Source organism: Tursiops truncatus, chromosome 14, assembly GCF_011762595.2.
Source record: "Tursiops truncatus isolate mTurTru1 chromosome 14, mTurTru1.mat.Y, whole genome shotgun sequence".
NCBI classification, from domain to species: domain Eukaryota; kingdom Metazoa; phylum Chordata; class Mammalia; order Artiodactyla; family Delphinidae; genus Tursiops; species Tursiops truncatus.
Window position 1 is genome coordinate 73,030,623 of NC_047047.1, and position 144,179 is coordinate 73,174,801.

At 45.7% G+C, this 144,179-nt stretch overlaps 2 protein-coding genes and 1 long non-coding RNA gene across 3 annotated transcripts; 1 reads left to right on the forward strand and 2 right to left on the reverse strand.

Annotated features, from left to right (window-relative positions):
* The first annotated feature begins 41,593 nt into the window (after nucleotides 1-41,593).
* Nucleotides 41,594-80,983, forward strand: APOB (apolipoprotein B). The gene is made up of 29 exons (XM_019943351.3): nucleotides 41,594-41,669; nucleotides 41,981-42,019; nucleotides 43,033-43,148; nucleotides 44,201-44,346; nucleotides 46,611-46,764; nucleotides 47,618-47,773; nucleotides 48,222-48,346; nucleotides 49,337-49,422; nucleotides 50,924-51,143; nucleotides 51,900-52,127; nucleotides 52,349-52,466; nucleotides 52,558-52,704; nucleotides 53,407-53,618; nucleotides 53,874-54,111; nucleotides 54,678-54,854; nucleotides 56,294-56,485; nucleotides 58,008-58,175; nucleotides 58,632-58,843; nucleotides 61,359-61,541; nucleotides 62,247-62,368; nucleotides 65,259-65,469; nucleotides 66,032-66,207; nucleotides 66,334-66,521; nucleotides 66,991-67,136; nucleotides 68,921-69,294; nucleotides 69,810-77,369; nucleotides 77,750-77,864; nucleotides 77,963-78,146; nucleotides 79,051-80,983. The coding sequence occupies exons 1-29, from the start codon at nucleotides 41,594-41,596 to the stop codon at nucleotides 80,689-80,691; spliced, it is 13,710 nt and encodes a 4,569-aa protein (XP_019798910.2). The 3' UTR covers nucleotides 80,692-80,983.
* LOC141276355 (uncharacterized) lies at nucleotides 49,166-119,366 on the reverse strand. Its single transcript, XR_012325793.1, has 6 exons — nucleotides 119,254-119,366; nucleotides 81,862-81,938; nucleotides 81,611-81,755; nucleotides 73,840-76,210; nucleotides 69,850-69,972; nucleotides 49,166-56,631 (listed from the first exon to the last, which is right to left on the reverse strand). It is a non-coding gene; the product is annotated as an uncharacterized lncRNA (long non-coding RNA).
* Nucleotides 119,367-127,482: 8,116 nt separating this feature from the next.
* On the reverse strand, nucleotides 127,483-128,555 carry LOC101339040 (beta-1,4 N-acetylgalactosaminyltransferase 2; the record flags this gene model as incomplete). Its single annotated transcript, XM_004332623.3, is given in 3 exon segments — nucleotides 127,483-127,896; nucleotides 127,898-128,104; nucleotides 128,106-128,555. Coding segments are annotated over 3 exon segments (1,071 nt in total), but the record flags the coding sequence as incomplete, so codon positions are not given.
* Nucleotides 128,556-144,179: the final 15,624 nt, after the last annotated feature.

The following is a 144,179-nucleotide window of genomic DNA, read 5'->3' on the forward strand; positions in this document are numbered from 1 at the left end:
GCTTTTGCCTTCCAGATGGGAAACTAATTGCACACAGCAATGTTCTCTCCTTCCCCAATCCCATCTATCCTTCTACTCTAAGCCTTGGATTTCTTTTTTGAGTATGGGAATATATACCTTGTTCTGTAAATTCAAAGAGAAAATTTTGGCTAATGAAAATTATGAGAAATTCCTGAGAGTAAAAGAACAAAGGATAAGTTTGAAGAGGGTAATCGCAGCCTGGAATTTGTGCTGGATCCCTTTGGAAAGTACTACCACAGAACATGGGAGAATCACCAGGAATTCCTCCTGCCTACAGGTGGAAGAAGCCAGGAGTAGAAAAGAGTGCTTCAATGCAAATGACAGGAAAATGAGTTGGGGTACCCACAGTGTGTCGTGTGCATCCCACCCTCCTCTCCATCCATTCGGATCTGTCTTTGGACAGGAGCCATGCTGAAGGAGAGGCAGGGCTTGACAATGCCCAGAGATAATGACTGAGCCCAGAATACCAGCCTCTAAGATATTCCATCCAGAATACATCCCACCTTTTCCCCATTCTCACTGAAAACAGTGGGGAGCACAAACCTCAGTAGCTATTTCTCCACCTCCCCCAAGGCTGGCTGAAAGACTACAAGTATAAAGGATCCAGCAGGGGATCCAAACTACAAAGATGAGCCCACAGTCAAAAATCACCAACATCTGGCATGCAGCCGCCAGGAAAAATAGGTAACAACCCAACAGAATTACAACTATGCAAAAGTTAATAGAGCGATAAGAAAAGGACTTTAAAACAAGTGTGATTAGTGTCTTCAGATATAGGATGATGTCGCAATAATGAATCAGGAACTGTCTGTTATAAAACAAACCAAAGACAAACCTTGGAAGTAAAAAATATAATTATTGAAAGTAAAAATGCAGTAGATAGAAGAATAGGCATAGCTAAAAAAGAAATTAGATATCTGGAAGACAGCCTAGGGATGAAGTACAAGGCGAGAAAAAGATAAAAACTTAAGACGTGGAAGAAAGTTCTGCAAGTCGTAGGATCTCCCCAATAGAGAATAATGAGAATAGAAGAGAGATAAAATCTGAAGAAATAATAGGATGGAATTTCTTACAGTTGAAGAAACGTATAAATCCTCAGATTGCAATGGTCCACCAACTACAGAGTAGGATAAACACACAACAAAAATAAAAGGCAATGTACAAAAGTAATCAAAGTTCAGAACTTTCATTAGTCAATATAGTCAATATGCTAAAAGCTGTAAGGATAAAGACAAACTGCTGCAGCCTCCAGAGAGGTTGAGAAGAAGACGGTTCAAAGTAATTCTAATCAGATTTGGCATTAGATGTGTCATCAACAATATTGGATGAAAAAAGACATTGGATGATATTTTTAGTTTGGTAAAGGAAAAGAAGTTCAAATCTAAATTTCTGTGTTCAGCCATGATATCATTGAACTGTGAGAATGAAATAAGATTCTTTCGAATAGCCAAGAATTCAAATTTTAACAACCCAGCAGATTCTCTCTGAAAGCTGAAAGAACTACTAGAGAATATACCCCCCAAAAGAGTCAATCCGGAACTTAACAATGAACTGCAATAGTTAGCAAAAAAATAAAGCCATTCTATAGATATGATTATAAAATTATTTTTAAAAAACAATACTGTGCCAAGATTTCAGATTATGTCAACATGGGATGTGGGAATATGGAGGCAAGGGTGCTGATGAAGAATTTAGGAAAATAAAAGCATTCTAAGATTCATCAAAAGGAACCAGTGGGTAGTGACTGACTTCAGACACTATTAGAAAAATATAAATCTAACCACTTATGATAAAAGTTTAAGTGTAACTACTAGAAAGATAAAAATAGAATATGTATGATTTTCAAGCTAGTAAATGAAAAGAGGAACAAAGAAAATTCCACTAATCCATGAAAAGGCTGGGAAGAAGAAACGCAAGCATGAGAAAAAGGATGGTAAATTGAAAACACAAAATAAGGCGGCAGGAATAGGTCTAAGTGTATCAAATGTAACAGTAAATATGAATTGCATATGTTTGTTTCATAAAAGGTAAAATAGTTTGGATTTTTAAGAATCCAGCTATGTGCAGGTTACTAGAGAAAGCCAAAACTGTGATAACTCAAAGTTTGAAAACATATCCCTAGCAAGTACTAACAGAAAGGTGGCAAAGCACCATCAATGCCAGACAAGATAGAATTGAAAGTCAAAAACATTAAAAGTTTCATAAAGGACATTTCACATGGTTAAATAATTCACCAAGAAGCAATAATAATCATAAACTTAAATGCCCCTAACATCATTTGGAAATACAAGAAAAACTGATAAAATCACAGATGGAAATTAGAAAATCCACATCATAGAGGTATGTTAAAGTATCCCACTCTGATGGACTATGAATAAAAATATAGAATATTTAAATAATGTAATTAATAAGTTCATGCTAATATATATGAATAGAATTCACATCCAATAGAGAATATGCAACTTGTTCATTTACTCAGTTAACATTTACAAAAATTGGTCCTATAGAATGTCACAAAGAAATTACAGTTAGGGGAAAAAATGAAATATAGAGATATATAGACCACTTAACCAACCCCAGTATATTAAAATTTTTTTAATTTTTTAAAAAGTTAATCCAGGCATCTAGATATTTTGTCACTTCTAAATAATTTATTGGTTAAAGAGAATGTCAAAATTGTAGTTTAAAATTATTTATAAATTCATGAAAATGAAAGCACTCCATATCAGAACTTACATGTTTTTTCATGGCTTCAAAAGTATTACACACTAACCTAAGAAGCTAGGAAATAAACAACCCAAACAAGCCCATAGGAAGAAGAAATAAAAATAATTAAAGCAGAAACGGATGAAATAGCAAATAGTTAAGTCCACTTCCTCTTCCTCCTACCTCATTTCTCCTGTCTCCTGTAGCAGAATTCTTCAAAATACTTGCATATTCTCACTGTCTCCAGTCGTTCTCCATTTAAAAAAAAAAAAAAAAGAAGAAAAAAAAAAGAAACCTAATCAGGCTACTATCTTCAGCACTTCACCAAAACATATCTTGTAAAGACCACCATGTGTATATTTCAACTTTAATTTTATTTGAACCATCAGTGGATTGATCATGTAACTTATTTTACAGTCTTGGACACTTAGTAAAAGAGAGTAAGAGAGTGTTGTTAATTATTACAGCTGAAAATAGGCATAAATTGGGTCATGTGGTCACCCCACCAATCAGCAACATTTAGCCATAGATCAGTGCCTGGCATAGAGTGCATAATACATATATATTGAATGGATGGAGTTTATCAGCCCCACAGAATTTCCCAATTTTTTATTTTTGTTGTTAACTGAATAAAATAAAACCTTTGGCAAGATTGACCAAGGAACAAAAAGAGATCACAAAACAACATGAGGAATGAATGAAAGGTCATAGACACAAATATGTGAAAGATAAAAGAAAATTATGAGAATACTAAAACAACTTTGTAGTAATCCACCTGAAAACATAGATGAAATGGATACATTTCCTACAATACAAATGATTAAAGTTGACCTAAGATGGAGTAGAAAATCTGAATAAATGAATCAATGTTAAAAAGAAAATTGGGGCTTCCCTGGTTGTGCAGTGGTTAAGAATCTGCCTGCCAATGCAGGGAACACCTACCGGTTCGAGCCCTGGTCCGGGAAGATCCCACATGCTGCAGAGCAACTAAGCCTGTGCGCCACAACTACTGAGCCTGTACTCTAGAGCCCGCAAGCCACAACTACTGAGCCCACATGCCACAGCTACTGAAGCCTGCGTGCCTAGAACCTGTGCTCCACAACAAGAGAAACCACCGCAATGAGAAGCCCGCGCACCGCAGTGAAGAGTAGCCCCTGCTTGCCGCAAATAGAGAAAGCCCACGCGCAGCAACGAGGACCCAATGCAGCCAAAAATATAAATAATTTTTTTTTTAAGTTGGAAAAAGCATTTCTCAGCTGTGCTGTGGAGAAATAAGAAAGTAGTCTGGATACCTGCTTGGGCTTGTATAACAGGGCAGGAAGAAACCACTTAGGGGAAAGTGGATTTCAGGGCTGAAAGTCAGAGTTCTGTGCTCCAGCACCCCCATCTGTGTCCAGATGTGCAAACTCATTTTTTGAAGGAAACTGATAGATTTCATTGTAGATGCATTACTTTTCACCATAGTTCCATTCCTACTCAGAACTACTGAGTCTTCTCCTACTTTGTGGGAAGATTGGACAAAATTATGAAAGAAACCAAGGAGTTAAGCTACAAGTTAGAAAAAAATATATCCTCCCTCCAGCTAGCTACATATTGCAGGGTCCAGGCAAGCACGTAGCCTTATGGCCTAGATTTTTTTTTTTTGCCCATCATATGAGGATACCATTAGCCCGTTTATCTTGTAGATTTGTTTTTGAGGGTGAAAAGAGAATGAACATCTGGTAATGAATAAAGAGGGACGTAAGTGGGAGATTTAGCATTATTTTGAAGGGTATGTGTGGAACAAAAATGAAAAAACATGAAGACACTTCAGTTATGATGCGTTTACAACACTTTTCCATCTCCAGGCCAGCAACTCACTTGTGTCCCGCCATCCTAAATATGCCCTGAGCATGTCATCTTGTACTTAGGTCCTACACAGAGTGAGTGTAGTAGCATCTCCAGCAATTTGTTCAACGTATGCTCAATAAAGTATTCTGAAATCAAAGGAAAAGGTTAAGGATAACCTTTAATCATAAAGAAAATACTGAGCTCTGTTCATTATTCTCTGAGGAAGATGTCCTCATTTTAGAAAGATTTTCTTTAAAACGACAAAGTGAATAAAAATGTTGGTGTTGAAAAGAATGACTATAGAGAAAGCAGCTCTCTAGGGTAACACCATTGAGAAGAGTCTAGGAGAGTTTAGAATTTGATATGTATTTTCATAAAACTTGGCAATGACTGATTTTATTCCAGTATTTCAAATGGTTTTGGAAAAAGAAATAATAAAGTAATTAAGATTGTAAAAAAGTTAATTTTAGTGATAAGTCCCCAACATAAAAGCAATGTGCTGTACAAAAAGTCTTTGAAATAAAAGAAGGTGGAGAGAAGGTAATTCTAATGAAATTTTATCTCTAGGGGCATATATCATCAAACCCCTCCAGCATAAATGCTATTTTATTATATTCTTATGTCTTACTCATTTGTGTGTATTAAGAGTATTTTATTCTAAGATTACATATTTGGCTGAATAAACTTCTTGGTGTCTGTAGATGTTATGTTTTAGTGGAATATTTGTATATAAATGTTTTCAACAAATTACCACATCAGTGACAATTTCTGGAACATGAAGAGCTGAATTAGTAAATTCATTTGAAAAGAAGAAAAATATTTCATTGCTCTTGAGCTCCTAAGTGTTGAATTTTACTTTTTCTGAGGTGATATAAAAATGTATTTCTAATAGTGAAAATATATGAACATATGAAAGAATAAAGACTAGTTTATACTGAGTTAGAGAAGATGAGGCTTGGAAGGTAATTTGAAGCCATATGGTTTAGGGTATTGAAAAGTTTGGCTTGGGTGGGACCTCAGAGATCATCTGGTGTTTAATTAACCTGTTAATCTTATTTTCAGAGAAATTAGGTCCCAAGAATCCCTCCAATTTCTTTTTTTTTTTCTTATTTATTTTATTTTCGACTGCATTGGGTCTTCATTGCTGTGCATGGGCTTTTCTCTAGTTGCGGAGAGCGGGAACTACTCTTCATTGTGGTGCGTGGGCTTCTCGTTACAGTGGCTTCTCTTGTTGCGGAGCACGGGCTCTAGGCGCACAGGCTTCAGTAGTTGTGGCGTGTGGGCTTCAGTAGTTGTGGCATGTGGGTTCAGTAGTTGTGGCTCATGGAATCTAGAGCGCAGGCTCCGTAGTTGTGGTACACAGGCTCAGTTGCTTCGCGGCATGTGGGATCTTCCTGGACCAGGGCTCAAACCCGTGTCCCCTGCATTGGCAGGCGGATTCTTAACCACTGCACCACCAGGGAAGCCCTCAAATTTCTTTTTTTAATTAAAGTAATTAATCTTCAATGTTTTGTTAGATTCAGGTATATAGCAAAGTGATTCAGTTGTGTTTGTGTGTATTCTTTTTCAAGTTATTTTCCATTATAGGTTACTATTGATACATGATACTGAATATAGTTCCCTGTTCTATGCAGTAGGTCCTTGTTGTTTATCTATTTTGTATACAGTAGTGTGTATCTGTTAATCCCAAACTCCTAATTTATTCCTCCTCCCCCCTTTCCCCTTTGGTAACCAGGAGTTTGTTTTCTATGTCTGTGAGTCTATTTCTGTTTTATAAATAAGTTCATTTGTATAATTTTTAGATTCCGTATAAAAGTGATATCATATGATGTTTATCTTTGTCTGTCTGTCTTATTTCACTTGGTATGATAATCTCTAGATCCATCCATGTTGTTGCAGATGGCATTATTTCATTCTTTTTATGGTTGAGTAATATTCCATTGTGTGTGTGTGTGTGTGTGTGTGTGTGTGTGTGTGTGTAGCACATCTTTATCCATTCATCTGTTGACGGACATTTAGGTTGTTTCCATGTCTTGGCTATTGTACATAGTGCTGCTATGATGATGGCCATTATGACCAATGTGAGGTGCTACCTCATTGTAGTTTTGATCTGCGTTTCTCTAATAATTAGTGATGTTGAGCATCTTTTCATGTGCCTGTTCGCCATCTGTATGTCCTCTTTGGAGACATGTCTATTTAGGGCTTCTGTCCATTTTTTGATTGGGTTGTTTGCTTTTTTTTGATATTGAGTTGTATAAGCTGTTTGTGTATTTTGGAAATTAAGCCCTTGTTGGTGGCATCATTTGCAAATATTTTCTCCCATTCCATAGGTTGTTTTTTCATTTTGTTAATGATTTCCTTTGCAAAAGCTTTAAAGTTTAAGTAGGTCCTATTTGTTTATTTTTGCTTTTGTTTCCGTTACTCTAAGAGGCAGATACAAGAAAATATTGCTGCGATTTATGTCAAAGAGTGTTCTGCGTACATTTTCCTCTAGGAGTTTTATAGTATTCGGTCTTACATTTAGGTATTTAATCCATTTTGAGTTTATTTTTGTACGTGGTATTAGAAATTTTTCTAATTTCTTTCTTTTACAGGTAACTGTCCAGTTTTCCCAGCATCACTTATTGGACAGACTGTCTTTTCTCCATTGTATATTCTAGCCTCCTTTGTCATAAATTAATTGACCATAAGTGTGTGGGTTTATTTCTGGGCTTTCTATCTTTTTTTTTTTTTTTTTTTTTTGCGGTACGCGGGCCTCTCACTGTTGTGGCGTCTCCCGTGGCGGAGCACAGGCTCTGGATGCGCAGGCTCAGCGGCCATGGCTCACGGGCCCAGCCGCTCCGCGGTATGTGGGATCTTCCCGGACTGGGGCATGAACCCGTGTCCCCTGCATCAGCAGGCAGACTCTCAACCACTGTGCCACCAGGGAAGCCCCATGGGCTTTCTATCTTGATCATGGATCTGTGTGAACTGGTTTTGTGCTGGTACCATACTGGTTTGATTACAGTAGCTTTATAGTATAGTCTGAAGCCAGAGGGCATGATTCCTCCAGCTCCATTCTTCTTTCTCAAGATTGTTTTGGTTATTTGAGGTCTTTTGTGTTTCCATACAAATTTTAGAATTTTTTTTCTAGTTCTGTGAGAAATGTCATTGGTAAATTGATAGGGATTGCACTGAATCTGTAGATTGCCTTGGGCAGTATGGGGGTTCTTCAAAAATTAAAAATAGAACTACCATGTGATCCAGCAATCCTACTTCTGGGAATATATCCAAAGAAAATGGAAATAGGATATCAAAGAGATATCTGCACCCCCATGTTCTTTGCAGCATTATTCACAGTAGCAAATATATGGAAACAGCCTAAGTGTTCATCAGCAGATGAATGGATAAAGAAGGTGTGGGATATATATATGAACTGGAATATTATCCCGCCATGAAAAAGGGAAATCCTGCCTTTTGTAGCAACATGAATGGAACTTGAGGGCATAATACTAAGTGAAATAAGTTAGAGAAAGACAAATACTGCATGGCATCACAAATGGAATCTTAAAAAAAACTCAAATTCATAGAAAAAGAAAGTAGAAAAGGGGTTACCAGGGGCTGGGGTTGGGGTGGGGGGATAAGCAGACATTGGTACAAGGGTACAAACTTTCAGCTATAAAATGAATAAGGATCTAATTAATGTACAACATGGTGACTGTAGTTGACAACACTATACTGTATAATTAAAATTTGCTAAGAGAGAATTTAAATGTTCTCACCAGATATAGATAGATAGATAGATAGATAAATAGACAGATAGATAGATAGATAGACATATAGATAGATAGATAGATTTTAACATATAAAAATATGTGAGGTGATGGATGTGTTAATTAACTATGGTGAAATCCTTTTACAATGTATACCTGTATCAAATCATCATGTTGTACACTTTAAATATCTTACAATTTTATTTGTCAGTTATGACTCAAGAAAATTGGGGGAAAAAAAGAAGACCAGGTTCAGATACTGGCTTGGCCACTTCCCAGTTGTGTAAACTTGATATTTTATCTATCTTAGTGGAAGCTACCCATCCAAGACAGCCTTCAGCATTATGATGATACTCACTGCCTCAGGCTGACACTACTACTTTCCTTACTGGGAAAGCAAGAGGGAAAGGATGATTTGCGGCAGGGGGGTCCTAGCTTCAGCTTTCCTTCAGCTGTATTTTTGTTTTTTGTGTGTGTTTTGAGGCCCCTATTTTGTGGGGCTCTAAGTACGCTAAGTTTCTCACCCAGTATGCAGACTTCAGTCAAAATTTACAGTGTATTAGGGACACATACTAAATTCCAAAGCAATTTTCAGCTCTCCTGATCTCACCTATGAGCTCAGAACCCCCTTAGAATAAGGTAGACAATAAAACAGGGTAAAACTAGAGTCTTCCTCTCTGCAGCTGTCTCCTAAGTGTTGTTTTTCATATCTTTGCTTTCCAAGGCACTGTTACCCGTCTGTACCAGTACCCAGCAACCTTCTGTTTCCCCAAGAATCTTCATGTAGAGTGTATATGTTGATAAGGAAGCATCAAAGCCAATATTTTAGCAGTTTTAGAAGCTATCCCCGTTTTCAACCATTAGCTCAAAAAAAGAAGTAATGAGATCAAGACCTAGTAAGACAGAGCTATCAAGGATTTTAAAGGCTTGGTGGTTGTTTATCAAGGTTGGTAGGTATATGGGGATTGTTAATGAGAGAATAAATTGATGCAGCATCCTTGGAGTAGGGGGCAATTTCATAATATCTACCATCACTTAGTAGCTGTGTGATGCTGAGTTTTCTTTTCCTCCCTGGAAAAGTGGAGATACTAATGCATACCTCCTAGTTTTGTTTCAAAGAGTAAATGTGACACAATGCCTAGCATATAGTTAGTACTTAATAAATATTACCTCCTGTTTTAATCATCTTGGGCTGCCATAAAAAAATACCATAGACTGGGTGGTTTAAACAAACTTATTTCTTACAGTTCTGGAGCCTGGAAAGCCCCAGATAAAGGTGCCAGCAAGGTAGCTTCATTATAAAGCCTCTTCTCCTGGCTTGTAGGCAGCCAGCATCTCACTGTGTGCTCACATGACCTCTTCTTTGTGTGTCCAGGGGAAGGAGGTGCTCTTTGGTATCTCTTCTTATAAGGTCACTAATCCCATCATGGGGGCCCCACCCTCCTGACCTCATCTAAGGCTAATTACCTTCAAAAAGCCTCACCTCCAAATACCGTTGAATTGGGGTGTTAAGGCTCCAACTTATGAATTTGGAAAGACACAAACATTCAGTCCACAGACCCTCCACATACCTAGGCACAATTTTGAGGAAGGAAAATATACTTAACTCAGACTGTGGTTTCTGTTGAAACAGATATTAAGAAATCTATTCCAGGATTTCATGCTTAAGCTGAAATTTCATTTTTAACTTGGAGAACATATTTCAGGGTTTTCTTTTTAAGCCCTGAGGCAGGAGCAGGATCATCCTACCAAGTACAGAGCAGGTTTTCTATCCCTCTTCAAGGTGTGGAAAGGAACCCTTTCCTCACTGATTTATTTCAGAGACAGTAAAGAGTTCAGGAAGGGGAAGGGGTGATGGGGACACAAAGCCAAGTGAGCTTTGGCCACAGAATAGTTCCTGCAGTGCATAACTAAATATGTCTTGGCTTTCTTGGCAAACTATCCAGGAGGTGGAAATACACCACGATTCTTTTACACATCTGCCTTCATTCTGGTCTGAATTCAGTCACCTTTGGTAATCACGAGAATTTTCTATTAGAATGACTTGCTCTAATACCCAAATTCTAACTTTAAACCTTTTTATGATGAGCAAAAGAAGCCAGACACAAAAGAATACCAACTGTGTTTCCATTAAAATGAAGTTCTAAAATAGACAAACTCATCTATGATGATAGAAATCAGCACTGTGTTGCATCAGGTAGGGCAGGAATTGAGTGGGAAGGGTCACCAGGGAACTTTCTAGAGTAATGGAAATATTCTATAGCCTGATAAAGGTGAGGGCTTATGCATTTGTCAAAACTCACCAAACTGTGCATTTAAGGTCTGTTCATTTCACTGTAAATAACACCTGTTATAAAAATGACTATGCATTTATACTATTTCATATCAAAAGAAACAAAATTATGAAAAATATGTGTGTTTTTCCTTGGAAAGATCTGTCAGAAATCTAGATTCATGTCTATATATAGTCATAAGTAGCAAGCACAGGAGTATGAATAGGATAGAAGCCTTATGCTCCTCAGGAATTCTTCCTAGATTTCTGTAGCCATCCTTAAAGCAGCAGTTCTCACTGGGAAGAGAAGAACAGTGGGAAATAACACCTCCTGATGGTTGTATTGGAACAACCAGGCTGAGTTTTCTAATACAGATATGGGCTGCCTCCCTGCTTCATCCCACATATTCCCTCAGGATGCTTCCCCACCTTAAGAACCATCCCAGAATGAGCCACTATGATTTCGGAGAGCGTTGTAACTCTCGGGTATGTTCAGCGCAAGCTCTTGATTCCCTAAGGTTAGATGGGTTTACCAACCTCTGCCTCACTTTATTACTGTCATCTGCCAACTTCCCAGATACTCCCCTTCGTTAACTGGCAAATACAGGACCTGGATCTTTCTTTCTACCCAGTTACTGTCATAATTCTGGGTGACACCAAGGTCATGTAGATGAGCCATCCAGAAATGTACACTCGGACTTGCTTAATTCCAGTGGCTTTCACATCCACTCGACTTTAGCCAAGTCACATCTAGAATCTTATCATCACCTGGAACTGCACCACATCCAAAATTCTGCTCTGCACTATCCCTCTATGAGTCTTAACGTCTTATCCTTTTACTTCTCCTGTGCCTTCACTCCCACTGTACCTACTTTCAACTTCAGAGAGACCTCCAGTTCTTTGACCCCATAATTTTTTCCCAGTCTGTGAGGACTCTCTAAGGCTTCCTTGCCAACGTAAACTGTTACAACATGATTGGTTGTCTTAGTTATTTTTTTTTACCAGTATCTTTGACGTGTTTTTGTTAGCATACCTTCACCACAACAGCACCTGGACAGTAAATCTCCAGCCCAAGATCAGTACAACATTAGTGCTTACTATTATCTTTATTCCTGTACACACATGACTAGAGAAATCCTACAAATCAACCTGACAGCCATTTTTGTAATTTAGCCTCAGTTGGTCCCTTAACACCTATTAACTCTTTCATCTGCCCTTGGTCAGACTGCTCTCCAAGCTCCTGAACAGTTGTCCCAGACCTTTGCCATTCTCCCTCAGATCATTCCCCCAGGAGATCACCTGAGCACCTATGTCATGGGGAAATTGAAATCATCAAGCATACTCTCTATCAGTGTCTTGCTTTTATTCAGCAGTTTTAATGTAAATTCTAGCCGATATTCTCATTCATATCATAACTCAAAGTCTAAGAAAACAAGGGCAACCTTAAGTCCACCCCCTTCTGACTTCTTTGACACTCTCTGTGTCAGTCATCTCCTTCTTTTTCCAAATAAACTCTTCCCACTTGCTCCTTCTCTTCAGCCTGTAAACATGCTCAATCAGGCCCATAATAAATACAAGCCCTCTGGACTGCATGACTCATTCTAACTACTGTTTATCATCACCATCTTGTTAAGAGTGTGCTTTCTTAGTATAACAGTGGTTCTAATTGATAAGTCTTATGGGCATGTTTAATCCCAGTTTCACTGGACTATAGAGAAATTATAATTGATCATCCTAAAAGAAATACTCCAACATCATAAGAACTAATGAACAAGGTCAGCAAGGTTTGCAGGATATGAAGTCAACATGCAAAAGTCAATTATCTTAATACCGTAGCAATGAACAATGCAAAAATGAAACTTAGAAAAAACAATTCCAATTATAATAGCATTAAAAGAATAAAATATTCAGGAATAAATGTAACAAAAGTGTAATATTTGTACACCTAAAATCATTGAGAGAAGGAAGACCTACATAAATGGAAAGACATCCCATATTTAAGAACCAGAAGACAATACTGTTAAGATAGCAAAACTTTCCAAATTGATCTAAAGATTCAGTGCAATTTATTTCAAAATCCCAGGTGGGTTCTTTGCACAAAATGACAAGCTAATTCTAAAATTCATATGGAAATGCAAGAGAGTTGGAATAACCAAAACAATCTTGAAAAAGAATAATGGATTTGGAGGACTCACACTTCCCAATTTGAAAACTTACTACAAAGCTACTGTAATCAAGACAGTGTCATATGGGCATAAAAGTAGACATATGCATCGATTGAAAACAGAATTGAAAGTCCAGAAATAAACTCCCACATTTATGGTCAAAGGATTTGTGACGAGGATGCCAAAAGATTCAATGAGGAAAGAATAGTCTTTTCAACAAATGGTGCTGGTGTAACAGCATATCCAAATGTAAAAAATGAAGTTGGATCTTCAGGTTTCAGCCCTACATGTAAAACACTCACAATCTTACCCAAAAAAAGTGGGGGAAAGAACCCTAACAATCAGTGACTTTTCTTGGACTCATGAAGCTGAGGTAGCAGGGCAAACAACCACCCCAAAATCTGGACAGACAGTAGAGTCAGAGAGTCACTGAGGTCTGCTTACCTGGAGCGGAAATCACTGGAGCCCTACATTGATAGGAACAGTTTTGCGATAATTTTGACAAATTGCTGGAGCTGAGTGTGGACTAGTATGAGAGTGAGAGAGTCCTGGAGTCTGTGACCTTAGGGGTCACTCACGCTTTCATGGGCTTTACCTCCAGGAAACCCACCAGGTCCTCACAGTGAAGAACCAAGAAAGATAACCTCAGGGCTCTGACAGGTGGTAGAGAAGTTTTCTTCTTTTGAAATAAATCTAGAGTGTTTTCCATAACAAAGCCCTACTCTCCAGGGGAAAGATTTTTCCAGAGCCTTATTTAGCTTGGGAGAAGTACACCGCCCTGCCTCCAGCCCCTAACAGGGTGGGGGTCTATGAAACACTTGTGAAGGTCGCATACCAGGGACCCAAGCACACTAAAACACTGAGATTTAACTATAAAACTATAGAATGCTTTCCACCCAGACACCTCACCACCACACAAACAGGGCTCTAATATAGCAGTGGATTACAGCTGAAACGGCTGCAAAATACAGACTCTACCTAAGGAGGACTCATTAGGGTATCCCCTGGACAGGAGGGGAGACAGAAACAAAGGCACTAGAGAGATTTGAAGCCTCTGGCACCTACAGCTACAGCAAACATTAAACACAGCCCACCTCATAGTAGGCCTGCTTGGCTTCATTTATTTTAGTCATTCATAAATGTACTAACTTACATAAACTCTTTTACTGGACTTCTGATTGGTTATATAACCAAAAATGACTAACCTCTCTAATACTTTTCATATTATATAAATGTTAGTATTATTGTATCATTTTATTTCTGCCTATTTTATTGCTCCAATTTCAATTGAAGTCTTTTAAGGACAAAGACCGTGTTTTACTTTTCTGTACCTTCCATGAATAGCTTACCTCAGCGATGCGTAAGTGAGTGAGTGAATGAAAGAATGAATGAACCAGCTTAAGACTGTCATTATATTGACAAGGGAGCCCTTGAAGGAGGTACGGCATTTCTGACTGTTATTGTTCTGATAGAACTTTCTTGGTCCTGGACATCCTCCTCCAGAGAAAGAGTGTGTACAGTGGAGAATGGTTTAGAATCAGGAAGTCTGGTTTCTAGTCCTGAATATACCGCTAGGTAGCTGTGTGGCCTTGAAGAGCTCAGTGCTCTGGGCTTTTTACATTTCTGTAAAATAAACATTCCTTTCAGATCTATCATTCCAAGATTCTTAAAACCACTGGCCCTTATTAAAATGAGGAAAAAACCTACCAAAATAAATTGAGAATTTAGCAAATGAATATTTCTTTTTTTATATCCTATTAATACCTAGGACTTAATGAATGCCTGCTATATTCAGGTGCTATTTTAAGTGCATCACCTGTATTAACTTATTTATTCCTATGAAATAAAACTACTTCACTTCACTTTCACATATGAGGTATAGAAAGGTTGTGTAACTTACGTAGCTTGTGGCAGAACCAATTTCAGATCGAAGCAGTCTGGCTCCCATAGCTGTGCTCTTGATCTTAATGTTTCTCCCAGGCACCAGGTTAGTACCAGCCTTCCCTTCTGCCCTCAGAACCACTGGCTTCTTCTGTGGTCATATACTTCATTTGAAAGATTAAACTCTAAACTCAATGCAAAGTGATAATTCAGAAACATGTTGTGAGAGAACAGAATTCCCAGGAGAGCAAAGAGATATTTGCTAATGACTTCATTTGGGACAAGGGATTTTGTTTTATTTGATATTACGGATCCTGTATTGAGAAATCAATGTGTGGATAAGCTTTTGACCTGACTTTTGAACAGAATATCGTTCTTTCCCCCGAACGTTATCAATCATGAGGTTGAAAGGTGAGTCTTGTCATTGCAACATCACCTATTTTTCTCCTACTGAGAGGGTTCCACTTGATTTAATATTAGGAAAGGTTTCTTTCGCATGAACTGGATTTAGGAAGCCACCCTGACGCTGCTTTCTCCCGCTCCTTAGCTCACGAGTATATCAGCTATAAGAAACATATTGAGATGGTTAGACAGCCTTTTAAAGCTGGATCAGGAAGAATAAGTAAACAAGGGAACTTTCCATCATATGAAATGTGTACTTTGAGTCCAACAAAGTATACAGAGTAGCAAGTAAGATAAAGATGATTCTAGAACTAACAAAGATGTGATCAACATTCAGTGCTGCTGGGCCTTCTTCCTGCAATTCCAGCCACGTTTTCCTCACATTCTTTTTTCCCATTCCTACCTTCCCTTTTCTCCTCTCAACTCTTTTCTCCCCCATCCTTTCCTTTCCAGATACCCCCAGGACTGTTATTCTCACATTTCCTGCTCCTGGGACATTGAGGAAGCGAGTTGTATATGAGAACATGTAAAACATCCTGAATATCCACCTGTGTATAGCAGATGTTCACACTTTGATTTTTTCATCCATATTCATTCATTCATTCAACAGACGATTATTTAGTGAATGTTCAGTCTTAACAGTTCTTATGCCTCCCCCTACACATATGTATATAACTTAGGACAGATGTTATGTTTGTGTTTCCCTGAGGACATTGGATTTTAGCTGGAAAGCCCCAAAGTAGCAGAAAATTGGGGCATATTCTTGATAGTTTACCATTTATCATGGGTTCGGGGTCTGGTAGAAGCTAGGCCTACAAATTACAGCCTGAGGAAAACCAGCTGCTTGGGAAAACCAGCAGAAACAAAGACTTTCCTATCTGGTGCTTTTTTTGGCCTTTCTGGAATTTTCTCTTTGAACTCTGGGGAAAGCTCAAGCACAGGTAGGAAACAAAGTGTCCCTCTCTCATCCCCTCCTACCTGTTCACTGAGAAAAAGCCCTACAAGCTTGGGAAACTTTTCCGGTGCAACCCATTGGCACATAGAGTATCATAGATATGATACTACCCATGAAATATAATCACACCTTTTACAAGGTATGATTATAAAGCATCATAAAAGGTTTTGGCACAAAAATGCCCAGAATACAGTGTCAAAACCAGAACATGACTTTTGACCAACCTGTTTACCATTGAGCACCTCTGGGGCAGCCAGCATGGTGTTAGGTACATTCCTGGTCCTTTGGGCACTTCCAAGTTGGGGAGGCTAGACAGGCACAAATCAGATCATGAATACAGCATGATAAAGCGGAAATAGCCCTCGATTTGGAATCTTAAGACTGGCTGTGGCTCTAAATTCCACCGCTTGTTAGCTGTGAAACACAGTGAAACCTATTTAAGAAATGTTTGTAAATTATGTATGAATAGAAAATATTTTTATGGTTTTTAGTGAAGAGTGCAAAGCAGAACAGGGTTCTTTGTCAGGTTTAATATAATCCCATGAGGTAGCCAGTGGTTTGCAAACAACAAGTTGGCACCCATTGGTGGATCATAAAATCTGTTTAATGGGTGGTGACCAGTTTTCTTCTTTTTTTCTTTTTTTTTTTTTAATGAAATAGAACAGAATAGAAAAAATCAGAGTATATCACATGTAGTAAGGGTAAGTTTCAGGTAACTTTTGTCTCATGTGTGTGTGTGCATGTACTGTGTTAGAATGGGAAGGTAATTTCTTACTATAGGTCACTTTCAGAAAGTTTGAAAAATGCTGAGGAGACTGCATGCCCTCTCCACTCGAATGTTTATAAAATTATTTGGACTCAGCCTTGTTTCTTCTTTAATAATTCAATAGTTAGATTCTTAACTCACTCAAGCCAGTATTTCTTTTTTTTTCCCCTAAAGCTTCTCTGTTTTTTATTTTAAATGTTAATATTCCATTGTATTTTATTTTATTTTTTTTAACATCTTTATTGGAGTATAATTATACTCCAATAAAGCCAGTATTTCTTGATTTCTACACCTGCTCAGCCCCATGGGGCGGTGCCTACAGACATCTTACTCTCCAGGACCTAATCAGGAAAGGAGAATGACCAAAAGTAACTAGAGAATATTGAGAATATTCAAATGTCACACCAGGTAATAATTACTCTTCAGTAACAGAATGTCACAGGATGCGGGTGGAACTGAGATTTTCGGTAAGATTTCTGGTAAGTCCACTTAGAGCAAACTCTAGAGACAGGGACTTATAGGGGGGGCACCATGCAAATAGGGTCGACATCTTGGCCAGTCTCCTGTGCCCATGAGCTCCTGCCTGCCTGGCGGACGCCAGCTCCCAGCTCTCAACAAGCAAAGCCTGGCTTTCTCTCCCCTTGCATCATCTTCCCTCTGCCCTAACCCTGGCCAGTCACTATGCACAGCAACTATAGGCCAGGAAAGGCAAGAGACAGGCAGCAGAACAACCTGTAATCTGAGACTTGCCACATTTGTATTCTTGAGCTACTGCGCTTGAAGTGAACCTTTGCCACCAGGGCGTTCTCACAGAAACTTGATCTCTGCACTGATGAGCTATCAGTGATACATCCTGCCCTGCACGACTTGGTGTGGTTCCACTATTAAGGCACCATTAAGGCACAGCAGGCCTCTGGGACAATGCCAAAGCCTCAGGATCAGGAGTTAAAGTCATGTCGCAGGTCACATGTACTTTAGGAAGGTTATAGCCTCGAAATACCCCTGGAAGCACAGATTGAGCCCACAGCTTTGGGACTTCCTTCTCTGTCCCCTGTCTCTCTCTCTCTCTCTCTCTCTCTCTCTCTCTCTCTCTCTCTCTCTCTCTCTCTCTCTCTCTCTCTCTCTCTCTGTCACACACACACACACACACACACACACACACACACACACACACACACACACACACACACACACACACACACACACACACACACACGGCAGCACCCTGAGGAAAACCCGATTCTAAGGCTGGAGCATGGACTACATTTGAAGCCATTTGCTGCATTCTTTCCATAGCACACATTTTCCCTGTCAAGACAATTGGTTCTGGACCTGTGACTCAGTGCACTCATTGTGTGGCTCCCTCCAGGATTTCTTGATGACACAGGAGCAGTTAACTGTACTATTTATTGAAGGATAGTGTTATTCTAGCATCTAATATCATGGGCCAAAGAACCAAAAACCCAGGTCATCCTAACAGCAGTGACCACACACTCATGACTTGCCCAGTGTGTTCAGGTTGGGGTTGCTACTGCCGGCATGTGGGTGTCCCCGACACCCAGCACTCACCGTGCTGCCCAGCCTTCTTGAAATCCTCTCTCCTGAACGCCCAGTGGCTGCAGTGGGCCGGGAGTGGGGAGGCAGGGTGGGACTAGACCTCTGGAGATGCTGGCACTAGTGCACTGAGTTTCTCGGAGGTTTCCTACCGGTGCTCTGGAGCTCCCTGGGGCTGAGAACGCCAACTCCAACCCCTGGTAAATTGTTCATTCCCAAAGACTCTGAAATCCTACTCCAGGCTGGTCACTGTGCTGGGAAGTTTAAAGATATAGAGACGGATGAAGTATGAACATGGTTAGTTGTCGCATTAAGCAGCTTAACTAAGGAGTTGTTGGGGGCCATGGATGGATTCCAGGGGCTTCACAATGTCTTGAAGTTCTGTGCAAAACTTGCTGGTCATTTGTAGATATTTATAGGAAGAGGATGCTCGCTCTTGTTAGATCATCAAAGGGCAGGGTTCTGTGGCCCCCAAATTTTTAAGAACGATCAGTTTTCTCAAGTATAATTTTTAGATATTCTTATATTAAGAAGAGTAGTTCCATAACCCTGGATGAAAAGGAGAGAAAAGGCCTTTTGAGTAACAGAAGCTGACTTCTATCTGATTTACTGCCCCAGCATTTACTTAGTAAGTGGTCAGGGTCTTACTGCCTCAGTGGGAATGTGGACCCTTAGAAGATCAGTCAGAAGCGCTTTGACCAAATCTAAAGGCTGACCCTCAACTCCTTAAAATGTAGTGTCGTATGTCACTAATCCCTATACCATTTGTGCAAGCATTTGTTTCTGTCCTACTGTAGCAGCATGTTCAAAAGCAAGTAAATTGAAGAGAGTCGATTTGTTATGCAACACAGCCAATCCCACTGCTTCTGTCATCAGTGTGAAGGGTATAGATTGCCCCATGGTGGATTCTGTCCCTCTGATTGCTGCTGGTGAAAATATGGAGAGAATAGACTGTGTTGACTCTGTTGTATCCAGCTAGGCCATGAAGTTTCTTATTGAGTTGGCTTCTTGCAATTCAGAGTCCCATCTGCTAATTGTTATTGACCACATTGTGTATATACAGTCTAATTTTTAAAATTTTGAATCTAAGCAAATCTAAAATTTATTCTTTGAAATGGGGATTTCTCTTCTCTTCTCTTGTGAGAGAGGCATTCCTGTCTTTATTGCTGAATATCTGAGAAAAAAGTTTACCTGATGTCCTGTAAATGACTAAATAACTTTTACACAATTGTGTAATCTAAATCAAGGTGTTTTTATCAGAAGATTAACTGTGGCCTAATTTCACAGCCTGTAGCTTTCCTGAGTTCAAAGAAGGTTAATCCCATACCTAAACTGGAATTGCTTCTTTCTCTTTGTATGAAGATACCTAATTATTTAAGTATTACATTTCTTACAGATAATTAATATCAGTAAAATTAATTCATTCACTTTTAAAAGCAGTGGTCTGAGAACAAGTGAAAAATTCAGGCTGTAGAATATGTAAGTTATCCTCTATTCATTCTTTAGTCTGTTGATAAATCAATAACTGTTTCTATCATAACTGAGTCATTACTGATGGAATAATGAAAAGTAGGAAAGTTAACAGTTAACTATACCATGTGACTTTAGTTATGTAATGTTGATTTTAGAGAGTTGCATAAAATAAGCTCTAGTTGGCTGCTGAAATAATAGAAAATAATATCAAGCAGCTTTATGACCAGTGGAAATCTAACATGACAATTTTAAAATATCCATTTAGTTTATGATGCTGTATTTCAAATATACATTTAAATGGTAATGGGAAAGATGATTAAAGTTGGCCCAGTGACATTTTTCAGATAGCTGAGAAATGAGAAATATATTCTTCCCTTCACAGCTTTATATTTCATTGGTATGAATTGATAGGTCCTTTTGCTGAAGAAGTGAGCCAGTGGTCCATGTACCAGAGCATTTATATTTTCAATTCTAAAGCACTTCATTTTTCTAAACCCCAAAGAATTTTACTAGAGTGGAAGTTATATCTCATTACATACAAATCATACAAAAAGAATTAAAAAGTAGGCTCTGTTCTTTTGCTCAGAGTAGAACAGTGTTTTATAAAGTGTAGAGCTAAAAGGAATTTCACATGACACAAAGGAGGAATATTTTCTCACTCTGACCAGATAGTAGAAATTGCTAAAAACCATCTATTGCACTAAGACAATGTGAGTTGAGTTTTTTTCCTTGTTTATTCACTAAATGTTTTGAGGTTTGTGAACTTTTGCAAATGATTGTGCAATAGAAATTATCTTTCTTAATCTTTTAAAATGCATGCCAGGTAAAAAGGAAACTTCTTGAAATACCAATGTCCTGTTCAAATCCAACTGTGCATCTAGGAAGCATTCCTATTAACAGTGTGCTTTAATTCAAACAATGATCTTTCCATGAACAATGGAAACTTCATTGGAGGTTTAAAAGTCTTATTTGTCACACTGTGTAGGAAACTGAGGCTTGAGAAGGGAACAAGTTGTTCATGATAGATAAGAACTAATAGGTTATGAATCTCCATTAATCAAGACATATGATTAAATATGTGCCACCAAAGGTGATGAAAATGCCCACACTTAAGATACAGAAGGTGAAAAATATGTGTTCAACTAATTCATTCATTCAACAAACATGTCGTGTATGAAAGGTTTGTGGGATATCCAAGTGGAGATGTTTTGACGTGCTGGGCATTGAGATGACAAAAATGAAAACACAGGACCTCTGCCCTTAAAATGCTCAGAGTAATGAAGAGATGGGCGGACAAATGTTCAATTACAGTACAATCAGATATTACTATAATGGGAATATATACAAAGCACACAGATAGCATTAAGAGCAGCAACTAAATTTGTTGGGGACATCAGGGAAGGCTACAGAGAGGACTTTAAGTTTGTTTGTCAAACTAATGGGAGGAGAACATTCCAAGCAGAGAGAATGGCATCTTCAAGGACTCAGAGAAATGAAAGACCATGAAATATTCAGGGAACTACATGTTGAATTGTGTGGCTGTAACTAGGGTGCAAGAAGGCTATTGCAGTAGTACAGGCAAGACATGTCCAGATCAGTGGCAGCAGAGAATGGCAGGAGAAACAAGTGATGGAGGTATTTAGAAAGTAGACTTGACTAGGTTTTGTGAAGAGGGAGGAGGCTCTAATGACTCCTAGGGTTCTGCTTTGCACACACGGAGGACACCGTTTACTAAAATAGGGAATGTACATGGTGAAGAGACTTAGATTCAAGGATGGGTGAGGTAGTGTATTCATTTTTGAATATGTTGTATTTGAGATGCCTGCAGGACATCCAATTGGATGGCAATTGTATATGTAGGTGAGGATCCCAAATAAGAAAACTGGGCTGAAAATACAAATGAGAGGCCATCAGCATATAGATAGAGGTTGAAGCCACAGGATAGGTGAGATAGAGAGTAATAAGAACAGAGCCCAAGAGAAGACAGACACTTAAAGAACAGATAAAGCAATAGTTGGGTAAAGTAGGTTGCAAAGATTATACGCAGGATAGGAGGAGAACTAGCAGATTGTAATGACATGAAACTCATCAGGAGAGTAGGACTTCAAGAAAGAGGCAACACGTATCAGTATGGAAAGCTGAAGTTAAGTCAAGCAGAATAATGATTGAGATGCTGACACTGGATGTGTTAAATAAGTTTTGGCACCCTTAATAAAGCAGTTTTCATGGGTTTCAGTGGTGGAGAGGGTCTCCACCAGATTGCGTTGAGCTGAGACGTGAATTGGAAGTGAGAAAATGGAGGCAATGTGTATGTGAACTGCATTTTGGAAAAGCTGTGGGAAAATCAAGGAGGAATAGAGGGTGGTAGTTAGTGATTCAGTATCAAAAACATTTTTTAAGATAGTCAGGTGTTGACAAGTTTTATATATGCAAACAACAGAGCATGTTTTATGTGCAGTTTTAATCATTATAGATATGCATTCTTGGTTAATTCTCAGAATAATTCTGAGATGTTAACAATAATATTTAACATTTATTGAGTGCTTCCTATGTTCCAGTGTAGGATATGGACACTTTACATGTATTACCTCATTTAATCCTCAAAACGACTCTTATGAGGTAACTGGTATTATCACCCCCATTTTGCAGATGAGAAAATTGAAGGACAGAGAAGTAATGTATAGCTCCAGGCATACAGTTACAAAACAGCAAAGTCAAAATTGAACCAAAAGTCTAATCCCAGAGTCTGTGAAGTAATAAGATAGTTCTTATCACCCTTTTAAAGATGAGAATACTGAGTCTAAGAGGTTAAACAGTTTGCCTACTGTTAGGTCAATCGATGAGTTTCAAAGCAGGACGGGCACAGGATGCCTGATTCCAAAGCTGGGAACAACCATGTTGCTGATGGAGCAGAGTCTGGAGATAAGAGAGAGAGGGCACAACACGTGGAATAATTCTGACCCAGCACAGCCAAATAAATATTTAAAAGAAAAAAAAAGGAAAAAAAGAAAAAAGAACCTCTAAAAGCAGAAGAAGATAACAACACAGGTGAAGCAATTAGTCTGTTACCTGCAACATGTGAACAAATCCAGGAATGTACAAATCACAGGATTGGAAGGAAACTCTTTGAGGCCAACCCTGCTGCTCTCTTAATACACCACAAGCAAAGCCAGACAGGCAAATATATTGCTTGCCCAGGGAAGAAGGTCAAACACTTCTCTGCAGGCTCTCAAGGCACCAGTATAATATTTACTCCAGCATCCTCTTGGACATTTGTCTCAGGGAAATGAAAACTTATGTTCCCGCAAAAACCCATACACAGTACTTACAGCAGTTTTTTTCTTAATAACCCAAAACCTGGAAACCACCCAGATGTCCTGTGAAGGGTGAGTGGTTAAACATACTCTGATAAATCTTCACCATGGAATACTACGCAGCCATAAAAGGGAAAATTATTGATACACACAATTTCTATAGATCTGTAGCTAATTATGAGGGGTGAAAAAAGAAACAATCTCAAAAGTGTGTATACTGTCTAATTCCATTTATATAACATTCTTGAAATGACAAAATTATAGAAATGGAGAACAGATTAGTGGTTGCCAAGGGTTAAGGAGGGGGGGACTGAGCTGGAAGTAGTTGCAGTGATTAAAGGGTGCAGAGGAGTCTGTGAGGGAACAGAACTATCTGCGCACACACCACACACAAATGTGTGCAAAACTGGTGACAGCTGTACATCAGCAGGTTGTACCAGTGTCATTTTCCTGGTTGTGATATTGTGCTGTAGTTTTAAAAAACGTTCCTATTGGGGGAATCCAGGTGAAGGCTATACAAGACCTCTCTGTATTATTTCTTACAACTGCATGTGAATATGCAATTATCTCAAAACTTGTTTAAAGCTACATAAGTAAAAGCCTTAGAGATTGCTACGTAGGCTGTCTCTTTTTTTACTTGGATCACCCCAGAATAGATCCCGGGGAAAAACTGTGTGGTACACTAAAATAGGAATATAAAGTTATTTGGACTTTCTTAAAACTGAGACAAATACATGTTGATCCATGTTTGTTGAATAAATGCAGGATGAATGAATAAAGACAGGACAAGTTTCTTTTTTCATTTCCTGCCAACTTTTTAATAATGTTGATTTCTAAATCAGTGACTCACCCATACTCTAGACTCAAAGTTCTGTAATCGCCTCAGCTCCAGTGACTTTCACCTATATTCCAGCAACCCACATCCATGGTCACACTCCAAACGGTCTCTCCCTCCAGAACCCCAGAATGATTCTCCTTCTGAAATCTTTTTTTTTTTTTTTTTTTTCCTGTACGCGGGCCTCTCACTGCTGTGGCCTCTCCCGTTGCGGAGCACAGGCTCCGGACGGGCAGGCCCAGTGGCCATGGCTCACGGGCCCAGCCGCTCCGCGGCATGTGGGATCCTCCCGGACCGGGGGACAAACCCGCGTCCCCTGCATCGGCAGGCGGATTCTCAACCACTGCACCACCAGAGAAGCCCCTTCTGAAATCTTAAAACTCAGAAAGCCAACATCTGACCCTAACTTCCAGTAAGCTCTCTTTTTACCCCCATCAAGATCTTCAGTCCCTTCACCCCTTTCTAATCTGTCCGTGCTCCACTATCTTTATGCCCTCTCATCTCTAGATTCCAGCTCACAGTGAATCCCTCCAAAGACTACCCTACCCCCCTTGGTTACCTGATTTTTTTGTTCTTCTTCACATCCCTCAGTCAATCCCAAATCCTGGCTTACTCTGGCTGTCCAGTATCTGTGTTTCAAGGCTGTGTATCTCTGCTGGAGAAAATTCCCACTGAGTTCTCAGGGTCATTTCAAACATTATTTCCAACTTCCATTAGACACGCAACTCTCCTTGAGAGAGAGTTTATCATCCTATTCTCAGTTTCTTTTCCCCACTGAGATACCCATTTTCAACCTTTACCACATCCCCTTCCCCCTCATTTCCCAACTCCTTTGGGAAAATACTCTGCAGTTATTCTTTTTATACCATCGACTTTCTCCTTCGTAACCTCAAAGCATATCTATGTTTCCATCTTGCCAAAATAAATTCTTCTCTGTGCTCTTCTCTTCAGATCACCCTTTTTTCCCTATAACCAAACTTTTCAAAAGAGTCTCCTCCTTTTTCTCTCCCATTTACTTCCCAACTTGCTGTGATCTTGCTTTAGGCCTCACACTTTTTCCAAAAAACAAGATTTCAAATAATTTCCTAATTTCCACAACCAATGGGCATCTTCCATCCTTTGGTCCCATTGGACCTCTCTTTGAAGCCTTGGACCCTTCTTAACATCCTCACTTCTCTTAACTTCTGTGAGGCCACTTGTCATAACATGGAAGATGAGGAGCTTTCTAGGGCCTCAGTCCCAGGATAATGGGGGTTGGGGGGGGCATTGAGGAGCCAGGAGTAGGCAGTGCCGGGACTTGAGGGGCTGACAGGGATCTAGAGCCAGTCTCCAGAAAGGTCAGGATCGTAATTCACAATGTTAAGTGGTGGTTGTCTGACAAACAGATTTTATGCCAAGAATGCTGCTTATTTTAGGTCAAACCACATGAAATTTTCAGTGTTCAGTTATTTGTGACCTACAAAAATGGCGTGTCATACATGGTTCAAGCTAATAGTTAGATGCTAGTGTTTTAATGGGTGCTAGTATTTTATTTCCAGAGAAATTCCATCCTGGTTGAAGCAACAGAGAGGGCAACAGGAGAGGGACTGGCAAGGGCTAGGCAGGACATCCGCTGTGTAGTTTCCAGTAAGTGGAAGTCCAGTGCAAACCGTGGTTCTGGCACACATAACTGTAACAATATATAAAGCTAATATTTGTATCATACTGCTGCCTACTTTTGTCAGATGCTGTTTACCTATATTAATACATTTAATCCTTATAACAACAGCAACCTTATAAGGTAGGGCTGTGGTTATCACCATTTTCATAGTAAGGAAACCAAAGCATAAGAAACTCAAGTGACTTGTTTAAGGTCGTACAACTGATAAAATGCCAGAGTATGGCTCAGACTGGGCAAACTAGCCTTGAATGCCACATGCTTAACCACTGTGCCGCACTGCTGCTCTGACACAGAGGTGTAGCTTAGGGCATGGGCTCCAGGGGCACAGTGGAACCGGGACAGCAAGACCCACTTCTAACTTGATCGACTAGTGGGGATGAGGTGCCTCCTGGGCAGGTCACCTGAGCGCTGGGCCAGATGCAGCAGAGCCTGCACCTGAGCCTGCAGTGCCCACATTTACCTGCGTAGGGTGTGAGCAGGCAGGGGCAGGCACCACTGCTCTCTTCTGTGTCTCTTCTTACTCCTCTGAGCTCTTTTTTCTCTGTTTCTTTTTCCCTGTTCATTCTTTAAATGTTCTTGTTTCTGCTGGATCCATATCTATATGTAAAATCCCTCACTGAATCTTCTCTGTTTTATAGGGAGTCTAGAACCTTTAGCCTATCTTACAAAAGCCTTGGCAGTCAACAAATACATGTCAAAAAGCATATATGTAGGTTGAAATGAGTCCCTGTAATGGACATTTTTAAAATGATGTAGTAGTGTGGGTTTGAAAAGGTAGTGACTTTCAAAAAATAATGAACATAAAATTACAGAGGATGAGAGCAGAGGGAATAAATAACCATAGAATAAGATTATTTAGTTAAACTCCTGTGATTTGGGGATGAGGTAAGAAGAAGATCCTTAGAGACTCAGAGACTTGGGCAAGGTCTGAAAGTCCGTTTCTCTTTTCTGTTTTTCTTCATGGAGGTATCCTGGAGAGTCACAGCCTTAAGCAGCTTGGGAACAACCCATTAGTGGACAGTTAGAGGCATTTTATCCTCTAGTGTTAACCTTTCATGAAACTAAAATTTAGGAGAATATCTCTCTACGTAACAAATCACAAAATTATGAATCCCAATTCTGAATTCTTCAACATAAGAATATCCCTTATCAGACTTCAGTGAGAGGGTTTACTTTCCACCCCTGATTGGAGACCAGAGACCTGGGCAGCCCATCCACTCCCACCCTGTTCAGAAGATTCTAAGGCAACTCAACTTTCAGCCTAACCATGGATATTTTAATTGTGTTACAAACTTTATAATGATACTTACGATGATATTTTTACAAATTGTGTGGGAAAAGAATTACTTGTTTTTCATAAACGTTAAAGCTAGATGAAGGAACTGCCTACCCAACAATAATTTGAGAGTTTCTAGATTTCTGAGAATCTCCACTAAAAGTGTAAAGATACCAAATAAGAAGCTGAAACTCATTTTACAAAATGAGAAGTTAAGTGTTGCTACTTCAAATGCAAAGATAAATCCCACCTAATAAAGAAAATACCATGGACATATTTAGTAAAACATAAATATCACAAAAAAGTCAGTTGGCCATTCAGCTGGCATCCTAAGGAACTTATTGCAAAATTCCTCAAAGGTTTGGATCGTTCATCATAGCACTTTATCTCCCGTAACCACCTCGTGTAACCGCAGCTGCTGCACCTCGTCTAGGGCAATAATATTTGGTCTTATAGTCTGGCTGTTCTCGTAGGTCTTACTTCCTCTATAAGAGTGTAAACTAGCAGAAAAACTTTTTATTCATCTTGGGAGAATATCTGAAGTAGACGTTACGTGTGCACATCAGTAGATCACAGACATTTGGGAGAAGAAAGGGAACTGAATGTGAAAGGATATATTGACAGACCGATGACATTAACTGATATTTATGGACTATTTACCATGCACAAGAACTGTGCCCAGTACCTTATCGGTATTAACTCATTTAATAATCGTAAAACCTTATCAGGTAGGAACAGTCTATTATGTATTATGATCCCCTTTTTACAGATAAGGAAACAGAGGCACAAGAGATTAAATAACATGCCCCCAATCACATAACCCATAAGTGACAGAGCTGTAGTGTAAGCCCAGACCTCTGGCTTCAGAATGTGTGCTCTTAACCATTCTGCTAATGCACTTCCTAAAAAGAAGAGATACATGAGCAAAGGAAGCATCGGGTCCCCAGCTCTGAAAAAAATGGTAGGTTTCTGGGTCTGCTGGAATCAGCTTGTTCTACAAGAAGAAGTTGCTCAGTAGATCATCCAGCCTGGAAGCCCAGCTTCCTTGTTGTTGGTTATCTAGAACAGAGTCTGGCTAACAGGATGAATTAATTGAACACATAAAGATCTTTATAAAGGGAAGTTACAAATATTTCAGCATGTCATCATGAGCCCATACAAACTGATTTCATACATGACGTAAATACCCAGTTTTCTTAACTAGATCCATCTTCTTTCTTTCACCACCCAGTATAGGATTGAGAGTGCTGAAAAATAATCAATAAATGCTCTTTTGCTGATTAGTTGATTTACTGACTGACTGATAGGAGGAAGCCTTATTCTTTTTGTTTTTAGTCCCAGCTTCATTTATAGTCAGGTGCTTCAACACCCCACTCTCAGCAGCTCATAGAACCAATAAACAAAATCAGCAAGAATATAGAAGAACTCATCAACCAACAGGATCTAATTAACATTTATAGAAAACTACAGCCAACTCAGTAGAATACACATTTTTTCAAATGATCATTGAAACATTCACCGATATAGACCATATTCTGGGACATAAACAAGCCTCAACAAATTTAAAATAATTGAAATCATACAGAGTACATTCTCCGACCGTAAGGAAATCAAATTTCCTTTGGGTTCAGTCAAGCTACTCAACTAAATAATATAATGTCATTTTTGCCTTATTTTTGTCATGTTAACCAAATACGCTATTACTGTGCCTTTCTTCACAGGCTGGTTGATGTTAATGGTGTCACTTTAAAAATCTCATAAATATTTCTTCCAGCATTTTTTTTGAGAAGCCTGGTATTTCATGTAAATGAGTCTTCTCTGATTTGTAGATTTTTGCACCTATTTTTTCCTTGCAAGAGACGCTTTTATTTCTCCGTTCTCCACCCAAAGCATTCACAGTATTAAAGCATTAATCTGCCCTACATAATCAGACCAAGGTCGCTGGCTGCACTGCTCCTGAGCTAAGGGGATTGCTGGCCCACAGGTACAAGGGACTCCATAGTTCTCTGGGAGTCTGTCTTTAATCCCCTAGAGATGAGTTTATTCTGCTAGGAGAAAAATAGCCCCTAAAGAACGGAAGTCAATAAGCTCTGTTACTCTCCTTCTGAGTTATTTTGCTGCTGTTGATAGGCTGTCTAAACTTCCCAGACCAATTGCTTTCTGGATTTGTCCTACCCTTGGAATTACCACAGGATTTCCTGGCTGCCCAAAGGTATGTTCTAGAGGCATTGTTATCCAGCGATATCCTTCTACTGCAGTAATCACATGGCCAAAAGCCATCTCAGGACTCTGAGGAAGCCACTAACTCAGTGAGGCAGTTCCAAGACCATGTGGACCATAGTCCCTAGTCGGCTACTCAGCTAACAGGGTCTTCTTGAAGCTTTCCAGAGTCCTTCTCAGGAGTCACAAGGGGAGTCCGTATCACTGTCAATTGTAAGGAAATCATGTACTTCTGTTTACAGAACCCATTCAGACTATTATGGACTCAAGTGTATCCCCCCAAAATTCATATGTTGCTATGAACAAAATTGTGTTCACCCCAAATTCGTATGTTGAAGCCTTAATCCCCATTGTGATAGTATTTGGAAATAGGGCTTTTGGAGGTAATTAGGTTTAGACAAGGTCATGAAGGTAGTAGGGCCTTCATGATGGGATTAGTTCCCTTATAAGAAGAGACACCAAAGAGCTACCCCGTTCTCTCTTTCGCTCTCGCTCTCGCTCTCGTTGTTTTTCTCTTTCTGTCTCCCCCACTATCTCCTACTCCCACTTCCCTGCCATGTGAGGACACAGGGAGTAGGTACCCGTCTGCAATCCAGGAAGAAAGCTCTCACCAGAACCTGACTGCGTGGGCACTCTGATCTCAGACTTCCAGCTTCCAGACTGTGAGAAAACTAATTTCTATTGTTTAAGCCCCTCAGTCTATGGTATTTTGCTACAGCAATCTGAGCAGACTAAAGCATACTTTGAAGTCCTAACTTCCAGTATCTCAGAACATGACTGTATTTGGAGATAGGGCTCTTCAAGGGGTTATTAAGTAAAATGAGACCATTAGGGTGAACCCTAATCCACTAGGACTAGTGTCCTTATAAATAAGAAGAGGAAATTAGGACACAGACAGGCACAGAGGGAAAACCATGTGAAGACACGGGGAAGAGGAGGTGGCTGTCCACAAGCCAAGGAGAGAAGCCTCAAAAGAAACCAACCTTGCCAGCACCTTGGTCTTGGACTTCTAGTCTCCAGAGTTGTGAGAAAATTAATTTCTGTTGTTTTAAGTCACCCAGTCTGTGGTACTTTGTTATGGTAGCTCGGGCAAACTAATACACAGGCTATATTGGGAGTCATTACAGCATATTCACTTATATGCCAGCATCTCAGTCCATAAAGTAACTCAAAATATAAATCAATTCAGAGATAATGAGGTACTAAAATGGTGGCAATGATAAAGCACACATGAAAGAGGAGGAAGAATAGGACAGACAACCTTAATAGAGAAAATGGAGATTAGGGCTGAGGTTTGGTGACCAGGGCAGGAGAGAGAGTTCACTGAGGGAGTGAGAGCAGGAGTGAGAAGGAGCAAAGTAAGGGAGAGAGTGGGAGGGGAAGGAGGTCCCGTAAGGCAGTGCTTCCTCTGCCTCCGTGGGAGGATTTTAGGGAGGGGGGTATTAGGGGGTGAAAGCAGGGCAGCTGCTGCTCTGCCCTAAAGGTGGTGGTGTGGTCATCCACGGGATGGCCTTGGAAGCTGCTTGCGTTATCTGACTCTTCCACCCATGTACCTCCCTCCTTTGAGGAAGGTTCTAGCTTCTGTGAGCAGTAAGGGTGCACGTAGCTCCTCTGCCCTCTAGCAAGGAGACACAGTTCTGTTATTAATGAAGTGAGAATGAAGTAATTATCTGGATACTTCAGACATCCATCACCGTATTCAACTAAGAAGTCCAGGTAAAAAAGGTGTAAGAGTCTAGAGGAATATATTGATTTGAATTAATTGCCTCAATTTACCATTTTATATTGGACTTGTCCAAATTAAGTTACATAGATGGCCTTTAGCTTTGCCTGTGGGTCAGCCAGTGTTCTGCCAGGGGCTCCAGTCCCAAGAGCTGGTCCGGAATAAGAAGACAGACATATCATTTCATACTGACTCATTCTCAGAGATATTTTCTGGATGTGATAACAGTGTCTCACATTCCAGATTGTTAATCCATAGGAATAATCGTGCAAGGCCATTATGTGCAAGATAAGTATGGAAAAAGAACTGAGGTGTCTCAGCCAGCTTCTTGTTTACCTACTTAATAAAAATGCATGAAGGCATTTAGAAGGGGAAAATTGCAGTAAACAGTATTTACATTAACACATCCAAGGAGCGGCGACCACAGGTGTTTCACCACATCTTTGCTTCTTCCCTAAGTACATTTCATCAGACATCAGGATGTTATCAAAGGCAGCCCCTCGGAAATGCCGCCAAGCCCCATCTCCTTCTCTGGCAGTGGTTTGCTGCGGTATTTCTATGTTGCCTCTCTGAGTGTCCTCTCTGGGGGCCAGCTACGGCTCAGAACCCCCATGCCTTATCTCTCTACCAAATTCCATAAAAAGTCCTGGGTTCCCTAATCCTCTCATTAAGATTCAGGATAGTGGAGTATGAACTCCTTGGGATATGAAATCAGAACACCTGATTTTGAGTTCTAGCTCAGCTAGTTACATGCCAGGTGATCTCAGAAAGTCATTTAACTCCAGGGAGCCTCAGGTTCCTCACCTGTGATATCTAATATAAAACAGGGTTATTAGAAAGGTGAAAAGAAATAATGGATACCAAAGCCTTTAACAAACCTTAAAGCAACATGCAATTGCAGCTCTTGTTAATAAGACACTAGCTTATTTCCCCAGATAAAGGGCAACTTAAGTATATGTGCCCAGGGTCACTGAGATGAACCTTATGTTGCTCATTTGATCCTCTTATACATTCATAGTTACCTCTTCTAGGGATCACGAGGAAGACATTGCATAACTTATGTAGACTTTAGCCCTTGCTTCCTTATTTGTAGGAACGAGGGTTAAAAATACCTATTTTGCAGGTTTTAGCTTTTGAATATTAAATCAGATAATTTATGAAAGTGAACTGTAACAATGATTAGTACATTTTGAGTTCTTGATAAATGTTAATGTTTTTTAACATTTATAATGATAGGACTGTTGTTCTGTTACCACTCAGGAGGAGACATGACTATCCCCCCTCCTCAGCATCTGGTACACTGGTACAGGTCTGCAAGGGCCCTCCGTGTCAGTTTGTTGGTTTATTTGTTTATTTTCCATCCTAACTCCCCATCCCCGCCCTCCAACTCCTGATCTTCTCCCCTTCCTCCCCAAAGCAACCATTCCAATGTGTTTGATGTCACTTTATTCTATTTATTTTTTTGTTTGTTTGTTTCTAGTTCTGTATATTTCCTTGTACAACATGTGAGCTGTTTTGGGTGCAGAAAAGCCTCATTTCTTTAACCACTGGATACTTTCTGAAGGAAAAAGGAAGCATGGTTATCAGAGGATCATGGACTTGAAAAGGAGCTTGGGATTTTAGCTTCAGAGACCAAAAACATCATTTTTCTTTCTGAGAAGACAAGGGCTCAGGGCCTGTGCCCTCGCTGACTGTGGCTCTCAGTCACTGGTGACTGGTCACTGCCTGGAAAGCACCAGGGAGGAGCAGCACCCAATAAGGGACGGATCAGTTCACTGAGCAAAGGGGACTGACATCATTGTCAGGAACAGGTCACGCCCTATTAGCAGAGAGGTGGGAGAGGTTACTCAGAGTCAGGTACAGGCTCACAGAACCTAGAAATGTCCAAAAGCAAGGCTTAGAAGGTAACTTCTATGTACAAAATTTAACTCTAAATAGATCAGAGACATAAATATAGCACCTAATACTATACACCTCCTTGAAGAAAATATAGAAGTAAATTTTCTTGACCTTGTTTTAGGCAGTGTCTCTTAGATATGACACCAAAAGAACACGTAACAAAAATAAATAAACAAAGCGGACTTTATCAAAGGAGATGTGGGGATATATGTATATGTATAGCTGATTCACTTTTTAATAAAGCAGAAACTAACACACCATTGTAAAGCAATTATACTCCAATAAAGATGTTAAAAAAATAAATAATGAGGAAAAAAATTAAAAATGTACTTCGAAGGACATCATCAAAAAAGTGAAAAGCCAACCCACAGAATGAGAGAAAATATTTGCAAATCCTATATCTAATAAAAGGCTTGTATCTAGAATATGTGAAGAACTCTTACAACTTAATAATAAAAAGTCCAAATAACTCAATTAAAAACCCAAGGATTTGAATAGACATTTCTCCAAAGGAGATATACAAATTTCCAGTAAGAGCACAAAAATATGCTCGATATCCTAGCCGTCATGGAAGTGCCGATCAAAACCACAGTGAGATACTGCTTCACACCCACTAGGATGGCTTTAATCAAAAAAACATACAATAACAAGTGTTGGCCAGGATACAGGGAGAGTGCACTACTGATGGGAACATAAGATGGTGCAGGCACTTTGGAAAAGTCTAGCTGTTCCCCAAATGATTAAACATAGAATTACCATATGACCCAGCAATTTCACTCTTAGGGCATATACTTAGGAGAAATGAAAACATATGTCCTCACAAGAACTTGTACTCAAATGTTCATAGCAGCATTATGTATAATAGCCACTAAGTGGAAGCAACACAAATGTCCGTCAGTTGATGAACAGATAAAATAAGCTGGTAAATCCAAACAATGGAATATTATTTGGCAATAAAAAAGAATGAAATGCTACAGCCTGGGTGACCCTTGAAAATGTTATGCTAGGTAAAAAAACCTGTCACAAAAGACCACACATTGTATGATCCCGTTATATGAAATGTCTAGAACAGGCAATTTGTGGCTGCCTAGGGATGAGGGAATGGGGAATTTAGGGGGTGCTGGCTAATCGGCACAGAATTTCTTTTTGAGGTGTTAAAATTTTTCTAAAAATCAGTTGTGGTAATGGTTGTACAAGTCTCTGAATACACGAAAAAACATTGAATTATATACTTGAAATGGGTGTATTTTATGGTATGAATTTTATCTCAGTAAAGCTGATAAAAAAGAAGTCCTTTTCCAAGGTAGGTCTCAAAACAGCTGAACGTGGCCATTATTTTTTAAAATAACTATTAAAAGCTAAGTGCCACTATTAAAAAGAAGACAGAGATACTAAACAGCACGTTTCTACCCACTTTCTGCTTCGAATACCAAGACACCAAACCAGATTGGGTTCTGGGGATGGCCTGACTCCTCCCCCCATGCTAATAGGAAAGAAAGGATGTACAGATGAAAATAACATCAGCCAATCGGGCAGTTATTTGCTCTTGACTTCAAAATACAGATAAAGACAGAATCAGAAACTTCCGTCCCCAAACTGGCACCTTTCTTAGCTTTCACTGTGATGGATGGTCTGACCTGGACAGAGGACAGAAATAGAATAAACCTGAGATACGACCACAAGGCATTGCTGTCCATACACAGGATCCATCTGGTCCTCTGCAGATAAACAGCCTGGAGGAATGTCCCTTTTAGGGACTTTTAATTGCTGTGCTGACTAGAGCATCATGTAATTTCACAAAATTCCACCATTTAGGCAGTTTGCTAATGGATGCCCAGCTATTCTCAGTCTGATGAGATCCCCGTATTAGGAGATGAGTTGGATGCAGTAACTTTAATGGCCCTTTGAAACCCTGAATCTCTGTGATTCTATGTAATTAGTAACATAACAATGTTTATTCTGAATACAAACCCACAAAAAAATCAATTAAGTTTTTCACTTTTAATGAGCAGTAGATTATAAGGAAATACACTGATATCAAAGATTCATTTTCAGTAAAGCAATCTCCAAGCAATTTTATGTAGTCAACATAGATTTAGTGCAATTGGAGTATAATGAATATTCTAAATTATAAACTAGGGGACCCAAGTTCTTGCCCTGCATTTGCCCTTGTTTGGGAAAAACAACAAGAACAAGAAAGAACCTCAGGCTGTCGAGACCTCAGTTTCTCTGTCTATAAAGTAAGAATATTGTCTAGAGTCTGCCTCTAAGACCTTCAATATGGGACTTCCCTGGTAGCACAGTGGTTGAGAATCCACCTGCCAATGCATGGGATATGGGTTCGATCCCTGATCCGGGAAGATCCCACATGCCGCGGAACAACTAAGCCCGTGAGCCACAACTACTGAGGCTGCACTCTAGAGCTTGTGCTCTGCAACAAGAAAGGCTACCGAGAAAGCCTGCGTGCAGCAACAAAGACCCAATGCAGCCAATTAATTAATTTGTGTGTGTGTGTGTGTGTGTGGTACACGGGCCTCTCACTGTTGTGGCCTCTCCCGTTGCGGAGCACAGGCTCCGGACGCACAGGCTCAGCGGCCATGCATGGCTCACGGGCCCAGCCACTCCGTGGCATGTGGGATCTTCCCGGACCGGGGCACGAACCCGTGTCCCCTGCATTGGCAGGCGGACTCTCAGCCACTGCGCCACCAGGGAAGCCCTAATTAATTATTTTTTAAAAGACCTTCTGTTTGTCTGACACTCTGGGAATCCCTGTTCCTCCATTTCCCTTCACAGCTCTGGACAAGGAGAATCCAGCCCAATAATCGTAGCCTTCTCTACTAGCTAGAGTTTCAGTGCCATATGTTCCATATTTAATGCCAAATGTCTAATGTGCAGTTTACACAGTAACTCACAGTTAAATCAAAGACTGAATTAACCAGCACGCTCTCTGTCCTGAGCACAGCAAGGTGTGCTCCCTGCCGATCCCCATCCTGCTTTTCCCCAGCCTCTTCCACGGACTCAGCTGGCTGGCTGGGTTACAGACTGTCAGGCGTGTCAAACAGTGTCAGCTCCCTGCCGTTGCCCTTTCAGTGGTGCCACCCAGTCCAGTTACCCAAATCCTGCCCATCACCCACCCAAGATCCACTCAAGTCCCACCTCCTCCAGGACCTCTGAGACCCACATCAGATCACTGAAGTCTGGCTGTGCAGACCCCACTCTGGACGCTTTATCTTTTCATTTTTTTATTAGCTGTGATGTGTATTCAGGCCCTTCTCCTCCCCTGTAAGCTCTCAGGAGACAAAGTGCTCAGAGGCTTCCTAAATACCTGAAGAGAATCAGTAGTCACGTGGGGATGGCGAGGCTCATCTAGCCAGCCAGCCGTCTGTGTATCATCAGCGCCAGTCAGCCCTTCGAGGCTAGTGCATTCTGAGCCTCAGTCCATGAGAAGACAAAGGAAACTTAGAAAAACAAAAATCAGCAAAGAGCAGCCGACCAAAACCAGCAAAAAGTCTTTCAAAGGAAAAGCTAAGGTATACCTAAGGAAGGCAAGGCAAGGATGACGCCTGAAGTTAGACATGAGGAAGAACTTCCCGAGAGTCCCGTATCCCCAGGAGGGCATGGCCTCTCTTTATTTGGAAATCTGTTTAAAATGGGTGAAGGGTTATATTCCTTGCACAGTACTATGAGTGCAGGTCTATGAGCTAGGTGGCCTTCTAGAAATCCATCCCGCTCAGTGATTCCAAATCCTTAGCCACAGCTCCTCATCACAGTGAGGTCCCAGCACAGGATAATTTATGTACTGTTTTATTTAAGCTCCAAAGTCTTCACAGAATCAAAGTAGTCAGAGCTGCAATGGGTTTAAAAGGTCACGTAGGGCTTCCCTGGTGGCACAGTGGTTGGGAGTCCGCCTGCCGATGCAGGGGACACGGGTTCATGCCCCAGTCCGGGAAGATCCCACGTGCCGCGGAGTGGCTGGGCCCGTGAGCCATGGCCGCTGAGCCTGCGCGTCCGGAGCCTGTGCTCCGCAACGGGAGAGGCCACAACAGTGAGAGGCCCGCGTACCGCAAAAAAAAAAAAAAGGTCACCTAGTCCTGTCCACTCATCACACAGGTGAGGGACCATACTCAGAGTCTGAGACTGTCCCGTGATCCCGGCTCCGAGATCCTGCCTCTCTCGTGCTGATTCAGATTCACCATGCAGTCTAAATTAAGATATAAGCATACACAGCGGCACCTGAGAGTAAAACTGAGTTGCAGGTATGAAAAACACCTGTCTCACAAGGACCATCTCACATTATAATCACAGCGTTTACTCCTTTGCTACCATCTGCCTTGCCTAGTGCGAGGTGCTGGTGAGGGAGAGGGAAGGCGAATACAAAGGTGAAAACGACGCTCAGTTCTCATCCTCCAAGCTTATCTCTCTGGTTGGCAAGTTAACATGTAAACACATGAAAAGTTAGATAATATCACCCGAGACAAATGTAAGTTCAGGGCAACAGCAGGTCTGTATGAAGGCCCTTCACTTGCCCTGTGAAGAAACTGCCTGATAAGAGACCAGGGTCAGACGCCATGAGGTCTTACTGGACTGGAGCCACAGGAAGGCTCCTCGAAGGAGGTGGGGCTGGAGCAGGCCCCGGCAGGGTGGAGGGATGAGACCTTCATGGTCAAGGAAGCGATAGCTGCACACACATAGAACCTGACTGCACGCTAAACGGTGCTGACTTCGGACTTTTCTCCCCAGTAAGAACCGCTGCTCAACATTCTGAGCTTATCTCTTGGACAGCAGAATAACAAAGTAAGAAAGTTTCTTTCTGCTTCCTCACCGGAGGTTAATCATCCATCAGTAATGTCTTCATCTGGTCGACACTGGGCCCATCCCACCATCTTTCACTTGTACCACTCACCTCAATGCACTTTTTTTCCCTGACGTTTATCATTTGTGTCTGTGTTTGTATATGTGTGTGTGTGCACTTGTTATTAGCATGCACAGACCACGCTGGGCATGGCTCCATCTACGATTCTTGAAGTTTACTTTCCAGCTTCTGGGCATCATGTGCAATTATAATGCTGTCAGAGGCAGAAAAGAGATAGGCTAATTAGTCATTGTCAGCACTGGTCCCTATTTGCCAGATGAGTTATTTGAACAGTACAGCTGGGAATAATTTGCATCAGATTGTATCTCCTTGTTTTATGTCACTGTAAAGATTTATTTAGCGTCATGGTCACTGTACATAAATATCCTGGAAGCCGTGGGGTGTAACTGAATGGCGTAGATTCGTTTGTATTCGGCAAATATATACTGAACACCTATTTCAGTATATGAACTACACTAACTCAGGTTATTGGGCTGCTGAGGGGCTTTTAATAGTCTCCATAGGTCCCTGAACTTGACCAGGGCCCTTCTGGTCACCTGCACATAAACAATGCGTAGTTTCGCTTCTAGAGGCTGTTAACTGGAATCCTTGGCATTATCTAATTCCTTGAAGTTCCATTAATCAGGTGACTTTCTGATGGGTACGCAGAGCTTTGTGATTACTCAGACTGATGGTTCACCTTATGGGACTTTGCATTCACAGACTGTCAGGTCATAGCCACTAGCTGAGATTAATCTTTGTGATATCAGAACGTGTCTCTGCTAGAGTCACTAGTCTGCTTGCTGTAGGAAGGCCTCCATTCACCCCCAGAAAGGACAGTGATTTCACATCCCCAGAAAAGTTAGGAATCATCAGAGACAAATGGATGTTCTGTCTCCCCTATGCGCAGCCCTCAAGGATGCCCTGTCTTGTTTCTGCTCTCTTTCCCTAATGCGATTTCCTGTTTTTGTTCTGTCAATCTCTGTCTCTATATCCATTGTGGTTAGCTAGCTCAATAGCTACCCTCTAAATATACTTCCACGCCAACACACACACATAATAAATGATAATTTATCATTCATTGTCTTTTTTGCCAGGCATCGTGCTATCAATGCAATTATTTACATAATTGTTTCACTTAATTCTCACAAAAATTCCTATGAGGAAGGTTGCTATTTTTAATCCGGTTTTAGGGATGGCTAAACAGAGGTTTAGGAAAGTGAAGTCACCCAAGGTTACAAGCCACACAAGAAACCCAGGTAGGACACAATCCCAGGTCTTCTTGAGTCTAACACTCATACTGCTTTCCTTTACATCAGCTGACCTCGCTCGACCTGGGTTTTCTCTGTTCAATGAATACCTTATACTAGTAGATTTCCTGACTCCTGACACCATTTGATGTCTCTGTGAAGACAGGTCACTGTCCTTTGAAACTTTGAATGTGTTTAGTAGAGGGAACTGAGAAATGTTCTTCTTAAAGGCAAAGAGATGAAGGGTGATATCTGTGTTCACAAATAATGCTATATTTTAAAATAGCTTTTGACCAAAGATCTAAGTGGATTTAGTAATGTAAGAATAGTCTACGCACTAATCCTTACAGTATTTCTGTAAGTGTACCCAAGTCAACTCAACGATCCAACACTTCCTCTGTGGTGCTTCTGTACCTGACCTTGTCAGAGGATGAGTACTGCTGGCTGCTACCCAGCACTAGGGTGACCTTTCAGAGGAAATCAGGGGAAGAAAGAGAAGCTGAGCCCAATGCTTCCAAGTCTCCATTTAGAGATGGTGACAGTCACCTCAGGGGCATCTAAGCAACCCACAAGTTTTCCCTGCATCCAAGTTAGCAGATTCATTTTCTGATTCCCAAATCATAAAAATGATGTCCTCTACTTTTTTACATCATCATAATTCAGTATTTGTGTATGTTGTGAAATGATCACAATGCCAACATCTGACACTATACATGCCCCCGCACAATTTTTTCTTTTCTTGTGGTAAAGACTTCTACGATCTACTCTCTTAGCAACTTGCAAATACACAAAATAGTGCTATGAACTATGTTCATCATGCTGTACATTACATCCCCAAGTCTTATGTAATGTTCTCTGCTGACAGACTATAGGACAGTGGCTTCATTTGTCATCCAACAGAGAAATCCTGGCCTTGTGCTTATAAATTGAAATTAACCATCTCATTTCAGTTTCTTTATACCTAAATATTTTTACCCACGTGCATGGGAGCATGACCGTTTCCTGATCTACTAACAGCAGCTCCTCCTGTGGAAAGACAATCCACGGAAAATAGTTCAAATAAAGTGTTCAGAGAAATGGGGTTCGGGGGCAGTTACTTCTTCCAGAACTTTCTGAATTCAGTGGTGTGGGTGTGAGCAGCCTTGGGTTGAAACCTCTGTAATATCCACTTTTAACAATATTAATATACCCTGGATGCAAAGCAGCTCATCACTGAAGGGAGTTTAGCTGCCCACAGGGAGCTCCTGGCTAAGGAAAATACATGAATTGAGGAGAATTGTGGCAACCCAAGTGCCAGTAACAAGACAAACATCCTCCTGCAAGTCTCGGCTAAGGTAATGGGGGGTTTATACACTGTTACTATCTCAGAACTGACCCTTCTGACCATCATGTTTGGCACCAGAAGATTTAAATGACTTCACAGTTAGTTTGTTACATCTGGATACATCTCATAAATAACAAATCGTAACAACAAATACTGACTTCTGCCTCCGGTGCTTCATGTCCCCGTCAGTCCACAGCCCCTCTTCATTGCTCCAGGACCCCCGTCTCCCACGCCTCCCTTTGCTCTCCTCCAGCAGTTATACCCCACACAGTTCAGCATTGCTTTCAGCCTGCCTTCACTGCTCACCAGCAGTTTCCCGTCTACACACTTTGTCTCCCCAACCAGATTGGAGGTGCCTTGTGGACATGGCCAGTCCCAGACATTTGTCCATCCCATCACAGCACCATCCCATCATTCACCCTTTATCATCGCTTCTGGGTCAGTAAGTCAGTGTTGCTGAAATATCTATACTGTGCCTTGGCACAAGTTTCCTGTGCGGAATGGACAGTACCTAGAAAAGGAGGGAAGGATTCATGGAGACGTTTCCGGGATGTTTAGGAGGAACATTATGCATCCACCCGCTACTCTACTTCTCCTCGCTGGCCTCCCCCATCTGTGAGGAAACCCAGAAGCAGTTCATGTAGGGAAAAGCCTCCTCTCCTCAATTTCTGAAGAAGAAATTGGGCTGCTGGGGGGAAGACGGGGGAGGCTGGTCTTTTCCAAAGGCCCCACCTTACTGGGGTTTCTAGAAGATTTAGGCTGCTGGATTTCTGCTTTGACTGAGACGTGGTCCCTCAGGTCGAGTGGGGGTCAGTCCCTCACCAGACCTCCCTCCTTCCCCTTGCTGTTTGCTCCCTCCAGATGGGCTGAATCCAGGGCATGTGACCCAGAGCCACGGGTACTGACCTGGGTTACAGGCCCCCATGCAAACTCAGAGTCCACTAAAGGGGGAGGAAGGGGTAGGAAAATGTCTCCACCAAGACGCTGTGAAGGACTGGTTCCCCAGTGGTTACAAAGCTCAGGGAGCAGGGGCGAGATTGGCTCCTGTGCTTGCATCTCCCGGAGGCACCCCTAGCTCAGGGCAGGCGCTTCGGGTGCTGAGCCCACTGGCCCGGGGCCCTGAGACCCCGGGGACAGGAGAGGCGAGAGGCAAGGCCCCAGTGGCCCTGGCTGAGTCCAGACTGAGCCCCCTCCTCGGGTCTCAGAGCAGGGCCTGGGGCGGAAAAGCAAACAGGCCCGGGACGCTGACCTTTGGACCTTTTGCAATTTGCCCAGCGCTCTTTCAGCTGCAGCCCTGCGCGGGCGGCCTCGTATAAATCGGGCCCGGGCGTCGGCCCCGCATTCCCAAGGCGGGTGCGGGTGCGGAGCTGCTGCCTGTGGGCGCCGGTCCCTAAGGAGCCAGCGAGCAGCGCGGAGGCCAGGCCCAGCCAGCGGACGGGAGGGAGCCGCCGGTCAGGTCGGCCATGGGCCCCCCGAGGCCTGCGCTGCTGCCGCTGCTGCTGCTGCTGCTGCTGCTGCTTGCCGCCAGCGCCCCGGCCCGTGAGTGAGGCCCCCCGGCCGCTGGGGCGCCAGGCCGGGGGTGGGGGGCGGAAGCCAGGGCACGGGCGGGTGCTGGGGCAGCTTGGGCCTGGGTCAGAGGGAGGACGGCCACAGGTCGGGGGGCAGGGGCACAGGACCATCTGGATGGCTCCTCCAGACTCAGGTAATGGGTGGGGCTGGGGACTGGGTTCCTCAAAACCTGCTTCCCTCCAAGACACTGAAAGTCCTCTGCAGTTGTCGTCCCCGTCAGACGCTAGGACCCATCTGGAAGGACGGGAACACCCACAGTTGTCGTTCTCCCTTTCTTACAGGAGACACCGTGCTGGAAAATGTCAGCCCGAGCTGCCCAAGTAAGGCATTTCCCGCAGGGGCAAGGAAGGGCCCCCCCACCCCTCCCCCACCCATCCCCCTGCACCTCAGGCCACTCAAGTGCTGTGATGCTGTGATTGGCGTACCCTGCTCTGAGCCCAAGAAGCCAGTTCCTTGAGCCTCTGGCCCCCTCCAAGGGGTCTCCGCTCTCTTCTACCCACCCTCCCCATCGGTCCTAAAAGTTCAGCCTGGGAGTAGGGTGGGGAAGGGACCGCCAACTGTTGGTCCATAGACAATTTAAAGAGACATCTGTCCTGTTTGTCAGGGGCTAATCATTAATTTGAAGCGCAGGAAGGTGAGGAAGTGCTGACTTTAACCTTTGTGCAGAAATCCAGATGCCTACCCCTTTGTATTTACCTGACCCCTAGGGGTCAAAGGAGCTGGCCTTGCAGTGGTAACCTGTGTTCTCCCAAGAGCCGGAGGCTGCCCTCTGATGGAGCAGCACTGCCATCTCGTGGACGTCTGGCATCACTGCATCTGGGCTCAGAACCCAAATGTTCTTTTTCTCAAATTGTTCAGAAAATGCCTCTCACGCCCTGTGGAAACCTCCGGAAATTCCTTCTTGGGGGTTTCTTAAATCAGCCGGATACCCTTAACGCTTAGTGAACTTAGCCTCAGATGTTTGGTAGAATCAAAAAGAGCCACAGAATTACGGTATTTTCAAGCTGAAAAGGCAATGAGAGAGATTTGCTTTTATGCTATCAACTCTTAATTTTCCAGGGAGTCTTTCCTATAGACTTTCTGAGCCTCATTACTTGACACTCCCTGCCTTGTGTCTCAGATTATATATTCAAGGATTACCCGCTAATTTAAATATTAGCCTCAGCAAAATCATAATGCAGAAGCTAAATCTATAAAGGAAAATTAATAAAAAATAATTTGCGTTTAGTTACCATTTTTTATTATCTTTGCCACTATTCCTCTTTGCCCAGGATTGACTGTCCTCGGGCGAGTTATTTCTGCTATGTAGCTGACTGACTTCTCCTCATTGCAGAAGATGCAACGCGATTCAAGCACCTCAGGAAATATGTGTACAACTATGAGGCTGAGAGTTCCAGTGGAGTCCCCGGGACTGCTGATTCAAGGAGTTCCACCAAGATCAACTGCAAGGTATGAGGGGAGATGCAGGGCCACTGGAGGGCCCTGGAGCCCGGGGCTGAGCAAACCAGCTTGTGCCAGGACTGTCGTAATCTCCAAGTGCTGGACTGGCCCTCAGTTTGAAAGTCAGCCACTTTGCTGAGAAGTTGTCTGCCACAGAAAAAATAATTTTACCCACCAGGTTTATTTTCACATTAGCTTCCAAGATGTAATTAGAATATGTGATCTAGAATATCAGGATTGCAGACCAGAAGATTTAATATGTTGAGAGATGTCCAGAGGGTGAGCCAAGGGAGGTGAGCATCCCAGGAAGGCATTCTGGAGAGCGGTTTTTATCATCTAAATCAAATAGTATCTGCTACTACTTATTGTTGAGAATGACTGTACTCCTATCCATGTTCCTGTGGAACAGATCTAAGGGCCACTATTGGGGTTCGTGTGGGAAAGAGAAGTCAGGCTGGGCCACCCTCTTCTTTCTAGGGTCCCAGCGTCTGTGCTGTCAGATAAGGTAGCCATTAGCCACGTGTGGCTATTTAAATTGAATGAAAGTAAAAATTCAGATTCTTAGTCACACTAGCCACATTTCACATACCCAATAGGCACCTATACCAAGCAGCCCCCATGTTGGATAGTGAGAATATAGAACATTTCCAGCACTGCAGAAAGTTCTTTAAACAGTGCTGGATAACAACTAGGGATCTGTTTAAACTACAGCTGCATGCAAAGCTCTGAATAGGCCCTGATAGGTACAGTGGTCTTGGATTTTTGGTTTTTCTATTTATGTTAAGGAAACATTTGCTGTTGAAAGCAATGATAGCCCTCCTCCTGCCTCCTGGTTTTCTTCCAAACCCTCACTCCTAGGCTGCCTTTCTTCTAGCCAGTTGTACATCTTTAAAGGGCGTACATTTAGAACCAATAAAAAGATATCATCCTTTGCATGCATAGGGGAAAACTTCAGAAGCATGGTACCCTAGGACATGGAAAAGGCCAGAAAGCCCTGGGCTGAGGGGGGATCTGGTGTTCTTGGTGGAGAGTCTTAATGTGCTGTTCCCCTCTGTTGTCAGGTTGAGCTGGAGGTCCCCCAACTCTGCAACTTCATCCTGAAGACGAGCCTCTGCACCCTGAAAGAGGTGTATGGCTTCAACCCTGAGGGCAAGGCCTTGCTGAAGAAGGCCAAGAACTCTGAGGAGTTTACTGCCGCCATGTCCAAGTAAGACGTGGGCCTGTGCATTTACACTTCTGAGCTGAGTGCCGCTGCGCGGGTCGCACATGAGCGTGTGGGTGTGTGTCCACTGAGGCATGAATGTGTGTGCTTATGTTGGGCACGTATGTGAGTGTAAGTATTGGTATTCTCTGTTCACCATGGATCAGGGAATTGCTGAGCTTTCACAACAATTCAAAAGAGGGAAGCAGTATTTACCCTCCCCTACTGAAGTTCCCCTAATTATCATTTAAATGTGGTTCTAAAAGATCTCACGTTTTAAAACTCCTTGAGACAGTAAAGCTGAGATGGTTTGTTTAAACAAGTGAACTCACGGTTAAAGAATGAAACAAGACTACGCCTCGTAGTCTTCAGACAGGGTCCCGGCAGGACTTGCTGTGGCCAAACATGGCAGTGCAGGGCCTGCTCAGCAGAGGACACCAGCTTCAAGGGGTCCAGGGAGAGCTGAGGCCTGAGCTGATCTCCCTCCAGGGCTGGCATTTTGCCAGTGCACACTGAGCAGGCCGTTCCTCTTGTTTATGACTGGCATCACTTCTGACTGATCCGTGTTCACGTTGTACTGGTTGTTAGATTTTTTTTGTGTGTGTGGTACGCGGGCCTCTCACTGTTGTAGCCTCTCCCGTTGCGGAGCACAGGCTCCAGACGCGCAGGCTCAGCAGCCATGGCTCTCGGGCCCAGCCGCTCCGCGGCATGTGGGATCCTCCCGGACCGGGGCACGAACCCGTGTCCCCTGCATCGGCAGGCGGACTCTCAACCACTGCGCCACCGGGGAAGCCCTGTTAGATTTTTTGATCATCCCTGCCTCATCTCCAGATCACAGTTTGTAGTGTCCTGAGTGTGTGCAAATACAGACAGTCATGGATTTGTTGATTTGGTAACATCGGAAACTCCCCCCCCCGCCCCGCTCCGTGCCCTTCTTTCAGTTTGTTAAACATCACACTCGGAAGCCAGAGTGGGCCTTGATACTTCTGTCTCTTACCAATACATCTTATTTTATCCAAAACTAAGATGTATCTGAGGGAGTGGGGTGCAGTGACAGAAGGGAGTCACAGTTCCTTTTTGGTCCTTACCCTCCTGCAAAAAAGGACTCCTGCTTTTGGCCACCTCAGGGCTTTCCTGTGAGCCTGCATCAGTGTCTGCAATTTTCTGAGAGGATGGACAGCTGTGGGAAACATGCCTGGTCTTCTTTTCTTTACTCTGACTTAACTAGAGCAGGTGCTGCCAGGCCATGTGAAACCCCCTAAGGAAGTCCCCAAAGAAAGGTCCCTTAGATCAGAGTTGACCCAGGCTTTAGACATAGCCTGAGATCATATAAAAGAGTGAATGAATGTCCAACAAATGTATGGAAAGAAGCTCCAATTGGCCAGTGGTTGGGAAATGCAATTAATGTAACAATGAGATATTTATCACCTTATACCCATTAAGACTACAGAAATTGAAAACAGCTATAGCACTTGTTGCTAACAAGCCTGTGAGGAAAAGTGTACCCTCGTGCACTGGTGGTGAGAATGAGTGCCATTAGTCAATATCTACTATAATTAAAAATACTTGTAGCATTTGACACAGCAATTTCAAATGCTGGGACTCTAGCCCATGAAAAGAAAAGTAGTAATGTGTGACAATAGATGCATAAAAATGTTTATTTCAGTGTCGTTCATGTGGGAAAAAACTAAAAAATCTAGGAAGAGAAAGTGAATGCCCTCAAACAGGGGACTGTGAATAAAGTATATATAACCACAGAATGGAATGTTATACAGCTTTTTAAAAAGAATCTGTTAGAGCACTACCAAATGACTCAGAAGGCTTTTCATGGAGTATAATTAAATGAGAAAAGCAAGATAAAGACAAGCATGCATAATACCATCCCATTTGGATAAAACAAGGAACGACAAACTCTTTCTATGCAGGTGTTTTCACTCCCACGCTTCTATACGGGATTGTCTGAGTGTGGAGATACAAATGGGGGATGCCCAGTAGGTTGTTCTGTGGGGGAGTGTGACCGCAGAGACCCGATGTGGGTAGAAAAGAGAGAGAGGATGAGTGAGCCAATCAAAGAAGGAAAAGAAATGAAAGAATACCAAAAGCATACACATATTTGTATGCTCTTGAAAAAAAATATATGTGTTGATATGTATGAAGAAAAAATGTAAAAAGAAAATAAGTAAAAAGGAGGCTACAAAGCCACCCAGCTTATGCCCATCAGGTTCATGGTGGAGAAAGGACACTGAGTGACCACACTCTCTCTGGGACAGGTACGATCTCAGGCTGGCTGTTCCTGAAGGGAAGCAAGTTTTACTTTACCCAGAGAAAGAAGAGCCTAAACACATCCTGAACATCAAGAGGGGCATCATCTCTGCCCTCCTGCTTCCCCCGGATACAGAAGAGGCTAAACAAGTGTTGTTTCTGGTGAGAATTTAGAAAGCTGATAACAGTGGCCCTTTGAACGCATCTTCACATATTGGAGCCGGGTCCCACTTATACATCAGGTGGATCATTGACTCAGCTGCATGGCTAGTTACATGGGAGGCCCGATATTGGTGTGAAGCACAGTGCCCAGGGCTTGCCCCAGCCTCTGGGCTCACTGAGGGCTCAGCCCACGCAGCCTGAGCAGGTTGGGTCTAATTTTATAGCAGTTTCTGGGGAGTCCCAACCACCCTACGCCTTTGTTTGATTTTGTTCTGTTTCCACAAGGTATAGCCTCTGTGTGTTTTAAACACAGAAAATAATTGAATCTACTTGCCAGCCTCTTTTAAGAATTTCATGTTTTGATCGGAGAGAGAATTCAATTTACTTCAGTCCCACTAACACTTTTGAGCCCTTACTATGTTCTGAGTTCCATCCTGTGCTACTCGCAGAGAACTCACTGCTGCATCCTGCAGAGGCCTCTCCTCAGGGAGTTCTCAGGACCTGGGATGAGAACCAAGACACATATAACACAAGGCAGATTGGAATACGAGCCATAAATGAACAGCAGAGAAAATGCTCTGCGAGCACAGAATATAAAACCAGCACTGGCTAGGTCCTAGGAGGGCAGGCAGGTATGCCTCAGAACCAGGATCACCTGTAAGTGGTTTTCTCACTCCAGCTCTGGCCGCCCTTGGAACCAGCAATGCCCACGCTCTGTCAAAGAGGATGAAGCTTTCTCCCAAAGCCACGTTGCATCCGCCTTTTCTCCCTGGCTCCTTTCCCAGCCCCACCCCAAGAACCTAAAGATGTTTCCCCATGTTGAATACACCAATTGTATCTTTTGCTCCCATAGGACACCGTGTATGGAAACTGCTCCAGTGACGTCACCGTTAAAACAAGGAAGGGAAATGTGGCAACAGAAATATCCATTGAAAGGAACCTGGAGAATTGTGATCACTTCCAGCCCATTAGCACGGCAGTTAGCCCCCTTGCTTTGATCAAAGGCTTGGTGAGTTTCACACCAGCATTGCTATTCACACTGGCAGCAGCCTCTTTATTATTAAAATGATGGAATGTTAGCGCTATAAGGGATCTCAAAGAAAAACTTCTAGGCAAAGAAAACATAAGGAGCAGTAGCAGCTGTGAAGTGTTTATGTTTGGTGGGATGGACAGGCGTGTGTAGGATACCAGGTTATATGTACTTTGTGCGGGATCGTAGGTCCCCTGGGGTAGAATAAGAAGAGTCTGTAGCTTGACTCAGCTTTGGATCTGCCAGGTTGTTGCATCCCCTTGTCAAAATGTCAAGTACCAAGCTCTCTTCTCTAACTGAATTTATCTAGTGGTACAGAACCCCCATTCCCCCACCTTCTTCCCTGAACGTAAATACCTATGGCAGGAGACTCAGGTTCAAGCCCCAGGGACTGATGAAAATGCTTCTCCCCTGATCTCATTCACAGACCCGCCCCTTGTCAACGCTGATTGGCAGCAGCCAGTCCTGCCACTACACCCTGGACCCTAAGAGGAAGCACGTGTCAGAAGCCATCTGCAAGGAGCAACACCTGTTCCTGCCTTTCTCCTATAAGTAGGTCACCCTCTGCAGCCTTGATTCATTACTTATGGAGCCAGTAGGAGCTGAATGCTTCTCAGGTGCCCTCTTGCAAGCTAGGCTGTGCCTGGGAGGGGGTTGTGAAGAGGTACAAAGCAGAGCCCATCCCTGTCCTCCTGTCTCAAGCTAACAGGCAATTTGGTAGGAAAGTCTTAGGCATGCAAAATAATTTGGAACCAACAAAAGATAGCTGAGACCCAGACTTTAAGGGCTATAGCTCAGGAAAAACTGGGGATCATTACAGCCTGCCCTGGTTATAAAGGCTTTGCAGAAGATTTGGTAATTGGCATAGAGACTTGTGTATCCAAATCCATTCTGAAAACTGATCAGTCAACTAATGTATATTGAGTAACTGCTATAGTCTTGGCACTGTGCTGTGGGAGGTGCAAAGGAATTTCAAAGCACAATGTTAGTCCATTCCCTCTGGGCGCTCCAGAATGGTGGAGGGTGTAAGGTACATATGTCCTTCTGGTGGAAGGACAGCCAACGTGACCAGAAGGAGGTGGTACTGTTCACCAGGGGGATCAAGGACAGTTGGCTTTTTTTTTTTTAACTGGAGTATAGTTGCTTTACAATGTTGTGTTAGTTTCTGCCGTACAGCAAAGTCAATCAGCTATGCATATACATATATCCCCTCTTTTTCGGATTTCCTTTCCATTTAGGTCACCACAGGGCACTGAGTAGAGTTCCCTGTGCTATACAGTAGGTTCTCATTAGTTATCTATTTTATACATAGTAGTGTATATATGTCAATCCCAATGCCCCAGTTCATCCCACCCCCCCTCCCCCCTTGGTATCTAGCTGTTTGTTCTCTACACCTGTGAAGGACAGTTGGCTATAACTATGGGTTGAAAGGTGAGCAGAATTTGGGTAGAAGCAGAGGTGGGGGAAACATTCAACGTGAAAAGAACAGAATGGTCTGGGGAGCCGGCCATTGACGACATGACGTGCCTCCTTTGTTACCAGGAATAAGTATGGGATGACGGCACAGGTTACACAGACTTTGAAGCTTGAAGACACACCTAAGATCAACAGCCGCTTCTTTGATGAAGGTAAGACTTTATGTGCACCTGATTGCCAGGGCTGGGAAATCTGCCCACGATGTACCAGCCATGGCTTAGCTCCTTGCTGGGCCCAATGAAATGTCTGCTGGTGATGAGGTCATGGGCTCCAGTGTTCTGGCTGTGGGCCGTTCTGCTGAGAAAGCATATTCGCCTCAGAATGTCAGGTGGCAATGGGATAAAGGAAAGGGAGTTCCCCAAAGCTACCTGGGTTTTTGTAAGTAGGAAACTGGTTTCCTAAGTCAACCTTTGGTAGATCTGACAACCTCATACACCCCATGATAAGGCCTGGGGCCTGGACAGGGTGGGGCAAGTGAGAGAGACCCTCAGGGTCAGGGATCAGTCTTTAGAGCTGACAGGAACTATAGAGACCTGTAGTCCAACCCCAGCCCTGCATGTCTTGTACGTGAAGCTGTCGTATGTCTTACCTCGTTGTTCTCAGCAACCTGTGATGTCAGGTGGTAGCAACGTGTGCTTTTATACCCATCAGAGGGGAGAGGGACCCAGAGAGAGGCTTAGTGATGTGTTCACAGTCACAGACTATTAGAGGTGGTGAAAAATAGGCCTCCAGGTCTACTCTAATCTAAGTGGACTCCTTCCACTGCACCGTATTTCCGTGCTGATTCACCTGCCTCCCTGGCACAGGTGAGAGCAGGGTGATGGAGGGGACACAAAAGCGTCTTCCCCTCCCCCACAAACTGCCATTAGATCCCCCTGGCAGAAAGGGTGGGCGAGCAGCAGTGAGTCAGCTTCAGCTGTTGCCACATCAGCAGCAGCGCCTCCTCACCAGGTCTTTTAGGCAGAAGGGTTATCCAATACCAGAGTCACAAAAGCCTGGATTCAGTTCCAGCTCTGCCTCTCACACCCAGAAAGGTCTTGGGCAAGGTGAGTGGCTCGCTTCTGGGTCTTAGTTCCCTTATCTTTATTTTTTTATTTTTTATAAGTTTATTTATTCTATTTATTTATTTTTGGCTGCACTGGGTCTTCGTTGTGGTGCGCGGGCTTCTCACTGAGGTGGCTGCTTCTCTTGTTGTGGAGCTCGGGCTGTAGGCGCACGGGCTTCAGTGGTTGCAGCACGCAGGCTCAGTAGTTGTGGCTCGCGGGCTCTAGGCGCACGGGCTTCAGTAGTTGTGGCGCACGGGCTTAGTTGCTCTGCGGCACGTGGGATCTTCCTGGACCAGGGCTCGAACCCCTGCCCCCTGCACTGGCGGGTGGATTCTTAACCACTGCGCCACCAGGGAAGTCCCCCCTTACCTTTAAATTGAGGAATACTAATACCCTCAGGGAGAGTGTGATGAGTCAATGAAAACACTGAAGTCAGACCCCTAGCACAGAGCCAGATAGATACGTAATGGGCATCAAGTACAGTACTGGATAGTTTTCTTTTCTTTTCCCCTTTGCTGACCCCTCCTTGATCTCCAGTTTCCAGTACAAAGATGAGGGTGAGAAGCAGAGGTACGCAAGAATTTCTCTGACACATTCCTCCTTCCAGGTGCCGAGGCGGTGGGTCTTGCCTTTGAGAGCACCAAGTCCACATCACCTCCAAAGCAGGCCGAGGCCATCGTGAAGACCCTCCAGGAGCTGCAGAAACTGGATGTCTCCGAGCAGAACGCCCAGAGAGCTAACCTCTTCCATAAACTGGTGACTGAGCTGCGAGCCCTCAGCAACGAGGCAGTCACATCCCTCTTGCCAAAGCTGATCGAGGTGTCCAGGTATTTCTTGAATGGTCGCAGCTCAATCTTTCATAGATTATACACCTGTGGTAGCTGGCTGAGACCTCGGCCAAACAGAGAATCTCAGGGACCACTGAAATTTCAACCCAGTTAATCAATTAGTCAGTCAGTTAACGTTTACTGGATAGAGAAGTATCGGCTAAGGTGTCTAGAGTTCCATGGGCAAAACACACATACACACATTGCATCCAAGGTAGATACATATTTGTGTATTAAGACAGGAGGAAAATATTTCCCACATTTTGATGTGTATCTTCTAATTCCTAGTTCTATAATGGGTACCCTGGAGTGTTTGAGAGAAAAAGAAGTCTGTGCTCTCTGGAAGCCTATAGGCTAGAGGAGAGAGAACTCAGGCAAACAAAATAATACCGTGCCTTCTCTTTACTCCAATGTACTCACTGTTAGTGCCATGAAGACCAGAGAAGGGACTGAAGGCTGGATGAGTGTTTGCCTGGCATGTTCTGTGTTCTGACCAAAGGATGACAGACCTTTCTGGATGTTGAATCCAGGGGGTCCTTCTTCAGGCTTTGCTCCGTGGTGCTTCTCCGGTGGATAATGCTTATAGGGAAGCCTTTCTGGTTCTAGGGATCTGAGTTAGATTTTGGAAGATGGTTGGATTTGGATTGTGAATAAGGGGAATAAGGGCATTCCTGACAGAGGGAACACCACGGGCCAAGGATATTTTAGCTGCCTAGAAGGTGATGTTTATAACTCTCTCTGCCCTTTTCTTCTCAGCCCCATCACTTTACAAGCCTTGATTCAATGCGGACAGCCCCAGTGTTACACTCACATCCTCCAGTGGCTGAAAAGTGAGAAAGCCAACCCCCTTCTGATAGATGTTGTGACCTACCTGGTGGCCTTGATCCCAAAGCCCTCTGCCGAGAGGCTGCAAACAATCTTTAACATGGCAAAGGAGCAGCAGAGCCGGGCCACATTTTATGCTCTGAGTCACGTGATCAACAAGTGAGTTCTACACTGGTTCTCCTCGTAGGAGCTAAGGAAGACCCTGCTTCTCTGTATTAAGTTTGTACCCTCCCTCCACTTTCAAATTATGATGCTTACTCTTTTGTTTTTCTACTGCTCATTTTGAGAGTAATGATTTGCAATAAGAAATCAGCAAATATAAGTGTATATTTTAAGATAAATCTGGCTATGCTCGCTGAATCCTACCTCTTATTCTGTAGCTATCATAAGACAAACCCTACGGGGACACAGGACCTGCTGGAAATTGCTGATTACCTGTCGGAACAGATTCGCAATGACTGCACTGGGAACGAAGATCACATCTACTTGATTCTGAGGGTATTTTCAGTTTTTTGTATGAAATGCAGTTTTCCTGTACACCCCTCACTTCTTCTGTGCCCTGATTCCCTCTTGTTTCTTTTCAATGCAGGTCATTGGAAATATTGGTAGAACCATGGAGCAACTAACCCCAAAACTCCAATCTTCAGTCCTGAAATGCATCAAAAGTAGACAGCCATCACTGCTGATTCAGAAGGCTGCCATCCAGGCCCTGCGGAAAATGGAGCTTAGAGACGAGGTAAAGTCCACAGAAGAGGACTGAAAGTGAAAAGTTTATTCAGACTGACAAGGATTTGGAATGAGATTCTAAATCTCATCATTCTAGTGACTTTATTCTACTGCTTTTTAATTGCAACTTTCAACACACCTGGTGACTGCCTAGCAGTAAGGTGGACGTGAGAGAAATGTTTGAGCTTGTTGCTACTCCAGCAGGCGGAGTGTGAGCTATTCACTATATGCTGTCCTCCCACCAGATTGACCATCGTTCCCATCTTGGGAAAACATGTCTGATTTTTCCCCAGTTTCCCTAGACTAGGATAGTCAAACTGGCCCCAGAAAGTGGCAGTGGCTCCAGAGCTTTGCAGACAACCTGACTGACTTATTAGTACCAAATTCTCACTGTCCCTTCCCGCCTTTATCCTCATATTAATTTATGTTAAAACAACTTTATCTTCAGTTAGTGGCAGATCTCCGACAAGTTGTAACTTGGCCATAACTTGTGTATTTTAATGCCGTTGAATTCAACATGCATCTGATAGGTGTCTTCTGAGAACACTTCCTTCAGCTGGTTGCTCTGGGGGGAACACAGGCAAGAAGGTTCAGTACCAGCGTTTGAAGGATTCTTAGAGAGAAATTCAACTTGCGCATAATAAGACCAGGCACGTCTGCCAGGCATGTTCTGTGTTCTGACAGTGGTAACAGTCTCCTCTTTTGGCTACAGGTCCGGGAAGTCCTACTTCAGACTTTCCTCGATGACACCTCTCCGGGGGATAAGCGACTGGCTGCCTATCTCATGCTGATGGGCGGCCCTTCCCAGTCAGATATTAACAAAATCACCCAACTCCTCACACGGGAAAAGAATGAGCAAGTGAAGAACTTTGTGGCTTCCCACATCGCCAACATCTTAAACTCAGAAGAGCTGTATGTCCAGGAGTGAGTGAAGTTGTCCCCATCTGCCACAGGGGCCTGAAGTTCCAAACCTCAATTCTGATTTAGCCGCTGCCTGCCCTTCATACATTGTTCTTTCTTCTGGAACAAACATCTGGGTGAAAGGGTGGCAGGTCTAAGCCAAGCTCTTGGGGCAAATGAAACCCAAATAGCTTGGTAGCGATTGGAAATCCATATTTACTTGGGGGTGGAAGAGTAACGTGATGTGTGTCGCCTCACAATATCCTCCTCTTCATCTAGGTTGAGAAAGTTAGTGGAAGAAGCTCTGAAAACATCTCAACTTCCGACTGTCATGGACTTCAAAAAGTTTTCCCGGAACTATCACCTTTCCAAATCGATTTCTCTTCCATCACTTGACCCAGTCTCAGGCAGAATCGAAGGGAATCTTATATTTGATCCAAGTAATTACCTTCCTAAAGAAAGCATGCTGAAAATGACCCTCTCAGTCTTTGGATTTGCTCCAGCTGACCTCTTTGAGGTATGTGTGAGATTGAAGCAGAGTCTTATGTTTTCTAGGCCATTCTGTTCTACATAATAAACACAAAGTCAAATCAAGGGAGCCGTGAGCCAGCTACAGAGGAACAGGAATCATCAGGCAGTGGTACCATCACTTCTTTCCCTCCTCCCTTGCCTTCCTGCCTCCCCACTAGGGGCCATCTGAAGCATGACTCCTTATATGAATGGAAATGCAGATGTCTCAGAGAAGCCCTTAGACCCCAAATCCAAGGAAGTGCATGGGCTGCACAGTCAGACGGCTCTGGTTCAAACCCCAAGTCCACTCCCAACTCTGAATCTTTGGTTTAACTATTTATGCTCTCTGAACCTTAGCTGCCTCTTCCAGAAAACAGGCAAGTGATAAGTTCTGCCTGTCAAGATTCTGCTGAGATTTAAATAAGACAACTCACGTGGAGTGCTAAGCTCAGCTCCTGCCCTGTAGTTGTCACCGAATACTTGTTTAATGAATTGGGCATAAAGAGGGGAATGGAAGGCTGACAGACAACAGAGAAACATGATGGCATTGTCTTGCCTGATTTTCTTTCTCAGATTGGTCTGCAAGGAAAAGGCTTTGAGCCAACACTGGAAGCTCTTTTTGGGAAGCAAGGATTTTTCCCAGACAGTGTCAACAAGGCTTTGTACTGGGTTGATGGTCAAGTTCCTGATCATGTCTCCAAGGTCTTGGTGGATCACTTTGGCTACAACAAAGAGGATAAACGTGAGCAGGTATGTTTCTGTTAAGTATCCTCTCAATGAAAGCTTTGGGTTTCAATGCGAAAACATTCTTGTCTAAGCCTGGAAGTCACCAAGGTACTATCTAACTGAAGTGACAACTATGGCTATTATTAACCAGTCAAGTGAGGATAAGAGCCAGTATCCTCTGTAGGTGTGGCCTCCTGGAGATTCAGTCTACCCACATCCAGACTCATTAGAGGCCTAACATAATTAGAGGCTCTCTAATATTAGAGGCTCTCTAACATAGAGTTCATAATAGTATGAACTCTGGGGCATGGCTTTGAAATCTAACCTCACTCTCTTCAAGCTCTGCATACCTGGACAAGTTGCTTGATGTTATGTCTGTTTCCACATCCCCAGATTGCTAATAATAATCCGTACCCTTCATGAGGATATTTAAAGACTAAATGAACTGAAGTATGTAAAAAGCGAAGCCAAGTGCCTGACTCTTAACTTGATTACTCAAGAAGCAGATAGTATTATACTCGTTACTTTCATATTTTCATTATTACTAACTACTTTCTTTGGCTCTCACCCACACCAGTGCACTAGCTTATGGGAGCACGATCCTCTTTGAAGGTAGCATGAGCCTCCACTTAAGGAGTAGAAAATAGATTGTATGATCTGGAGCTTCTCATGCTTTAGCTTTTTGCTACCCAAAGTGTGGTCATCCTTGGCATCACATCAGAGCTTGTTAGAAATGCAGGTTCTCAGGCCCTACTGGGCTCTGCTGAATCAGAACCTGCACTCTAACGAGACCCCCAAGGAACTGGTGTGCACATTTCAGTTTGAGAAGCAGGGCCATAAGTTACTCCTCCATGCTCGCAAATGGTCCCACCTCTGTCTTCTAATTTACTTACCTCCGCTTGAGGCTGAGGGTCTTTGATCTGTTTGGAGCCTTTCAGTCAATCACTCTTTTCTTCCTCAATGCCCAAGCATCAGTCTATGGAATCCTTATCTCTAAGAACTTACCTAGATAAGAACTTACCTAGACCAGGTGTTTTTCAAGCTTTTGGCCAATGTATGTAGCAGCTATGCTTTCCCAAGAAACCCCTAGTGTTTTTGCCTCGTCAAAGGAGAGAGGGAGTAAGCAGGGGAGGGGTTGGCAGACAGAGGGCCTTCTAATCTTGGGGAGCCGTTGGGATCCTGGCATCCTGGAAAGCATCCCTTACCATGGCTACATCATTCAAGTTAAGAACAGAGTGGAAGCACCGTTGTCCCTGAGCGTCTTCGTCTCAGTCTGGAGGAGCTAGTATCTACCTTCTGATAAAAGGTGGGAGCCTGATTTCAGTGTCTGCCCTGTGCCCCCGCCTTGAGCATTTGTGTTTAGGCCCATCCCGGCTGCAGCAGGTAGGTCCCACATCTAAATCTACGGGTGTTTGTTTGACAACACTCACACCTCACTAGACGTTTTGTTGTTAAAATTCCAGGACATGGTCAACGGAATTATGCTCAACGCTGAGAAGCTGATCAAAGATTTGAAATCCAAAGACTTCCCAGAAGCCAGAGCCTACCTCCACATCTTGGGCGAAGAGCTTGGCTTTGTCAAGCTCCAGGACCTCCAGCTCCTGGGAAGTCTGCTGCTGAGCGGTGCCCGTACCCTGCAGGGGGTCCCTCAGATGGTAAGTGGGTGATGGGATTAGCCTGGGCTCCTTTTAGGTCTCCCAGGCTCCCTTAAGACCCCAGCCACACAAACCAGAGAAAGTGCTTGTACTTCCTTCAGAGAGGCAGGTTTGTCTTGAATTTCAGTGAAGAAGATTCTTGGATCCTAAGGAATTGATAACATTTAGAAATTAAGCTATTCATCATGTTAGATGTATCTTTCAACAGCGTTCATTTGTTCATCTGGAAAACAATGTTAAGTGTGTCTCCCTCTACCTATGCTACAGGTTCCTTTTAATATTGAAATGATGCAGTGATTATGAAACAACATATGTGGAAAACTGTAATCCACTATCTAAATATGAACTATAGGTTTTTGTTTTTTTTTAAGGTTTTTTTTTTTTTGGCTACGTCAGGTCTTAGTTGTGGCACGCGGGCTCTTCGTTGCTGCGCGGGCTTCTCTCTTCATTGTGGCACATGGGCTTCTCTCTAGTTGTGGCGTGTAGGCTCCAGAGCACGTGGGCTCTGTAGTTGTGGCGTGTGGGTCCCAGAGCGCATGGGCTCTGTAGTTTGCGGCACGCAGGCTCTCTAGTTGAGGTGCGTGAGCTCAGTAGTTGTGGTGCGCGAGCTCAGTAGTTGTGGTGCGTGGGTTTAGTTGCCCCGCAGCATATGGGATCTTAGTTCCCTGACCAGGGATTGAACCCACGTCCCCTGCATTGTAAGGTAGATTCTCTACCACTGGACCACCAGGGAAGTCCCTATAGTGTTTTATAATTATTAATTTATTAAAAAGGGAGAAAATATCCAAGTATACTCCCTAGGATATAATGAATAATAATGTGGCTTTAATAAAAGAGATCTCAAGTTATTTTGCAGGTGTGTTATAAAGAACAAAGAACAATACATACTTATATGTACATCATCTAAATAGCTCATCAGTTTTGTTTTTTTTTATTATTTTTTAAAATATTTATTTATTTATTTGGCTGTGCTGGGTCTTAGTTGTGGCCTGCGGGATCTGCATTGTGGTGTGCAGGATCTTTTAGTTGCAGCATGTGGATCTAGTTCTCTGACCAGGGATCGAACCCAGGCCCCCTGCATTGGGAGCACGGAGTCTTAGCCACTGGACCACCAGGGAAGTCCCAGCTCATCAGTTTTTAAAAATCGGTTTTACCATAATATATTGTGCTGCAAGTTAAACCCTCATTTACATTTAGACTCCAGAAAATCAGAATTAAGCCATGCTATGCAGTGATATTTAAAGTTCATAAATCTCAGAGGCCCAGAAATATTCTGAAATGCCTTCTAAATCACCAGCTGAAAACAACGTGATATTTACACAGGGCAATTTTTTGTATCCCAATTTGTTGAAATCAATCATCATTCATCTTTGCTTATTAAACTATTCAGCTAATTAAAATATGCTGGTCCCTTCCTTTCTGGATAAAGAAGAATAACCATTGTCTAATGGGGGGGGAGGTCGCATTTCACAAAGCCCACTTTGATGAGGCGTACTTTTCGTCTTTCCTGTCGGATCTACAGATTAAAGAGCTCGTAAGGAAAGGTTCAAAGGGTGACTTGTTTCTTCACTACATCTTCATGGACAATGCCTTTGAACTCCCCACTGGACTTGGATTACAACTGCAGGTGTCCTCCTCTGGAGTCATCACTCCTGGGATCAAGGCTGGAGTGAAACTGGAAGTAGCCAGTGTAAGACTCCGTCCACTTTTTCCTTCCGTAGGTTGTTCTTTTCCTCCAGGGTGGGTGTCTTGTGCAAGTTAAAAAATGTGTTTCCAGTTCAAGACGAAGTGCGTCACCATTGGAATCACCTCGTTAACTGTTATGACAAACGTCAGGCTTCCACTAGGATGCCCCACCTTGCTAGTCCTGCTGGGGCACGGCAGTAGCATGAGAACTCAGCTGTTTCTGTCGTCCTTGTGTCTTGTTATGCTTCAAGTTAACTTGGGCACTTGCTATTCCTGGGTATCAGTCTGGCCCTGGACGACTAAGAACTTGGCTTTTCCTCCTACAAACGAATCTCAGTAACGTTTCCTCTGGTGTGAGCCATCCAGAGATATTTGCCCAGGGGTGGGAAGGATGGTTGATCTGACTGCAGGGGACTGAGGTAATTTAACAAAGCTGAATAGGTTGTTTTGTGACTTACAGATACAGGCAGAACTGGTGACAAAACCGTCTGTGTCTGTGGAGTTTGTGACAAGTATGGGCATCATCATGCCGGACTTTGCTAGGAGTGGGGTCCAGATGAACACCAACTTCTTCCATGAGACAGGCCTGGAGGCGAGAGTAGCCCTGAAAGCTGGGCAGCTGGAGTTCATCGTTCCTTCTCCTAAGAGGCCAGTCAGGCTGTTCAGTGGCAGGTAATTCTTTCAGTTAGATCTGATGAGCCAGTCTGAAAGAAGGAATTATGACTACAGGGTTTGGCCAGGCTAGACAGCTGATTGAGATAATTCAGGCCCCAGTGGATCTGGGGGCGGTGGTGGCTGGAGAGAGAGAAGGTACTGGATTACCTATTTTTAACCTGGCCTAGACTCAGTATGTAATTACAGTTTCCTCGACTTTTCACATTTTACTAAGATGAGACTTAAGACCTACTGATTAATTAGTTGTTGTTAGGTTGTGTTTTCTTGTTTCTTGTTTTGAGAATGAAGAAGCACTAGCTATAGAGAAGTCATCTTTGGGAAATGGGTATTTTTCCCAGGAAAACCACCAAAGGACATACTGATTTGCAGTGGCTAGTTCAGTGCATAAAGCATGGAAGTCCTACTCTCCTGATTATGGGATGCTGCCTCCTATCGAGAGCTCCATTTTCAATGAACTCTTCAAACATTGATTTACCTTAGTTTCCATATTTTGGACACGTTAATTTGTCCATTCAAATATAGTGAGGCAGCAGTGACTATCAAGTGAGGGCTCGGTTAGAGGAAGCAGGAGAGGACCATGAAATGACATATCACGGAGCCTGTGGCAGTTAGGGAAAACCTTCTGAAGAAAGCCGCACTTGAGCTGATCCCTGGAAGCTGTGTCGGAGTTATGCAGACAGAAGAGAAAGGAATGACTGTTCCCAGGCAAAGAGAAAAGCACATGAAATGGCCTGAAGGAAAAATGATACGGTTTGGGAACTACAAGAAATTCCATGAGGTCACGTACACGGGGAGCATGGTGAGAGAGGAAGTGAGAGGCTGGCAAGGGCCAGCCTGTGAGCCGTCTTAGGGAGATTGGGCTCTTCTGAAGGCAAAAGGGTTTCAAGTGGGAGCATAAGTAATATAAGGTCGGTGCTTTAGAAAACTCTGACTCCAGAGCGGGAAATGGGTGGAAAAGAGGCGTGACTGGCAACAGGGAGACCAGTCAGGAGCCTGTTCCAATCACATACAGGAGGGAGACGATAGTGGCCACACCCGACAAGGGCCAGGTTGACAGATGAGTGAGCCAACCCCAGAAATCCTTAGGAGGTAGAAACACAAGTACTTAGTGATTGACTGACTGAATATGGTGGCCGTGGGGGGGGCGGAGAAAGAGGCAAGAGGAGTCAGGGGTGCCCTTCTTTGAAATAGGGACTAAAGAGGAAGAGCAGCTGGTGGGGGGGACAATGACGAAGTCTATTTTCAACACGCTGCACTGGAAGTCCTGTGAGCCAGCCGACGAGAACACCCAGGTGTCAGCGGACCAGTGGGTCTGAGCTCAGTGAAAAGGTCTGAGCTCTGAATACAGATCTGGGCATCACTGGCACATAGCGGCGGTTGAAGTCCAACAGTGATTAGTATAGAGTAAGACATGAGGGACTAGGGCAGAAACAGGCAGAACAGACACACGAGAAGGGGAGAGGAATAAGCAGCAACGAGTGAGAAGGGGTGACCAAAGCCGTAAAGGGGCCCAGAAGCCCAGGAGTGGCCACGGGGTGGATCACCCCATACACAGGCCAACGCTGGCACATAGGGTCCCAGCCCATCAGCAAACGTTGGTCTTAGGGCACCCCCTAAGATGAGGAAACAATACTGAGAAAAGAACACGATATATCAAAGATCCTTTCATCCTTGGATGAAATCAGGACATTGTTGAACTTTCTGGCACTTACTAATTTTTTAAGTACGTACTTGGGAGGAGGATACCATAATCTTTTCAGGGGGTTCGGACTCAAAAGTCTTAATCTGGCCATAAGTGAGCAACTCTACTGAATGCTTCCAAGAGATCAAGGAAGACAAAGCCTCAAAATGTCCTTTGGAGCTGATTGGAGCTGCTGATGAAAGCAATTCCAGAGGCACCATGGGGGTGAAAGTCAGATCCCTGTTCAGTGAGATGGGTGTTGAAAGAAAGTGGAGACTGCAAAGGCAGACAAATTTCTTGACTGTGAGGGAGACAAGAGGGGGCTAGAAGGCAAGGAAAGGGGTGTGTGTGTGTGTGTACACACACAGTGGGAGAAGAAACTTGAGCATGTTTAATGCTGGTGGAAAGAAGCTAGTAGAGAGAGATTTCAGAGGAAAGAGAAGCAGGACACCTCTTATCCACACTTCAGGGAGGAAGGGGCAGCCCTGAGGTCAGATCCCAGCGATGATTACTGACCCCTCTGAGCCTCTTTCCTCTGTAAAAGGAGACTCTTAATGCCCACTGTTGTGGAAATTACAGATAACAAATGTGATGAACTTAGTGCAATATCTTAGTGCAAGTTGTTTCAGGAAACATAAGAGTCACCGTGATTGTTAGCCTTGTTAATGTTCTTACTTTTCTTTGTTTCTGAGTAAATCAAAGAATCTGAGGTGGGTGTGGACAGAGGGAAGACAGAGGGCAGGATAAGGGGGTGTTTGTGCTGCGAGAATCAGTGATGTTCATTTTGGTCCGTGACTTGAAGATAACTCAGATTTTTTCTTCCTTCACCAGTAACACATTGCATCTGGTGTCTACCACCAAAACGGAAGTGATCCCACCTCTCGTTGAGAACAGGCAGTCCTGGTCAACTTGCAAGCCTTTCTTTATTGGCCTGAACTACTGCACCACGGTTGCTTATTCCAACGCCAGCTCCACAGACTCTTCTTCCTACTACCCGCTGACTGGGGACAGCAGGTCAGAGATGTCTCAGTGTCCCCACCTAGCACATGCTTACCTCCTACCTTATGGCAACCGAGCAGGGCCAAGAAAAAACGCTGTGTGTTGTAGATGTCATGTCACCGGCCTCAGGAATTTGCACCGTCCTTTGATTATTTAGAACAGTTGTCCTTTGCCCAACACACCTGAAGGGTACCTACCTAACCTTTGAGTCTAGGGTGGGCGTCTTCATAGGGGGGTAGGAGTGGGGCGGTGCTGGAAGGTGAGGCGTCATGACCCCTAAGGGAGGTCTTTGCTCAAAAAATAAACAACAAGGGCCTTCCCTGGTGGTCCAGTGGTTAAGACTCCACGCTTCCACTGCAGGGGTCACAGGTTCGATCCCTGGTCGAGGAACTAAGATCCCACATGCAGCACAGTGCAGCCAAAATATAAAATAAAATAAAATAAGAGTTACAGGACAAGTCTTATCCTTGTTCTCAGCTTTGCTGACACAACCAACCAACTCCTGCTTGTCCAAAACCCCAGGCACCCTGGGATCTGCCCTTGCCTTGGGCTTTCAGAGGGACTGAAAGGGATCGTAAAGATCATCATTAGTTAAGGACAAGAGACAATGTTAAATAAGGACCAGATTTTTGTTGCAGTTGAGGCTGACTTGTTTTGGGGACGTTGTCACCATCATGAAAGCTCTAACATTATGCATCACACGCATTGTAACATCTATAGATTTGAACTGGAACTGAAGCCAACAGGAGAAGTAGAGCAGTATTCTGCCAGGGCGTTCTACGAACTCCAGAGAGACGGTGAAGCTTTGGTGGACATGCTGAAGTTTGTAACTCAGGCAAAAGGCAAGTGCCCAGAAAAGGGTCCCTCTATCTCTCTGCCCTCGGTCTCAGGTCCAGGACTCACAAGCAGAATATATTTAATTTAATGTATTTAACAAATATTTACTGAGTGCCAGATAAGCGTCAGGCCTGTTCTGAGAGCTGAGGCTAGAATAGTAAACAATGGAGATAAAGTCCCCATCCTTGTGGAGTTATAGTAAACAACCAAACAAGTAAATATTTAGAAAGTCAGATTAGTGCTGGGGAGAAGAATAGAGCACAGAGGGGTCTAGGGAATGTCAGGAGTGGCAGCAAGGAGGAAGGATGGGGGAAGCCAGTGCCATTTGGAATGATAAGGGAAACCCTCACTGGTAAAGGGAGCATAAAAAAAAGACGTGAAGGAGGGAAGGGGATAAGCCATGTGGAAAGAGCGTTACAGGCTGAGGGGCGAGCTGGTGCAGAGGCCCTGAGGCAGGTGCATGGCTACTGTGTTTGAGGAAAAGGAAGGAAGCCAGTGTGGCTGAAGCAGGGAGATCAGGGAGGAAAATGGTAGATGAAGTCAGAGAGGTAGGGGGTTGTGAGGGAAGGATAGTCTTCTAGGCTGTGTACGGATGTTAGTTTTTACGATGAGTGAAGTAAGAAGCTACTATTTTTTTTTAATTGAAGTATGCTTGATTTAAAATGGTGTGTTACTTTCAGGTGTACAGCAAAGTGATTCAGTTGTACATATATTCTTTTTCAGATTCTTTTCCATTATAGATTATTACAAGATACTGACTATAGTTTCCTGTGCTATACAGTAGATCCTTGTTTATCTCTTTTATATATAGTACTGTGTATCTGTCCATCTCAAACTTCTAGTATACCCATCCACCCCCTTTCCCCTTTAGTAACCATAAGTTTGTTTTCTATGTCTGTGAGTCTGTCTTGTAAATAAGTTCATTTGTATCATTTTTTTTTTTAGATTCCACATGTAAGTGATAGCATATGATATTTGTCTTTCTCTGACTTACTTCACTTAGTACAATAATCTCTAGGTCCATCCATGTTGCTACAAATAGCAGTGTTTCATTCTTTTTTTATGGCTGAGTAGTATTTCGTTGTATGTATATACCAGGTCTTCTTTACCCATTCATCTGTTGATGGACACTTAACGTTTCTTCCATGTCTTGACTATTACAGATAGTGTTGCTGTGAACATTAGGGTTCATGTATCTTTTCAAATTAGAGTTTTTGTCTAATTTGGATATGTGCCCAGGAGTGGGATTGCTACATCGTATGGTAATTCTCTTTTTAGTTTTTTAGGAAACCTCCATACTGTTCTCCATAGTGGCTGCACCAATTTACATTCCCACCAACAGTGCAGGAGGGTTCCCTTTTCTCCACACCCTCTCCAGCATTTGTTACTTTTAGACTTTTTGATCACAGCCATTCTGACTGGTGTGAGGTGACACCTCATTGTAGTTTTGATTCGTGTTTCTCTAATAATTAGCGATGCTGAGCATCTTTTCACATGCTTGTTTGCCATCTGTATGTCTGTTTAGTTTTTCTGCCCATTTTTTGATTGGGTTGTTTTTTTTGATATTGAGCCGTATAAAGCTGTTTGTATGTTTGGAAATTAATTAAGCCATCGTTGGCCGCATCGTTTGCAAATATTTTCTCCCAGTCTGTAGGTTGTCTTTCCATTTTGTTCATGGTTTCCTTTGCTGTGGTTATAAGTTTGATTATGTCCTATTTGTTTATTTTTGAAGAAGCTACTGTTTGATTTATGTTTATGTTGAAGAAAGACTTGAGGGGGACAAGAGCAGAGAAACTAGTATGTAGGCCGTCAGAGTAATCCAGGCCAGAGACAGTGGTGCTTTGGGTTGGAGTGGTGATGGCAAAGGCGGTTGGACTCGGCCATGTTTTAAAGACTGGGCAGACAACAATCTGCTGATACAGTAGGTGTTCAGGGTGAGAGAAAAAAGGCAATCAGGACGACTCGAAGTTTTTGGCCTGAACAGCTGAAGAACAGGGCTGCCACATCCTGAGATGGGGGCACAGGTTTTAAATGTTCACTTTGGAAGATTTTTTATGTAGGAATAATATGTCACAAAATTCAACAAGGAAAACAAAACCCGCAGGAAAGGGGTGGGGCACACAGGGGGCACGTACTGAAAAAAAGTGTCAAGTAACGATTTTACAAGAGATGTAAAATGGGTATTGACCTGTGAATTCAAGGAAGCCTGGAAATCTTGTGGCAAAGAAAGGAGGAGCCGGGGAGAGGGGAAGGCAGGGCAGGGTGGCAGCGAACCAGGAAGGGTGTCGTAGGCAGACGATCATACAGAGATGTCACGTGTGCCTGACACAGAAGGACCCCGAGCCCTTACTGGTCCCTGAACACGCTGAGTTTTTCTCATGTCCGAACGTTTGCCTTTCTGATTCCCTCTGCCTGGAAGGCTCTCCCTGCAGAATGCAGCACAGCCCAGCCTCTCTCTTCATTCAGGTCTCTGCCCACATATCCTCTTGTCAGAACTTCTCTGACCACCACACGTGAAATAGCACCTGTTCTATCCCTTTCTCTCCTGTATCACCTTATCCGGTTTTACTTTTCTTCTGAACAAACACGTATTGCCACCTGACATAAATAATGCACTTGCTTATTGTCTGTACCCCTCCCATTAGAATGTCAGTTCCATGAGGGCAGGGGCTTCCAGTGCCAAGAGCAGTGCCTAGCACGTGATAAGCAATCAGTAAATACTTACAGATTGAACAAATGTGCAAGTACCGCTGAGTTAAAAATTTAAGGTAAAATCCTGAACTGTGTCCTCATTTGAGCACATTAAGTACTTGAGGTTTCTCTGCCTTTTTCTCTCTTTCCTTCCTAAACATATCTTCTGAATAGACATCTTGATTCTCTTGTACACTCTTCCAGGTGTGAAGCAGACCGAGGCTACTATGATGTTCACATATAACCGGCAGAGTAAGACTTTGTCCAGTGAAATCCAGATTCCAGATTTTGATGTTGACCTTGGGACAGTCCTCAGAGTTCGTGATGAATCTGCTGAGGAAGAAAAGTCTTACAAGCTCACCCTTGACATTCAGAATAAGAAAATCACTGAGGTCACCCTCACCGGCCATATGAGGTAAGGAAGGCTCCAGGCGGGGTCTGACCTGAGCTGTGGGCCTTCGTGGCTCTTTCCTTTCTTCCTTTTCAGCTTGAAAGCTGACCAAGGGGTCTGCACTTTAAGGGGCAGACAGAGCCCTCAACACTGTGACCCTCTGCACGTGTCCAGTTGGATCTGCCTACCGTTCATTGGGTACTATTCATCAGGCACTATACTGGGTACTTTAAAGAAATTATCTCAGCCCTCATAATAAACTGCAGATAGGTATGAGTTTCCCTGTTTTATAGATAAGGAAATGGTAGCTCGGAGGGGTTAAATAATTCGGCCAAGGCAGTAGAGCTAGTAAATGGTAGAGCAGGATTCAAACAGTTTTCGAAAACCTTCTCTCTCCCATACCTCCCTGGAGTGTCCTGAATTTGTAGTGAGTTAGCTTTAGAAGTTAAGGAGTTCACTCTCTGGTCATTTCTCTGAGCCATTCATGTATCTTGTTTTCATCGCCACAAGTGGAACTTGCATTGAACCCTGCCTATCTCTTTGGAATGAATGGAGTCACTGATGTCAACTTTTTCTTTTTCAATAGTTATGACAGGAAGGAAGAAGGCAAAATCAAAGGTGTTATCTCCATACCCCGTTTGCAAGCAGAAGCCAGAAGTGAGATCCTCACCCAGTGGTCTCCCTCAAAACTGCTCCTGCAGATGGACTCATCTGCTACAGCTTACGGCTCAACAGTTTCCAAGAAGGTGGCATGGCGTTATGGTAAGCACGTCTTCCCCACGTGAGCACTTCCAAGAGCACGGTGTACTCGACGGCAGTGCGTGTTGACAGCCATAGGTGGGAGCTGACCTGGCACTACTGACAACTATTTCACGTGTGTGTTTTCAGATGAAGAGAAGATTGAATTTGAATGGAACACAGGCACCAACGTGGATACCAAAAAAGCAGCTTCCAGTTTCCCTGTGGATCTCTCTGATTATCCTAAAAGTTTGCAAATGTATGCCAGTAGTCTCCTGGATCACAGAGTTCCTCAAACAAACATGACTTTCCGGCACATGGGTTCCAAATTAGCAGTTGTAAGTACACATCAGCCAGTCAATAAATACACGGTTATAAGTGCTAATTACATAGTCAGCTCTGAGTTAGGTGAAAGAGTATCCAGAGATGGATAAGGCATGCTTCCTACCCCCAGGGAATTCCTGGGGAGAAAAATAAGCACTCACGTATGCATAGTTACCCAGTTACACAAGGCTATGTTTTTAAACACCAGATGAATACTACTAAGCAGAAGAGTTACCTAAGATATCACAGGGAGCTTCAGGACACTGACTAGGGGTTTGACTATGCTACGTATTCCTTTTATAAAATACAGGAAGAGATTAATTACTGACAACCAAAATTCATAATTTTTATGATTTATTTTTTAACTTTGAGTATACCGTCCTGCTTAGTGATCGAGCTGCCAAATACGGATTCTCACCTGATGTTAACTGTGTTTGATGCCCACCCATGCCCATTGCTTTCAAAACTTCTATTATTTTGTAGGCAACAAGTACATGGCTTCAGGAGGCATCGAGGAATCTTCCTTATGCCCAGAATTTACAAGATCATCTCAGTGGCCTACAAGAGTTGTACCTCCAGAAAATGGAATTGCCAGACTTCCACATCCCAGAAAACCTCTTCTTAAAAAGGTAAAAAGAGGAACCAGAAAAATTTCTTGAACCATGAAAAGTAAATGGAAGATTTTACTTAGCATGATCTAGACTTCTTTTAAATTTACATTTTTAAGGGAAACAAGGTAAGCATTTTAAGGAGATTAGTAACTGTCACATAAACATTGTGGCATTTTCGCATTTTTAAATATGAGGTCAGAATGTGAATGCCAACCCAGTCGGAAAAAAAGGAAAAAAAACCTAAGAAAGTAATTAGGAGATGCTGGTACTTCCACCCTAAGATGTTTTATTCACTTAGTTTTAAAACTGAATTTGAAAGCCATTCACTTTTCCTCTACTGTAAGTGAACTCGCCTTATGCTCAGGATCAGGATATACTCATAATCATGAAGAATTCAGGAGTGGCTGGCAGACTTGTTGGCTACAGGCTTGCTGTTGAGCTCACAGGGTCAGAACAGCCATTGGGCATGGAATGAAGGCACATTCTGAGAGCATATGTCACTTTAGCAAAATAGCATCATCCTTATGGGGAATCAGATTGGAAAATGCTCGGTCCCCTTCTGTACTTACAGAAATACATGTGATGCTTTGATTTCTGTCATGAAAATTTAAAACTCAGAGCATGAGCTGAAAAGACTACAGTCTGTTCTGGATTGGCTGTTCTCTGTGTTATCCTCAGGGTTTAGAAAACAAGTGGCCTGTGTCACATGGGCCTTTCCACAGTCTGTGTCTGGGCAGCAAAGTGTAATAGGCCAGATAAGTGTGTGAAAGGGCTAAAATCCACCAAAACAGTCATATGGACAAAATATGAAGATAAGAGAAAAAAAGTGGCAGCTTCAGAGGACCCAGGAACCTCTTCCTTCACTCCTAGTGTTTCCAACCAACAGTCTTGTCTGTGCTGTGCTGAAAAGGCAGGACCACAGGACCTTAGAAGTGGATGGGGCCTTATCAAGCATGGGATCTCATCATGAATGTTGGGATCTGGATAGGCAGCATCCAGTCCTTGACGGAGTAATGCAATGAATAGTTGTTTGTTTACTACACTTACACTCTGCCATCCTACTTTCCTCTTGTGAGTTGTCAAAATAGTCCATTGTATGTGCACAGTACGGAAAAGATTGGTATTTTAGGTATTTTTTTCTCATTTCATATCCAAGACCAGCTCTGTGAGATCAGCAGAAACGGTACTGTCATCCTCACCACACAGATAACATCACTGAGACTCAGAAAGGCGAATTCACTAGCACAGCTCCCACTGATTGCTGATACTAACGTTATAACTCAAGATTACTGATGCCCATGCCTGTGCTCTTTCCACATGTCAAGATGCCTCAATTCAGTTGAGCAGATACGTATCAAGTATCCCGTGTGCAGTACTAGATTAGACTAGGTGCAGTGAGAAAATAAAAACTGGATAAGGTGTAATCCTTCCCCCCACAGGAAGACACTGTGTAGACACTGACAACTGAACAAATAAGTGCTAGTTATATAAGCAGATTATGAAAAGATCTTTGAGATAGGTGGAAGCGACCGTGTCACTATAAGAACAAGAGAAATTGACTGTGACTTAGATGGGATGGTAGAAATAAGGACACAGCTCTTGGGAGGGATTTGAACGGATGTGAGTGTTTGTAGGTAGAGGTTAAAGCCAAGGGACGCCAGGCCCGGGGAGCAGCAGGAGGAACAGTGCAGTGCAGGATTGGAAATGAGACACATGCACTATCGCTCAGAAGCTCAGGTGGCAGAGAACTTCGAGGGCTTGCTGTCTTACTGTGGGGACATTGTCTTTGCTCTTCATTTCAGTGACGGTCGGATCAAATACACCCTGAACAAGAACAGTGTGAACATTGAGATCCCTTTGCCTTTTGGTGGCAAATCCTCCAAAGATCTAAAGATGTTAGAGACTATTCGGACACCAGCCCTCAACTTCCAGCCTGTGGGATTCCACCTGCCATCTCAAGAGTTCCAAGTCCCCACTTTTACAATCCCCAAGTTGTATCAACTGCGGGTGCCTCTCTTGGGTGTTCTAGACCTCTCCACAAATACCTACAGTAACTTGTATAACTGGTCCGCCTCCTATACTGGCGGCAACACCAGCACAGACTCCTTGAGCCTCCAGGCTCAGTGCCATGTGAAGGCAGACGCCGTGGTCGACCTGCTCTCCTACCATGTGCAAGGTGAGCCCTGCCCAAGGGGAGGTTCACAGAGCGAATTTGCTGCAGGTCCCAATGGGCTAGCCTCCTCTGGGAAGGGAAAAACTTGGGCTTTCTTGCAGACATTGTTCTTGCTACTTGGAACCCTATTCTTTTTCCTTCCTCCCTTCCTTCCTCCCTCCCTTCCTTCCTTCGGAAATATGTATTAAACACCTATGTATCAAGCATTCTACTAGGCAGTAACAGAGAAAACAGATAAACTGGCAATTAGAATTCAGTGTGAGAGGTGCTGTGATAGGGTATAGTGTGTAAGGTACAGTGGAGGACAAGGGAACCCAGCAAGGTCTGTGGTGGTCAGGGAAGGCCTCCAGGAGGAATGCCTTTTGCTATCAGATTTTGTGCTCATGTTATAAATGGAGGAGACTGTTGCACAACTGACCAAGACCAATGGGACTCCCTTATTGAAAGACTTTCAACATAGAAAGTGTTGTGGAAGTGCATGACTTCATTTAACCAATGTGTTTTGATTTTTATGCTAGGATCTGCAAAAACAACGTATGACCACAGGAATACACTCACGTTTTCGGGTGATGGGTCTCTACACCACAAATTCCTGGATTCACACGTCAAATTCAGTCACGTGGAGAAAACTGGAAACAATCCAGCCTCAAAAGGTTTTCTGACATTTGATGCATCGAGTGCCTGGGGACCACAGATATCTGCTTCAGTCCATTTAGACTCAAAAAAGAAACAGCATTTGTATGTCAAAGAGGTCACGATTGATGGGCAGCTCAGAGCCTCTTCGTTCTACGCTAAAGGTGTATATGGCCTGTCTTATCAGAGGGATCCTACCACTGGCCAGCTAAGTGGAGAATCCAACATGAGGTTTAACTCCTCCTACCTCCAGGGCACCAACCAGATAACAGGAAGATATGAAGATGGAACAGTCTCTGTTACCTCCACCTTGGATCTGCAAGGTGGCCTCATGAAAAATACCGCTTCCCTGAAGTACGAGAACTACGAGCTGACTCTGAAATCTGACACCAACGGGAAGTATGAGGACTTTGCCACTTCGAACAAGATGGATCTGACCTTCTCTAAGCAAAGTGCATTGCTACGTTCTGAGTATCAGGCTGATTACAAGTCACTGAAGTTCTTCACCCTGCTTTCCGGATCACTAAACTCCCGTGGTCTTGAGTTAAATGCTGACATCTTGGGCACTGACAGAATTAATAGTGGTGCTCACAAGGCAACACTAAGGATTGCCCAAGATGGAATGTCTACCAGTGCAACGACCAACTTGAAGTATAGTCCCCTAATGCTGGAGAATGAACTCAATGCCGCGCTTGGCCTCTCTGGGGCATCCCTGAAATTAACAACAAATGGCCGCTTCCGGGAACACCATGCAAAATTCAGTCTAGATGGAAGAGCTACCCTCACAGAGGTGTCACTGGGAAGTGCTTATCAGGCCATGATTCTGGGGGTCGACAGCAAAAACATTTTCAACTTCAGAATCAACCAGGAAGGACTCAAGCTTTCAAATGACATGATGGGCTCATACGCTGAAATGAAACTTGACTACACAAACAATCTGAACATTGCAGGGTTATCACTGGACTTCTCTTCCAAACTTGACAACATTTATAGCTCTGACAAGTTTTATAAGCAAAATTTTAATCTACAGTTACAGCCCTATTCCCTGGTAACTACTTTAAACAACGACTTGAAATTCAGTGCTCTGGATATGACCAACAATGGAAAATTACGGCTTGAACCTCTGAAGCTGAATGTGGGTGGGACCATAAAAGGAGCCTACCAAAATAATGAACTAAAACACATCTACACTCTTTCTTATGCTGACTTATCAGCAAGTTATAAAGCAGACACTGTAGCTAAGGTGCAGGGGGCAGAGTTTAGCCATCGGCTCAACACTAACATCGCTGGGCTCACTTCAACCGTTGACATCAGTACAAACTACAATTCAGACTCCCTGCATTTCAACAATGTTTTCCACTCTGCAGTGGCCCCATTTACAATGACCGTCGACACGCATACAAATGGCAATGGGAAACTGGTTCTCTGGGGACAACACACTGGGCAGCTGTATAGCAAATTCCTGTTGAAAGCAGAACCTCTGGCCTTTACTTTTTCTCATGATTACAGAGGATCCACAAGTCACCATCTCGTGTCCAGGAGGAGCATCAGGACTGCTCTTGATCACAAAATCAGTGCCCTGCTCACTCTGGCCGAGCAGACAGGCACCTGGAAACTCAAGACCCAATTGAACCAAAATGAATACAGCCAGGACTTCAGTGCTTACAACACTAAAGAAAAAGTTGGTGTTGAGCTCAGTGGACGAGCCCTGGCTGACCTCACTGTGCTGGACTCCCCTATTACAGTGCCACTTTTACTCAGTGAGCCCATCAGTGTAATTGACGCTTTAGAGCTGAGGGATGCTGTTGACCAGCCCCAAGAATTCACTCTTGTTGCTTCTGTAAAATATGATAAGAACCAAGAGGTTCACACCATCAACCTCCCATTCTTTAAAATCCTGCCAGAATATTTTGAGAAGACTCGAGAGGTAGTTATAGGTGCACTGGAAGCTATACAGAAAGAATTGAAACACATCAATATTGATGAACGCATGAGGAAATACACAGCAGCCTTGGACAAACTCCCACAGCAAGTTAATGATTATCTGAATGCATTCAACTGGGAGAAACACGTTTTGAGTGCCAAGGAGAAACTAACTGCTTTCACAGAAAATTATAGAATTACAGAAAATGATCTGCAGATCGTATTAGACAATGCCAAAATCAACCTTAATGGAAAACTATCTCAGCTACAAACATATGTGATACAATTTGATCAGTATATTAAATATAATTATGATTTACATGATTTTAAGGCAGCTATTGCTAAGATTATTGATCGAATCATTGAAAAATTGAAAACTCTTGATGAACGTTATCATATCCGTGTAACTGTACTAAAAGAAATCCGTGATCTGTGTTTTTTGATTGAAAATATTGATTTTAACAAAATTGGAAGTAGTACTGCATCTTGGATTCAAAATATGGATACTAAGTATCAAATCAGAATCCAGATACAAGAAAAATTGCAGCAGCTCCATGCGCAGATTCAGAATGTAGACATCCAGCACCTTGCGGACAAGGTCAGACAACAGGTTGAAGCTGTTGATGTCAGAGTGCTCTTAGATCAGTTGAGAACTACAATCTCATTTCAAAGAATAAAGGAAATTATTGAGCATGTCAAATACTGTGTTACACATCTTTTTGAAGATTTTGAAGTAATTGAGGAAATCAATGCTTTCAGAGTCATGGTCCATGAGTTCATTGAGACATATAAAATAGACCACCACATCCAGGTTTTAATGGATAAGTCAGTGCAGTTGGCCCACCAATACAAGCTGCAGGAGACTGTTCAGAAGCTAAGCAGTGTCCTACAGCAAGTCAAGATGGCAGATCTTGTTGAGGAATTGATTGGGTTTACCGACCATGCTCTCAGGCAGCTTGAAGCATTGTCTTTTAAACAATTCATTGAGGAAATAAACAGATTCCTTGACATGCTGGTAAAGAAGTTAAGGTCATTTGATTACCACCAGTTTGTAGGTGAAACCAATAATAAAATTCGTGAGGTGACTCAGAGAATCAATGGTGAAATTCGGGCTCTGGGACTTCCACAGAAAGCTAAAGCACTACAGCTGTTCACAGAGGACGTCAAGGCCACAGTCTCAGTCCATCTGGAAAACCTAAAGGCCACCAAAGTAACCTGGTTCCTTGATTGGTTACGGGTTTCTATAGTTCACATGAAAGCCAAATTCCAAGACACCCTAGAAGATATACGAGACCGAGTGTATCAAATGGATATGCAGCAGGAAGTCCAGCGATACCTGTTCCTAGTTGGCCAGGTTTACAGCACACTTGTCACCTACATTTCCGATTGGTGGAATCTTGCTGCTAAGAACCTTACTGACTTTGCAGAACAGTATTCTCTCCAAGACTGGGCCAAAAACCTGAAAACATTAGTAGAACAAGGGTTCACTGTTCCCAAAATCCAGACCACCTTTGGGACCATACCTGCCTTTGAAGTCAGTCTCCGTGCCCTTCAGGAGGCTACATATCAGACTCCTGACTTCATTGTCCCCCTGACAGATCTGAAGATTCCATCCGTTCAGATCAACTTCAAAAAGTTGAAAGATATAAAAATCCCATCCAGGTTTTCCACGCCAGAATTTACTGTCCTCAATACCTTCCACATCCCTTCCTTTACAGTTGACTTGGTAGAAATAAAAACAAAGATCATCAGAACCATTGACCAAATGCTGAACAGTGAGCTGCAGTGGCCAGTCCCAGAAGTGTACCTGAGGGATCTGAGCGGGGTGGACACGGTTCTTGCTAGAATCCCTGTGCCAGACTTCCATTTACCAGAAATCACAATTCCAGAATTTGTCATACCACATCTCAATGTTACAGATTTTCAAGTTTCTGACCTTCACATGCCAGAATTCCAGCTTCCCCACATCTCACACACAACTGAAGTACCTACTTTTGGCAAGCTGTATGGCATTTTGAAAATCCAATCTCCCCTTCTCATATTAGATGCAAATGCTGACATTCAGAATGTAACTGCTTCTGCAAACCAGGCAGAGATTGAGGCTTCTGTCACTGCCAAAGGAGAATCCAAATTAGAAGTTCTCAATTTTGATTTTCAAGCAAACGCACAACTCTCAGACCCTAAGATTAATCCACTGGTTCTGAAGGAATCTATGAGGTTCTCCAGCAAGTACCTGAAAATGGAGCATGAGAGTGAAGTGCTATTTGTTGGAAATGCTATTGAGGGAAAATCAAACACAGTGGCAGGTTTACACACAGAAAAAAATACACTGGAGCTTAGCAACGGTGTGCTTGTCAAGATAAATCATCAGCTTACCCTGGACAGCAACACAAAGTACTTCCACAAATTGAACATCCCCAAACTGGACTTCTCCAGCCAGGCTGACCTGCGCAGTGAAATCAAGACCCTGTTGGAAGCTGGACACCTAGCGTGGACTTCTTCTGGAACAGGGTCCTGGAAATTGGCCTGCCACAAATTCTCAGATGAGGGAACACAGGAATCCCAAAGTAACTTTACTGTGGAAGGACCCATCACGTCCTTTGGATTATCTAATAAGATCAATAGCAAACACCTAAGAGTAAACCAAAATATAGTTTATGAATCTCGCTTCCTCAACTTTTCTAAATTTGAAATCCAGTCACAAGCTGAATGCCAGTACTTGGGCCGCAGTGTTCTAACTGCTAAAGGTATGGCGCTGCTTAGAGAAGGGAAGGCAGAGATAACTGGCAACCATGATGCGCATTTAAATGGAAAGGTTATTGGAACTCTGAAAAATTCTCTTTTCTTTTCAGCACAGCCACATGCGCTTACCGCATCCACAAACAATGAAGGGAACTTGAGAGTTAGTTTTCCATTAAAATTGACAGGGAAGATAGACTTTTTGAATAATTATGCACTGTTTCTGAGTCCTGGTGCCCAGCAAGCAAGTTGGCAATCAAGTGCCAGGTTCAATCAGTATAAGTACAATCAGAATTTCTCTGCTGGAAACAATGAGAAAAGCATCGAGGCCCACATAGGGATAAATGGAGAAGCCAACCTGGATTTTTTAAACATTCCTTTAACAATCCCTGAAATGACTCTACCTTATACAAACCTCACAACACCCCAGGTGAAAGATATCTCCTTATGGGAAAAGACAGGCTTGAAGGAATTCTTGAAAACAACAAAGCAATCATTCGATTTAAGTGTAAAGGCTCAGTATAAGAAAAACAAAGACAAGCATTCCATCCCAGTTCCTCTGGCTGGATTTTATGCATTTATCAATCGTAACATCAATTCCTTCAACAGGCATTTCGAGACAGTCAGAAACAAGGCATTAGATTTTTTTATCAAATCCTACAATGAAGCAAAAATTACATTTGATAAGTACAAGGTTGAAAAATCCCTCAACCAGCAACCCAGGTTCTATAAAATTCCTGGATACACTATTCCAGTTACCAACATTGAAGTGTCTCCACTCACAGTGAAGATGTTGACATTCGGGTATGTGATCCCCAAAGAGATCAGTACCCCCAGCATCACCATCCCGGGTTCTGGCGCCTACGTGCCCTCATACACATTAGTCCTGCCATTCCTAGAGCTGCCAACCCTTCATGTCCCTAGGAATCTTCTTGAGCTTTCTCTTCCAGAGTTCAAGGTATTGAGTACCACAAACAAAATTTTAATTCCAGCCATGGGCAATATTACCTATGATTTTTCCTTTAAATCAAGTGTCATCACACTGAATACCAATGTTGGTCTTTATAACCAATCAGATATTGTGGCTCATTTTCTTACTTCCTCTTCTTCTGTCATTGATGCACTGCAGTACAAATTAGAGGGCACCTCAAGTTTGACAAGGAAAAGAGGGTTGAAGCTAGCCACAGCTTTGTCTCTGAGTAACAAACTCGTGGAGGGCAATCATGACAATACTATTAGCTTCACCAAGAAAAACATGGATGCATCCATGACAACAACTGCAAGAGTCCAAATTCCACTTTTGAGAATGAATTTCAAGCAAGAACTTAATGGAAATACCAAGTCAAAACCTACTGTCTCTTCATCCATTGAATTGAAGTATGATTTCAGTTGGCCCCATGTGCACACTACTGCTACAGGGGCGTTTGACCACAAGCTCAGCTTAGAATGTCTCACCTCTTACTTTTCCATTGAGTCATCTACCAAAGGAGGTGTCAAGGCTTTTATCCTTTCAAGGGAATATTCAGGAACTCTTGCCAGTGAGGCCAGCACTTACTTGAATTCCAAGGGTACTCGATCTTCTGTGAAGCTGCTAGGAGCTTCCAAAGCAGATGGTATCTGGAACCTTGAAGTAAAAGAAAATTTTGCTGGAGAAACCACTCTCCAACGCATATATGCCATCTGGGAACAAAATACGAAAAACCATTTACAGCTAGGGGGCCTCTTTTTAACATCTGGAGAGCATACAAGCAAAGCCACCCTGGAACTTTCCCTGTGGGAAATATCAGCCCTTGTTCAGGTCCGTGCACGTCAGCCCAATTCCCTCCTTAATATCAATTACCTTGGCCAGGAAGTGTCCCTGAATGCTAACACTGAGAACCAGAAAATGAGCTGGAAAAGTCAGGTCCAGGTTCATTCTGGGTCTCTCCAGAACAACATACAGCTTTCCAATGGCCAAGAAGAGGCACGCCTTGACATGGCAGGCTCCTTAGAAGGGTACCTATGGTTCCTCAAAGATGCTGTCTTACCAGTTTATGACAAGAGCATGTGGGACCTCCTAAAGCTGGATGTAACCACCACCAACGATAGGAAACAGTATCTCCGTGCTTCAACTGCCCTTGTATATACCAAAAACCCCAATGGCTATCCTGTTTCTATCCCCGTGCAAGAATTGGCTGCTAAATTCATTATTCCTGGACTGAAACTATATAACCTAACTTCCGTTCATGTCACACCTACATTCCACGTCCCCTTTACAGATCTTCAGGTTCCATCCTACATACTTGACTTCAGTGAAATAAAAATCTACGAGAAGCTAAGTACTTTGCCATTTGCCCTCAACATACCAACACTACCCAAAGTGAAATTCCCCAAAGTTGATGTGTTAGCACAATATTCTGAACCAGAAGTCTCCTCAGTTCCCTTTTTTGAGATAACTGTGCCTGCATCCCAGTTGACTGTGTCCCACTTCACCCTTCCAAAAAGTATTTCAGTTGGCAGTGCTGTTTCGGATCTAAATGTGGTGGCCAGCAACACTGCAGACTTCGAGTTGCCAACAGTCACCATGCCTGAGCAGACTACTGAGATTCCTTCCATGAAGTTCTCTGTACCTGCTGGAATTTTCATTCCTTCCTTTGGAACACTGACTGCACGTTTCGAGGTGGCCTCTCCCTTGTATAATGCCACTTGGAGTGCTGGTTTGAAAAATAAAGGGGATCACGTTGAAACATTCCTGGATTCCACATGCAGCTCCACCATTCAGTTCCTGGAATATGACCTAAACGGTAAGGAAATTTCCTGCCTCCCCTACACGCTTTATTTCTTCAGTGCGAGTTGTGAATAAATAATTATGTATTTAGATATGACTCCAAGCAAAATTGCTCTCTATAGCAAAATTGAAAAGAGGCGGGAAGGAGACACATGTATACCCCACATGTGAAAACCATCCTGTTGAAAACCTACTGACACTGCTGAAGGATAGGTTCAGAGAAAATAGATTTTTCTGTAATCATTTTAGGACTAAAAAGGTCTCCTGTTTTTTTAAGTGAGGACCGCATGTTTCAAACATATAAGACAGTTAAGATAGAATTCTCTGCTTTCACAATGAAAATGTTTATATCCTGCAGTTACTAATCTAATGAAATATAAAATCTTTCCCATACAGTCGTGGGAACACACAAAATTGAAGGTGGCATGTTAGTTTGTAAAACTAACGGATCATTTGCACACCGTGACTTCAGTGCAGAGTATGAAGAAGTTGGCAGATATCAAGGACTTGGGTATGGAACTTCTATTTTCATCTCTTTTCCAGTCATTGTGATGTTTGCCATCTCCACATCCCTTTCGTGACAGCCCATGTGCTTTCTTTTGCTTTCAGGTACTGGAATAGAAAGGTCGACCTTAACATCACCAGCCCGATATTAACTGATGTCCCTCTGCGCTACCAGGAAAGCGAGAACCACTCCTTCTCAGTAGCCTCCCCAGCCATAGGCACTGTGGTCATCGGCCTGAAGAACAGTAACGATACCTTATTGAGATGGAACCTCTACTACCGCCCTCAGGTGAGTCCCATCTAGTGGGTTACACACCCCAAGAGCAAACAGAGAATATGGGCAGGTAATACAAAGTATTACCTAGGGGCTTTCCCAAAGTAGGTGCAACACAAGCAATGAGCAGGTTGAACGTCTCTTCTGAGCTATTCTCCAGAACGTATTAGGAGTCTTTTATTGATTGTATTACATGCACACGTGACCTCGTATGACCACTATTATTTTATTACATTTGGGCAGTTCTAGAAAGATGAGAGTTTTGCCTCATCACCTAAATCATGGAAAAACCCTGCCATATGCTGAGTACATTTTTCAGACTGGGGCTTCTTGGAGTATTTGAGGCTTCAAAATTCTTCCCCACAGTAGGATTGTTAGATGTGCCAGGTTTCTCTCATGTACTTTACAAGCTCTGCCAGGGCCCAGTCAAAGATGCCATCAGTAGAGGAGAGAAAATAATCGGGTTCTGTCACTAAAGTTTATCACAGGCTTAGAGGATGGATGGCCCCTGATATTGGGCTTCTAGGTCTCTGCTCGGTGGGCCCTGGACTTTTTTCTTTTTTGTTACTTCTCCTTTCTCTGAATTAGTCTCTCCCTGTGTTTTTCTCCCCGTTCTTTTCCTCCTCGTCCTCTTCTGATCTTCAGGCCTAGAAAGGCCTGAATGTTAAATGTTACTGTGTAAATGCCTTACATAATTTTGTCCTTTCTGGGGCATGTGTTAAAGAGGAATTAACAAGAGTGTATTTGTTTAACCGTAAGACAAACACATGAACTGACATATGAAAGATAAATCCCCATCAGAATATGAAAGATCCTCTGATCTTTACTTTTAACTGCTAATGAAGTTTTAGTGTAGTATATTATGTGAAATCAAGATAATTGAAAACATGTTCTTTTCATCCTTTTTTGCTGGTTTTAGTCCTCTCCAGATAAAACACTCAACATAGTCAAAATTGAGATGAGGGCCCCGGAATCGGATAATGTAGTTCAGATTAAAGCTAACTGGGAAGAAGAAGCAGTGTCTGAATTGCTAAGCTCTCTCAAAGACAATATGCCCAAGGCCATGGGGGCCTCTTATGACTATGTCAACAAGTACCACCAGGAGTACACGGGACTCGATCTGAGAGATGCTTCTTTAAAACTGAGAAGAGGTTTGCAGAACAGCGCTGAGCAGGTGTATCAAGGGGCCGTGAGGCAGATTGATGAGGTGGACGTGGGGCTCCGAAGGATAGCCAGAGGCACCACTAATACCTACCAGCAGTGGAAGGACACGGCCAAGAGTCTGTACCAGGAACTGTTGGCTCAGGAGGACCACAGTGGTTTCCAGAGACTCCAGAAGAAGGTGTTTGACAGCTTAATAGGAGTTACTCAGGAATACAATGTGACAGTCAACCGTGTGATTGACTCGTTCATTGATTTCCTAAAGTCCACCAGATTCCAGCTCCCAGGAAGAGCCGGGAACTACACTGAAGACGAACTCTACACTATGGTCCTGAAGAAAGTAGGTAAGCTACTGTCCCAGGTACATTCAAAGATCCATAGTGGGTTAGAAATACTGTTTTCCTATTTCCAAGACCTGATGGAGAAATCTGAATTAATCAAGGACCTAAAGAATAAATTTCCCTTTGATTCAGTGTACTATCAACTAATAGGTATAGGCTCAGAGTATGGAAAACTGTTGAAATCTTTATCACAAGAGATCCAAAAGGCACTTAGTGACCTCCAGTCTGTCAAGACTACAGAGATGCTAAGTAATCTTAAGAGGTTTCTACAAAGCATTTTCCAGGAGATAGAAGAAGACCTTAAACGCTTGAAGGAGAAGAAATTTACTGATCTCATTAATGATATCCAACACGACATCAGCATAACCTTCGACACATTCATTTCATTTGTTTTTAGACTCCTGAAAGAAAACCTAGGTCCTAACTTTGGTGAGTTTAATGAACTTGTTCAAAACAAACTTCAGGAAGCCTCTCAAGAGTTACAGCAGCTCCATCAGTATGTGCAGGCTCTTCGCAAAGAATATTTTGATCCAAGTATGGTTGGCTGGACAGTGAAATATTATGAACTTGAAGAAAAGTTCATCAACCTGATCAAGAAGCTAGTAGATGTCCTTAAGGACTTCCATTCCAAATACACTGTCAGTGCTGCTGGCTTTGCTTCCCAACTCTCAAGTCAGGTTGAGCAACTGGTGCAGAAAGATTTCCAGGAATATCTGAGCATCCTTGCCGATGCAGATGGAAAAGGGAAAGAGAAGATTGCAGAGCTTTCTACCAGTGCTCAGGAAATAATTAAAAGCTGGGCTGTTGCAGTGAAGGAAATCATCTCTGATTACCGCCAGCAGTTCACATATAAACTACAGGATTTTGCAGACCAACTCTCTGATTACTATGAAAAATTCATTGCTGAGTCCAAAAGATTGATTAACCTGTCCATTCAAAACTACCACATGTTTCTGAGATACATCATGGAGTTACTGAAAGAGCTACAATTGGCCACAGTCAATGGCATGAGCCCCTACATAAAGGTTGCTCCAGGAGAGTTTACTATCACCTTCTAATTTTTTATAGCAATTCTCATTTATTCTTCTGCTCCAATTAAACTTCCACATAGTAGGGAAAAAATTCAAACTGTATGTATTAATATAATCATCCACCAGCCAGCCCTGTAGCAGGGAGCTGACTACAAGCAGAAACACATATGAACTGGACCTGCATCGAAGCTGGCATCAGATCTCTGAGGGTCTCTGAACTCTGGGAAATGACATTTTTTGCAAGTTAAAGAAAACCACGATCTGAGTTATTTTGCTAAACTTTGGGAGAGCGAGAACAAATAAATAAATTCTTTACTGTGTCTCATACCACTCAATGTGACTCATTCATATTGAAAGATAGAGAAATGAGGTAATTTATTCAAATGTCTGGCATTTCAAAACCTCTAGAACACACACTGTTTTGAGTGATAGGGGAAAAGGAGAATTTAGGGAGCGAAACACTTTGCCACCTTGAAGAAAGTAACTGATCTCAGAGACTGTATTTGCCAAGTGAGAATGAACAACTATTTGCAAAGGCTTTCACATAATTTGACCCACAGGAGCATCTCAGTATGTGCCACACAACCTTCCTCACCAACCAGTCTGCTTTTGCCAGGTAAGGCTCTCTGCTAGGCTCTGAGATGAACCATCAGGCCCTTTATTTGACTCACCTGCCAGCAGTGGAAAAGGAGTGGCTAAGAAAGAAGTCCTAACGGCAAGGGCTTCATGGCAGTAGGGATCCCAGAAGGCTCCCTGCGGCTCGGCCAGGATCCATTCGTGGCAGAGGAAGTAAGGGTGGGAGAGGAGACTTGGGACATGGGTTCCTAACATTTCTGGGGCCAAGCATACATTAATGCTCTTGAGTTTCTTTATTTCTCCAAGCTTAATATCCAGTAATCCTAAGTGTAATCAAAACCCAAGCGTTTCCCCTACTACATCCACTCACCTCAAACTCTGATTTTAAACACTGGCAACATCCAGTCAGAGCATCCAGGGTGAGCTCTGGTGAGGGAAGGCTGCAGAGAAGCCGTGCAGCCCAGCTGTCCCTAATGTCATCGGGAAGGTCAGCGGTAACTTGCATTTCAGCGGCACTGGAGGACAAAGGAAGGGTGTGACCTTTGGGGAATAGGAAATTGGAGACCACCCCAAGTCCTACATGAGACCTGTTTGGAAAAGGCCCTTTTTATCCCCAGATACCTTCAAGCTGCAGCATTCTTTCATAAAGCCTTCAAATTCCCTTGGTAAAGGCCACTCTTACAACGCACAAGCGTTACCTGGAAAAGAAAACACATTAGCCTCTTGGTACCTTAGCAGGATTCTTCTGTCTAGAACCGAGGAGCCAGAAAGAGTCATAGGGAGGTGGGATATGTATGGATCTGGTGCTCAAAGAAAGTCTTTTGGCTAATGAATCAATAGATGGATGGATGGATGGATGAGTGGATGGGTAGATGGATGGACAGATAGTTGAGTGAATGAAATTGAGGGTAGATAAGGGGTCAGTTCCAAGCGCGAGATAAGGGGAGAAATTAGGCCCAGGTCCCACAGCAGCACGTGAGCGGTTCCAGACATAACTCTGAGACTTTCCCTGACGAGCTGTGAGCAGCAAGGATCTACTGGGTGTTCAAACTGAAAGGAGGCCTGGGATTATGGCTTAATTTGGAGGGAAAGGAGGAGTCCAAGCTTTCTGGTGCTCACGTGGCCATATCTGTGTCTGGGGCATGAGAGGAGGAAAAAATAGACACAAATTCAAAATGATCATAGAATCACACAGTGCCACCTGTTCAGTTCCCTGACTGGCATCCCTTATACGAGGTGCCCCTGGCTGGCTTAGAGTATCTTTATCATGCTCAGTAAAGTTGGAAGAAGGGATCTTTGGCAGGGCTTGGACTTTGCTTGTCCTCTACCTTGGTCTTCCACTACATATCAGGATACTTCTCTGGGTTCAGTTAGTGGCTACATTCCTTACTTGTTTGGAGCTTTGAGCATCTTACTTCCCCTCTGTGAGCTTCAGTTTTCTTATCTACAAAATGAGGATAATATCTATCCTACCTGCCTTGAGAGGCTGTCCCATGAAAATCAGTTGAAATAATAATGTGAAAGCGTTTTGTAACCTTTAATGTTGTGTAGAAACGAAGTGTTATTATTATTAGATGATTATTTAAACAAGTTTATGGCAAGGAGAGAGAATGGAGACAAGGAGAACTGGCCAGTTTAGTGAACATTTATTAAATGCTTCTATGTCCTAAGCACAAAAGCTCTACAGAGGAGACAAAAATCAGCAAGACACAGTTCCTGGATGTCTGTCTGTCCATCTGTTTATCAAAGGTGGAATGTGTTGTCGCGTGATGGGTATAAACAAAGTACTATGAAGGCTTTATAACAGGAAAGGATAAGAATCAAGAAGTTTTCATGGAGACCATTGAAATGGATCTTGAAGTTACATAGACTTTAATAAGAGATAAGGGAGAAATGACATTCTAGAAGAAGAAAATAGCAAATAAAGATAGATGGGTGTGTTTGAAGGTGGCCAAAGCACAGAAAAGTCAAGGGGAGACAGGACTGGAAAGGCAGCAGAGGTCTTGAAAGCTGGAGTGAAAGGTGGTACTCTCTTGGCTGGAGAGGACATCCAATGAAAGTATTTGAACAGGAGGGTGTTATGGGTTGTGACTTAAGAAAACTGATAATGGCAGCTCTTGCAGGATGAATTGTAATGAGATGAATCTGGGTATGAGGCTGTTCCAAGGTCCAAGTAAAAGATGCTGAGCATCTGAGCCAAGTCATAGGTGCTGCAGATGGTGAGGACCGGTTGGATACAAGAAGCATCATGAGGACATAAGACAGAGCCAGGGGGCTGACTGTTTAGGACAGAAGGGATGGGTACAAAAGCTATTAGAACTGAGCTGCCTTGAAAACTCACTGGAACCAAAAATTGGAGGGGTTGCTGGAGTGACCTGAAAACAAGGAAGAACGACTAAAGCAGACTTCAGAGTTACGAAATTTTGAACCTGCGTAACTTGAAGACCTATGGGGCATCACTAGAAATAGGAGAAACGTGTTGAGGGTAGACTATTAATGTAAGGCATGGACTCACAGATGATCAGTGACAGCTGGAAAGGGAGTATGGGATCGCATGGTGAGTTTCAAGTTGCAGTGGTATGTCCAAGCAGAAGTATCTCCAATATTAAATTGGAAATGGGGGCTAGAGGAACAACATCCAAAGGAATGGGGACTAAGGGGAATTTTAACCAATTGTATTGATTTTATGTCTTTATACGTACCTTTAGAAACATAACAAGAAAACAAAGTTTGTCCTCTTGTACAATTAATTGGCCTATTGACCTGAGAGTGAGCCAACATGTGCGTGTCCTGAGAACATACTGTGAGATGACTCGGAAAGCACTACTATAAACACAGCTATTCCTCCCGTAAAACAAATATCCAAAGTTTAAAACCAAAGGAGAAATAAGATAATGGCGCCCAGCCCAGGTCCCTGGAACTCTGGAAGCGTGATCAAGCTGTGTGCTTTGGTTTGACTCCCAGGTCCTGCCTTCGACAGTGGTGCTGTCCCCAGAAGAAACCTTGTGATCGTTGGGTCCACTGAGAGTGGGCACCACCAGGTGCATTTGGAGCCCCCTCAGTTCTCTTTGCTTTTCACCTGGCGGCTGGTCAGTTGGGGAACCCAATTGCACTTTATTGGTGAGATGAGCAAAACCCCCTCTGACTTCTCATTCTAGGTCCCTCTTCTGGCTCTAATTTATGACTTAGTCCCCATTCAGTCAGAGAAGGGGCCAAGCTGGCCCTCAAATGGGGCCTGTAACATGGGAGCCAGAGTGGACAAACAGATGTTCCCTCTAAAAGTGTCTAATAACCAGAGATAAATGTGCAGAAACAGACCCTACCTCTTAGCTCATCTCCTTGTCTTGCTGTTTCACATTAAGAGGTCAGCTGCACTCCCTTCAAGCACTCCATTTTTTGGTGCGATGGGTGGTCACTAACAAATAACATTCCAGGGCCTCGTAAAAGCTGGTGGAGTAGGAGGTACACACGTTTTAGGAGGAGAGGGCCCTGCCCTTCTCCTGTACAGACTGGCTCACGCCTCCTCCGAGTCTGAGCAGTGCTTTGGGTCAGTGATACCCAGGCACTAGGCACTGAGCTCTGACCTTTGTGTCAACTTTACCCCTCCACTGGCACCACCGAGGCCCAGTTTTAAGTGAGAGACACAACGCAGGCCTTGGAGGTAGCCTGGTCCGTGAGCTGTAGACCTGTGTCCCCACCCTTGCTTCTAAGCTGTGTCTGGGCCATAGCTGTGCAGCATGAGTACCACACAGAGAGCAGAGGCATCCACAGTTCAGACTGTAAGCTACAGAGTAGCCTGAGGAAAGGGCAGTTCAGTCAGCAGCCCAGCTCCCCAGTTCTCCCTGGCCCCTCAGGTGGACTCTCCACTCCTTCTCTTCCCTTCCATCAAGCAGGTCCCACTCAGACCGGCACCTAGGCCCCTATAGAGCAGTGAGGTCCAGGACAGCTCCAGGAGCCTTGTACCTGGGCTGGGCTAGAGGGATCGGAGCTGAGGTCATTAGAACACTCCTGGAATTACATGATGCCTGGGAAGTTCACGGAGAGAACAGTAGAAAGATGGCAGAGTCCTGCCTGTAATTTTGCTGAGCTGGGGCAGCCACTACTTCCCTCTTCTCAAAAGAAGGCTAAGCTCTGGAGCCAAATTCAGGCTTCACCATTCATGAGTTATATAACCTCAGGAAAGTTACTTGATTTTTCTAGTTTCACCTTTCAAATGGGAATAATGAAAGAACAGGTTGAAGCACTCTGAGCAGGAATAGAGGGTGGTTCCCTCTTACATTATAGGCTTGTAATGAAGGTGAAATGAAATAATGTATCTGAAGTACCTGGCACACAGAAAGTGGATTAATTGAATGTATCGTATTGACAGAAGTTAAAGCGAATGAAGTATAATTACAATTACACACAACCATGTAGAGGAATTTTACCAACATAAATGGAGCAAGAAGGTAAGTCCCAGAAGACTAAACACAGCATGATACCCTTTTAATAAAGTTAAAATCAACTAAAACCAAACAATTTATTTTCTGGAATTATAGTTTTAAAGGAAAGGAATGGTAGACTCAAGATTCAAAATAGGTTACATATGGTGGAGAGAGACAGGGGAAAGGATGGGTGTATTAGTCAGACTTCTCCAGAGAAACAGAATTAATTGTGTGTGTGTGTGTGTGTATATATACACATATATATGTATATATATATGTGTGTGTGTGTGTGTATATACACACACACACACACACACACACACAGAGAAACAGATTTAACAGGAAATTTATTATAGGAATTGTCTAGAAAATGGAGGCCAAGAAGTCCCATGATCTACCATCTGCAACCTGGAGAACCAGGCAAGCCAGCAGTGTCTGGGTTTGAAGGCCTGAGAATCCGGGGGCCAATTGTGTGAGCCCTGGTCAGAGTCCAAAGGCCCAAGAACCAGGAGCAGTAATGTCCGAGAGCAGGAGGAGATGGACGTCCCAGCTCAGGAAAGAGCAAATTCACCCTTCCTCTGCCTTTTGTTCTATCCAGGCCTTAACAGATTGGTTGGTGCTCACCAGTATTGTGACTGCTATCTGTTTTACTCAGTCTACCAATTCAAGGGCTAATCTCTTCTGGAAGCGACCTTACAGACACACCCAGAAATAATGTTTACCAGCTACTGGGCATCCCTTGGCTCAGTCAAGGTGACACATAAAATTAACTGTCACAATGGGTGAGGACACAAAGGTAGGTGTGAGTTATGTCATGCTTTCACTCTCATGCTGGATGAGTTTGGGGGCATTTATTATGTTATTAATTAATTTAAATATATTATTATTTTTTACTTTATTCAAAAATGTAAAGAGAGAAAAGAAAACCTGCAAGGGCCTGACAAATATTAAGTACTTAATTTAATTTGTGGTTCCCTTTCTTTATGGCATCAACCTGGGATTTTTGGATGGACAAACTCCTCTTTGAAAAGAAAATTATTTCATATCTTCAGCAGCTGTTCATTAAGCCCCTTCCCTAGGCCAGGCACTGTCCTAAGCATTCAGGACACAGAAATGCACAAGGCTCTGCAGTGGGAGGCTGGGGGAGGCCCAGATGGGAAGGACTCACAGGAACCCTAGGGTCCCAGGGGACAGTGGGGGCAGGGAGGGAGAGAGGGAAACTAGTTGTGGGGTCCTGGGAGAGTCACTCTGCCTCTCAGTCCTCAGTTTCTACATCTGCGAAATGGGAACACAAAAGTCATGCACTCCAGATAAAGTGCATTAGTCTTGGTCCTCTTCACTATCTAAACTTTATTTCTTATCTCCATGACTGATCCTTTTTAATTCTCCCTAGGAAAATCCTTCAAGCCTCAGCAAAAAATGGCTCTTACATAAAGGTGGCCAGTAGGCACATGAAAAGATGCTCAACATCGCTAATTATTAGAGAAAAGCAAAGCAAAACCACAACAAGCTACACCTCGCACCGGTCAGAATGGCCATCATTAAAAAGTCTACAAATAACAAATGCTGGAGAGGGTGTGGAGAAAAGGGAACCCTCCTACACTGTTGGTTTGCCATGTAAATTGGTGCAGCCACTATGGAGAACAGTATGGAGGTTCCTCAAAAAACTAAAAACAGAGTTACCATATGATCCAGCAATCCCACTCCTGGGCATATATCCAGAATATAATTCAAAAAGATACATGCACTTCTGTGTTCACAGCAGCACTATATACAATAGCTAAGACATGGAAACAACTTAAAAGTCCATTGACAGATGAACAGATAAAGAAAATGTGGTATGTATATATATATATATATATACACACACACACAATGTACAATGTATATATATATTGTATATATACTATATATATATGTATATATATATACAATGGAATATTACTCAGCCATAAAAAGGAATGAAATAATGCCATTTGCAGCAACATGGATGGACCTAGAGATTATCACACTAAGCAAAGTAAGTCAGACAGAGAAAGACAAATACCATATGATATCACCTTTATGTGGAGTCTAAAATATGACACAAATGAACTTGTCCATGAAGCAGAAACAGACTCACAGATGTAAAGAACAGACCTGTGGTTGTCAAGGGGGAAGGGGGACAGGGGAAGGATGGATTAGGAGGTTGCGACTAGCAGATGCAAACTATTATATATAGAATGGATAAACAACAAAGTCCTATTATATAGAACAGGGAACTACATTCCATATCCTGTAATAAACCACAATGGAAAAGAATATGAAAAAGGATATATATGTGTGTGTATGTGTATATATATATATCTGAATCACTTTGCTGTATACCAGAAACTAATACAACAATACAACATTGTAAATTAACTATACTTGATTTAAAATATATATATATATGTGAAAATAATAGGTCTTAGTCCTTGAAACCTCTGGTCACCTATGATGCACACCCAGGCCACATGCTGGCATTGACCCATGTTCTTTGCTGCCCCAGACCAAATTCTGAAATCAACCAGGCTATTGCAATGGGCTTCCACTAAGACTTTGTCAGTTTTCTTCTACGTTCCACCTTGTGGCTGGGTGCTTGAAGGTCCCAGCCTCTTTTGAGGATCCCCTGAGTTTGGTGAAACAACGATTCCCTTCTGTGAACTCCTCTGAGACAACCCACTCAGCCCTGCTGTGGGCTGTTTGTTGACTGCCTGAGTGACCATTGCACTGAAGTCGTACTTGTAGACTTTTTCTCTCACGAAAGAGTTTGAATGGAAGAAGGAGGGGGCTGAAAACCCACAAGGCTGATGTTGGCTCTTTGGGGAGAGACCATCCATGTCTTCCAAGGAGGCTGAGCTGCCAGGGGCTGCTCAGGGTGGTGGGAAGCTGAAGTGTCTCTTCTTTCCTCCACACCCGCCCTGGAACTGCCCCTCCACACACCCACTCCCCCCAGTAAAAACTGGCCTCCTCCTAACTCCAACCCCCTTCCAACCTACCTGCTGCCTTCCCAGCCTCCACACAGCCACCACTGCTTCCTCTGCTCCAAGATGACTGGGTGTGCATTTTAATTAATCAGGCCAGTTCATTTGGTCCATTTTTAGTGGCATTTCCCATTGTACGTCGTTTCTCTGATGTCTTAGATCACTTCGTCTGCCTGCTTTATTACCTTGACCTCTGGTCAGGGCTCTTAATGCCCCGGGTGATGGATAACAGAAGGCCACCTTCACTGACTGCAGCCTGATACTCTGGACTGCCTTCTTCCCTTCCCTCTGGGTGCTTGCTCCCAGGCCAGATTCTGTGTTTTTACCTCAGCTTTATCCTCCCCGGCCCTGGCACCCCACCTCCCCATTCACAGGTCTCCTAGGCCATGCAGGACTGAGTCTTACTCTGTATCAGGTACAGATGCAAACTCTCCTCAGGTCTGTGTATGGGGCAAAGCCATGGGGCTAGGACAGAAGGCACGTAAAGCCTCAACTCCCCAGTGACACCGGAGGCGGGGATAATCCAAACATGGGACACACCAACCCCAACTCCTCACTCCTCCTCTGACGGCCGCTTAGCTTCTCCATGCTCCCCACAGGGCCACCGTGTCCTGGGAAACCCCAGTGGAAATCTGGCCTCCCGGGAGTCCTCCATCTGGCCAGTGGGGCAGTCTCCATCTGCAAGCAGAGCCTCTACTTGGAGGAGTCCCTCCACGGCAGTCAGGAGGCCTGGCTCCATCTCTGCTGCAGACCTGGCTGGCTCTGTGACGCTGCACAGGTCACCCTGCCTCCTATGGTCCTCCCAGGACTGACAGCCTGTGGGTCCAGTATGACCACGGCGTGCCCCACTTTGAGCAAATCCATATACACAGAGCACAAACCTAAAACTCATTATGCAACCAAGTGCTGGCTGCCTGGATGTGCCCACATTATGCAGCCTCCAAGGTCTCCCTCCTCCTTAACATCGGAATCAACCCACTGAGCTCCAGCCCACATACGACCCCTCCCCGAGGTCCCCTAACCCATGGCTGTCCTGTGAGCCAACTGCTCCCATCTCTCTAGGGCTCTCTTCTCCTCCCCCTTCAACTCTCCCCAGGTCCCCAAACCCTGCCTGCCCACCCAACAGAGGAAGACTCCAGTCACTGTGGACGGCAGGAGGATTTGACTCTTCCTGGGGAGGCAGTGGGGCCTCCCGTTTTCCAACAAACGCCCATCGACCTATTTTCCTTTAAGACAAAACAAGCAGCCTTCTTACCAGGAAACATTTTGCCTTCCTCTTAGGCCAACAGGCTCCAACTGCAGCTGGCTTTAAAATACTTTTTTCCTACCTTTCACAAATAAAATGGGGCAGTGATTCATCCTACCATGTTTTTAAAAGAATCTGTTTATCGAAAATTCTTCACGCAGTTTTCCTGGGACAAGGTAGATAGGTAACGAGAGGCCCCCACATGTTTGTGCCTTCTCCCGAGAGGGTGAGATGAAAACCTTGCACGGGGAAACTTAGTCAAGGCGTTGGTTTTGTTGTGAGGGGTAGGTCCTGTGGATGCAGGTTCCTGATAGAATATTCTCTGCGGGGGCTTCCCAGGTTGTGCAGTGGGTAACAATCCGCCTGCCAATGCAGGGGACACAGGTTCGAGCCCGGGTCCGGGAAGATCCCACATGCCGCGGAGCCGCTAAGCCTGTGCGCCACAACTACTGAGCCTGCACTCTACAGTCCGTGAGCCACAACTACTGAGCCTGCGTGCCACAAATACTGAGCCTGCATGCCGCAACTACTGAAGCCCACGCACCTGGAGCCCATGCTCCGCAACAAGAGAGGTCACTGCAGTGAGAGGCCCACGCACTGCAATGAAGAGTAGCCCCCACTCACCACAACTAGAGAACGCCCGCGTGCAGAAATGAAGACCCAGCGCAGCCAAAATTAATAAATAAAAAATAAATAATTTTTTAAAAATTCTAAAAAAAAAAAAAAAAGAATATTCTCTGCATTCCCTTTTGGTGTCTAAGGGAAGGAAACAGGTAGGAGAGAGCGGAGGATAGAATTTGCAGGCGATTTTTCTGCTGCAAAATAGTCACTTACATTGGAAGGTGATTTCTAAGCCAATCACATCCCTGACTCACTTTACACATTTACTAGGTCCAAGAAAATGTGAGCGTTCACTTTGATAAATCAAAGAATATCTGAGGGACTTCCCTGGCGATCCAGTGGTTAAGACTCTGCATTTCCACTTCAGGAGGCACAGGTTCGATCCCACACGCCGCATGGCGCGGCCACATAAATAAATAAATTAAATAATGAAGGGAAAATAAAGGGAAATAAGTGTCTTTAAAATAACATTTCAGTAGCTGATGTTGCCAAAGAATGTTTGAAATGTACAATATAAGAGAATCTGATGGGAAGATTCTCGTAAAGCAGTTTCCTCTTATCCTATGAAACATTCTCCCTAAAATGAATGTTCTTCGCAGTTTTCAGAGTTTTATGGAGTTTTCTTCAATCAGGGTGGTACCCAGCCACGTCCTACTGAGGCCACTGGAAGGCACTGGAAGACAGTGTGCAGTAAATATACCAGGTTACATCAGGGAGGATTTGTTTCTACTGTTACAGAAATACTTCTATTCTAGGAAAAATCCAATTGAGAAATCAGGCCGGTCACTTGGTTTGTACATATGGTGCATTTTCCTCACAGAGGTCCCAGTCTGACACGGAGGCAGGAGGTGTTTCCTGCCACGTCATCATCACCGGCACATACATGAGGGCAAGGTTACCCTGGGGAGTCCGTCAACGGATCCAGCCTCCTCTCTCACCTAGAGCGCGGGCTCCGCCGGCCCCCTCTCCTGAGTTCCCTAAGTCTTGACTACCTGTCTGCCCACAATGCAGCCCCACTGTCTCCATCGTATGATGCGTCCTCTGGGCCTGACACAGGCTGGTCTCGCTGTGACACCTCAGCAGTACCGGCCTGGGGCCCTCTTCTCAGAGTACGGACGAGGTTCCCTACTCCCCTCAGCTCACTGAGGGCACAGAGCTTGGTTGTACTCCCCCAAGAGAAGGAATGACGACACACCCCAGCCCTGGAAGCGGCCCTGCTTCCGGCCAGCCAGCAATTTCTTTGTGGTGGAAAGGGCAGGTCAGGTGGAAAGCAGACTGGACTTGGGAGTCAAGTGGTCTGGGTTCTGGTCCCAGCTCATCCTCACTCGCACCTCTGACCTAAGTCTGGGAGGTCACGTAACTTCCCTGAGCCTCCATTTCTGCATCTTATAAAAATCCCTCTCACAGGAGCACGGAAACACCGGTGCCCGCTGAAGGCATGGCACACTCAACCTGCCCACGGCCTGGCACACAAGGAGATGCTGAGTAACGTGTGTTGATGGGGTGAAGGATGGTGCAGGCTCTCCCGGAGGGCTGAGCCCTCCCCTGCCGGCTCTGACCCAGGAACGGGCCTGGCTCACCGGCCCGCCCAGCAAGGCTGCTTCTCTGCACCATCTTGATTCCCGCAGAAACTTTCTCTTGTCGGACAGAACACACGCTTCCCGTCATCTTTTATTTCTGTGAGGGCTTGCTTACGAGCAGGGCATTCTGTTCTTGGAATTTCTTGTTAAAATATTTCATTTAATTAAGTTTTTACAACCAGCTCTGCTTTGTGTCTGTCAGAAGGTAGGGGCCATGGCCGCCCTCTCCCCAGCTCCCTGGGAGGCCAGGTCACAGAGCCTCTGGGGAGGGACAAGCCCAGGCCTAGGGGCTGTGGCCTAGGTCTCCAGGCATGCAGCCACCAAAGCTGAAATTGTCAACAGGTGGACGCCCTCGACGGGCCCCACTGGAGAACTCAGTGCCACCAGAAAGGTTGCCGAGGACTCCACATGGGTATCTCTCTCTGCCCAGGAACTGCCCTGTCTCTGAGCTGGAAACACAGTCCAGGGCAAGCACACCGTAGATGATCACAGCCACCTCTCAGAACCTCCGAAACTCCAACCAAGACCAACACCTTGTGGCCTTCCTTCCCAGGCCCCCACCTCGCCCACTCCTCTGCCTGTACAAGCCTTGCTCAATTCCTTCTCTGCGGGCCCCGTGGTCAGATCTGCCTCCCCACTCCAGCCACATCATGAAATGCAGACCGTACCCACTGCCCGACTGGTTGTTCATCCATCCTCTCCTCCGGACCGACAAACCGTTGCCTCCACCACACCAGGCCACGGCGGGGTCACCACGTCCACGTGGGCCCCAGTTCATGGCCTTGCTAGGGAACCTCAGGAGATGCTGAACTCACCATGCCCTTTCTCCCCCAGGGCCCGGCTGCCACTGGGCAGGAATCTGTGGTCAGAGAGGAGGCAGGAGGTGCTGTGCCCCCCACACTCGGGTTTTGGAAGGATACAGACCATGGACACCTAACAGGTAGAACATGAGGTCACTTAGATGGGGGCGGGAGACGCAGGTGAGCAGATGGGTTTGTGCAGGGACGTGGCTGCGCCCAGCACCCAGCACGGAGCCTTAGAAAACTCTCTTACACAGCAAACCAACCGGCGCTCCCCTGCTAGTCTCCCGTGGTCCCTGGCAGAGCTCCCCCAGTGCTTCTGGAAAGCAGGACCCAGGGTGAGGGAGCTTAGGAGGGGTCCGTCCTGTGCCCCAGGCTAAAGCCGCACCCTGGTCTGTCTCAGGAGCACTGGAGGCCAAGGTTCCCCCTTCCTTTCTCTGGACCCGGCCTGTACCTGCCCTAAGGGAAGCACCGTGGCCCCTGGATAATTCCAGGCTCCTGGTGGCGTTGCTAAGAGCCCGGCTGCCACCTGTCAGGAATTTGCAGTCAGGGATGTGGCAGAATGCACTGTTTTCCCACACTCATATTTTAAAAGGTTACAGACCATGTGTGCGTAACAGGCAGAACATTAGGTCACTTGTCTCACTTAGAACAATAATCCGTTTTGCTAGGGGTCAGGTTGACACAAAGAATCTGTCCAGACCAGGTCTCTGGATGGGACTTAGCCCTCCCCTCAAACTAATGAAATTTTCAACTCGTGGGTACTTGAGTTAATAAAGTGTGCCACACATCTGCTCGGGCCGCTGGCAGAAGAAAGCCCTGGGGTTCAGTTTTGAGATCACTGACATAATGTTTGAGTGGCCTCCCGCTGCTGCCCGGCGGGACACCAAATTAAGGAAAGCCGCACAATGAATGTGTGAGAAAAAACATTAGTGTCTAAACACAGAGGCCAAGGCTCCCCGAGGAGAGGGTGAGCGAGGGGAGGCCAAGGAATTACAGAGAGAGGGTCAGTGGGTGCTACCGCTGGGATTTCACACCAGCGGCCTACAGGTAATGAATTATTTTAAAGGAAATTGGCACCAACATGATCTTAGGTCAAAAAGATGAAAAAAGTAAAAAGAGCGTATTTTCTGTGGCTGTTGAATTAAGTGCTAAAGTATAATGGGAACAGTTCTGAACGAAACATAAAGCTGGAGGTGAGAATATAAAACGGCCCCGGGAGAGGTTACGTTTCAAGGCCCACCGACCCCTGAGAACCAAGCCACTGCTCCCCATGCCACCAGCCTGGCAGGGGCGGGGTCATTGGGCTTGACTGAGACCTACTCAGGGCGGGGAGGAAGGAGCCTGTCGCCCGTGGGCACACTCTCCACAGGCTTTCCCAGCTGCCCACAGACAGAAAATCAAACTTAAAGGTCTTCAGGGTATGTAATTCCTGATGACCCCTCTGCTAGAGATGTGGAGAGGATGGCAAGAGGCCGGCCCTGAATTTTCCGTGGTGTTCCCTTGGCAATGAGGGAGAAGCCTTCTTACTTCCGTGGCCTGGCTCCCAAGAAACGCCACTGCGTTTGCTTTGAGGTCAGTCTAAACCAAGGTAGGGCCAAGGGTGTTCCCCGCCCCCCAAAACCAATGAGTAAGGGGAACTGATCAGGGCTGAGGCCCCCTGCTGACACTGCCCGGCATCTCCCCCAGTCCTGCCTGGTGACAGGGTGTAAGGGGGAAAGGCGCTGACGGCTCCCCAGGGCCCCCGGCCAGGTGCCTGGGCTGAGGGTGGTACCCTGGAGGAGAACGCAGCACCCTCAGGGGCAGCTGCCCCATACACGAATCCTGGGCTCAGGCGGGCCGGAGAGGCACACAGCTAAGGTGAAGGAAGACCATGCTTATGTCCTCCAGGCTTGGCCCGGGCTTCTGCTGCAGGCAGGCTCTGCTGGGGAATCACCCGGTTACTTGTCCTTAGTTCCTTTGTTCCTCTAAGTGCTGCCCATGTGCTCTGGGCCCTGCCCCGTGGGGCGCACAGAGGGGTGAGGCCAGTACACAGGGGTGAATACCGGAGCCTGCATGATGGGGCCCTGTGGCCCAGCACCACGAGGGGTCTCAGCCCTCCTGACCCGGGAGGAAAAGGGCTCAACAAACGTGGCCCCAAGGGCTTTGCCAGCAGCCCCTGTCACTCCCACCCTTTTCCCAGTAGCAGGCCACACCTGTCTGCTCACCCCTTTGCCACAAAGCTCCCAGATTCCCCCTCCTCTGGGAAGCCTTCTCTGACCCAGTGCCCCAACCCTCAGGGCCCCTGGTGCTCCCGTGAGCCTGCCCTCTTGGCTCCTGGCCGTGTGGCCTGTGCGTGCCCTGGGCCAGGCCTGGGTTTCATACATCTCATCCCATCCATAGCCCACGACTGGGCCTCGTGGACCCAAGCCCCTGGCAGGGACACAGAAAAACCTTAAAGATCAACTTTAGGGCAGAGTTGGTTCCAACTACACACCCGTGGGAGGCCAGGAGCCCACCCTTCAAGGGAAGGCCACTCTCCCTTTCTCAGTGAGAATTCGGCAAGTGAGCGAGGAGGGGCAGGGCGGGTGGGGCCAGTCCCCACGAGGGGCCACGCCGTGATTAATGATGCTCCCCAGAGGCTCTCCAGGCAACCGCGCGTGGCCGCCGTGGAATGCAGAGTAAGCCGCTTCTCAAGCCGCCCAGCCCCGCGCGGAGCTCCAGGGCTTCCTGTGCCGAAGAAATGCCCATGCTTTCAGTTTCCCAACATGCGGCCCAGATCTCACTCTGGGGAAGGAAGGGGCCTTGTCCTTCGAGCCGATCCTCCAACAGAGGACGCAGAGCAGACTCCAGGGCCTGGTCACCTGGATCTAATTCCAGTTCCCTCGTGTGCCCGGGCTGTGGGCTTCTGAGATCCCTGGGCTATTCTGTATCTGCGTTTCCTCAAATGTAAAATGGGGATTATAATAGTACCTACCTCAGAGGTTCTTGGGAAAATTATAGGCATTAACACATGTCAGTTGCTTAGAGTGGTGACTGACACAATGTGAAGGCCATAGAAGTACCTGCTATCTTTAGTATCTCATGATCTGACTTCTGAAAGCCACTATTCTCTGAGAACCACCTGAACACCTTGTGGGTCATCAGCCTCCACCTCCTTCACCAGCCCCAAAAGGAGCAATAAGTTCCTGTAACCTTGGTACCTGGGGAACTAGGAGGCCTTGTCTTGACTCAGTTTCTGCCTCTAACTTTAAGGCAGCGTCTACACAGACCTCACAACATGGAGAGGATGTTTCTCAGGTGACGGGGCCAGGGCAGCCCTGACCTGGGTAAGCCAGCCAGGCTACTGCTGTGTCCAGCAGAGAAGAGGCTCCACGATGCCCTCCCCGCTCCTCCCCTTGCTCCAAAGTTACTAGGAGCCCAGGTTTCAGGGAGGCTGCTGACACAACACACATACGAAGAATGGGAGTTGTCAGCGATGAGCATGACAAGCTGATCAAAAGTCATGAAAGGCGTGTGTGGCACCAACGTCTTGCAAAGTCCCAAGGTCAGCTGCGGTCACACAGGTCACAAGGTCACTAAGTCCCAGGACTCAGCAAAGTGAAGAAAGCCATCCCAGCTGAAGGCCCATTGGCCTTCTCATGCCTCAGTGGGCCCCTCAGGAGGTCAGTCCCATGTCACATTTCTCCAGACCACAGCAGAACCAGGTAATGTCTAAAGGCCTTCAGGTTCTGATAGACTGTGTCTCTTCTGTTACCATCATCATCATCAGAAATAATATTAATGGACTCATCTATAGATTACTTCCTATGTGTGAGACAGTGTTCACAGTATTACAACAAACCCATTGCAGCACACTGTGGTCTTTATTTTACAGACAGGGAAACTGAGGCTCACAGAGGTTGAGTAGCTTCAATTTTACAACTTATACACAGAAAACTGGCCTTAAAATTCAGATCTGTGTGATCTGCAAAACCATCCCTGGAAGCATATACTGTGCCATTTGCATAATACAAATGATAACACCAATAATTTTAACAACTTTCCCGCCCATGCACACTGCATGGGTTTATCTCATTTCATCTTTACCTCATCCTTACGTAAAGGTGGGTACGGTCATCCCAGTTTTACAGGAGGATTGACAGAGCGCCCTTTCTAACATGTAAATCCGATCCTATGGGCTCCCTTTGTTGAAAACCTAACAGAGCTGAAATATATTTTCCTAGTTACTCACCCAAGTTTATTTTTTGTGACAGCAGAACTGATGCACTAGGAAGGCCATGCCAGCTATTAAAATACTGAAATATATCTGAACCAGTCAGTACCTCTGCACATGCCTGCCTCCTGCCCCGCCCCCGTCACCCTAGCCCCTCCTACGGGATCCGCTGGGCCACCCTACCCCTACTCCAGCCGCTGCCCTGTTACTGACAGCGTCATTCTGATTGGTCAGTGCCTGTGCTAGTCTGAGTGTGGGCCCTTGGTGACAGTAACCTAAGCACACACACAGGCATGTGAGCACACACGTCACATCGACCAGGGCCGTATGCATTTGTGCACGTGGGACACAGGATCGCAGAAACAGAAATACCTGTTAAAAATTAAACATACTGAGGTGGTTCTAATGCCTCAGCAGCCTATGTAAGCAAACCAAAATGGAAACCTAAGAACCACCAGTCACAAGCAGCCAACTAGGCGCTCCCAAATAAGGCAACCCCTTCAGCTGTAGCCAATCAAATAATAGGCGCTCCCAAATAAAGCAACCCCTTCAGCTGTAGCCAATCAAATAATAGGTGCTCCCAAATAGGCAACCCCTTCAGCTGTAGCCAATCGAGTAATGTCCTGGCTTTGCTTCTGCCCCTTCTCCACAAAAGTCTTGCCCCATCTCCTCTTGCACTGCCCAGTTCAAATCGACTTTGCTCCCATAAACTCTTAAGATGTTTAGTATGCCTCAATTTATCTTTTAACACCTGTATATAGACACCAGGCACGCACACACGTGGCTACACACATCTGCATGACCATACACACGTACCCGTACACACGTACCCACGTACCCGTACACACGTACCCATACACACACAAATGAACAGATGCACCCCGCACTTACATACCCCCCAGTGCATCCTCCCTCTTGGTGCCTCCCTGTAGCTGCTAGAGACGTACCATCCCAGGTCCGCTGCCCACCTCTGCTTCTGAAATTCTCCCTTTCCTGTTCCACGGTACGTTCAGCTGCTCCCTTGAAAGCCAGGGTTATGCCATCTGGTACCTGGAAGCAGAGAGGGGCTCCACAGCCATGGTCAGATGGCTGGTCCTTGAGAAAGGGGGCTGAGAGCAAGGTCTCCATCAACCCAGCCTGGCGTCCCCGGCACACACCAGTGCTCTGCTTGTTAGACACCAGCTCAACTAGGAGAGAAACAGCCCAATCACAGGCAGGCAGGTTTGATTGCCTGATTGCCCACAGCCGCCGAGCTCCCGGTAAGTCCACAGCCAGCTCTGGGTGAGCCCCAGCTGGGCACCGGCCACGAGGCAGGGGCAGGAGAGTTCCTCGCTTGGACTGTTACTCCCCATGGGGTACAGCTCCTGGAGCTGTTGTAGAAATCCCCAGAGTACGTCGCAGCACTTCGCTCTCAAATGAGCTCCTGTGCAGGTCAGCCCACACCCCCTGCCTGAGCACAAGTCTGGGACCCCTCACCTCCCTGCCTCCTACTCCAGCCAGCATCGAAGGGTGGGGAGAAGGGCGCAGAAGTGGAGATGGGCTGTGCTCTTTCATTCAACAGTTACTGAGCACCTGCCGTGTGCCTGCCGCTTTCCTAGGAGAGAGCAAACAAACGCAAATCTCTCCACTCTGCCTGGGTAGCTCTGCCTGCAAAGCCGTCCCCTATCCTGCAGTAACATGTCACTTGTTGGCCTCTGACTCTTTCTCTTGGGGCCACAAACTCCCTTTCTGTTCTATGAGTTGTTTGGGTCTCAGAACCTCCCAGCTCGGACTTTTATCAGGGTAGCTCCCAGAGACGTCTAATCTCTCATGGCCAGGAGAGCAGCTGAGCTTCCAAGGAAAGGCCTGGAGTGTCTGAGCAGGCAGGCATCTCTGCTGCAGAAAGCGCTCCCTCCCAGCACCGGCCCCAGGCTTGCGTTTCTCCGGGGAGTGTCTCTCATTTGAGTAAGATGTCCCAGAAATAAGCCCCCTCCTGCCTCAAGAACTGCATCCAAGAGCTGCCTGGGGCCCTGACTGCTGCGGAAACGCACTTCCAGCTGCACACGTGCGGTCTCTGTTTCACTCCATGTAGAGGGGCCCCTGGGAATTTCAGAGGTGACACTGATGAATAGAACGCACACAGCCTGACTGCCAAGACCAACAGGACTGTTTGGAGGGACTTTCCGCCAAATTTCTGTGCTTGAGGAGTCGCTCACCAGAGCTGCTGCCACTGGACCAAGCCACTCTCCATTGGGACCACCCCCCAGCCTATAGCCTGGAAGAGCCCTGCACCCCTCCCTGCATGCAAGGAGCACACCCATAGCATCTTTACCACCAGCACAAGACCAGACACAGAGCAATGACCCCCTAAACACACTGCTTGTGTTTGCCTTCCACAGAATCAGCTCAACGAAGGCAAGGTCTCTGTTTCAAACCCCTTCCTGGATGCCCATGTGTCCTCCCCCACCACCATCACCTCTTGTGCCATCTGGCTCCAGGTCAACACCAGCTGAAGGGGTCAGGGGAGGGAGCCAGTTTTCTGCACAGCTCCTGCCTCCAAGGAGTTGGCTTGAATCATCCCCACTGCTCGCCTCCATCCTCCCCGTGTACCTGTGCCCCTCCGGACAGAGGAGGTCACATCAGCACACCGGCTGTCCCTCACCCAAGGAGACTGATATTTCACACACAGCCTCGAGGTTCAGGGTAAGTCCCACTGTTGGCTCCAAGCCAACTTTCAAAATTAACTTAAAGCTCAAAATGTGCCGTAAATGCTCAGCCCAGGACCGGGATTTACAGAGAGCTGCCCGGGCCGTGGGTGTTAAGCTGACTGTGCATATTCCTCACTGGATGCAGGACGAGAGTGGACCAGACCTGGAACTACTCTCAGACCCCCCAAATCCTCCCCGAGTGGGGGTCTTCTACCCTGGCCTCGCCACCCAACCTTGCCCGAGAGCGCCTCAGGCACGACCAGCAGGAGGAAGCCTCACTGCAAGCTTCCGGAGCAGAACAAGGATAGAAAAGACAAGAACAAAATGTTGCTTTGACTCACCTTGGTAATAATATTTCCCATTCCCTAGATGACCTTCCAACCCCAGAAAACCCATATAAAAACCTTCAGCCCGCTCAATAACATCAAGAGTTTGCAAAACATGTGCGCCCATTGAAATGACAGCTAGATCGAGGCCTGAACTTCGTACTGTGATCTCAATGCCCAGAACAAGGTGGTCACTGGCTCCTTATTCTCTAATGAGTGACAAGAGCCACGTTGTTACGGTTTGGCTTGGTTTGGTTTTTGTCTGTCTCTTAAGCCTCTCAGCATGTTATGTTCGTGCCACACAAAGAAAGCCTTAGCCATGAAGACAGGCATCATGGGGCCAGTAAGAACGTGGACCCGTAGGAAATCTGCAGGACGAAAGGCAAACCTGGGCTGAGGGCCTCGGGCTCCACAATTTCCTAAGAGCCGTGAGCATCGCTTCCTTTCTCTTCTGAGGCTGTAGGCTCTGGCTCTTTCTGTGGCCTTGGCTGTCTGTATATCAGGTTCTGCCAGCTTCTAGCTTTTTATTCAATTATGCCTTTCAGTGTCTGGGCAATAACTTTTGGGAGGATGAAAAAGTCACGGCACCACCAAATTCATCAGATGTCTGGGGAGCTTAAGAAAAATGCCTGTCTGGCAAATAGAAGGGTATCAGAAAATAATGGAACTGGGAAATGGGCAGGAGTTCTATTTCCAGTCCTATTTCTGCCCCCAACTTCCCATGAAATCTTGGGAAACTCCTTCTAGTCTTCAGTTTCCTTAGTTTCTTCAGAGGGAGGCCAAGAGGCAGAAAATTCCTGAGGGGCCTGGAGAACTGCCTCCCTGGAAGAAGATGCTGAGGCAGCTGGAGCCCAATTAGGGGCTAATTGCCGAGGCTACTGTGCTGGCTGACAGGTGAGGCCAGAACCCTTCTCCTCGGCCCTGGGAACCAAGCAAGCAGTCAGGATCTCAGACTCACACAGAAGATAACAGGGAGATGTGAGGTTGGAGGGTCCCCTCAGGGCCCTCCCTCCCAACTGCGGGGTGCACGGCAGGCTTCCTGAGTCACTGCATGCAGCAGAGTCCCCAGGGCAGCAACCCAAGCTGCACGCGGGCATTGTGCTCCTTAGGAAGGGGCACTGGTTGACGTGGTCCAGCGCACTCAATGCAGGCTTCTACCAGGCAGAGGGCCGGCCAACCAGCCCTGAGGCAGCTCATTCTAATGCGTGAGAGAGTCAAATGGGATTTTAGGCTCAAAAAGACTTTTGACCACCACTGCCTCTTTGAGAGTGAAAATGGATGGTAATCCCCATGTCCCAGAATTCTCATGGTCTGTCTGTGAGATGCCAACACTGTGACAACCCCACACTCTTCCTGGCCTTCCCTCCACCCCGGGATACAAGGCTGGTGATGCAATGGGAACTTGGGCTCCAGAAGGGTGAAGGGCGAGCAGGGCAGCAGGGGAATGCTCACCCACCCTAGACTGGCAAACCAACTAAACCAGCACCTCCCTAACCCTCCCTTTGGTCCCTTTGCCTTGAGTGAAATCCAGGCCATGAGGATTCAAGAATGTGCCTCACAGTGATCCCAGACCCCAGCTCCTTATTAGACGTTTCCATACTCATTTGAGCACAATCAGAATTTTTTAATCATCTTCCTGAACATCCATTTATGGGGACAGATCATTTCCAGATGTGATTCAATATACAAAAAAAAAAAAAAGCGCATTCATTGATTAACAAATGATTCCTAGATGGAGAAATGCAATTAGCAATTAGCAATCCCCAGCTGAAACTTGCATCAAATTCTGTTTGAGTGATACAGAAGCCAGGTATCCCCTAGTGTGGTCTATCTCTTTTCAGCTGAGGTCTCTTCCCTAGGCTGACTCCAGATGTATCTGTTTCTGACCAGAACAAACAGGAGCTGGAGAGAGTGCTTTGGCCTTGACCAGATTCTCTCTCCCACTTCTGTTGGTGATTTCTCACAACCCCCAAGCTCTGAGCCACAGGCAAAAGCAAATGGTCCACAGAAGAGTTCAGAGCTGCCCATCAGAAGACAGCTTTCTAGTCCACACTCGACAACGAATTGCCTGGGAGCTTTAGGAAGACACCTGCTCTGTCTGTTCTATTCATTCCTCATTTGGCTACTCGCTGTACCAACATTTCTAAATCACGTACTGGGCACTAGTCCCTGATCAGCCTATGCTGTGTGTGCCCTTGTCCACAGCAGACATTGCTAATCGATGATTGTACACTTTCCCAAGATCCTTCCCTTGGTGCACTAGGCACCCACTAAAAACCTACTCCTGCTGCAGAGATTCAAATCTGGGCATGACTCGGTGTCTTCAGCCTGAGCTGGCAAGTCAGCAGAAGAGGCAGATCCAGACACACTTGCCACAGAAAGCGGCAGGAAAGCAAAGCCACAAGTGAGGGGAAACTGGAGATTCCAGAAAGGGCAGAACCGGGGCTTGATGTTTGGGCTCTGATGTAGGAACTTACCAGTTCAAAGAGAGATGTGCCCATCCTAGAAAGAAAATAAGGATAGTGAGAATTTGGGAGATTGCCCCAGTGCCAGTCAAAACCACTAGACTGGCTTTAGTTCTGCCCAGACTTAGCACCAGCAGCTGACTCCTGTCCACCTGGGGCCTGCTTTGCTGCTTTTCTTCTTTGGCCTTTCAGAGCCCCTGCGGTTCCCCTAGATGCCCCACATTCCATCAGTTAATTGGTTTGTTCCTTCTATTCTGTGCATAGCAGATACCACGTGACATTTGCATTATTCCCAGCCCTCTTTCAAATGATATCAATTCCTCCAATGACCGTAAGTGATTCTCAGTTCCTGAATGTTTCGCGGGGCCTCTGGAAGGGCAGATGCTCCTATCAAAAAGGAAAATGTCTGCATCTTGGGCTGCAACCAAGCCACAACTTAATTTCCTCTTCTGGCTGTACTTCTTGAGAAGTAAATATGAAAAATGGGGCTGGGGTGACTTTGTCTCAGATAAATATGCGACACCCTGTAGCTGGACAAACAAGGTGCTTGGCTGGAAATACGATGTTCTTTGGCTGGCATCTCCAAAACGTGACAGATTCTTCCCAGATGCTACTTAAAGCATGCAGTGAGCTTTTCCTGCCTTGATACACTGCCTACACCAGACTTTAAAACTCAGGCAGAACGCAAACATAGCACCAATAAAGCTGATGCTTTTCAAATAAATACTAGGTCGTAGTCACTAACAGAAGCGTTTTGCCTGTGTTTTCTCCTTTAATCCTCACTGCAACCCTCTGAAGTTGTTTATTACTATTACTATTAATATTTTCCCATTTTACCAATGAGGGAACTGAGGCTCGGTGGGGTTAAACCAATTGCCTGAAGACACACAGCTAGTAAGTGATGCGGCACGGATTTGAACCAAAACCTAACTCCAAAAACTGTCATCTTAATTGCTACCCTGCGCTAGCTTAATTGCTTTAAGTGTCAGCTTAAAGGCTAGAGGCCACGCCTATGGACTCTGTCTACCTCATGCCCACAGGGTCCCAGCTGAAGCTTGTCACCATGACAACAAGCATTTATTTGGGCCACAGAGATTCTAAGATCCTCAACAAATCAGAACTCCCTTTTGTTCTCCTTCCAGGAAGTTTGGGGGCCTCATTCTGCCGGTGGGGCCTCTGGCTGGCCTGGAAAGCAGAGGGGCTTGAGCGCTAGGGCTCACCCTCAACAGAATGGTCACAGCTCTGGTCGAGAGACAGGAGCATTTCTGAGGAGCCTGGGGCAGGCGGAGAGAAGGTATGTGCCTGGTTACTGCCTCACAGCAGGGAAGGAAATGCAGTGTGAAGGCCAAAATACAGACAATTGACAATGTGCCACTTTCACAGCCAAAAGCTAGTTTTCCAGGCAAAGCAGAAATTCTATATTGAGCATACCCCTCTGTCACAGCCCAGGACGACGACTTTTAAATACAAATATAAAATAATAACATGCAGAAATTTGTCATGGATCTCGGTTAATGACTCACTTTCACCCTCCAGATGTATCCATTACCACCAGCAGGAACTACCAGCCGCCCTTTCTTTACGGCTTCCTCCGCATCGCATCGGCAGGGCCCCGGTGAGCCAGGGAGGGGCTGGGGCTGGGGCTTGCGCAGGCGCTTCTGAGCAGGCCGCCCCCTGTCCCGCCCTCCTCGTTCCTGTCACCTGAATCAGATGGCAAAAAGGTGGGTCAGGCCGCTTCTTCATGTGCCATTGTGGAAGTCTCTGAGGGAGAAAGATGGTCTTTTCTCTTTCAGGCTATCAGTTCAGCCCTGGACATGTTTTCTGAGTTAAACTGGATCCTTTTAGTACAGGACAGAGCTCCTCCTGGACGGTCCCTGCAAGGGTATAGGTTCGATTTTCCCCCTGAGTTACCTTGCCCCTGGGGACTACCCAGGCCTTCGAGCACACTCTTGGTGACCTCTGACCCTGTCTTTCCATCCTGGAAAGTCACTGGGGTTTAAGCCCCTAAGACTCTCTCCCTCCTCTCCTGGGGCCCAGGGGCTCTCACACTCTCCATTATGGTTCTAGAATTTGCCTTGCTCTTTCCTCCAATATGCTCCTTGGACTTCGTCCTCGTGGTTATTCTCTCACCTCCAAACTGGCCTTGAAACCAGGGCTTTCCCAACTAGTAGCTCAGCTTCCAGCCGAAGTGCAGATGACTTCAGTGAGTGGAGCTCTTGTGGGGGCCCCAAAGCAAACCAACTCTGTTCAAAAGTCTCTCCTCGGAAGGAGCTTGGGACAAGTTTCCTGGGGCAGGATTGGAGAAAACTGTGGGACCTTATTCCCTCCCTCCCCGCAGTGAGTGACCATCGTCTCTGAAGGGTCTTCATCTCTGCAGCCCAGGAGACTGTCCCAGATGTGGGTCCTAGAGAACCCGCCCTTGCATGTCAGCTCCCCCCAGAGAGGAGCGTTGTGTGCATCTTCCGCGCCTCCAGAAGCTCGACTGACCTGCCTACGACAAGAGTGTCAAGCTCAGGGGATCTGAACTCAACTTTCCCATCACCCCCCACCACTCAGCACCAAACCTACTTAACGCCCAACTCTCTTCTCTCTTTTTTTTTGGCCACACTGCACAGCCTGTGGGCTATTAGTTTCCCAACCAGGGATTGAACCCGGGCCCTCAGCAGTGAAAGCACAGAGTCTTAAGCGCTGGATGGGTTTGTCACCTCGGAGCCCTTCCCACATGTCACCAGTCAGCCACAACTCCAGAGACTCCCTCTCATTCGTTCCACGTACATTTGTGGCATGCCTTGCGTCTGTCTCTGCTGAAATGTCCCCACTGCACATGCCCCTTTCCTCTGAGTTTTGTTACAGCCCTACTGTGAGCCTAGTGACTGGGGTGGAGGAGAGAGAAGCAGCCAGGCTGAACCTTTCTCTCTCTCCGTTTTCTTTCTCTCTAGAATTTGAACTAAGAGAGACAGAAACTGCAGTAAAAACGTTTGAGGCTCTCAAGGTCATGCATAGTTTGGACCAGAGTAGGTGTCAGGGCAACCCAAAGCCGTGGGCAAGCTGAGATTCTGAAGGAACAGAAATGAAGAGCCTTGTAGAGGAAGCTCCAAGGAAGGAACCTGGAGCCGAAAGAAGCAGAGAGACAATGTCGTCTCAGAGAGCGAGACACAGATAGTCTGACAAGCACCCCCTGGAGACTCTCCAGACTCCGTGAAGCCTGGCAGTGTTCTCAGCCCCTCCCTCTGCTTACTGTTTATCCTCCTGTTTTGCTTAAGCTCATTTGAGTAGTTTTTGTTTTTGTTTCTTATGATCAAATAACCCTCAACTGAGCCGAAAGCTTAGAATGAAGCTTTACTTTTCACATGTTCATGATGAGACTCCTCCCCAAAATGGGCAACCCCCGAAGGCAGGTCCCACACCCTGCGCATCCGAGTCTCTTTGGACAAGGGGCAGACCTGGGCATCCGTGGAGGCACCTGTCAGCAGCATCATAATTCTCCAAGAACACTTTCATTTCTTCAAATCTATTCACTGCCCAATCAGTCATGGAATACTGACCATGGCCCAGCATGGCCCTATGGCCCCCTCCCAGATTCTCCTTTTGTTCTCTTTTCAACCTTTCCTGTCCCCAGAGACATCCCTCAGGGGGCAGATATCAGGGAGAGGGGCCAAACATCATTCACCTTGCAGGCGGCCAACAAATGCCCTGAAAAATTGCTAATTGTTCATCTTTCATTACATATCCACCCACCCATCCATCCATCCATCCATCCATGCAGCCTATATAGAGCACCACTCCGGGACTCACTGGGATTGGAGACACAGAGATAAACAGCATCACGTCTCTGCCCTGAACTCAAGGAGCTCATACTCTTGAGTCCACGTAACATCAGGAACCAGCGTGCTCAATCTCACCCCAAAAGCATAGCCAGAAATAGATGGGGGAGAAGTTACTGCAATCTTGCCCAGAAATCTTCCCGCTAACATCTACTATCCCTAGAATAGGGGAGGAGCTGTCAGGCAGCAGAGGAGGGCAGGACCCTCTGTACCTGCTGACATCACGTGAGAGGTTGACTGTCATCCTTGCCCAGGTATGAGGCCAGCCTAGGAATACTCACTTGCCCTTTGTAATGGCAGAGGAAGAGTTTATGTTAATGCTTCAGTGAGCAGATGTACCCATCATCACCACCACCATCGCCGTCATCACTACAACCTCCATCACCACCACCAGCATCATCGTAACCATGATCATCGTCACCATCATTACCCCCACAAAACTTACACAGCGATCACTACATGCCAGGCAGAGTTAAATACATATTATCTCATTTAAGCTTGTGGCAACTCTACAGGACAGACATTATCAGTATCCCCATTTCACAGATAAGGATGTGGAGACATGAAAAGATTAACTAGCTCAGGGTCACCAGTTTGTAAGTTGTGAAGCTGGAATTCTACTCTAAGCATCTGGCACTTGTGTCTGTACTCTTCACCCCCCTGTGAAACTGCTTCCGATGAAAAGAGATGGACGTCCTGCCCTGGTGATGAATGGACAGTTGAGACCAGCACATAAAGAACAAGGTGAGAACAAGGCAGCAGGCGCCTGAAGGGGGGCTTTAAGTGAAAGGGGGGTTGCAGAGAGTGAGCACTGCAGTGGGGAGAAAGGTAGCCAACGGCTGGGGAAAGCCTCTCTCCACCTTCCGGTCACAACATGGTAAAGCGTGCTTCCACTGGGCCAGACACTGTGTAGGTCCTGGGGCCATCGCGATTTCTCTTTAAAAGTCGGCCACACCTGCCTTATGCCTTGTTGACCCCGAGCGTGTGGGATTGGGAAGAACTAAATCACGGTCCCAGAGCCACAGAGCAAGCTTGGGCCTTATTAGAGTTCAGTACTGGGGAGGAGTGAGGTGAGTGGGCAGAGGGAAGGGGCTTTGGCTGGCATTCTTGGGACCCCTCATCAGGCTATAGCGGCCCTATGACTGGGAACCCAACCAACCCGTCAACTCCCCATTACAATTGTCACTCCCTTGCTGCCCAAAGATACTTCCGAAGGATCTATCCTTTGTGATACCCAGTTATCACTAAGGTATCCTTCAAGCTGAGCCCCATTTCTCTGGATGTTAAAGTGACCTTCAGAAGTTAGTCTTAGATTCATAAGCAGCTCTGAGCCTGGGGTAGGAGTTGTCAAGGGAAAATCCACAACAGGTAACACAGTGGCAAATGGTCTTAAGGGCTACGTAAAAGAGACTGCGAACTCTTGAGAGTCAAGTTCGTTAGTCTTTGAGAGATAAGACTGTGATTAGCATGTTAATTAGAGCTACATTTTATTTAGTGCTTAATATTTACCAGACTCTGTGCTGAAGACTTACACACAAAAATCACATTTAATCCTCACAACAACAGTGCAAATTGGTTCTAACTTGAACCAAGTCTGGTTTTCTGGTTCTGCTTTTGAAAGAATTGTCTCAGCATGATGCCACACTCAAAGGAAACTCTGTGGAGACATCAAAGGGATAGAAGAACCGACTCAATCAGCACTGTAGTCCCTCAAGGAAAAACCAAAGTGGCATCACCATCCTAACAGAGAGAATCTTCTCAAAGATCGTCTTTCCCTAGTTCCTTCTCTTACCACCTGTTTCACATGCTTGACAGATGTCCCCAGTCCTCTCTCTTCCCTCATCCCTAATGGGTAAGAAAACGATGGCTCCCAACTAAGCGAGCACAGGCTCCAACTCCTGCCCCACTTCCCCTTTCTGGCTGGGCCCCTGTCCTTCAGCAGCACCCTGCCCTTTGCAGTGGACATCCTATAAGCCCCCATGTCTTCCCCTCACCCACATCCCCCAATCTGGGTAATAAAGACGCCATAACTTTCAGGCAAGAACAGCAGATGTGTTTGTTAGCCAGCAAGGGGAGGGCAGGAGAGAGATGTCTTATTATGGTGGAGACTGAGCTTTGGTACTTTCTGGACCATCATAAATGAATTATCAGCTACAATTTACAGATCAAAAAACTGAGGATCTGAAGCATTAAGTAACTTTTCCAAATCAAACTACTAAATGGATTTGAACCCAGGTCATTTGCAAATAAATGATGAAAAACTGTAAATAGCTGTCATCTAGCCAAATGCTACTAACTCCTGTGGCTAACGCTAGATTAATGACATGAATACACTCTTCCCACTACTCTTCCGTGGGCCGAGACACAAAATATCCTTTCCCATTTTTGATCTTGTGACCTCTGGGATGTCACAAGCACAGATATACACCTGATGCACGCATGCAGATCTGTGCACACGATACGCACTCATGCACAAAAGGCACACTCCCACGACCTCACCTCCTGGGTCTGTGAAATCTCGGCAGCTTCTACACTGGCAAAAGGGAGTCTAGTATTTGAAACGCCTCCTGAGAATCCAGCACTTCTGCATTTTAGCCTCCTCTCCTACTGTGCAAGGGAACGCATTCTCTTCACCAAAGTAGAAATAGCCTTAGGAAATGCTGGGTAAAGCTTTAGGTAAAGCCTTAGGTTTGTGCTGTAGGGAAGGGAGCAACTGAAAGAAGTTCAGTTACCAAGACCAGAGCAAAAAGGCAACCAGCTGGGGCCCATCCTGTTACCCACTGGGAGTAAAGAGGGGGATGGGGTTTGCCTCCTAGAAGAAGTGGAGGATTTTTTAATAATAGATTGAACACTTTGTTTATATTTGTAAGAGTAATACTTTTTCTCTTTTGTATTCCCCTGAGCATGACCTAGTCCTTAACCAGCTAAGGTATATATTAGTTGGGTGGAGTGGTATGGGGTGGCTAGTAATGGTATAGCAGGAATGCATAGAAAAAGAGTTAATATTCAGCTCATATTATTGAAATACGATTTCACAGTAAGACAATAGGCCTGAAAGCTAGGCACTGACTAGAGAGAAAAGATGTTCTAAATCTCTTTAGGTTCTATTCAACATACTGACAATCAGTCAGGCATGCAGTCATCAATATCTACTGAGCCCTTCTCTGTCCATTCTAGAAAAATAGCCTCATCCTCAAGAAACTTAGGGGGGACAGACCACAAATAAACTAACGTAATACAATATCAGATATTGATCAATACTAAGAAGATAACATTGGGTAATGTGATGTGTCTGTCTGTTTTGCAGGGGTGGGTAGAGGGCCTGTGGTCCTTAGGGAAGTCAGGAAAGACTGATTGAGGAGGGGACATTTAACCTGAGACCTGAGTGATGACATAGCAACCAAGCAAAATCTAGAGAACACAGAAGTAACAGCAAGTGCAAAGGCCCTGAGACAGGAATGTGTTCAGGAAATTGGAGAGAAAGACGAAGGATCATTGCTGCTGGAGGATTGTAAATGAGCAGAATGGAGAAATAGGAAACAGGGGAGGTCTAAAGAGGGTAGGTCCTATGGGGCCTTCGAAACTAGAATAAATAATTTAAATTTTGTTCTTATTACACTAGCAAGCCACACTGTTTTAAGCACGGGCGTGACACAATTTAATTTATACTTAAGAAAGACCACCCTGACTACTATGTTGGGAGACTGGCAGGGTTTTTCAACCTTGCCACTGTTGAAATATTGGGCCAGGTAATTCTTTTTTTTTTTTTTCCTAATAAATTTGTTTTATTTATTTATTTTTGGCTGTGTTGGGTCTTTGTTGCTGCGTGCGGGCTTTCTCTACTTGCAGCAAGCGGGGGCTACTCTTCATTGCGGTGCACGGGCTCTCACTGCAGTGGTTTCTCTTGTTGCGGAGCATGGGTTCTAGGTGTGTGGGCTTCAGTAGTTGTGGCTCGCAGGCTCAGTAGTTGTAGCTCGCGAGCTGTAGTGCGCAGGCTCAGTAGTTGTGGCACACAGGCTTAGTTGCGTGGCACATAGGATCTTCCCAGACCAGGGCTCAAACCAGTGTCCCCTGCATTGGCAGGTGGATTCTTAACCACTGTGCCACCAGGGAAGCCTCCAGGTAATTCTTGGTTGTGGGGAGCTGTCCTGTATCTTACAGAACTGCTAGCAGCACCCTGGTTTCTCTCCACTAGATGCCAGTAGCACCCTCCCACCTTCCAGTAGAGACAGCCAAAAGTATTTCTAAACATGGCAAAATGTACCCCCAGGGGGACAAAATCACCCCCAGATAAGAAACTCTGCTCTATGGGGACACAAGTAGAAGAAGGAATCCCAGTTAGGAGACTGTAGCCATGGCCCAAGTGGGAGAAATGGTAGCGTAGATGCTGATGGTAACCATGGAGATGATGAGAAATGTTTTGGGTCCAAGATATATTTTGAAGTTAGAGCCAATGGGATTTTCTGATGGATTAGACGTGGGAATGTGAGAGAAAGAAGAGTCAAAAATGACTCTAAAATTTGTGGTCTGGGCAACTGAGTAGATGGCAGTTCTAGTCACCAAAATGAAAAATGCTTGGAATAGGGGACAGATACGGGGACAGGGCAGCCAAACAGTTACAGTGTTGATTATGCTAAGGTTGAGCTTCTTATTAGATATCCAAGTGTAAAGACTGAGAAAACAATTCAGGCAGACAGACAGATCAATAGATAGAGATTCAGGCAGAAGATAAGTGTAAATTTGAGAGTGACTCACGTAGCAATTGAAGAAATTCAGACTATGGAATTTTTTTCTACAGTGTATACAGGCCATGAGACTTGCTGTCAAATTCAGGAAGAGGATAATATACAGAGGAAGGAAAAGCTAGGAGTTCACCCCTCCCAGTCCTGAGGGATTAGGAGGAGAAGGGGGAACAAGCAGAAGAGACAGGGAGTGAGATAAGAGGCTCCAATATGTTGAATAATCGGAGGGAAAGCCAGAAGCGTCTCCTGTCCTGGTTCCCACTTGGGACTCTGGGTTAATTTCACTTCAAAGTCTATTCCTGTACCAACATGGCAGCAACCACACCAAAGTAAAGTTAATTGTGAAGCGTACTAGAGCCAAGGGAAGACCAAGCTTGAGTTACCTTTTCTGAGCCATTTTCAGTTTCCTTTTGGCGTGTCTGGGACCCAGACATTCCCACAGGCCCTCCAAGGGGGGTTTGTACGGCCACTGCATTGGGAGCCAGAGTGTCTGCATGGATCGCCATGGCAGGCGGAATAATGACCCACTGCAGAGACCTCTCAGGTCAGAGTCAGACGTAGGATGCAGCAGACCCTGAGTCAGCCAAGCAGGGCAACTGAGGATAGAGAAGTAAAGTCACATGTCTCACCGGCTGCTGACCTCAGCCATCAAAGACAGCAAGGCAAGCAGTGACCAGACCAAAGGACACTGCCTCAGAAATTGGAGGGTCATCAACGCCTGAGGGATCTGAGAACATAGTATTCCCTCTTCCCACACCCAAATGCCATATGGAGTAAGAGAAAGGAGAAGACAAGAGAGCTGGAATCAGTTTGAAATTATTCAATTGGACCAAAATTTAGTTTTATTTCTTCTTTCACCACCCTGTGTGTGGGAGCTCATGTGGAATATCAGATCAGTTTTAGGAAAATAAAGAAAGAACAATTTCTTTCATCAGTGTGGTTAGCATGGATAAACTTATTACTGCAGGACATATTGGTCAAATAGCCAATCCAGGGCTGTTTAGCAAACCATCTTTGAGATCCAGCTGTGCTCTGACTCTTGTACTAGGAACTGAGTATTTGTAGGCTCCCATTCATCGTGCAAGAGCTACATACACCAACGTAGTTCAGAAGCACACAACAGTCTTTGCTAGTGTCAGCAGGACAGTCCCAAGAGGAGTGGCAGGCTGTGAGCATGCCTTTGGCTGAAGGTCCCCATTCCAGGCTCTGTGGGAGCGGTGACACACATGATGAACTTCACACCTCAAAGAGTATGTGGTTCAAGTGGGAAAAACTGTCCACCATTAGCCCGTATCACTGTTTAAATAAGAAAAACATATAAACAAAAATGATAGAGTCACAGATCCAAAGAGTAGTGGAGCTGGAAGAGACTTCAGCACTTGGTGGTCTGATCCCTCATTTAACTGAGAGGACACTGGAGCATGGCCAAGGATCAGACCCCTTCTTGATCACACAGCAGATTCCAGGTGGAGATGGAACCTGTCATATCCTACAGCTCCTCAGTGATAAGAGCCACATAAGTGATTTTAAGGAGTTACTGAAAAACTAAGCCTATAGCTATCAAGGAGATGAACTTTAAAGAGAATCATCTACTTCCTGGGCTAGGGCTAGGTTGGAGACAGATGGTGTCCTAGCTCAGGCTGCTATAACAAAATACCATAAACTGGGTGGCTTAAACAACAGAAATTTATTTCTTACAGTTCTGGACACGGGAAGTCTGAGATCAGGGTGCCAGCCTTGTCAGGTTCTGGTGAAGGTCCTGGTTTGCAAGCAGCTGCTTTCTTCCTATAACCTCATGTGGAGGAGAGAAGGGGTGGCATGGAGGGAGGAGGGAGACAGGCATCGGGTCTCTTCAACTTCTTATAAGGGCACTAATCCCATTGTGGGGGCCCTACTCTCATGACCTCATCTGAACCTAATTACCTCCCAAAGGCCCCACCTCCAAATACTATTACACTGAGGATTCAAAATATGAATTTGGAGGAGACAAAACATTTAATCCATAGCAGATGGTCTAGGAAGATGCCGTTAGAGAGGCTGGGCACCCCAGCACCATCAAGGGTCTTGGTGCCATCCCCATAGGCATGATGCTACCTCATATAACAAGCACCTTCAGTGCCTATGGCGGTTGAGCTGTCACCAAGCCAGCAGGCAGAGCAAGGCCACAGGGAATTGCCCTCCGTGGCTCTTTCTCCAGCAGCACTGACCAGCTGCGGTAGTTGGCTGTGGTGTTGCGGGCGGGTGCGGGGTGGGGTGGATAAACAGAGCTAATACTTTGAGTACTAGCTCTCTGAAGCTGCACCCTACAAAACATGGGCTGCTTAATTTTTTTGATTTATGACAATTGTATTCTCATTTTACTGAGACACATTCTCCATACATAAAATGGAACCAACTTGCCATTCCATGCCTACAATTCAATCTTGCCATGAATCAGAAACCCAAGGACCTAGTTCTTCCCTTGGCTCTGACACTTGCTCTAGAACCTGGGTGGTGTTCTTTCCCTCTCTGGATCTTCCTTTCTGGGCAATGAAGGGATTAAACCTCCTGTCCGTCTTCTAGCTCTGCCAACCTGGGCTTTGAAGAATGAACTTGGTGCAAGAAGAGGTTCCCCACCTGCCCTCCTTAACCGTAGATGGTGGGAGTGACTACACAACCAATCACCCTACTCCTGGTCCTTAACTCTTTGACCTTCAGGAAACCTGGGGTCTCCTTCTGTCCTGGATGGCATTCTTAGCCCGGCAGAGTTGGCCTCAGGGGCCGGGAGTGGTAAGACTTGAGAATATTCCCCCTGGTGGCCAGAAAGCCCATCAGAAAGAAAAGGCCCCGTTTTCTTTCTTGGATTCCCTAGCACTTCCTTGAAGCTGAAGGAATGACATCACAACAAAACAAAGTTGCCAAGACATACTCTAGAAAAATGTCCTCACATGGTTACGTTTTCTGCAAATTACAGCGTTTGGAGTATAAATCAGAGTAATTGTTTAAATCAGAGTGACTGTTGAAACAGATTTCCAGTGATCAAATCAAAAACGCAATCATTCTTGCGGTTCCTCCAGTGCTTAGAGCCCCACACGCTCTGAAACTGTCGGTTGTCAGTTACACGGAGTGTTTACATTAACATGCTGCCCTAACAGAGAAAATATATATTTTAAGAAGAAAATGTGAATCCAGGGTTACAAGAATGTTTCTGAAACAGCTAAGTCATCTTGTTTCAAGTAAAACCAGATGTTTGCATCAAGAGAAAGCCAATCATTTCTTTTAATTATGCTCAATGGTCAGGCCACCAAGAATACCCACATGTGTACACATGAGCCGATGGAAATCAAAGGCTTTGTGACAGAGAAAGCAATCAGCAACTCCCAGACCACCAAATGGCATCCCCAGCACCAGCTCTGGGCACTTTTTGAGTTCCTTCTCTGAGAAAACCAGGGTCCCGAGCAGGGCCAGGCTCAGGAGTGGATTCTCCAGTCACGACTGAGGTTCCACAGAAAAGACGCCTCGACAGTTAAGTTGTCCTCTTAAGCACCCTGCCCAGGACACCCCCCTATCAGCAAAGACTCAGAAAAGTGATTAAAGACAAGAGCCCGTTCCCCTTGTTGTCTTTATCCTGAAGGAGATGCAGTGGACTCACATGCCAGCCTGCATGCCCAGGTGGTGAGTAGAAGGTACACCTGTTAGTTTGGGCTCCACTCTGATGCACTGTGAGGTGTGATAGCCCTGGTGGAAGGTTCTCCAAGGGCCAGGCAATGACATCCCCGGCAGGTGGGCAGACGGGAAGGCTTTTGGAGCTATCAGCTTCCCTCTGAGATCCAGGCTCAGTCTGAGAGAAGGTCTGCTCTCCTGAGCAGACGTCACTGCCTGCTGGGGGTCTTCACTGATGGACTCACAGAGATTCGTTCTAGAAAGATCCTGGAGCCAAGTGTTCCCCACAACCAAAAAGACTGGCTGTGCCCTTAAGGCTTCCTTCCAAGCACATCCATAGTCCCTGAGCCTTCCCCCAAGTCCTGAATATTTGTACCAAACAAGACTCCAGCATCTGCGTACTGCTTCTAGTAACACTACAAAAATTTAATGCTTGCTTTCAATCTGTTCAGCAAACTTCATTGTTTAGGCACCAGCCTCACAAGTTTCACTATTATTAGTTTTCTTTAAATTAACACGCTTTCCTTTCTTTTTTGGTTTTCACTTAAATAGCTTCTTTAGTCTTTTCCTAAAATAGTCAAGAACTCACAGGTGTGCTAGTTATATATCTTTTAAATATGTGTTAAAATAAATATATGCCGGGCTTCCCTGGTGGCGCAGTGGTTGAGAATCTGCCTGCCAATGCAGGGGACACAGGTTCGAGCCCTGGTCTGGGAAGATCCCACATGCCGCGGAGCAACTAGGCCCGTGAGCCACAATTACTGAGCCTGCGCATCTGGAGCTTGTGCTCCACAACAAGAGAGGCCGCGACAGTGAGAGGCACGCGCACCGCGATGAAGAGTGGCCCCTGCTCGCCACAACTAGAGAAAGCCCTCGCACAGAAACGAAGACCCAACCCAGCCATAAATAAATAAATAAATTTTAAAAATAAATAAATGCCATTGAAATGAAAATATTCACCCATATCTGGGCTAAAATCTTCTCACATGCTACCATCAGTACTTGTCCACAGCTTTGGACAATTATTCTGTAGAATCCTAGCATTTCTTCCGAACTTTTAATCAGATTCCTTTAAATGACCCGGCAATCAGTGAACGCAAGCCTGTATCCTTCGTGAGCTCTGGAACCACCTTTCAGCACATTGGTGATGGGAGGAGTTCAAGACCTGCTTTGTTCTTCCCATTAGAAATAACCACCATTTCCCACCAAGAGAATTAAGGGAGGGTTATTTTCTCCATGATTCATTATGAGAGGATGTGAACAAGAATGCAAATATGCACTAAATGTTTTCTCCAAGTCTTCACTGTGCCCCCAAAGTTCCATGGACATTGCAGTGTTTTCTTCAAAATAGATCCAGCATGGGGAGTTGTAAAGGAAAGCTAATCCTGTATTATTATTAAACTAAGAACTCTGCTTTGAACTCAGCCCAGAAGTCAGACCACGTCTGGGGAGCAGGCACTCGCTAATCACTTCCTGGCTGCGGCTGACCGGTAATGTCCTCAAAACCAAGCCATCCTGGGCAGGCCCTTCAGACCCCCCATAAGAATAAGACAGTGGTCTAATACTCTAAACGATTGTTTTGAAAAGTGTTTAACTCCATTTTGTCGAATGTTTGCTTGGGTCTTTCAACCTCGTGGATAAAGCACCCTGACTTGGCCCCAGGTCACTGTCCTGTTGTGTAACAGTGGGGTTTGCACTGTGCCTTCAGAGCTCAGAAGCTTCATCTGAAGGGCCATTGCTGCGATTCCACCCATTCTTTCCTCCAACCTTTTCACAGACAAGTATTAGGCACCTGTTGAATGCAATGATCCAAGATATTTGCTTTGGGGGATTTGAAGATGCCTTACTCACGCCAGCAATTGACCTTTTTAAATCCAGAGACAATGCCAGGAACATTCAGTCCTCTTTTAGTTCTCTAGACATAAATCTCAGAACAATGCAGCATGCTGTTTAAGTAAGAAATTTTTTGGAAAATCACTTCTCTTGCAAGAGGTTGGGTCAAAGACTGAAGGGAATTTAATTAGAGCCTTGGAGATGCAAACAGGTGCTGATACCATCAAAAAAAGAAGAGGTTGAAGAAAGTGGCAAGACAAACTCCATGTTCTAAATGTTTGATCCCACTCTCAGCAGCTTCAAAAAATACGATCAGGCCTAGCAGGCGCATCTGGATGCCTGGCATACAGCTAAGCAGAGATCCAAAGAGATCCAAAGCAGGTGGGTCCCTTCACACCTTTGGCTACCTGGTATTTCCCCTGGGAGGAAGCCTCGGTCCTTGGCCCTGGAAGTTGACGTTTGGTAACGATGCCTGCAGGGAAGGAGGCCAGCTGTGGGCAAAGGTCAAGAAGATACATCACCATCTTAGGACTCAGGGTCCTCACGCTGCCACCCCAGAAATGTTGACCTTCAACCCCACAATGAATTCCCACACTGTGAAAAGCCAGCAGCTGACCAGGCTGGTGAAGGCTGCTATCTTAATCTCACGGCCTGAAGTCTCCCATAGCTGAACTTCACACAATTTGGAAGGTTATTCAATATTCATGGACAAATGGATCTTTGAGTGAAAGATCTGTACTGTACACTATTGCATGGGAGTATTTCAACTGGCAGAGTATTTGAGCAGCTGGGGCCTTTGCGGAGAACTCAACACATGTGTGGGGTTCTATACACTCCACCTCGCGGTGAGGCTCACCTAGAATACGGACAGCTCCACGCCAATCAGCAATCTTACAGTTCACCACCAGAGGGCAGCAGTTCACACAGACACAATGGAACCTCCCCATTTGAGAGGGGAGAAAACTGAGGTTGGAAGAGGGGTTAGCAACGCACCCATGGCTCACAGGGAGGACTCGACAGATCCAGGTTCAGAACCCCAGCCTCCCTACTCCCAGCCAATGCTCCTCCACTGACCCCACCCCCACCCCACCCAAGGTCTCCGGGAAGGAACATTTTGGATGGTTTATGCATCTTTATTTACAGTTCATGAAGTTGCCTGGTCAGACCTGCAGCTTCTCCCGCCAGGAGTCGCTGGATTCCCCAGCGATTCCTGAGATGCTCTATTTTTACTTGACCCGCATTAAGAAATACATTGCACCTTGCAACCCACATTTAGTATACTATATACCATACACAAAACTGAAACACGTTTTCACAGAGTAATACGGTTATTCCTGAGATATACTAGGATATTTTCAACTGTGCTTGATTCTATGTGGGTTTTTTTCTTAATGCTAGGTGGGTCTCCATCCACTCTGTTGATTTCACCATCCACTAATTGGTTGCCAGGCCTGGTTTGAAGCGTGGCCTGGAGGATGGCCCTCGAAAGAATGCAGGATGAAGTCTAATGCGTTGCCACCCCTGTACGTTCCAGGTCCTGGCAAGAGCTTAGGCGGGGCTAAGGATGCTGAGCTTCTGCCGTCTAGGAGGGAGATGATGGCCCAGGGGAAGTAGCAAGGCAACCTTGATTCTCCATTCAGCCTCCCTTGGTCTGTGTGAGTCCCCCTGAGAGTTCAGCCCTGTCCTTAGCCTGCTCTGCCAGGATTTCTTGCTTCAGACATCCCTGTGATCAGCCTTCCCCTGCAGCCTATGGGTCCTAGAACTGTGTGGGGTCCCCATTCTGAAGCTCTGAGTGAAGAAGAAGAAGGTAAGAATGAAGGAGAACAATCTGAGGCCAGAGGGCAGAAGATGCTCAGAGCCTAGGGGCCTTACCGGGCAGGCACTGCAAGGGGAACTTTTTGACTGGAGACCAGAATCTCCCAGGCGTCCCCCGACTCTGGCAGCAGCCCCTCCCTCTGGGGCACAGCAAACAGATCTGCCCAGAAAGTCCTTCTTGACACTCTGCCAAGTATTTCACTTGCTCAGTTTCATCCCCCTCGCTCCTCGCATGTGACTTTATGAAGAAATTCAAAGGACGAGCCATCCCTCACTGATCAAACCCCGCCCCCCCCCCCCCCCCCCCACCAGTGATCCTAAAGTCCTGCTTGAAACCAAGGGCAGGGTCTCAAATCCGGTTCCCTGATGTCTGGGGAGATTCCTGGTGAGGCCCCACAACTGGATGTGGAGCTTCCAGCTTCAATCACCTCCAATGGGAGGAAAATGTACAATAATGAAGAAAATCCTTCAAACCCTCGGCCAGGGCTCTGCCCCAGGATGCTGGCTCAGTCCCTGATTTCCCGTCACATCACAGCTCCAAAACTGTGGCCCCAAAGAGAAAAATGACTCTGAAAGAGTTGAACCAGTTCACTACAGGTGGAATTTATTGGGTGTCTACCAGGCACAAAGCAGTGAACCCAGCTTCAAAAGAAGGAAGAGGATGAGTTAGGTTCAGTCCTGCCTTCGAGTTTTTCCACAGCTTAGTAGAGGAGTGAAGCCAAGCGCTGGCTTGGATACCATCCCCTGGGGAGCCTCCCTGCCTTGCACGCTCCCACCCTGCTCCCTGCCCAACCCACTCCTCACTTACCATATAGGACTGCACTTCTTGGCTTACCCGTCTGCTTCCAATAGGATGTCGCTTCCTTGTGAGCAGGTCAGAGAGAGGCGATGCCGGGGCCATGAGGCTAAGAAGGAGGACTGCCTCTAGAGGGTGGAAAACACAGGGGAATTCATTCACCTCTAGAGCCTCAGGAATGGAACACAGCCCTCCAACTCCTTAATCCTAGCCCAGTGTCCTTCTACAGACCCCGTAAGATAACCAACTCGGGCTGTTTTAAGTCACCACGCTGTGGTGATTTGTTACAGCAGCAAAAGGAAGCTAATACAGAGTTTGGTCATTTCGTTTGGAGCCAATACGCTGTGGACATCTCTCTGTGTTTCAGAGCAAGAGGAGACATGGTCAGGTGAGATAAGCTCACCTCTTGAAAGCCACGTCCACAAGGGCGTTTATGTAGTTTTGTCTTAGTGGGAAAGGGATTGGAAGCTGGGAAGAGGGAAGTGGCCATCTCTAGGGAATTAAATTCTGAGGCTGGAGGATGGAAGGGATCCTGCCTCACTGTACACAGAGCCCAGGAGCAGTGGGACCTGCTGAGGGGCACCCACAGAGACGTAGACAAGGAACACTAGAGCCTGAGCCAACCCTTAAGTTCGCACAGCAGAGCAGGTGCACAGCCAACGGAGGCCACCTTCGAATGAACCGCCTGGCCCTGGACAGGTTGGGCGCTGGATCCCCACTCTCACGGGTTTTCCTTCTAGGAGGGGCCAGACAGCAGACGTATAAACAAAGAAACCAAGACACGTCCATGCTTTGCAGAGAACAGGGCACTCAGTGGACCAGAGCTGGGTGACTGCATTAGACTCGGGGATGGGGTATCAGAGACGGCCCCTCTGACCCTCTGACCTATGACCTGAATGACAAGAAGCAGGCAAGTAGATCAGGGTTCACCTTTGACGTGCCAAGCACTTTCCATGTGCTGTTTTATTTAATTCTCCCAGCCGACCTACAGAATCTACATTATTGTCTTCTCCGTTTTACAGATAAGGAAACTGAGGTTCACAGACATTAAGTTCCTTGTCTAAGATAACACAGCCAACCGCAAAAGAATGAGGACCAGGCAGACGTGCGCTCTGTTGTCTGGCTGTGAAGCCACAATCCTTTCTATTCTGCTCATAGGGGCTCCAGTTGCATCCTTCTTGGAATTGTCCCAAATGTTCCAGACAGAAATTTCTTTCCCGCTAGGTGCTGACATTTTGATCTTTCCTCCTTGGTCCCCTGGCAAGGGCAACGCACGAGGAGGTTTCCACCCTCCCAGCCATCCCTCACGGGAGAGGATGAAGCTGGTCAACCGCTCCCACCCCCTCCACCTTCCTGACCTCGCTCCTGTGCTGTCCTGCCCTCCCTCCTGCCAGTGGTCCCCTGGGGCCCTGGTCCAGAGACCCAGCACCCGCTCTCTGTGCGGCCTTGCCCTGTGGGCCAGTGGGTGGGAGAGAGAGCAAGGCCAGATGGGCCGAGCGGAGCCCGGAGTGACGGGCTGGTGGTATTCGAGCCTATTTTTATTCACAAAAATCTGTTCTGTATTTTATTCAGCTTTGGGGCAAAGAGAGGTCAACTCTCTTCACCTCTGCTGTAAGATGAGAATAGTGCAGGAAATGAAATGACAGGGAAGCCAGCCGGGGAGAGGGAGAAAGGGCAAATTACAGGGAAATTAAAAACCTGTGCTCAGATCAGAGTGGAGGGTGTCAAAGCTCTCCTTCCACAGGGCCTTTCTCCCCAAGACCGCGGGGCCTGGAGATGTGAGCCCTGCTGCCATGCTCGGCAACCCCCGTGTGAGGCCCGGTGACTGGGCATGGTGGTCCGGCACATGTGCTGCCCCAGCCAGGCTTCCTGAGGAAGGGCCTGGCTCTGACTACTGCACCATCTCCTGGGCCTTCCAGGTCCAGTGGGGTCACTGGAAGGAACCTCCCCAGGGAGCAGAGCCCGAGAGCCTGACGTGCTGGCATATGGCCCGTCTTCACCTTCTTCATGGTTACAGAGTCCCTTCTGTGTGCCAGGCACCGGGGTCCTGTGCATATGAGTCAAAAGGCATGAAATTATTTGGAAACAGATAAAGTAGCATCTGCTCCTTCGCTCCACAGAGGCATGACTTCAGCTCCTACGTGCCCTTCAAGGCCTACCTGCGATGCTGCAGCCTCCCCTCCCTCCCGGGATGGAGCAGAGACTGTGGCTGTGGTCCCAGCATCCAAGAGCAGGAATATGGCAGGCAGACAGCAGGTGCTCACTTTCCTCTTGACCTGGCGGATGCGGAGACATGGTCTCAGTTCCATCCAGAAAATAATCTTGGAACACCTGTTAAGTGCTGGGTATGGGGACAGGGGACAAGTTTCTACTCCCAGAGATCCAACAATAGGGGGGGAGGAATAGACACGCTTGACTCACTTCAGCAGAAAGCGGAGTGAGAGAAAGGCTGAACGGAAGTTTCCACCAGCTCTGGGAGCACAGAAGAGAAGGGCTCATTGCCGTGAATGGGCCAGGGTGAGCTTACTGGGCAGGGAGGCATTTGGGTGAGGCCCTTAAAGACGAGCAGAATTTTATTTTATTTTGGTTTTGTTTGTTTGCTACTAAAAGAAATGCAGTGGCAGAGCCCTGAAAGAGATGGGGGAATGGCATCCAGGAGGAAGAGTGGAGAAGCCAAATGGTGGCTGGGAACACTGATCTATTGTGGTACATTTGGGAAGCAGTGGGGAGCACTGTGAATTAGTCTGCTTGGGGACCCATCACACAAACCCCAGACTGGGGGCTTCCATGACAGAAACTTCTCTCTCACGGCTCTAGAGGCTGGAGGTCTGGGATCAAGGTGTTGGCAGGGTTGGTCTCTTCTGAGGCCTCTCTCCTTGGCTTGTAGACGGCTGCCTCCTTGCTGTGTCCTCCTGTGAGTCATCTCACTGTGTCTGCTGTCTCTCTGTATGTCCTAATCTCCTCTTCCTATAAGGACACCAGTCAGACTGGATTTAGAGCCCACCCAAGCAGCCTCATTTCAATTTAACTACCTCTTTAAAGGTAATTTAAATACTCCAAATGCAGTCAGATTCTGAGGTCCTGAGGGTTAGGACTTCAACACATGAATTTTAGGGAGACATAATTCAGCCCATGACAGGCAGCATGCCTGTCTGAAGGGGAGGCATGGGCTGAGGAGAGAGGAGCACCATGGTGGTGAGATGGGGAGAACCTTAGGTCGAGGCCAGATGCCATAATCTTCTGAGTGTAAGCCTAATTCATTTGGCTTTTATGTTATTGGTTAATGTTATCAAAACATGCCCTGTACCCTGCTGTGTGCTAATAGATGGTAAGCAAACAAAAGACAGACCTTGGTGTCCCATGGTTGAGCTTGGGAAACCAATTTCTTCCCGCAGGTCCTCTCAGGGCCCTTAAGTATGCTAATGTGTGTTGTGAATTCTCAAGAGGGAAGCATGATCACTGAAACCAATTTTTAATAGCTAGGAGACACCACTGAAAATACCGGGGAGCCAGCAAAGATTTTTGAACAGAAAAGCAACATGACCAAATCTTAAGTTTCTCATGCACAGGAGTTGAAAACCTTGAGGTTGATGGGCCATCAGAGATGGTTAAACACCAGCCTCTGGGTGAGGTTATGTACCAGAAGGCCTGGCCTCCATGGGTAGGGTAGCCTGTGTCTGGGCACAGCTCTCTGGAATCCAGGGGCACCCCTCTGCTGCCTCACCATCCCTTCTTCCATTCAACAAGTATAAATTAGGCCCCTACTGTGTACAGGCACTCTGGTCTGCCAGCCTGCTTGTCCCTCAACCTGGAGAGCCCTGCTTATTGTCTGTGTCTCTGGGCAGGTTTTCTGCTCCATGTGGATAAGGGAACTCCAAGGAGTCTGAAAGCACCAGCCATCTGGGGCCTGCTGCCCTGGTCCCCTCTCTCCTCTTCAAGTATACGCCACACCCGATGCAAAGACCTAGGACACATATTAGGGTGACTAGGACACTCCTGGTACCTCAAGGCTGAGCTGAGGTACCTGTTGCTCTAGGCAACAAAGCAATCACAGGAATGCAAGTGCAATCCTTCTGGAACAAAGGCCTCCATTTTCCAGCTCACAGGAGGCCCAGGAGGTGTAGACACATCCCTGGAGGCAGGCATTCTCAAGAATTCACAAGGTTCAGTTAAATGTGCCAAACTGGGGGAAATGGGACCCAAGTCTCAGACTCGGGCAGAGGAGCCGTGGGCCTGACAGCAGCAGGGACGGGCCTGCCCACACCCAGTGGCCTCAGGGACACAGGTGGGCCTGCCTGTTCAAAGGCTTTCTCCTCTCTGCCTGGCCTAAGTCAGGGCTTTGCCTGCATCCCCACTAAGAAGCCAGGGGTAGGATGCAGCCCTGCAGGAGCAGAGCCCTGATGCAGCCCTGCAGGAGCAGAGCTCTGGGGGAGCGGAGTGCACAGGGTTACAGGGAGGGGCCGGAGGAGGGTGACTGAGAGCTCTGGGGTGCTGGGCACCCAGACTGGTGGTAAAAGGCCAAGTCGGGCTGTCGGGCCGCAGCCTCTCAGCCAGACACCTCCGAGGCTGCTGGGAATTTCGATGCAGCAATCTGTGATTGGCGATTTGGGGATGCGGTCTCCTCCATATAGAAAAATTCTGATTTTTTTTACTTGTGTTTTTGCCAGTAACATACGTGACTAAAACCCCTGTCTATTTCTCAGCCACAAGTTTCATTATCCCTGAGCCTGGATGCAGAGGGACACTTTTACCCACATTACTTAGTAACTACAATAAAAAAGAAAAATGAACAGAAAAAAAACAGAGCATTTCACACTGTATTTTTTTCTGCCACTACAACATGTCCCTGTGTCAAATGACCCATCAGAATGTCAGGTGCCCTCCAGGGCCAAGGGAAGTCCTCTTGCCCTGCACTCCCTTCACCCTCCCAACACCCGTGTGTTCTGATGCTCTCGGGGTGAGTCTGGCCTTGAGGCAGAAGAGAACCCCTTCCCACTTCCCTCACGGGACTTTCTCGGTCATTCCCAAGCATCACGGATCCGAGGAACAGCCTGCCCCCACTCAGTACACTTTCCTGGCCTGGCCAGCCTGTCATTGGCATTTGCTGGTGTTCATCTCCAAGGGCTCAGATGGCATAAATTTATGGAGCCTTTCCTTCCCATTTTCCCTCTGGTTCTTTGGAGGAAAAAAGTTAAGTACCCAGCTTACTACCATGAGCTTTCCCTGCCACGATGGAACCAACGTCTTTGGGTGTCCCAAGTGGCACAGAAATCTAAAAAGACTGCAATCCCTCGGGCTCACGTCACCTCATCCCAGTCTGTGACCAAACGCCTGCAGCATACAAATGGAAGTTGACATGACTAAGCCCAGCTATGGCCCCAGGGAATTTCAATGTCCCCACGCTCCTGAGAAGCAGCAAGAGTCCTGGGGACTCCCAATCCTGACCTTGCATCCTGGCTCCAGACAAACAGCCTCCCACTCTGGACCACAGTCTCTTCTTCTGTAAAATAAACTCTAAGATTCCTTCCAATTCCCCAAGTCTATAATCCCATATGCCTACGGTTGAGTACCTGTAATGTTTATTTTTGGGGAAAGGGGATTTTTTTATTTTAGGACTTGAAAGTTTTAACTTCAGACTGATAGTCATTTTGGATGATTAATTCAAGGCTAAGTGAATAGCTAGACTATTGCTGTAGCCCGTTTTTTATGGGGAAAACAGAATGACTGGGGAAATTTCCTGTCCCCAAAAACATGTGTTTTGAGCAGTCTTTCTTTCTCTGCTTTGCATGTACAATGGGATTTTGCCCGTTTCTTCCACACTAGGGGGACAGGTCAGGGGGCCCCCGCTCCTGGCTCCCTTCAGAATGCAGATGCCTACAATTCTCAGCAACAGGGTGGAAGCAAGCAGGTGGTGAAACAGGAAGTGAGTGGCTCTGCTGACAAAGAGACCTGACTTCATACCAGCACCTGGTGCTCTGCCTGACGCTATGCTTCTGTCTAGGGCAACCTCACCCCGGGGCCGGGGGAGCGTCAGGCCCTGAGGACTCCTGACCTGCAAGCTTCACACAGCTGCTTGGGGCCAAATGGTGACAGCTTGGGGCCAAATGGTCGAGTAACCCTTTGGGCATCACCACACTCCCATTCAGCTTTAAGACCTGCTAGATGCCAGGGGGCGGCCTGAGCCATGGGTGCCAGAACCATCTGGTGGTACCAGGAAATGTGAGCTAACCTTCGGTCCTTTTTCGAGAAAACAGTTGCTATGAAATAGAGCCTTGGATTAATGTGGTTTATAAACGTAATAAGTTGCTACTGAGGACCTCCGATCTCCCCAGATGTGTCAAAGTTCAATGTTGAGAGAAGGCTCTGAGAGAAGAAGGGCCCAGGCACTGGAGTGGACTTCAGGCCCTTGGATAGGGCCGTGACATTGCCCAAGACCTTTGGAGTTTCACACCGAACCCTAATTCCAGGCTGTACGTCAGGTTGGCTGGGACGAGGCAGGGCAGAAAGCACAGGTGTTTCAGAACATCCAAGGAGTGCAACGTTGGCTGCTATGCAGAGCCCCGTCCGTGACTCTTGGAAGCCAATGAGGCCACATTTTCTGATGTGAGGCCAGGAAATCATGTAGGGTCCTCTTTGTTTCTCTCTGCAACTGGCCAACACGTGAAGTCCCGGGAACAAACTTAAACTCAAATTGTGAATTTCTAGGTCACACGAGGACACAGATTAATCAGAATATTTACCAAACGCTGTCAACACAAGCTGGAGGGAGCAGGCCTGTCGATGCCAGTGACATTTTGTGGATTTCTTGTAGCATGTTTTGTCCATCCTTTCCTTATTAAACATTCAAATCCTCTTCATGTTCTCTAAAACTAGATGCTGTCGTCTGCTCACCCGCTGAGCACCAGTAATCCAAGACACATGCCTGGAGCCACACTGGGCTGGAGGTCCCCAGGGCCCAGTTTCACCACATCATACACAACAGACACAGATGCACACACCAGGCATGTATCACGCAGATGCTACAAAGCATGCAAAGCCAGAAACCTCCCGTGAGACCCAGTCCCTTAGCCAAAACCCCGGAAGTTTTAGGCTGTCCTTGCAGAGCTGAACTATCCTGGCCCACAACACAAAACACCTGGTTCTCACAAGCGCCTCCCGACATTAACATGGCAAGCGCCACCCCATGTTTTCTATGGAGAAACTAAGGCCCAGCTGGCCCAGTCACAGAAGTAGTTTAGTAGTCAGGTTTCTTTTTCATTTTTCATGAAGTTTTATTAATATCTCACAGACACATTTTCAGAGATCCTGAGCTACCCTCGGCCATCTCCAGTAGGAAAGAGTAGAAACGAAAAGGCAGAGCCAGTGCGGCACTAGGAGAATCTCCTGACTCCCAAGGTAACCGAGAGAGCCTGCCTCATCGTGACGGCTCCACTCTGCAGATGACACGGGTCTCGAGCGGTCAGCAGCTGATCTCAAGGCCCTGGAATTTAGTGGCTTGGCCACTGCACTTACGCTGTTTATCATGGCTCCTCAGCACAGGGCCCGACTTCAATCCCAGGCATTCTGGAATCTGTCTTTATGATAGGGAGTCTGATGCCAGGGAAAGCTTTATTCCAGCAGTGAGTGGACTCTACCCCAGTGATCTCATCCCTCCAACTGCCCACGTCCCATCTGTGTGCCGGGCTCCAGGTGAGCTGACTCCCTCCTCGCCTGCCTGGTCCGCCTCTCATCCTCTGACCCGATTCCACTAGCGGACCAAACTGAACCAGGCTTCCACCTTCTCCAGGCAAGGACCCTGGGTTATTCACGTTATTTGAGTCCACAAGGTAGGACCAGAAAAATTTGTGAATGACAGTGATGCTGGAGATGATCTGTGATATAATTTCCAGCAAATAACCCTCAAGGACCCAGCGGCCATCTTTTTGACTGAGGATACCAACCCATCATATACTTTCATGTGAGATGAAATGAGATAATGTGAGATACTATATGTACAAATGCTTCATAAATTGTAAGACCTCATACAAACAATAATGAATACAGTCTCCCTTGCCCTGATCAGTGATTGGTCCATTTCTAATGACCCTTAGCTTTTGATTGTTATTTCCAATACCTGAGCCAGACCCATCTGCCCTGTCCGTCTTATCAGGAGTTCAAATTTTGATAGCCTATCCACCAGTTCCTCTGTTTTAGATAGCTGCAACTGGTCAGCCTAACGCTTTTCTGATGCCCAGACAACATTTATGTGGCACATTGGAGATGGTTCTTGAAGTAGTGGAGAGCCAGCTTGAACTAGACCTAAGCTTTGGTGTTGGTTCAGTATACATTGTAGCTCTTCTCCAGGGCTGCCAGCTCTGGGTCCACCACTGGAGAACACGGCTGGTGACCTACAATCACATTTGAGCGGGACGCCACGAGCAGGGTCCCGAGCCCATCAGTAAGGAACTCTGAGTGAGCCACTCGCTGCAGGCGGGGGTTGAAGCCAACTCTTTGGAGCCGTCCTGTGTGGGCCAGGAAGAAGCTGACAGCACCGCTGGTCACCACGCATCTGGGGAAGCCGTCCAGGGGCCGGAGAGATCCTGACCAACAGTGGAGACCGTCCCCATTCTCACTGTGCTCCACGAACAGCTTAAACTGGAACACGTTTCCAAGCACACTGAACGCCTACCACGTCCAGTTCCGTCTTCTCTAGGACATCCACCAGCACCTCAATCTTGGTCTTGTCGTTGAAGAGAAAGTCATCGTTCACCCAGAGGACGTATTTGGTGATGACCTGAGATATGGCCAGGTTCCTACCGGCAAACCAATCCTTTCCGTAAGGCATGGTGTAATATTCCACATGGCTGTTATTAATTTTCAAGGGGCTCCTTGCTGTCATCAGCCACGATCACGGCCAAGTCTGGGTAATACTCACGTATGCTCCGGAGCACGGTCATGAGCTTGTGGAGATGGAGGAAAGTTTTGGTGGCAATGCTCACCAGGTCTCTGAGCTTCCTCTCTGGTCCAGGGTCATATAACTTGGGCATAACAGGAAGGCGGATGGTCACTGGAAACTTGGCCACTGAGGACTTGGACTCCAGACTCATCACACCCACCCTGCAGCGCTGGTACTCTGTGCTTGTGTATGTCACATGCTGGAGTATGAAATTCAAAAGCTTCCGGTTACTGGTCGAAGTGGTCAGCTGCTTCTGGCCTCTGCCCTGCAGCACACTGTCTGGGATGTCAGCAAGGGTGTCCAGTGTGCCCAGAGAAGCTGTCGGGGTGACCTCGCAGAAGGGAGCATCTGGTCCTTCAAACTGGAGACCCACACGAAGTCATCCCGAAACCCGCCGCCTCACACATTCCAGGCTGGTGGAGCTGGGCAGCCACCCTGCCAACTGTCCAGCCCTTGGCACCCTAGTAGTCACTTTAGTAGTCAGTCAAGGTTTAGGTTAAAAGCAAAGAAAGGTTTCTTCCCCTACCCGTAGAGGAAAGGGGCTCTTCCTGGCCTGAGGGAGTGCCAGCAGCCCAGGCCTTGCCTCTGCTCTCTGTCCCAGTTTGGGGACTGACCACTGCTCACCACTGCCCTTCTTACATACCACCTACTCAGAGTCTGGCAAACCCTAAACTTTGGCCATAAAGGTCACATTCTGATGGCCGTGCTATGCTGAAGCTGGCTCGTCCCGCCCCCTGACAGCCTGTTGTTAAATATTCAGGAACCTTGCTAGTCAGGTGTTTAAAGGTTGGTATTATGAAACTGACCGTGGTGGGAACATTTATACCATGGAAATCAGCAAATGCCAAATGCCACACATCAGGGACTTTTTTTTTTTCCTAGAAAGATAGTTCATCAGCACATCACTGCTCGCCAGAGAGAATCACCCTGACTTCAATAAGACCTCAGCACTGGGACTTTCCTGGTGGCACAGTGGTTAAGAATCTGCCTGCCAATTCAGGGGATACGGGTTCGAGCCCTGGTCCGGGAAGATCCCACATGCCGCAAAGCAACTAAGCCTGTGAGCCACAACTACTGAGCCCACGTGCCACAACTACTGAAGGCCACGCACCTAGAGCCCGTGCTCCACAAGAGAAGCCACCGCAATAAGCCCGCGCACTGCAACAAAGAGTAGACCACACTCACCACAACTAGCGAAAGCCCGCACGCAGCAACAAAGACCCAACGCGGCCAAAAATAATAAATAAATTAATTAATTAATTTATAAAAAAGACCTCAGGACTTCGTGAGCAGAGGGGATTTCTCTCAGGATTCACGGTGCATACAACAGAACCCGACTCTGGTAAGCAGACAGGGGATTTTGGGGATGGATGTCAGAGAGCTTACAGAATCCATAGGATATCTGGAGAATCAGAATCAGGAAAACAGGCTGGAACTGAGCACGGCCAGTCAGGGTGTGCCAGACTGGGCCACCGTGCGGCTGGATGCTCGCGTCGCAGTTCTGCTGCCACAGGGCCCTGAACCTCAACCCCGAGCACCTCCCCCTCAGCCAGAGAGAAGTCTAAGCGCACCTGCTCCTTGACAGCCCTTGCTCTGGCTCTGAATGGGTGCATGCGATTGGCTGACTTTAGGTCGTATCTGCAACTCCCAGAAGTCAGGGTCATGAAGAACAATTCTCAGGCCTTTTCTGCTGCTGTAGCAGGAGGTAGGAAGGTGACAACACGAGCGGATTTGCCAAAGAGAAGAAATACTGAGAATGCCCTCTGCAGAAAGGCTCTCCCGAGCCTGTAGGCTGCTGAGTTGATTGGTCCTAGAGCAACAGAAGGGAGTGAGAGCCTTAAAGTGTCCTACCCTCAAATCTGCTCCCACCCTGACATAAGTTCTTCCCTCCTCTGCCCACCTAGTTGTGATTTTTACAACCAAAATCTTGCTTTTAGTGAATAAGATCCCTTTCTGAAATGAAATAGCCTTCCCAGATACATCCAGGGCTTGGGTGGCATATTAGTCACTCACACCTTAGCGTGGATCAGTTTAATCTGACATTTTCCCCTTATCCTCTTCATTCAGCTCAACTAAAAGAGTGGGAGTAATTCTTGATCACATACATTAGTGGAAGAGTTAAGCATGGATAATCCAGAACAGGTAATCCAAGAAATATTTCCATGTGGCTCTGCGATAGAGCATATGAGTCATTCATTATATAAAGGCATTAGAACTGCCTGTGTAAATTATGAGCACAATGGATGGAGAAAGGGCTGTCATAGTCCATAAGTCCAGTGGTGCCTTTCAGCTTACAGACTGTAAAATCAACGACACCCCTTGGAGTTGTGCAGTGCACAACCTATACAACTGTATATGGTAGCCCTAGTGGAGACTGTTCAGGGCTCTCTGAGCAGGAAGGGAAGAAAGCTAAGAAGAAACAACACCAAAGACCCCATAGAATTGATCTTATCACTGGGAGAAGATATATTACAAGATTTAATACATAAAACGTAAACATACGCACAGCACATGAACACTTATAATAAGGCATCTTCACATTCATCCAGACTCACCCTAATTCATCTAAAAAGAATCCGAGAAGAACCAAAGAACTTCTCAGTGTTTAACTATGCTTATGAAAAACAAAACATTAGAGATCTTTTCATCATTCAAGGATGTGCTGGTGGGAGGAGGGAGGGGCTGCTGGTAGACAGGTGGGATGACACTGAGCTGCTCAGAAGCCTGGTCCTCAGGTTGTCGAGTGACAAGGGGCTGAGAGGAGAGAAGCACACAGCCCACCCTGCTCCCCCGAAGGCATGTTCCTTTATAACATGTGAAAGGAACTTACAGAGTAACAAGTACCCGATGCAGGAAGACTTTGGTCTCTAAGTGATCCCATGTTTGCAGCCTGTTGTTGATTTTACCCAAAGGAAAGGAAACAAATCACCACTTTTCTCTTGGAGGCCATGGTTGCAGCCCTGCCTTGGTTTTCTTGCCATCCCAGCAGACCTGGCGTCCAGAGCAGGAGTCAGAGCTCAGCCAGGTGCAGACCGTACAGCAGACCTCAGGAGACATGTGGGCCCATCAGCCTCGGACCCGGGCACTCTGTCTCGTGAGCTCTCTGGTTCAACTGAAATCAAGCTGGACTTGGGCCGCCAAGTCCAGAAAACAAGGTCTTAGCCTGTAGTTAGGAGGCCTGGGCGCTAATCCTGCTGCCACCCAACTCACGGGGTGAGCTAAGAAAGCCCCTTCCCTTTCTGGGCCCCAGTTGGAGGCTACTGGGGCTCTTGCTCGTTCCCGCCATGGCTGCTGAAGTGCTCAGGCTGCTCTAGAGACCTCTGTCTGATCCATAACTGCACACACCACACAGTGCTGACCTCAAGCACATACATGGAGCTGGATGTTCCCTTGGGCCTCCTCCTCTTGCCACCTCCCAAAGACCCATTCTCTCAGAGTCAGTCCAGGCTCCCAGTAGCCTGCCACCCCAGGAAGGCCCTCACAAGGATTAAACGTGAAAAACAAAAGCAGGTGAAGGAAACTCAGGAAAATATATTTTATAATCCCTCAGGGGAAATGCCTTTTCAGGCATGTCACAAAACCTCGATATCCATAAAATAGGAGATCGACAACTTTGACTAGATTTCCATATTAAGAAGAAGAACACCAAACAGCAAAAGCAAAGATAAATGAAAACCTAGAAGAAAATATTTGGAACTTATATCACAGGTAAAAGATTAATTTCCTTGAGACTTAAAAAGCTCCTTTGGAGTTTGAGAGCTCTAATAACTAGTATCCCTTTTCCTACCAAAATTCCAAACTAACCTGTAATAGGCACAGGAATAGGTAAATGAGGACCCCAAAACCAGCTTTATTACTCACAGAGCTTTTGAAGGACATACTTTAGGGATGCAAACAATGGGCCTCCTAATGCCAGACCCTGGGATGAAGCATGTCTGCCCCCAGATCACAGGCAGCTGTGGAAACTTGCACGCCTCACCTGGCAAGGGCAGGGCCTCTGTTGCTAAGTGGACTGCAGAGCCAGGGGCCACCAGGAGCACCTGTGTTCTGCAGGCAGGCAGATCCCAAAGGGCAGGAAGAGGGAGGCAAGGCCTGTCCACTTCCTCCTCCCAAACTTACCAATCAGATAATTTACTTCTCTTCCCCACAGTTGAAGTGAGTGAAGGGGGAGAGGGTCAGAAAGAGAACAAGATTTACATTTACCGATGTCCTTTCACTCGGAAATATAAAGCATGGAGCAGGGAAATCCTCCCCCCGCTTCCAATAAATTCGAATAAGTCAGTAGAAGGAGAGAAATAGTACAATAGAAAAATGGGAGAAGATGTGAACAGACCATGCATGGAAAAGAAATTCAGATACGCGTACAAACATATGTGAAAGATGCAAGACCTCACTCACATTATAAAAATCCAAATTACAGCTACCATGAAATATCACTCTGCACTTATCAAACTGGCAAAAGTCAAAACATTTGTCACCACGTTGTGTTGGTGCAAATGTGGGGAATCAACACCCTCAGACATTGCTGGGGAGATGGCATAGCTTTTATGCAGGACAGTTAGGCAATAGGAATCAAAATTCAAAAGGCAATTACCTTTGAGCCAGCAAATGCACTTCTAGTTATTTATCCTACAGATCTGAGATATGTGATATTCATGGCAGTATTGTTTTTGTAAATGCAAAAGATTGAAACCAACCCACATGTACATCAATAGAGGACTAATAAATCAAAGTACATCAATGCAATATAATAATATAGAGCTATAAATATATTTAGGTAGTTCTGTATGTACTAATATGAAATGATCTCCAAGGAAAGTCATATGAAATAAAGATACAAAATATTTTGTACAGAATGGTACCAGGTCCTTAAAGAAAATAATATATGTGCTTAGATATGCATAGACTCCTCCTAGAAGTTCACATAAGGAACTGGTTCCTTTAGACAAACTGGGAGATGGGGGATAAAGTGAGTAGGAGACCCACTTTTCACTGCATCATTGTATGATGACAAGGGCCCATAGGATGAGTAAGGTAGGCTATCTGTCTCTTCCTACTTAATGTGAATTTTCCTTAATAGATGACTTTCACCTAGTGGAGAGCTGCTGTCATGATGTGGTAGGTTTGGAAAGAGGCTGCTTTTGGAGCTGAGGCTCTTGGGGGAGGCAACAGGCCTTGTGGGCCATCAAGATAGTGGGTTTCGAGTAGCCAGAGGCCAAAACAAACACACACAGAAGAGCTAAGTGTAAAAGAGGGATCAGAGATGAGGACACACCTCATGAACTAAAAGGCTGGGTCTGCTAAACTCTTACGGTAGAGGCAGACATGTCTGAGGACAGGAAAATGCATGCCCTGCTGTTCAGAGCACCTGCTTCAGAGCTGCGAATGAAGACAAAGGACCTTTGAGCCACAGCCTCCTGACTCTTTGCTCCCCAGCCACTGTGGCAGCTGTTGAAATAGCCCTTCCATCCCACTAGAATCTGGAGAAAAACATCCTGTGAGGAAACCACAGCAAAGAGAAATTGTTCACTGTGGGCCATTCATCAGTGGGAAGCCTCTGTCACAGAGCTCCACTCCTGGAGCTAAAGACTGCCCCCAAAGGGCAGGCATCACAATGCACGGCCCCCGTCAGGAGCAGGAACATCCAACACTGCCAAGGGATCAGTGCTGCTGCTGAAGAAGCCACACAGCATGCACTGCCCACAAGGCCAGACCGTACAGCTGCAAACCAAGGTGCATCCATGAGGGTATGTGTGACAGTTGACTATGTGTCAACTTGACTGGGCCACAGTGTACCTGATATGTGGCCAGACGTCATTCTGGGTGTCTGTGAGGGTGTCTCTGGATGATATTAACATCTGAGTCAGTAAACTGAGTAAAGCAGACTGCCCTCCCTAACACAGGTGGGCCTCATCCAATCAGTTGAAGGCCTGAATAAAACAGAAAGGCTGACCTTTTCTTAGGGAAGAGGGCACTCCTCCTGCCCCTCTGTTTGAACTGGGACATTGGTCTTTTCCAGCCTTCAGACTAGGACTTGGCGCACACAAGTGTTCTGGGCAGTCACTGCTTCAAAGTCTTCTGGCTTCTGTCATTTCCACCACACGCGTGGGTGCAGCAGCAGGAGAAGAGGGAATGTGGTTGACCGCTACTGTGGTGCACTCCGAAAATGCCTTCACTGACTTCAAACCTCAGCTCCCTTACCAGAGACCCTTACACCCATGAATGCTCTGTCCTAATCTGTCCAATTAAGATTAGGACAATGTCCTAATCTTATGTCTGCAAAGCCATTGAAATTGGGCTTGTTGTGAATTCAAAAGCTACAAGAGAACTGGACTCTGTTACACAGAGGCATGATTATTTACGTCTCTGGCTATATTCCTACAAAGTGCCCTGGAAACCTGAGCGTACATCCAGGGATTTCCAATCCCTATAGAGAACCAATCCCTGTCAAGAAATTCCCTCTTTTATCAATGGGGTTTGCTTGGTGGATTAGCTGGATAATTGACTCTGTTCTCTCCTTTCTTCAGTGTAGATGGACACAGTGACCAGTAAAAGCCAATGTCTTTCTGACTTGAAAGCCAAGGCTTTGCTGTGGTAGGATGCTCAGGATGTGGAGGGCTTTCTCCACACAGCTTTGTGACCTTGAGCAAGTCCCCAGGTCATGAGAGCTTTCACCTGTGAGCAGATCAGGCTGGAGGAGATGTTCTCTTAGGTTCACCTGGGCCCATGAGACAAAGTTAAAAGGAGGGTTTTAGGGCTTGGCTTAGTCGGCGCAGGCTGCTATAACAAAATACTATAAACTGGGTGGCTTAAACAACAAACATTTCTCACAGTTCTGGAGGCTGGGAAGTTCAAGATCAAAGTGCCAACAGCTTCAGTGTCTGGGGAGGGCCCTCTTTCTGATTTGCAGACAGCCACCTTCTTGCTGTGTCCTCCCATGGCAGAGAGGGCTCTGGTCTCTTCTTCTTCTTGTAAGGGCACTAATCCATCATGGGGGCTCCACCCACATGACCTCATCTAAACCTAACTATCCCCCAACTACAAATACTATCACATTGGTGATTAGGGCTTCACATCATGAATTTGGAGGGGTGGGGCCACACACATTCAGTCCATAGCAGAGCTGACAGCTGAGTATAGTTGCTGAAAACACACCTTGAAAGAGTGTACCATGCTTATCACACAACTTCATGGCAGCCTTCCCTGGCGTTCCTTTCTGTCTGACCACCTGCTTGCTAGCTAACGGCATGTATTATAATTCTGGGGAACCTCAGTCCTATCGTCCAAGTCTCCATTCCCAGACCACTGCATAATCTGAGTCTTCACACCCAGTGAGGGCTTTGAGCACAAGCCAGAGGGTAACTAGAAACCCCTTTACTCTTGTGGTTCCTAGATTTACCCCCTGAGGACCTGCATGTTCGAATTTTGTTGTTGTATTCATTTGCAAAAAGCCAAATAAAGAACTTGCACCTGAAAAATATTGAACCTTATATGGTACTTGGAGTTCCAGGATGTAAAACTAGAGGTTAATCATATACTCCTGCACAGGGGAGAGAGCTGAGGAACTAGAGAAGTAGCTTTCCAAAGCACACAGCTGGCCCTGGATATCTTCCCAGCTCTGCTGGAGAAGGAAGGGTAGGTTGCTCCCCAGGGGCCAGGCAGCCAACGCCTCCCCAGGCAAGGTGGCCAGCCAGAAGAATTCCATAGTCCAAGGTCTCTGGCAATCCTGAGGTCCGGCATGCAGGTTGGGCAGGAGGCTGCTGCTACAGCCTGGAGCCACTGCCCACCACCAGCTGGTGGTGGCACTTGAGGCCTCTCCAAAGGGCATGGCTTGTGGCTCTCATGACCATACAAATAGCCAAAAGAGCTATTTAAGTGATCAGTGATCTAAGTATCTATTAATGCTCAACAAGTCACCTCAACCCAATGGCATTAAACAACGATCCCTTATTATTGTTATTTCTCATGGGTCGAGGAATTGAATGGGCTCCGCTAGATGGTTCTCATCCAGGTCCCTCATGCCGTTGTGGGCAGGCAGTGGCTGGCGCAGGAGAAGTCTCTGAGGCTTCCTCCCTTAAGGGAGGAAACTGGGACCTCAGCTGAACACTCCCAGCATGGCCTTTCCATGTGGCCTGGGCTCCCTTACTTTAGTCTTCATTAAGGTTCTGCTCTGCAATGGGAGATACAGGGAACAAGCAGGTTTTAGAGTATGGTATCCATCCTCCATAAATTCAGTCTCACTCGGGAGATGGCAACAACAACAACAACAAAAATCAAGGAAACTAAAGAGCCACAGGAGGTAGCAATGAAGCAGGCAGTGTGGGCAAGGAGGGTGAGATGAGTCGATTCCAGCCTAGAGGAGGAGTGACCCGCCAAGGGAATATGCTGGGAGTGGGTCATAAACTTACACCGTCGGCACTATCTTCGGTGCTGCCATTCTTCCCATTGCTGTTAGCAAGTCTGTTTATTTTGCTTGTGTTTCTTTTGCCCTGTGTTGCTGTCAAACTGGAGTGAGTAGAGCAGGTGATGAAAGTAGTGTTTGGCCCACCATGTAGGAATGGAGGGGAAAGATACAGGATGCACTAACTCCTGCCCAACTTTAGGCATTTATTCTTCTCATGGGGGGTTGAGGTCACCCACCTGAGGGAAGCAGAGCAGTGCAGAGCTGGTATGTGGGATGCAGGGATTAGAGCTAACATAGGAGGCCCTGTCTAAGGCAGCTGAAACGGCCCAAGGGGTGTCCGAGTCAAATCCTAGGACAATATGCAGTGTCACCCTTCTTGGTAAACAAAGCTCATATGATGAGCCCAAAGTGTACGGGCTGGCCCGAGAGTGGGAGGCAGCCAAAGGCCAGAGATGGTTGAAACTGTAATCAAACAAGGGCTCCATCACGAGCAAGGGGAGCAGGGTACGGAGTGCCTGGTTTTGCCTTTACTGAACTTAAGCCATGTGGTGTGTGGGTGAGTCAGACTGTGTGCCAAACGACCTAACCTCTGCTTCAACAATAGCAATGACGGTCAGGACTGACTGCCTACCACGTGGCAGGCACTCTGCTAAGCACTTCCTGTGCAAATTTCCTTTAATCCTCTTAACAACCCTGTGAGGGGTTATTATCCCCATTTTACAGATGAGAAAACTGAGGCTCAGAGAGGGGAAAGTATTTGTTCATGATCAACAGTTAACTCTGACCCTTGGCAGTCAGACTCTGCCCCAAAAGGAGCTTTCACTGGGGCCACCACGCAATGCACCTGTGACGGTGGTGGGTTTTTTCCTTTTATTCCCAATGAGAAAAATGGAAAATAAGAGACTTGCCTGAGCTCCAACAAAGTGGCAGAATAGGGATCTGAGCCCATTCTAATTCCCCAATCCAAGCTCTTTCCACCACTCCAAAGGCTCTTATTTGTGGGGTGTCCTCTCCTGCAGACTCGAATGGCCTGGTACAAAGTTAAGGAGGAAAAGAATGCAAAACAGAGCTCCTCATAGCCCCAGCCGGGGGAAGAAAGCAGATCGTTAACGGAGGTGAAGGGCAGGGCAGGGAGCAATGCTAACCATATGCCATCTCCCATTTTTCACTTAAAAAAAGAAAATCACCTTGTCATTTTTTAAAATTACCTGTCCTGAAGGGGGAAAGGAGCAGGTACTCCAAAGGGCTAGGCACCTGCTTTCCTCACCGTCTGCTTCCAATCTGTTATCTGGCCTGGTGCATGTCTCCTGTTCCCAGGATGTTTTAAGGGGCCTTCCTAGCTGGGTCCAAAGAAAACATTCATTTTGATTACAGAAAAGAGGCGCATCTGCTAGCCTGGATTTGTGGGAGAGCCCATAATCCCTGCATTTTACCTCCTATTAGCCTTCTTCTCCAGGAAAGAAATGTCCTACTCTTTAAAGTCGAGGCCATAAAATTGTGACAGCTCGCTTGCAAACAGAGCTGATTCTGGAACATGAAACAGCCCTTCAGATAAAATATACAACTCAGGTGTGGGAGTGAGAGGGCTGAGGTTTTAAAACTGAATCAGCTGTTAGTTACATTTTGTTTTATGGCTCTATCTGGGCAGTTCCCTACTGTAGAGCATCACCAGTTCCAACATTTTGGACATATTTCCCATTAGCCCTTTATTTGAAATTTTATGCTTCCCCTCATAAAAACCTTCAGCAGATTAATGTGCTTGGGATGTTTATTTATAAGTACAGCTGGTCTCCCTTCAAGTTGCTTTTATTGTCGAGTTGCCTGAGTGTGCCCTTTGTGTAGCAGCAGAAGGGTGGGACAGCAACCCAGCAACTAGCATTATCGCAGAGATGAGGAGACACATGGCGAGGGTGGGGTCGGGGGTGATGGAGGACACCAGGCAGGCCTTTGAGGTTTGCCATGCAGCGAGGCACTTGGGAGCCTTCTTTGGCCTGGCTGCCATTATATGCATTGGGAACGGGCTATGTGTGGATGGAGGTACAGATGGAAACTGAGACAGCCATCCTCTTCTCCCAGAGGGACCTATCCTGTGGACCCTTCCCTTCAAGACATCAGGAGTGGCTTGACTTTGTTCAAGTAGGAGCTATTCACCCTTGAGCTGAAGAAGAAGATAAAGTACTGACCAAGATTGCCAGTATTACTCTAATCTTGGATGAAGAATCATCACTTCTTTTACAAGATACATGATAATCAAATGTCTCGTAAATTTCTAAATTTGTACCATTCTTTCCTCCTTCCTCCTGCTTCATTATTTTTGCACTAAACGTGAGCAATATCGTTATGTTTTAAAAGGTCAGGTCTTTAATCAGGTTTTTTTGGTGTGTGTGTAATTTTATTAAGGACCACCAGATCGTACGGTCTTTTGCACTTTTGGCTTCTTAGGTCTTACGCATCATAGGAACACTCGTAGCAACATCAGGGATGAGTATTCCTCCAGCTTCTGCTGTCTTTCCCCAGAACTGGAGGCAACGATTAGAAAGTTCTGCCTTCTGTTGGTGTCAGATCTACCTCTCTACACAACTCCCATCTTGCAAGTCCTACACCTGTCCTCCGGGCCACACAGCCTATTTCCTCTCCTTCTTCCCTTTGAGAGATTTAAGGACCATGCTTAGTCCCCCAAATCATACTTTTCCCACGCAATATGTCCTGTGCTCTCCCATGCTCTGAGTGAGAATCCAAACGAGGGTTGGCCAAGTTAAGTCTTTTCCATCTTCCTTCGACTAATGGTTTCTTCTGCCAGCAAGACCACTAAGCCCTTGCCACACACGCCAGCCACCATGCGGTCATGTACTCTTGGCAAAGACTGTCTCTGAACTCCTGCTTCTGGGCTACAGAGAGAAATATATATATATATTTTTTGCGGTACACGGGCCTCTCACTGCTGTGGCCTCTCCCGTTGCGGAGCACAGGCCCCGGACACGCAGGCCCAGCGGCCATGGCTCACGGGCCCAGCCTCTCCGTGGCACGAATCCGTGTCCCCTGCATCGGCAGGCGGACTCTCAACCGCTGCGCCACCAGGGAAGCCCAGAGAGAAATATTTTTTGTCAGTCAGATGCCTTTTGATTACCCAGGAATTATAAGAGGCAGCAGGCAAAGAAAAAAGGAAAAAACTTTATACCAAATGGCAAGAGACTGATATTTGTCTTGCCCTCGCTCCCAGAAATGTTTGGTGATGCCCAATAGTGCAAGAAAATGCAGCCCAAGTATCAGATAATAAAAGTCATTCATGTGGTCTTTGGAGAGACAAATGCCCCATCCCCTGCCAAACTCTCTATGAACCCCTCACCTCCTTGCTGTGTAACTGGTTCTCAAAGGCCCTCTGAGTGTCAGGAAACCCTTGCCCGCCCTCCACATCTCAGAGGCCAAAGGAAGCCGGGGTAAAAGCGACTGTGGTCAAGGCCTCAGGTCATTTAAGGGAAAAGATGAACAGCTGTTGGCATAAATAATCTCTTTGAAATACTAATGATTTTAACAAAGATGTAGCCCTGGGACCTAAAACTTTCCATTACACCCATGGCAAGACAGAAGGCCCCGGGACGCTGGGAAGAGCAGACACCCATCCACCAAGCATTTGGGGCCTGGATCACACCATACTTTGGACACTCGCTGGGAAAAGTCAGTGTGACCCTCCTGATAAGGTGTCCCGATCACACATGACCTCACTTCCATCAACCCCATCTACCTGGTTAAGCTCCTGGGCCTAAGTCCTTTTTTCCCCCAAACTGGCCAAGCTTACAGATGACAGTTCCTTAGGAGAGAGAAGACCTTCTATAGGACAAGTCTGGAAGCAAAGCTGGGCTATCTCCCATGCTGGCCTTCACCCTGTCAGGCACTCCTGGCAAAGACCAAGGATACTCTGGACTACCGGAGGGTGAGGGCTCTGACTTGGGATGACCAGGGAAGACGCCCTAAAGAAGAGGCCTGGGGAGGGAGGGAGGTGGAAGAGGCAGCGCTTGAGGAATGGGAATGGGGCGGGGGGACCCTACTTGTCAGTCAGCAGTGTACTTGAGCAGGGATAAATGGGCACACTCACTGTACAAAACTGTCTGACTCAGAAAAAGACTTGGTACGTGTGAGCATCTGTGCTTTCCACGGCTGGGCTAATCACAGCGCAGAACTCCAGTGCTTAAGAAACAAGAGGGAAGAGAGATGGGAACATATGTATATGTATAACTGATTCACTTTGTTATAAAGCAGAAACTAACACACCATTGTAAAGCAATTATACTCCAATAAAGATGTTAAAAAAACAAAACAAAACACTTCTGGCCCCTCAGAAGGGCTGGAGTCTGTTTTGATCTCTCCCGCCACACACCAGGGGCTCACCCCTGCCCCCCCAGCACTGCCCAGGACCCTTAGAATGCTGGGCTCTGACTTCAGGGAAGCGAATCCTAGGAGGCGCCTTCTTCCAGCTGAGACAACCCAAGGACTGGGCTCTTTCCTTATGAGAAGCAATGGAGGGAATTCCCTGGCAGTCCAGTGCTTAGGACTCCTTGCGCTTTCCCGAGGGCCTGGGTTCAATCCCTGGTCAGGGAACTAAGATCCCACAAACCGTACAGTGCAGCCGAAGAAGAAGAAGAAGAAGAAGAAGGGGAAAAAGCAGCAGCAACAGAACTACAATCCCGGCTCTTGGACTCCGAAAACTGCAGCTCTGGTGCTCTGCAGCCCTAGGTGGCCTCCACCAAAGTCAAATGATTCAGCCAACTCCCAGGGAGAGGGAGAGGGCGAGGCATACAGGGAAGGACTGCTCAGAGGACTCATCAACCACCGGCCTTGCAAGGACAAAGCTTCCTTCCAGAATTGCTTCCAACCGGAGCTGAGTGTGCATTTCACAGACAACCTGAATGTAAGGGACCTTGGTTGTTCTCTACTGCCGAGCAGGACAGACCTTTACAGACCATCAGGTTCATCTGCTGCCACTGAATAGGGCGAGAGCGCAGTCAAACCTCCCAAATAAATAAGAGCCTTTCCCAAAGCTGGGACTCATAGAACAAGAGGTGGTTTCCACAAAACGTCCCAGTGTTCCTATGCTCTCCCAGGCCTCAAAGCCTACCTCATTCAGTCAAAATATCTCATACACACACACGCACACACACACGCGCACACGCACACGCACACGCACATATGAAAGCGTACCCAGCCCAGTGTGTCTTAAGAGTATAACTACTCCCCAACCTACTTTGCAGGGTTTCATTCACTTGCCAAGTACGGCTACTTGACGCATCCTATTTATGAAGAAACTGTTCATTGAAACAGAGCCAGCCGCCCTCCCACAAAAGACTCTGTAGCCAATACAGCGTGAGTAATACCATGAGCATACGTGTAGGCATGTGTGAGCGTGGGTGTGGGGGGCACCGGGCAACTTGGCTCCAAACAAATCTTGGGATTGTGTACATCCTGCATGACACACCCAGGCCAAGTTCTAGGGCTCCCACAGCCTCCAAGAGGGTGTGGGCAACAGGCCGGTGGCACAAGGCCAGGAAGCAGGGAAGAGAGGAAAGTGTCTCTCAGGGGTCTGGCAAGAGTGGCTGCAGCCCCTGGAAGTGGCCCCCTCTAATGCTTTGGGGGTTCAGGATCCTGCCCATCTTATTATCTCTCTCCTCCAGGGAGGGGCAACTAGCAGCTCTGGACTCTTGTGTCCCACGCAAGGCAGCCTCCTGTGGCACTGTCATCTACGGCAGTCTCCTTATCCCTGATTCAAGTTCCCCCCACCATGGGCCCCCAGGTCTGTCCTCATGACCTCTCTGTAGCCAGGCCATTCCTGTTCTGATTTTGTGTAGTCAGCTTTTTAAAAATAGGTTGTTTCACAGTTACCAAAGCCAGAGGTGTTTTATTTCCTCTTTTTTATCAAAAAAAGTAAAAAGCACCTATAGTATCATCCCTTCAACTTGTGCAGACCATTGTATTTATCATTCCATCCCATCTGGCTAGATTTTTTTTGAGATTATCTCTAAACTATATATAACAGCTAATGGAATATGGGAGAAAGCGTTAGTCTCATAAAACAGTGGGGAGAAGTAAATGAGATCAGGAATGAGAAGAGCTTTGTAACTGACCTGGTGCAGGGCATGCTGAAATTAACGTGATCATTCCCACCAGGTCCCTGCCATCTGGACCACCAAGGGCACTCTTTCCTACCACGAGGGTCTCCTGCCTGGACTTCAAATGCTGCCTGCTGGAGGTTGACCAGAGAAGATACCCTCGGGTCCTTCGAAGCCTTGGGAAAGTCACTGCACCTCACTGGGGCTGATCAATGGAGGGACTCCAGAGTTGTCAAAAGACAACAACTCTGAGTTCCCATCCAGCCTGATGTCCTACAAATCATTGGTCCAGATTTGCGCATCAATGCCCTGGGAAGGACAAGGGCTCCTGCAGGTTCTCAGGCCCAGCTGATCAGATCTTTCACATGCGTGCGACCAGATGCAGATGGGGCGTATAACATTCACACAAGTGAAAACAGTCACCTTCCTTGCAGGTTCTGGGCTGCAAAAGGTGAAGGGAACTCATGAATTCTCTAGTTCATGTTTCACTTTAGATTAGAAGAAAAACCACAGAAAAATAAACCGTGTCAATCAGCCCCGCTGTGTAAACAAGTGATTGATGATAACTCGTGACACAGTTTGCATTTCTTTATGGAGTGGCCAGCGACAAAGACCCCCAAACAAACCTTCTCTTTTACGGTTATTTGGAAAAGGAGCGAGGGAAGCATTGGTTTTACCTCTGGGAGCTGCTACAACCAGTCCCTCGCTCCCCGGACAGCCTCTCTGGCGCATCAAGCCTGTGGCTTTTCTACTGTGTGGTCACCAGCAGCCTGCGTGGGTTGGGGTGAGGCCTTGTGAGCACTGCTCCCCAAGGCCCCCACCCTCAGGGGCAGGGCTGGGCTCTCCTCCTTAGGAGAGATCCTAAGGTGCCTGCTCGTTCACAAGGCACCTTTGTGCAAATTAGAAAAAGCCGGCCCCCATCTTCCAGATGCAATTCTGGCTTGGAAGACAGACAGAGCCTTTGCAAATTAGAAAAAGGTGCCCCTACCTCCAGATCAGTGGTCTGCAAACTTTTTCTATCAAGGGCCAGATAGTAAATATTTTAGGCTTTGTGGGCCAGGAGGTCTCCATTGTCACACAAAAGCAGCCATAGACAGCACACTGACAAATGAGCGTAGCTGTGTTCCAAAATGTTTTTATTTATAAAAACAGGCAGTGGACCTGATTTGACCCACGGGCTATTGTTTCCCAGCCCCTGCTCCAGGCGGATTGAGCCAAGCACCAGCTTGGTAAATGGGACACAGGCTAGAACTTGCCCACTGATCACCCCTTTGACTAGCTGCTCTTGTGCAAAAGCTACACAATCCTATATGGTGGCTCTTCCCTGAATCCCCAGGGTGCTGGGAACCTAAGGGGACACACTTCTTAGACCTGGAATGGACCACCCCAGTGAGTCTTAGCATCCTTAATCCCCAACTCTCTCCTACTCTTACTGCCTCCAGATCTTCTTGCCAATCAGAATGCCAATTCCCTGCAGACCCAAAGCCTCTTCCTCATT

Coding starts and splice junctions, on each gene's coding strand:
- APOB (XM_019943351.3), top strand. CDS start 41,594: ATGGGCCCCCCGAGGCCTGCGCTGCTGCCGCTGCTGCTGCTGCTGCTG. Junction 53,619..53,873: donor GAAGAGCTGTATGTCCAGGA/GTGAGTGAAGTT, acceptor CTCTTCATCTAG/GTTGAGAAAGTTAGTGGAAG. Junction 61,542..62,246: donor CCGCTGACTGGGGACAGCAG/GTCAGAGATGTC, acceptor TAACATCTATAG/ATTTGAACTGGAACTGAAGC.